The sequence below is a fragment of the Anser anser genome (genome assembly GCF_964211835.1).
Source record: "Anser anser genome assembly, chromosome: 11".
In the NCBI taxonomy this organism is placed as follows: domain Eukaryota; kingdom Metazoa; phylum Chordata; class Aves; order Anseriformes; family Anatidae; genus Anser; species Anser anser.
The window spans coordinates 3,478,297-3,620,000 of record NC_139732.1 but is presented as its reverse complement, the minus strand read 5'-3'; the positions used below and the strand labels follow the sequence as shown (position 1 = coordinate 3,620,000).

Genomic DNA, 141,704 nt, shown 5'->3' with positions numbered 1-141,704 from the left:
AACTGTGGTGTACGGTAATACAGAAAATGTAATCCAGCAGAGTGGCATAGGATTGAGAAGAGTTCAGCAGCTGCTCACCTGTTGGCATAGCTGAGTGTGTGTGTGGGTTTTTTGTTTTTTTGGTTTTTTTTTAGCCAAAAGGTCTCAGTGAACAAGGAAATTGCAGGAAAAGAGGAAGAAGAAAATTTAAATGATCCCAGAGTGAACTGTTTTGCTGTTAATACAGAAATACAGAGCAAGACACATTTAATGGGCTCTATTTTTTATTATACTATGCTGAATAATTAAGTTTGAGGCTAAGTGTCACATAGATTTATCTTTTAATTAAAAAAGCATGGTTCACGCATATTTGAGTGGTAGTCCAAATAAATGCAATATAGAAATTTATGTTTGTTTATCTAGGTGTTAATTACCTAGAGATTGTTCTGGATTACTTCTTTTTATAAAGTGTCATAGGCTCATGTCACAAGTAATAAAGCTTAACAGTGGAACCTTATCAATTTGCTAACTATAACGCTAGTGTGACCTGGAGGGAAAAAAAAAAAAAAAAAAAACTTTGGAAAACGCTGTCTATGTGTACCCTGTTCAACACATAAAAACTGCATGCCAAACAAAGCAATCATTTTTAAAATGTTCTCATAAGTAAAAGTACAAATATATCTTCAGTATTTTACAGCCTTTCATACATGTAATTATTTATATAACACTGTTATTTATGCCCATGTACTACATGTTGTGCAAAGACAGACATGGTAAGCAACAAAATGTAGTTTACCTGGTGGGCAAGCTATTCATTTAATGTACGAAGTAACACTTACGAAGACTGAACGCTATATTTAAAGCAAGAAGTAGCAGATGCAATTTTCTTAATATTTTAAAGGTTTTACAGTGTTGCTAGCAACCGAGAGGAGGGGAAATACAAACTGAGGTCTAAAGATAAAAAAATCACTAACTTCAGAGGTGCAAACAGAGGAAAAAAATGTGTACGGACGCAAATTGTTCATCAAATTCTCTGTCAGTCCATTTTTTTTTCTTTGTTTATGACCAGAATTTATATCACTGCTCTGCAGAGCCATGTGGAAGGATGCTGAGCACAGGCAGAGAAAGCAAACTTCACAGTACAGTCAAACTGAGGGGCTCTCCACCTCTGGTATAAATCAAATGATTCGCACTGCATCCACCCAGGGGAGTGTCTGCCCCCAGGATTTGAGAGACTGAGAAATCTTTTCATTTTTATCAGAAATGCAAACAGATCTCTTTTGGGGGTTACTTATTTATGCTTTTCTGATGACTGACTATGCGTTCTGATGACTTACACCAGATTTCTGTGTGTTGTGTAGCAGGCATTTCTGAGAAAATACACTTACTGATATTGCAAAGAAATCAATGAAAATTATTCTCCATGCTCACAGTCATTAATTTTTACTTGATATACAGGTCCTCAAAACATGAAAAAGCTGGAAATAAGGCTTTCTTCTCTTTATTACACATCAGTTATTTGTGTAGACATAGCCACTGCAAGCTTTGTCTCATGCACAGGCAGTAGCAGGACATAAGTTAAATCTCCATAGCTGAGGTCAAAGGTAAATCTGATCTTAAAAAAAAAAAAAAAAAAAAGGTGCCGAGTGTTAGCTAGATCCTTAGAGATAACTAAAATACCTTTAATTTTCGACTGAAATTCATGTATATGTTTATATATATAATATTTGTGTATGTATATACACAACCATATACACTTTGCAAACAATTTTAGTTTTTCTGTGTCTGATTTGCAACACTGTAAAGAAGTCAATAATGGGTATTCAGCATTTCTGAAGACCAGCCAGTTGCCGAGGAGCATAAATTTGGATGGAGGGGTTGAATATCTGAGCCACTGTATGTGATGAATCATTGTGGCTCCTGAAATTCCAGCAATGTAAAGTTGAAATTACATGATGGTGAGTCAGGACTAATATTAATGAAGCCAGAGAAAAAGAAAATGTCTCTTTGAAAAGGGAAGTTGTGGAGACGACATCCTTGGTGATGTGTGAGATATTGCAACACAGAATATGTGATTTCTCTTTAGGTTGTGCCACTGCTCTTCCTTTTTATTTTTTTATATTTTATTCTTGGGGGATTGTTTTATGTTTGAAAGAAGTTGATGCATGAATGAGTGAAACACAAGCAGTAATAAAGAAAAATGGAGCTATTAATCCCAACAGAGAAAATATCTCTTTTGTTAAAAATCTCTCACACAGTATCTCTGACTATGGGACATCTGTCTTCACAAGATAATTACTGCTCCTGATTTGTGCTAGTCCTTAGTGTATTGCCTGTGGAAGCCACCACCTCAGCAAAATGGGAACAGCATTGGGTAAGGGACTGCTTACTCCCAATGAAGACAACTGACCATTTTCTGTGCAAAAGTTTGCAGCAAAAAATGCAGCCTGTATTTGCTTTTTTCCAGAGCAGTCCATATTTCCCCTTTGGAACTACGTATCCATGCACCAATTGCCACTTTTTTTTTCTTCTCTCAAACCTAACTGGTGGTATTGGCGTAACCGAACCCAGCTCAAAATGCAGTAAGGAAAAGTTTCATTTTCATTTAGCTTTGACAGACTGGAAGGCTTTTTCATTTCTTCCAAAGCCATTGATCCACCCCATGCTTCCACTGAGCTAAAGCCTTCAAATACTACTGCTTTATGGGAGAACCACCTTGTCTTTAGTACTATAAATGTTGACTCTTCAATGTCTACTCCTTCCATGGATGGTGGTAATGGCAAAACACTTCTGATATTCAGGAGCAGAGTCATGATATGGGCATGCTATCAGTGCTCCATGGTATTTGCTGTAGTGGAAATGCTGCTCACCTTCCTGCAACCTCATGGCTGTGTTCATTTTCAGTTCACAGCAGGGATTTCACTGATCTCCATGTGAGCAAGTGTCAGTTGAGTAGTCTCATGCATTTGCTATTAAGCCATAAAGCACAATGCATAAAGTAATGCAAGGAAATGCCTGATCCTGACAATGTTTGCGTGACAGCATGGGAGGGGAATCCAGCTCTTGTGGAGAGGCTGCCCTGTACTGTGGACTCCCACTGGACGTGATGGCACACGAAGGTGTGCCTTGCCTAGGTGGAACTCCAGAACCCCCATGGCTTGGTCAGGGGCTGGGAGACGCTGATTTACTGTCCCTTGCTGGCCAGTCCCACCTCCAGCACAGTAACACAGAGCTTTGATTCAAGATGTGAGAGCAATTGCCAAAAATACCATCACTGCAAGGAAATGTGATGTTCAGCTAACCCAAGGCTGGAGAGCAGTGTCTCCACAGGAAAGCAGGCCTTCATTTCTTTCGGTTAAAACCACTGCTAAGCTCCAACTAACATCAAAAGCACTGAGGCTGGGGTGCAATAATAGGACTCCAGTGGGAATGGATAAGTGAGCTAATATGGGGCAGTATTTGACTCTGAGATGAAATTTAGACCTCTTAAATTCATCATTTTCAGCTCACACTGAAAATAGTGCTTTTCTCCAATGCTTCAGAAATTTGTATTTCAAAGAATAACTGCACTAAACCAAGGATATCAGCATAAATGCTATGCAGAGAGATAAGCTTTAACCCTATACATTGATCATCTCCTCACCCCCAGCACTGTCTCACTCAGGGAGGCATCAGCCAGCTTTTGTTTGCAGCTGAAGGAGGACACAGTTTCATTTCATCAGACAAAAATGATGCAGAATATAGCACATATTGTTCCATTTACTGTTTTTTATTTTCCTATTTGGTTAAAGAATTTGTTCTGGACCACACAGGTGGAAATAGAAGAACCGCTGTATCACACAAGTACCAAATGACTGGCTGCCGCCTTCGGGCAGAGCTTTAGGTCAAAGAAGAAGTGTGTTTTCCTAAGCAGATGGCAAACCTCCAGGCTGTGGGTGGGATTCAGGATGGGGCCTACACAGGCGAAGTGCGGTTTGAAGCTGGTCGCTGTGGCACTGCTCGTGGTCCCCACTGGTCCCCACCTCAAGCAGGAGTGCTTCTGGACCACAGCATGATGACCCACGCACGGCACGGCCCCCACCTCCCTCCTGTCCCAGAGATTGCCTGAGCCTGTGCAGGGATCCTGGACTCACACTTATGGGGCAGGTTCCCCATTGAGTTGGGTCCTGGTGGGGAGAGAAAGGTGAGAGGAGAAAGGGGGAGAAGAGAGAAAAGGAGCCATCAAAATCATCTTTCCCTTCCTTCCTGCGGTGATGTGAGCCCTAATTTTCTCAAATGAGGAAAAATAGTCGCAGTGCCTGTCTAAGAATTTGAATTTACCACCAAGTTTCCTCTGTGCATTAAAAATAATGCAAAAAATCCAACAAATCCGACCCATAGTAAATTCAAATACTGAATTGTAATGTTTGCTTGGTTGCTATTTCTTAGTAGCAACCAACGTGTTAATCACTCCTATATAATTAGATGTCATTTTGGAGCAATTCAAAATCAAACAAAATCTCAACATGCTCTGACCATGTTGTGAAAGTTTATATTACAATTAATTTATGATTATCCAAATGTACATCCAATGATCTTAAGTCTTCCTTCATACATTACAAAGAAAAAAGACAACTTCTCTTCACACATACCCCTCAATAGCAGAAGGCCCCCAGAGAAAAAGAACTCCTTTAAATAAATGTATTATTTAAATTCTAGTTAAATAGCTATGCATGAGATGAAAACATGAGATGAATTTGATAAACTAGCCCCTGTGCATCCTTGGACCTGTCTTTCTTCTTTTCCTTCATTTTTGGTTTCAGTAATCATGTGATTTTTCTTTGTGGTCTCTACAGCAGACAGAAAATTAAGTGAAAACAGTATTATTTCGCTTCACACCAATCCACTAGAGCAATGAATTAATTTCAGCACATTTTCTTGAAGGTGAAAAGAAGTGCACATCCTTTTGTCCCAACAGCGAGCCAGTGCCACGAACTGCTGAGCATTCCCAGTCCTGTCAAAATCAAAGGAACAAGGATGCTTAGCGAGTCATGGGAAATGCTGGATGCATTAGCAGATACAGCCAATATGCTGAATTATGGTCATATAATAAACACACAAGCTGTTGTGTTAGGACACAGCCACAGTAATCACAGTAAGTAAAGTTTTAAAAGCAGTCATGTTCCTGTCCTTTGTTGAAAATATGGATAATGTACATAAAAAGGTTAACGAGTGGTTACACTTGAATCCGCCACATCCAGAGCAGAGGGAACCTTTGCTACTTCTGCTAGAACAAGCTGCCAGCTGATTTCTAGTCTTTCTCTCTATGTATGTGTATCCTATACATGCAAATGCAGAACAGGGAGGAAGATTATTTTGGGTGTGAAGCTAGAAAGTTGTTTTATGCTTTAATTGCCCATAATGAGCATGGCAAATGCTGAAAGATGCAAGGAAAAGTCTTGTCCAATAATATAGTTCTTTATTACCTTAGGATCCCATCTTCCTATTTCAAGGATGTTGTTAGCAGAGGAAGGCATATTTTTATTTAACATCTTTATTAATGAGCTAAAGAAAGAAACAAGTAAACACACTAATTACATTTGCAAATGACAGTACATTAGTAGCTATTGCAAACATCACTGAGGACAGAAATAACAGAGGAATAAAATTGATAAGAATAAAAGGTATAACCTGAAGAAACACAAATTCAGGTCTGTGTATTCAGGAAGAAATACTCCATGCTTAGACAAGGAAAGGCAAAGAGAAAGGTGGAAGTGGTGAAGGCAAGGAGCCAGGGCAGTTGTGAGGACACAGCAGGGAGCCCTCGGGCCAGGGGGTGTGGGTGTGTTTTGGGGCCTTAGTGGACACCCCTGGGGGGAGAGCACAGGAAATGCCATTTTTCTTTTTTTTTTTTTTTTTTTTTTTTTGAAGGGCAAAACCTGAGGTCCATGCCTGGAATTCTGGAATTCAGATGTGAGCAACAGGGTGGTGCATGGGGATGCAGGCATGGTGTGCTGCAGCTGTGCCCAGCCCTGCTGCATCCAGGTGCTGGGATGAGCCCAGCCCGTGTGTTTGCGATGCCCAGCCCCAGCTGTAAAAGGGTGAGGGGTGGGAGAGGCTGTAGGGCTGTGTTCTGTGGTGACAAGCACCAGGACTGCTTCCAGGTGTGTTTCTTTGTGGTGAGAGCATTGATGCAGCAAATATTTGTTGGCAACACTGGTAAGTGCCTAAATACCAAAAATGAAGAGAGGAAGGATGGTCTGAAAAAGTCCAGAAGCAATAAGATAATACAGACTGAAAGCAAATTTCCCTAGTTGCACTTCTTCTGAACTCTTTAATAAGCTCCCAGGAGAACCAATGGACGTATAGTCACTCCAGTGACTTAAAATTAGACTGGATGCGATAGGGAGTGTCTCTGGCGTCAGAGGGGCAGAAACCCCCAGGCACCAGCGGGGTCTGAGCCCCACGCTGCCTGGTGCAGGATTGAGCTGCAGGGCCAGGTACTCCCCCCCTGCCTTCTGCTTGGGTTGTGGCAAGCACGGTTTCCCTGCTTGAGCACTGCAGCTGCTGGTTACTGCTGCTTAATTTCACAAAAGTTACAACCTGTAATTAGTTAAAGGCTACCTAATGAGTTATAATGCAGGAAGCAACAACAGATGCTTATATACCAAAGAACCACAGTGTTATGTGTTGTGCTTACCCCAGTAATGGCTTAAAAAGAAGACAAGGCAACCTCCCCTGGAGCAGGAGTAACCTGGGAGAGCTCCTTCCCTGGAGCGCTCCTGGAGATGTTCATACCCCAGCCTTCCTACTTTAAGTTGTGGTGCGTGGATGCTGCTGGAAGTTTTAGCAGCAGTGAAAGGGAGCAGACCCACTGTCCTGAAGTGGTCTCCCACACCTCACAGCAGGGACGGTATGTGCCGACCTGAAGTGTGTGGTTGTGACAGATCGCGGTGGAGCTGCGCGCCTCAGCTCTGTTGTCGCTAGGCTGCGACGGCAGCGGGGAGCATGCACCTCGATGTCCCTGTGTGAGTTATGACAATAACAGTTCGTGCTAGTGCCAATCATGGTGGTGACTTTCGCTGTAGTGTTACTTGTGCAGTGGCAATTGGATTGAAACTGCCACATCAGTTTGCATTAGGCCATTTAGCAGCTGATGCAGCCTCTCACCAGCACAGTGGCGGGAGGAGCATGGCCCTGGGGAAGCCTCTCAGAAGCCAGGCTGCCAGTGGGATGGGGGCACCACTGTGCTCAGCTACAGAAGCTTTAAACTGGCATTACAAGCTTAAACATTTTATTTTTTCAAAACAAACAAACAAAGCTGTGAGAGTGGTGGCTGTGTACGTTCTTGCACCAGGCTACAGGGGTGTTGTCCCAGCAGGTGGGAGTACGGAGCTCTCCCTGCCTGCAGTGTGGTGGGGCTGAGCTGCTGTGGGACAAGGCTGTCCCCTGTGCCCCTGTGCCACCTGTGATGGGTGGCAGGGAGATCTCTGCCTTGCAGCTCTGGGGTGCCCAGTTTGGGGACAGGGCTTGGGCTGTACCCCGTGCTGGCTGCAGGGAGGTCAATGCCTATGGCCTGGCTTCACCAGTGCCTCCCATTTTGTGGGGCTTAATGTAATGTCCCCACTCCTTTATATTTCAGTATCTGAGATACTGATATGAGGAACATAAATCCACTTTTTCATGAAGTGAATTAACTAAGCGGATTTTTTCTTCCAGTTGCAGAATTGTTCTAGTGCTTCTTTTGCCCTGCCTGGGCTTAAAAAAGACTTCATCTTTAAAAATCCAATTTTACAAACTGTTAGTCTTTAATGTGGACTGTTGCCTTTTAGTAATTTTGGAGAAAAAATTAATGGCTGATATATTTAATTTTCAGACACAGCTACTGCATGTTTAAAGCATCTTTTTTTTTATAATTTTATTATGAACAATATAGGTTGTACACTGTAGAGATATTGCTTTTGCAGGCTTGTAAGATTAAAATCGTGATATTTCTGAAGGGGCTGTTAAAGTGTCGGTGGAGCTATCTGTTACTGCGTAGCTCTGAACTAATTCAATGCATATATATTTAAATATCAGTACAACAGCTTGTTTTCCAGCTAGACAGAAATCTCCAAATCTAATGTTAGCATTCTTACAGACCTCAAAAGAGAAGCTGAGCATGCTTAGCTTTCATTTTACTGCCTTTGCTCTTTAGCCATACTTAAAGACTTTGAATCCACATAGAGTAACTTGAAACTAATGGGTAATTAATGTGCAGCCAGATCTGCAGTGGCTCCGGGGTATGGGTACCTTGATTTTGCTGCTCTTCATAGGACCTACCTTCTTTGAATCCTTTTATATCTGCATCTCTCACTTATATGGGTTAGTATGTGTTTAAGCTGTGAATAATGGTTGAATTCATTCCTGTGTGTGCAATGCTGTATTCCTCTAAAGTAGATCATTATTCTATATGGAATAAATAGTGTTGTCCAGCTGGTATGCTTTAAGGCTAATGAACCAATGTCTGCCATCTAAGAAGCCAGATAACAAGATGTTTCTCCACTGGGTCCTTTTGATATATTAATTAATGAAAACCAAGATTCCTTTCTGAGAGAGAATCTAGCTATAATTCCTATCTAGTCTGGGGAATTTTCTTCACTGTTGCTCCTTAACATACCTTAATGTGCACAGGGCACACTATGCCCACCTGCCTGGCTAGCGGAGTGCTGCTGTATGCCCTGACGGACCGGAGGGGCAGCCCATCAAAGTTGGGGTGGGCACAGCCCAGGGCAGAGCGCCGTGCCACCCAGCTCCCTCCTGACCCTGCAGTGATGCCCTCCTGCTGTGTGCTTGCTGTGGCAGTGCCCAAGGTGTGGGTAAGACAGTGTTCCTCTGCAGAGACGATACAGCTTTCCCTTACTGGGTTGGATGGAGGTGTAGGTGGGAGAAGGGAGCTGAGGATGGGCAGTGGAAGGCAAAGTGAGGTGCTACTCAGTGTGAGTGTGTTGGGGCATTGACCCTATGACTAGGAGGGGACTTGCCGGTTCTACCTGGTCCCTTCTGCAGCTGTGCAGAGGAGGGCTTCATGCTTCTGAACCTGGGAAGCTGGTTCTCCCATCTGTGCTTCTGGCATGACTCCTTCCGATTCCAAATATGAAACATATGTAAAACTTCTCTAGGAAGCGTGAGATTAACTGAAAAGATATAAAGCAACTTTCTTCCAGCTTTTTGATCCTTTAGGGTATATTGGCAGCAAGCTAAAGGTTCCTTACAACAGTCAGCTGGACAGCTACCTCTTCTGAACGAGAGCAGGTCTCAGACTTGGGCTTTAAGTAGATCAAAGCTGTAGGGAATCCTGAACCCTAAGATCTGGTGGCATTTATTTGAAGAGAGAGCAAAAGGACATCTGTAGCTTACAAGTACAGGGTGTATTCTGGTAGCCACTTATTCTGGAGAAAGCATGCAAAGTATGTTACAACAGGAAAATTAGAGTGTCTGTAGCATCTTTCTGGATGTTTTCCTAGCCTGAAGAGTTTCCTGACCCACCTTTCTCTGAAAGGCTGCCATTCCCTTAAAGACCACCTCAATTCCAGGGAGTCTTCTGACCTGGGGCACACTCCAGCAGAAATACCCGCAAATGTTCTTTGGTGTTGGCATTGCCCTGTAGCGTTCTGCTTTGTGTTGTGAGCTATTCCCTTTGGAGTCCAAGTACTGAGAGTTATTACATCTTTAAAGGCCTGCAGAGTTTGAGGAAAAGTAATTGGTTTGTTGCTCCAAACCTCTTGGTGGAATTATGTGAGAGAGGAAAAGCTATTCAACTTAATTTTCTATCTATATTTGGAGCTGTTGGCATGAATTCAGCCTATACCATAAACCTACAAGCTCCTCAAGTGTGTGCAAATGAGTGTTACTGCAGCACATCTAGTTGGGATAGCCATTAGACTCTTGCTGGGTCCGAGGCTTCTGTCTGCGGAAGGGCTGTTATAAAGTACATGGCAAGTCTGTTTGCTCATCTTTACTAGTAAGTTGTTGAATTGCAGTTTTATGTTAATGTAAATGCTAATTAGTACTGTGTTAACTATGCATAGTGCTTTCCAAGAACAAAAGGAACCAAATTCCAAATCATATCTTTCTTGTTTGTTCTGACTTTGTGTTTCCTTGTTTATTAAACTAAAGTGTTTTCTGTTTCATGCCGCAAACCTTACAGGTTCTTTAACCTTAGATTTGGGAGCCACTGAGACATACTTGGTATACTTTAAATTCTTTGATATTCTTTCTCTCTCTAATGAGCATGTGCTAGGTTCGTCACCTCTCAGCCCCCAGCTTCATTCCACTGCTGCTGTCCATTCCTGTTCACGTCTGTTCTTCTAGTTGCTGTTTTTTTCCTGCATTTGGCAGATTTCCCTCATGAGGGATAACCTGTCGTAACGCCATCATAACTGTCTTATGCTCTTGGCACTGACCATGAAGAAAGACCTCTAAGGTCAAATGTGGTTTTTCAGTAGATGAAAGCCTGTGGCCTTGGTAAAGAACAAGGATTTCCTCCTGATGGTTTTATGTGAGCTGTGTGCCATAATCAAATGCTGCCATCTTGCAAAGTCTTCTGGCTCATTCACCGAGCAAAGCAGCTGCTCTGTGGTGGCAGGACAGATGGGCTGAGCAGCACTGCAGTGTGGCTTTTCTGATGAGTCATTGCAGAGGGCTTCTGGGAGGCAAATTTTTAGGGCAATAAAATGCATAATAATAGGTAAATGGGGTGTAGTGTGTTGTCCTTCTTCCTAGAGTTTCATCACTCCAGGATGAGGCCTTGAGGTATGATGCTGAAACCAGAAGCCTTAATGTTTGTGGTTTGATTAGCTCTAGCCTCTCATGGAGTCAGATAAACTCTGACCTCTTCCATTGTCTTAAATGAATCAGAAGCACCTGATTTATTCTGTATGCAGCTCTTAATGGGCATCCTTTGCCTCCCTCGTTTGGCAGGAGGAGTGCTGAAATACTCGGGTGCCTGAGTCGAGTCCTTCATTGTCCGTGAGCACCATCTGGGTGTGGAGTGGAGGATAGCTGGACCACCAAATGCTTGTAAAACCTGCTGCTCAACTGGAGCAGGGGAAAGCTAAAATCTACTTTAGACATTCCTTACAGTTCTGAAATATCACTCCCCTTGTCTAAGTGTTTTGCCAACTGCTTCAGTCCTTTTTATGTTTCCCTTCTCACCAACATGAATTTTACTGGATGGCTTTATCTGATCTGTGACACCAGTTCATTTTTCCAGGTTTTTGTGCTAAATGACTTAGCAGCTATGGTCTTTGGATAATTTGCTTGTAAGAGTGGAATTGTGTGGATCTCCCAAGCCCATCACTTTCTGGAATTTAACATTGAGAAATAACTCAATTCATTGTTAAACACAGTGAATAATGTCTGCTAAGATCTCTGCTTATAATTCTAGGGAGGAAAGATCAAGCAAATCCAGGTTAAATATGCTCCTTGTTCTTAGAACGCCTTTCTGGACCTTCACTAAACTACCATCAAAGGGAAACATGCTGGTTTGGACCCCAGAGGGGTATGTTTTTCCAGTGAGTTGTATTGATCGAAGCTGGAGCGGGACTGAGCCCTGCGGCTGTGGAGCTGATCTTTGCATCTGATGATATTGACAGAAATTTTGAATAAATCAAAGACAATGTAGGTACTCTGGTAAAAACATGGGTGGCCTATTTCCAGACACTTTTGTGGGTTTTATTAGACATGAGCAGGTGACTGCTTAAGAAATAGTGATTTCAAGTTATTCTTTAATGTTCTTTAGCTGTTAAATCTAATGACTTTTTTTTTTTCTTTTTTAAGTGACAAATATGTAAGGGCTGGATCTCCTACATGAAAAATCACTCACCCGTTAATTCAGATATTGGAACTGGAAGTAACATGCAACTTTCTGCTTCTGACTTCCATTAAACATGGCCAAATTGTATTAGATCATCATCTATAATTAGGCCATTTTTTCCTAATCTATGTTGAAATGGGTTCAATCTGGTTTACAAATGAGAAGTGTTCTTTTTTCCATAGGCTGCAAGTTTTCCACTGTCCAGCAATACGTGAATCAATTCAATAGTACATTAATGTGTTGCACATGCTTCATGTTTAGTTAGTTTTGGCTTTAAATGATCATCTCCAGGCTTTCTGTTCTTCCCTGTATGTAGCATGTGTGGTGTTTGTGTGGCAATGCAGACATTAGAACTTTCTGATGCCCTTGCAAACCTCTGCAGTAAGGTCCTGAGGACTGCTTAATGCACCCATGTTTAAGCTAATTTTTAGTGCTCAATAGAAGCTACTCAGTAACTATGGCTTTCATTACACCCTAGCAGCTGAGTAAGCCCATGACATGTACATTATTAGATTACAAAAATCTACTTAACGCTAGCATTTCTCCTACAGTAGATATTCTTTCCCATACCTAAATATGCTCATACAAAGCACTTGTCAGGTTGCTCTAAATACTGAATCATTTCAGCAGTGACACAGATCTCTTCTGATACTACTCTTCAATCAGTCTTAATTACTACTCAGAGTCCAATTTCAAGGTCTTCTTAGCTGTTGGTATTAGCTAATATTTCAGTAAGTAAGGCAAAAGATAACACCGTCAGTCTCATTTGCCTTTCAAGTCAGTACCTCTCTTTTCCCTGCAGAATGCAGAAGGGCTAAAAATCTTCTTGTTTAGCTTGGGGCAAAACACACCCTGCAAAAGCTGAGAAATAATCTAATTTTTTCAATGAAAGTCAGTGCCAGTCAAAGAAGCTCTTACATACTTAAACTTAGGATACATCAAAAATGTACAGACATTGGTAACCCTAGTTTATCATGTACAAGATTATAAAAGAAAACCAAATTAAGGGAGGATATTGAGAAAGTCTTTGAAATAATAAAGGAACTGTGAATGCTGCTTCGTTTTAATGTTCTTGAGTCACTGAAAATGAGGAAATTATTGTCGTTTTCATTGGATGGGTTTCTTAGGTTTTGACACATTAATATTGATGCTGCTCAATTGTCTATGTTATAAATAGCCTCTCAGAGATCTGTGTGGGTCCCTTTTTAGCTTGGATATTAAAAACAAAAGTAGCCTGGGAGAAGTGAAATACCAGTGCTACATGCAACTTCATCAAAAGACAGAAAGAAGGTGCTCAAGCACTGGATCTCCTCTTCCTCCCAGGAAAGAGTTAACACAAAGAAATAAAATCAGATATGTGTAGCCTCCAGACGTCCATTAAAGTGCAGAATGCTGTTTTCTATCACAGATTATATGCCAGATGTTCAAACTATCTCTAATCATTGCAGATGTAATGGAGTAGAATGTTGCAGTTTGTGAGTTTACTGGCATTAATTCTGTATACTGCACAAGGGAAAAGATTTTAAATATATAATTATATCCCATTAATACTCAGGTTTTATTTCCTTTCAATGGAACAGGACTTATTAAAGCAACCATTTACCGCATGTTTTCTTTTAGTATTTGGTCCCAGCATAATCCTGTGTGCATTGTACGTGTAAATATGCACTAACTTGAGTATATAGAAACACTACTGTATATAATTCCACTAGTACAGACCCCCACTTCTTATATGCATGAGATGTTTTTGTAATGTAAATTGACAAGGAAAAAGATCTTACTCATACAGTACTGTCTTAACCACATGCTATCCTTTTATTGAAAAGGACTGTAAAAAATGTGTAATTAAATGATATTTATTCAGTTATGCTAGAGGAAAATTGTGCAGATATCTGAAATGTTTTAGACTGTTTGCTGGCCCCCTCTGACTACTGCAGTCTTGCCCCAGCACCAAAAGGCAGATGGTGAGAGTGGCTTGCTAAGGATTTTTTCTCTGGGATTATTCAATATGCCAAATGCAGGAGGGCTGGTCCTGCCCTGCCTCCTCCTTTTGCCCCCAAATGCACACTGCGTGAATGGGCAACTCCTGCTCTTCAACACTTCCTTTCTTCTCTGTCCTTTGTCTCTATGAGGCTAGTTTGATGTGCCCCACTCAGCTTCAATCAAAGTGTCTGCACAACAGTTTGCTTTGTCATTCTTCCTCTGCTGGGGTTTCCTACCCGGTGCAGAGTTCAGCCACATCTGAGTCTCTTTAAATCCTGGATATATTGAAATTACCATAGAAGTGTTCATAGCTGTCAATGAGCTGTGGACTTTACTGTACTCTGAAAGACAACAGAGCTGTGAGGATGAACTTTGTGGGGAAGTTCCTACATCTGCTTTCAGATACAGAATCTCAATTATGATTTTCCCAGGAGCCATCCTTCATTCAGATAATAATTTTTATCTTCCAGCTTTAACATGTAGCCTCAGTCTATGGTAAAGCACACTTGTTGTACCAAATGCAGAGTCCGTTCTGGGAGCCTTTTCTGCTCTATTGTCATACTATCCAGCAGCTCCACAAATGCTGACTTTATTTACCTAGTCCCGTGGAGGGAGCAGCAGTAATCATAAGCAGGTTTTGTTGCTGGAGACCAGGCAGCCAGTGAGCCCAGACTTGAGTTTCTCAAGTATCTGCTGGCACCTGGTGTGGGACACCAAGCACGGCCATGCCCAGGCTGCAGCTCCCTGCATATTCACCTTTGCAGTAGAATTTCAGCTAAAACCTGTATGAATGTTGTACTTCTACTATGATAAGATAGGCTACATTAGCAGCGTGTGGCTTACTGAACTGCCACAGATATACTTTAGTTCACCATAGCTTTATATAAAATTTCTCATGGTTCTAAGATCTACTTTGAACTGTTCATGCACATTCCAGTGCTTGACTCGAAGCCTGTGCTATTCTTGTTCTGTTACACCTGGACATACAAATCTCAACTAACTAGTAGCGTTTTCAGATTTGAGGATGGTGTTTTTCAGTAAGCTTGGAACATAGGTGTCCACTGCCAAATGGGTATTTTTAAAAGGGATCAGAGTTCCTGTGTCTTTACCAAATGCATTACTCTGAAGTACACTGATCTATAAAGAGAGGTGGTGAGGGAAGCGCCTTGTGTCTGTCTCTGGAGTTCTGACCATTTTTAAGAGAATGAAATGCTGACCATGTCAATGCTGCATCTGTAAATTTTTCTGAATGAAGCCAGCCCAAGGTTGAGAAACCAATTGTATGCATCAAAATCTGCTAGTCTTCACACTGAAATAACACAGAACTTTGGTCAGATGCTCTGTGTATACTCTCTTCTATCTGTCAGCCCCTGTTTTGTTGTCACTATGATTACTTAGTAGGAAGAAAAGGCACAGTTTGGGCATCCTCTCTCTTCTGGGTTATCTAATTCCAAGTCAAATTGATATTTTCCTCAGCATCAAGAATAAATGAAAAACATTAAATGAGGAAGTGTGGGTTAACTTCCTAAATTAACACCAACTCTTGCATCAAATCTATTAAACCCCCTGAAAACTTTGGGAAAACTAGATAACTCTTCCAAAAATGGCTCTCTGTACTCCACATATGCACTCACTATGGCTGCAAAAAAATGATCTTGAGTGATGATCTTGGCAGCAAGATGTGCCATGGATAACAGACTACTGGATGTCTGTCATTGATCTCTCTTATCTGTTTATTACTGTCTTTTGGAAAAAAAACATTACTAGTGTGACTGCATCTGGCTGAAAGGAAACAGCAATGTGCTGAAATGAGCTGCTCAAATATGCTGTGATACTGGGTTATTCAACTATTTAGAAACAACCTGAGAAAGCCCAAAGAAGGAAACCTGTAACTAACTTCCATTCTCCCACAGCTCATTCATCTAATTATTTTGTCTTTTCAAATATCAATAAATAATGACAGTAACAACTATTTCCTTGAGAAGTAAGCAACTGTCATAGAGCACAATTTAGGCTCAAGTTCGGCTGATTTTGTGCATCTTGCTGCTGGATGATGGCTTCCATGCAAGAATGCCATGACGTACTGAATACTCTGACTTTGAAAAGAATGTCTTCAACTCTAACAATGTTTTGGGCAAGGGATACTGGATAAAAGGAATGAAAGTTCAGGTTTATTTAGGCAAAACAGATGTGTACTCAAGCAGTATGATTTTGCTGCTGTTATTTTAACATAATTAGTGTATTATGTGCTTGATTAAGAAGAGAAATGTTTCTACGCAGTCACATATCGGTATTCCTTTTTAACATAGGCAAGTGTTGAGCTGCACACAAATTAAACAAGGCTTGGAAAGTCACCTTATTCTTTGAAGAATAGAAAAGCTCAATTTACCTTTCACTCATTCAGTAAACTGGCAATAACTAGATCTGTCACTTCTGGCTATGGTCTCATAGCACTAGAAGTTTTCCTGGCTTTGGTTTACAAAGGTGGGTCTACCCAAGGCATGCTTCATCTTGAAAAAGGACCTCCTCAAGCATTTGATATTTTAGGTTATAAATATATACATATCATATAGATACTATATATAAGAAATAGCAGTACATGTCACAGTATAAAATGAAGATTCTCAAGTTTATTTATATCCACATTTCATGCTCCATATTTTATTGAGATGCTTTAATATTAAGTGTATGTGTTTCTTGACTACTGTAAGGCATTTTTATATTATGTATAACATAAAAGGAATATAATAAATATACAATATATAAGAAATAACAGTACATGAGCCACAGTATAAAATATTCTCTTCAAAATTATTTATATCCATATCACATTCTATATATTTTAATATGAAATGCCTTAATCTTAATGATGTGTGCTCCCTGACTATAGTAGGGCAGTTACACTAAGGCTTGTTATTGTGATGTTTCATGCTATGTGTATTATATCATATGCTGTATCTAATAAAGTAATCTGCAGATGAAATGCCATCAAATCCTATTTACTGAATTCAGTAAGAAGTTGAATAGTTAAAAGGTAGAAAATATGACAACTTGATCTCTGTTCCATATGGTCCAAAGATGCAGAACATCAACTGAAATCTCTCTTTAGTGGTGTACGGCAAGGATTAAGTCAACCAGGTAATTTGCTCCAAGAGTCAACAACACTACTCATCAAAAAATAAGCAAGCAAACACACACACACACAAAACACACAAAGCCGACCTGGCCAGAAATCTCAAGAGCAAGGAGGCCAGGTATGTTCTCTTGGTGAAGACCCGCAATGTCTGATAAGAAGAGAGAGCAATTTTAAAATCAATGAAATATTTACTGGAATACTGAAAATCATTCCTGATTTATTTAAAGAGATGTTTCATGGGTATCTATAAATAAAGGATTCCTTCCTTATGTGCCAGCCTTTCAGAAACAAGGCAAAGATGCAAGACAGCAAAAAAAAGGTCTGGCCATATCAGCACACAGTATGATAGACTGTCCCTCCAAAATGACACTTTCATTATCAGTAAATTTATGTTCCTATTTCAGTCTGTAATAATGACCATTCATAGCAAAAGCATGGTGCCTGTTAATGGACAGGAGTGGGGATAAAAATTCATTAATTAATGTGGAATTGAAGCATTTCCTCCACACACTTTGAGCAGCCAAGTATTTCAGAGCAGATCTTGGCACCCGAGTGCAGGTATAATAATTATACACAATTTTCAGTGATTAAAAGGTTGTAAAGTAATTTTAGATACATCTCAAAATTATTTATCTTATAAATGAGGATAGAGTGAATACGAGCTGAATCATAAGTACTGCTGTTCAGAGCTGAGCCGAAAAGCTTGTAAGGGGAGATTCCTCCTCTCCAGCAGCAACATCTCAGCTGCACCTCCAGGGTGGTTATCTACTCATCATTTTCTGCCTTTCATCTTCTGAAAAGGCAGGTGACTCTGAGTAGTGCAATTTGCAAATATCTGTAACATCTTTTCTGTAGCAGTAATTTAGGCAATAATCTTCATGTTCAGTGTTGCCCACTCTGATAACCAGCATGTTCACATCCATGTTTGCGTTGAGGATAGCAATCCTATACATCACTTTGTCATTCTTACTATCAGATTGCATTTTACTATGCTATGGATTAATTTTGTGCTTCTGTCTCTTACCTTTTAATCTTAAAATAAATTAGCACATTGAATCAGATGGGCAGCCCAGCTGTCTGTCATTCATTGAAACCATGGCCTCAAATGTAACTGCAGGTCAACCTGGCTGGAATGCAAGTGAGGTGCTGGAGGAGATGCCAAGGTGTGATATAAGAGAGTTGGAAATAGTTCCAGGTGTTTTGTTATGCAACTGTTATCTTCATTCTGAAGGATGTGGACTCCAAAACTGTTCCCTAATCTTTACAGACAGACAATGAAAATAGGTCTTTCACCATTCCTGGGCTCTGATCTAAATTATTTCAGCATGGCACCAGGGGTTATGTTAGACATCAAAGGCATAATCGTTTCATTTCAGTGTTAAAGTCTAGGAATCTATGGAAAGACTGAATGGGCCCCAGTCATAACCTGAAAGGAGGGGATAGTTGAAACTTATTTGGGAGCGGGAAATGTACTGTCTGCGGCTGGTAGCCCTGAAGAACTGACAAGGGGTCCAAGGGGCTTTCTAATGTATTTTCACTTAGCTTTCAGGTGGGTGTGGGAAACCTAACAATTTGCTGATGAATTCAAGAAGTAAACAGACACAGTTAAGGAAAGCCTTTCATTTGGAATCAACTATAAAAATCGGCAGTTTTAAAACACATTTTAATGAATAGAAATATGCAAAAACCTTGTCTTTTAGTTGCAAAAAGACCTATCAAATGTTCTGCATATGCCTGATGAACACCAGCCTTTCTTAGATTAAGTATGGTCATATAAAAGAAATCCAGCAAAATATATGATATGATTCAAAATATAACAAGGTATTTGTCATCTATCATGTCTTCCACTGGGTAGAAATATAATGTTTTTGGAAACTGCTCCTAGTGTGACTGTGTTAATAGTAGTATGAAAGTAGTGAGGGCCATAAAGTTATCACTCACTCAGTGAACTAGAGCACTTATTTCTGTCACTGTAGTAGGGTCAGCTCACTTATGAGCCAAGCCAGCTAGCAGTTGGATGTGTTAAAAATATAAAATGAGGCTTAAGAGAAGGAAGCAAATAATTATAAAATGCATTGTATTCAGCTGAAAATTAGAGTCTCTTCCCTAAGACCTGAAGATTACTCTGAATAGGAGGGAAAGTTGAATTCTGGGGGCATTGTATTAATCTCTCCAACAACCCACGTATCTTAATATAAAGCTACAGAAAGAAACCTTAGCTAGACTCTGCAGAAAGCTTCTTGTTGTGAAGGGGCGCAGAGCTCCAGCCCGGAACTCAAGGGAATGTTGTAAGGTAGAGATCTAATAGTAATTTCTATCAAAAATAAATTTTAGTATGTTATTTTTAGAAATTACAGACTTAGTGATGATACTCTATGATTGATACCTAGTTGTAACATTAACTGTCTTTTTTTAAATAGCATTAAGCTACCCCAAATTCTTAGGAAGTCTTTCAGACTGAGTTGCACAGGTAATGACCAAAAAAAAAACAAAACAAAAAAAACCACCAACAAAAACATCCACAACAAAAATAAGTAATATATAGGTTTTACTCATTGGAAAATAGAAGATATCTGTTCCACATTGCAAAGATACAAATTAAAAGGGCAACAGAGCTCCCCAAAATCATCAGTTCATGTCAAAAAAGTGAATATTAATAAAAACATATATATTTAAATAAATATTAAATATTAAATATTTAAATAAATATTTAATAAAAAACAAAACTGAGCTCTTCCTGTGATTGATTTTCGTCACGGTGCCCAGGTATTAAAAATGGCCATAGAAATTGAGTCATCATTGATTAGCCATCAGTCATTAAAATAACTTTGGCTTCTGCTCCGTAGTGGGCAAGTATCACTGCTGCTCGTGAAGGCTCAAGGCTGTTCTGTGAAGTCTATTCACATACGTTATATTCTGCAATGTAAAGGGAGGCAAATGCATCCAACCCAGTCTCTCCCCATGTGCTAGCAAGGAATGTGTTCCAGAAACCTGTAAGCAAGGCCCTGAGCACAGATCAGTCAGCCCTACTACGCTGTCTGTCTCTGCATCACATGTCACTGCACGGTGGGGGGGTGCCCTAGAAGCATATAGGATCACTGCCTTCGTTCTGAGACCTAAGACTGATACCCACACAAGGACTTAGGTGTTTGAAAGAGGATGTAGACACATGTCAAATGTGGAGCTTTACAGAGTCCCTGTTTTACTAGAAACATTTATGGATATCTTTTGCCTTTAGGAAAAGGACAGTCACCATGTTGGTCAAGAAATTAGGCAGTGGAACAAAGCCATCCGTAGCTGAAAGCATGAGCTTCTCCTGGAGCCACAGCCCTCTAGCCGAGAGCAGCAGTAATTCATATCCTCTGCAGACTGGCACAGAGGGAAATGTGTAACAAATGCCTGCCATTGGTTTGAAGAACATCACTCAGTCTTAGCATTGACTCTGCACCCTCAGATCCCTCATTTTTATTGTTGAAATGGTATTTACATCATAGCAACTCTTTGGCACTAAACAGAGACTTTTAATTAAAAGGAATACTTTTAATGTTCCATGTATACTCCTTCATAATTTTGGGGTACCTCATTTTGTCTTTATCACTTATTTGCAGGTTGAGAACTATCTGAACATTAAGTTAACTTGTAACTTACATGAAAAAAAAATAAATCTTTATTCTGCTTTATTTTATGCATTGATATTACCAAACAGGGAAGCAATGGAATCAATTCAAAAAAGGCCAGCAACTCTCAAGGTAAAATAGGGATGCAGTTTGGGCAGATGCCTTGTTCATGCTGACACTAATTGAATTCCAGATCACCATATCTTCAGGTGCTCACAGAAGAAAAGCTCAGTTTGGGTTGCTTGTTCAGAATTAAAGGTAGTTATTTTGGCAGAGGCTGAGGTACTAGTTGGGACCCTTTGTTCACCCAGGAAGGTCTGCCTGACTTCATGTTTAGCCCAAATTCTGTAAAACACTGAAATTCTTCAACATGAAGAACTTAAAGGGACACTTGGACTCTTAAAATATCATTTTATCCCAGCTGCATTTGTAGATGGCATCTGCAGTTGCCGTAACTGAGACACCTTTGAGCTAAAACCAATGTTTTCCTGTTTTAGCTTATTTATGTGTAATGGCATTTTGCTTATAGGCACTGCTTTTCCCATAGTCGTGTCTTGATCCTATGACTGCTTAATTAAGTATGTGCTTAATTTTTTATAACTCATTCACGAAAGTTTCTCATTTGATTAAAATTAAGCATATGAATGTTGCATATCTGGGGTTCTAATTAGTTTTCTCGGCTGCATTTTTTTTTTCTTTTTCTATAAGAAGTGAAGGGAGTGAATGAAGACAAAGGAAAACTACATCTGTAAAGGAAGTTTGGAGCTTAGCAATGACATCTGACATGGTTCCTACTTCACTAAGAATAAAAAATCAAGTTAACGCTTTTTTTTAAACTGCTTAAGGATTTAAAAGCTTCAGGGCAGATCAGGGTAACTGCTTCAGACTTTGCTGTAAGGATTTAGAACCTGATTCAAATCCTACTGAAGTCAATGAAAATCATTTAGCTGATTTCACTGGGTTTTGGATTGGGCCAGTACAGCAAATGAGAGCCTTAGCAGCTTTAAGGAGTTAATGTCCTTAAAGCTGTTCCAGACTTGAAGTAGTTTAAGGTCTTATAACACGTTTTCAGGTATCTCGGTGTAATTCAGAGCAGCTAAGCTCTTGCATTAAATGTGCTTTTTTTCTAGTGGTTTTGCTTGTGGCACCAAAGCCTTTGCACATTCATCAGGGCAATTCTGACTCAGTCATTTCTGTGGAGCGAGGTCTGCGCAGCCAGTTTCTCCCCCTAAGCCCACAGGGAGCTGCGATTGCACACATTTGGGCAGCTGAGACAGCAACACATGGATTTTAAGACACTTTTATGGCCTCTGCTCAGGTAGGTAGCGTGGGAGGATGTGTCTTGGTATGTGTGAGGCTGCGTGAAGATTCATGTACACAGGCTGTGGAAAAAAAAGCACCAAAAACCTTATTAATAAAAGCCTGCTCAGTTGGTTGGTCACCTTGGCTGTCTGTGAAGAGGTTCTCCTCCAGCAGGGAGACAGGGCTGAGGCTCTGTGGGCTGGAGGTTGTACCTGTTCTCTGTCGTTGTGACTTTCCCCTTGGGATGCGCCTGGGTGTGAACCCTGTTTTTTGGCAGCAGGTGCTCAGTGGTAAGACTCAAGCTTCCTTCCCTTCAGTACAGACTGATGCAGGGACAAATACCCACTCCGTTTCATCACCAACTCTGCCATCCCACTGCTGAAGTTTCACCATGTCCCTTTTCTTATTTAATCTGACATCCCTGAAGCCTACTTGTAGTCACGAGTTTAAGAATTCTTTATCTTCTTAGTGACCAGCACAAAATATAAGAGGACCCTTTTACAGCCTTTTATTACATGCTGTTTTTCCCTGTCTGGGTAATTGTTGAGGAGTGAGTCAGAAAGAAATTCTGATTGATTAGATATGGTATTTTAGGATGTTTCAGCCTGGTAAGTATGGACTAGAATCCAGATTTCCCATTTATCGGCCTTAAACAGCTCTGACCTTACCCTGAACTTCACACTTGCTGTATGAGTGTTTGTTTATGCTGGAGTTGGTATAAGAGACCTTATTAGGTGATGGTCAAGATTTTGTTTTTAAATGGATAGTTAACGTGTTACATACTCAAGGAGATGTTGATGCATCTTCACATCCAATTCCTTTCTTTCCATTCCTCCATGAGCCCTGCGTAATGTGAACCTGCTTAGAGACCTTACAGATTTCCTTGCATTCAGAAGGGGGAAAAAAAAAAAAAAGAAAAAAAAAAAGAAAAAAAAAAGGCAGGGGAAAGAAAACAGGGAAGTAGCAGCAGTAGAAGTGGAAACACATTCTTTAATCATGGTAACGGAGCAGATGCTTCAACAGCAACAGCAGCAGGTCCAGTAAGTGCTGCATCTTCTTCTTTCATCCCCCTCTAACCAGAGCTGCTAGCAGCATGCCATCTTTCCTTCTCAGGATTTTGCTTCCAGTAGCATCTGCTGTGTCTCTTTCTCCTACATGCTGCAACATATGTAGCTGCATCACAAGAAGCAGCCAAGTCATACACTAAGGTAATTTCTATTAATGATTTGTACTTGCTTAGTGGATAAAATCCCTGTCTGTAGCCCTGATTCATCACAGCTGCTTTTTGCTACTAGTGTGTGCAGAGAACAAACGGGTGATTACTGAATAGCCCAGGATTAAAAAACTAGCAGGAGTGCTTGAATTAGGGGAAATAACTTCAGTAAGAATAATAATAAGATCATGACTTTGTTGTAAAAGATGGTGGCTGTCAGTATTCTATGCAAAATACTTCTTTTCTTACTGGCTTCATTGACAGAATCAATTCTCAGAAATTTCCACTATGATTTCCAGAAGCACGTGATTTTTTATTTTACTCAGAATAGGGGGAAAAAAAAAAAAAAAGGGATGGGGGAAACCTACATCTGTGGGAGTATATCCAAGCTAAACTGAATCTCAGAACTTCACTGTTGTGTCCATCACAAGTTTGCCTCTAGAGTAACCCAAATGTTGGCTGTGGTGGAGACTGCATTTTCTCTTCTTTTGAACTGGTATGTTTTGCTCTACCCAGCTTTTGCTCAAAGGATGACAAATGCAGGGTTGAAACAGCAGCACTCGATACCTCCTTGGAGCCCCACGTCACCATCCGTGGGTTTCAGGGACAGCCAGAGCTCTGGGGAGCTTGCAGGATCAGGTCCACCAAGAATACGTCATTCGAGCTATTATGCAAATTCTAGGTAGTGCAAACACCAACACAGTCAATTACACACAGCAAAAACATACACAACAGCCAGGAAGCCATATGATAGATATTATGTTGTGACTATGTTGTGGGACTTTCATCTTTATTGGCAAACATTTCAGGCAGCAGTTCAGATTTACATAGAATCACATATGTGCTTAAGAAAGCATTTTATCTCCCCCTTTCTTTACCAAGCTGAAGTTACTAATACCCTGCTCCTTGTAAGTAATTAAGATATTTCAGTGCTCTTCAGATAATCGTTCAGAATGTCAGTGACTTTTCCAGACCCCATCTAAATTCCTTGAAGTTGTAAAACTGGGGTGGAAATTTCAGGTAAAGTGGCCATTCTGCTTATTTCTAAGCTGAAACTCTCTTTTTCAGTGTTTTGTTGTTCTTGGTTCTTGCAGAAGCCCAACAGAAAGTGTGCAAAAGGAAAGTTTATTGCATTGAAGGAAATCAAACTTTTATTTGGAAAGGCTTCAAAAGCAGGAGATATTGTCAGTGTGTTGTATTAAGAAGGTGTTTGTTGTTTTTTTTTTTTCTTGTCATGTAACAGTTTTGTAACTTAGATCACATTTCTCTTGTCTTTTTTAATTGCTTACTAATAATTACTTCTGTAATTAAAGAACTCTCCTAAATTAGGATTTTTCAAAGGGACCAAAGGGAGGTTGTTTTTTATGGAAAATCAGGCTTTGAAATAATAATCCTAACCCCTGTATATATTATATAGTCTTGTAATTATTTAAATTCACTAGCAAATAGAGTACTATATTTTAAAATATTGCTTACATTCTCTGTTCATTACATATCATAAATTCCTAGCATCAGCTTCTTTTTCATCTTTTCCTCTATGGTTTAGTTTGATCCATTTAAACGAAAATGCTTCTGAACACTCTACCCATTAAGATACTCAGCACCTAATGAACTTGGGGAAGGCCAGCAGTCCCACTCTAGTATGGAGATCGTATCAGAAAAGTTTCCCCAAATGTTACATATATCATTTAGAAAAGCCTCCCTAAGATTCCTTCCAAATGAACAGTATTTAAGTATTTTTACAAAGAGCAATCAAAGCATGTAGCACTTGAATTTATATTACATTAAAACTCTGTGATTGTGCAATAATAAAAGATGAATGTGGATTTATATTGTATGCAAATTGATTAATCTTTTCGTAGCATTGCTCAATAAAAAAACGTGGGGTAGAGTCACAATGGTTATCTACTTGCACTGAAAGGCAAACAACAGAACAGTTCATACACCATCCATGTGCAGGCATAATTTACATGGCAATTTTTCATCTCAGATGTAATATGTGAAGTATCCATAGCAGTAGCAAAAATACTCAAGACCTGCAGTTGCAAGCCACTGGTTAGGGCTTTCACTGAAGAGCTTCTGAAGTACATGTTCTGAGGTGCCATTTTGCAGATCCATTGCAGCAACAGCTGTTGGGGAATGCAAGGTGTCAGCTTCTGTTTTGTGATGCTACGTGTTGAAGGATAAGACTATTCCCAGGATGACCTTTGGGGCAAATAGATAAGACGTCTTGTCCTAAAGGTTCAAGAAAATATGGTTTCTACAGTTGCAATGTCTGTAATCATGGAGAGAACATGCTGCAAATAAAGAACTCAGCCTGGTGGAAATGTAAGCCTCTTAGGCACAGAAAGAGTTACCATGCCAAAATGTGCATATTTTAATAGCAAGGATCATTAGCAGCAAATGTTTTTAGCAAAATGGTTTGTTGCAAATAGAGGGCGCTGGGGCTCCTCAGGTGTCCTCAAATGTGGATTAGATTGTGTTTGCAAACTTCTTTTCTGCTTCGTTGCACAGATCAGAGAGTGTGGATCTGGAGAGGACGGTAGCATTTCTTTGTAAGAATAAGATACATTAGCTGGGAGAGTTAGAGTAGGATTAAAAGAGCGGTATTCACATTTACTCAATTAAGTGATCTTGGTGAGCCATCTTCCAGTTCAGTAAATCACTTAACAGTGTATTTGAACGCTTGTCCAAGTAGGATGCAAGTGTTTATACCCATCGGCCATTGTGTAAATTCAGCCTATGTCTCTCAAACCCAGTTTCAGTTATGTTACAATTTCCTCAGATAGGAACTATCAGTTCCTAATGTGTTCCCACCTTGCACAGAGGTGGATTGCTCTGTGTCCAGACCTCCTGGGTGCTGCTGAAATAAAAAGCTATATGTGTGTATAATAATCCTGTAGCAGTTATTGCGAAGCATGCAGAACATGTAGTGATAAATCAGGCAAAGGAAACTAGCTGAACAAACTGAGCCTGTGAGATGAACAACACAGGACTGTCCGAAGAAGGCATCCTGTTCAGGCGCTTTCCTCCTACTCCTCTTTTTCAATGTTCTTTTTTCAAAGGTCTTCCCACTGTCCTCCTCCACATTAAGAAAAAAAAAATAAAAAGTGCCCAAATTCAGTTTATTGGCTAAAAGGCAAAGTGCAAACAGCCCTGGTGTTCATCCAAGTCTCAGAAACATCCTCCGTTCCTCTGTTTCTCTGGCTAGGAGTAAGAAACATTGAATTTTGGGCATCTCCAAAGCCTTAGTGGTGCTTTATTCTTCAGTGTTTTTATTCCTTTTCACATTTCCTACGTGGAAAGGGATGTTGAGATTAACTTCTATTTATGCAAGAGTTTGGAGCTGATGACTGTGTGCTTTGGACCACCGGGCACATCTGTGCTCTGGCACTGGCATTGGGCTGGCCCGATGGGAGCTGTCTGCACCCACTGCCCACCTGATCGCGTTGGGTTAGAGGGGCTGGGTGGTTTTATGCTGGCACTGTCTCATGTAAATAGCATATATATGGCTGTGCTTAGCCAGGTAAACACTAGCTGCAGAGTTAAAATGGTATCCTAGCAGGCCACAGAAAATAATAGAATAAGCCTGATTTCCCCAGTTAATTACTAATTGTGATCATTTATGCAAAGTATTACAGGAATTTTTTTATAACGATGTACTACTGTTTCCTTATTTGCTTTTTTAAGAGTAGTAAATTCATATTCATTCACATAGCACAATACTTTTTTGTCATAAAATAAATAACTCAGCAAAATATCAGCATTACAAAGTGATATTATTTTTCCTTTGAAGGCTCACTTTACACAGCATGTCATACTGGAGACAGTGCTGCTTTCAGATATTACATTTTTTTCTTCCACACTTTTCTTTCCATTTTTGGCTAAAGTTAATGGAGCTGCATGTTAATACCTCTGTCGCTGGCCTTTTTGTATCTCATCTGCCAATCTGTTTACTCTTCCAGTGAGTGACAACACTGGACATGATAGATATATTTACAAGCATGGGTGGTCTGGAGGAGGCTCCTTGCATGCCACTTTTCACCCTTCACCAAAATACAAGGGGGGAGGGGAGGGAAGAAGAGGGGAAAAGAGGAGGAATGTGCTGTTTATTCTGGCATTGTGCAAACTGCAAGACCCATTGGAGGCTGTTTGCTTCCCTTCCTTCCTGACCTGTTGCTTTATGGACTGATTCATGCTGAGTTCATGCTGAAATACCCTTAACTCACATGCATCAGCCTGAGTCAGGATTAAATATGCAGGTCAGGGACAAGCCTCCTTTGCACAGCCCATGGGCAGTGTTTGGCCATTGGGCCTTGCTAGGAAAAGGTCTAAATGGGGCATTCGTCCTGCTGGTAATATGGTGCAAAGCACAGCTTGGAAAGGCACTGGCATGGTTCGCTGTGGTTTATCTTCAAGCCGAGGAGCGCAGGAGCCCGCAGGATGTCAGGGCAGCCCCAGCCCATTTACATTAATCACTTCACAGGAAAATACAGCTTTCTGCTACAAGACAAATCCACTCGCTGTAGACCCTTCGTGTTTGACAGTAAAAGTGTGCTTCTCTTTAGGACTCTAAACAATGAGTTGAGAAGCCTTTATAATTAACACTTTATTAAAAGATCCTAGATAAGAAGGAAAGCCATTGTCAGAGTGCATGCTGCATCCTCAGTAGGTGCTCAGCCTACATGTACATCATTTCCTCATACAAATCCTAAGGCAGAAAAAAGATCCGTTTAACTCATTGATTCCCTGTATGAGGTCCTATGTGCTCTAGTACACCTGTGCTGCTTTAACACTGTTACAGGCAGATCATTTTGTAGTTTTAGTTCTTACTCTACAAATGATTCACCTGTGTGCGAAGTGCGAGCCTGGGCTGTGTTCTGAGTGGAAAGTGATACTAGATATATTTGAGTAGAATTTATTTTGGTAACAGCAATCATTTTAAAGTAATTTTGGTTTTGTGAATGAAGTCTTAGGCACTATTTATACAAAATCTTTTTTTTTTTTTTAATGAAGTGGTTTTTATTCTTTGCATCATTTTAAAAACTTCTTCCAAGTCATTTTTGAAAAAAAAACAATAATAATAAAAGCTTATCGAATTTTCTGAACTTGGGAAAACAATACCTGTAAAGAAGCAGATAAAAAACATCTTCGACATGTGAAGTTCAGGAGTGCTTTGGATGATGTCCTCTGTCTAAGATATACAAAATATGAGTGGTCACATAGAGTTCTGCTTCTGGAAGGTCCCCCCCATGCTTGCATGCCTATGTGAGAGCAATTATAGTCAGTCATCTTAAAGAACGGGCTTCTGTAGCAAATAAACATATTTACATACTGAGAGCTGAAGCCACCACATCAAAGACGCAGTTGAGGTCAGATGCCTGTTCATTTCAGAAAGGTATACTGGATGCTGTCACTGAGGCTGTGAACACTTTACATCTATAAAACATCACTTAAAAAAGCAGAGAGTATAACGCTTCCAATTTAAAGGCTAGTAGCAGATTCCTCGCTTTCTGGTAGCCTCCCTCCCCCACAGGCATGCTCACACTCATCCTTCTGCAAGTCAATCAACGCTTCACCAAACAAGCAGGACTTCTGCTATCATCTCCAGCTTGGAAGACCAAAGCCCTCAGCTGACCAAAGTTGGATAGCTTAGGGTCAAGACTGTAGAGCATCCCTCACTGAAAAAATTAACCAAACCGCCCCCATTTAAGTGCCTCCACCCGTCATGAATGCAGGAACCACCTGAAATGATGTTAAATCAAAAATACAGATATATTGTGAATTTCAGAAAGAGATCAAGAAGAAAATTGTGGCTGATAGCTCTAAAGTGACATTAAATTTAGAAATATCAAAAGGCTGATGACCTCACAGGAATGAGGTAAAGTATAAAGGATATGACATTCCTATGCATTATTGAATGCTATGTGTGTATGCTCATCTCTTTAAAAGAGGAATAGCCGTGCAACACAGAACATCTGCCAGTAGTTGTAAAATTCCTAGAAATGCAAAGAAAAAAGAGAAAAAGTTTCTCTCTAAATGAAACAAAACATAGGAAGTTGCTTCTTTTTGCTAAGTCACTGCTTTCTGTAGCTTTTTGATCCATCTCTGAAAGGATTGGCAGCTCAGTTGGTAATTAGTTTCTGGAAGAACACAGGCCTTTTGGAGTGCTTCGAACAGTCTCTCTGTTTTCACCTCTTCTCAGGATTTCTTTGAAGACCCAAAGTCAAAGATGTGTTTTCAAAACATCTCAACTTTGTGAGTTTCAAACAGAAAGATCTGGATGACTTTCATTGTGCAGTGGGTCCTTCATGTTATATTGTACTTAGACGACAAATGTTCATAAATTTCCTTTAGGTTTTGAATGATTTTATTGACTCCTTCATTCAGGAATTCAAGTCATCTCGAATGCCACTGAGACAATACTTTTTAGGTCAGCACTTTTTTCAATTGTTAATGAAAAAGGGAGGAAAAAGCTTAGTGTATTCTAGCTGTTACTGTATATGAGCATGTGAAATCTGTACTGTAACTTTAGGACATTGAATTGTAGATTGCAATGTATTCCAGAAAAAAAGTCATAGTTTGCAAAATGATTTTCAATTTAGCAGGAGTACTGTATAACCTTGTTGGTTTAAACAAAATCAATTCCTTTTTTACTTGAAGACACTAGTCATTTAGGATTGAATTCTCAAAAGGTCTAGGGTTATCCTGCTTCTGCTCCCTGTGAGCTATGGGATGAACTCATTGACTTCATTGGTGGCAGGGTTACAGTGCTGCAGCTTTTTGGCGTCTTTCTGTCACTCATGTGTTCATAGATTTGAAATAGGAGTGGACTAGTGGACATCTGAGGTCTATGGAGGGTAATCCCTTGACCAGATCTGAAATCTCTTCAGTTACTGCCCAGACTCTTTTTCTGTTCTGCTGGGCCACATAAAACCTCCACAAAGTCTCCTCCATAAGTTCTTTAAGGAAGAGCATGGGAAAGCAAAGGTGGGGAAGGTCTTGTACTGGTCCTGAGCTGAAGGGGAATTTCATCATTAACTAACTGAAGGTAGTTGTTCCGAAGTTTTCTGAATGCAGCCCTAGCTGTTTACAGTCAGCTATTCAGAAAGTGGATGTAAAAGACTAAAAAAGTGCATATTTTGCAATGAATTTTGAGTGTTCTGAAGACTCATTAGGAGCGTTCCCATTTATAAACCCCATCTATTGCAATATTATTTAATAATACTTGCAGATTTAATTGTACTTGCAAATAATTAAACAAATCTACAAAATGTTTGCATTACATTCATTTACTTCACTTGGCCCTGCAATACTAGAACCATAATTACTTACATGTTTCCCTTTACTATTTTCTAACCTCTCTTTGTAAATTGTCAATAAGCATTCTGGAGACAGTTGGATTGAAAAAATATACCAAGCGTGTGTCTGATTAATATTTTAAGGCCATGAGGATCAAATCTAAAAATGTGGGATTTTTATCTAGCAAGTTTAAATTAACTGATAAAGCTGTATGGTGTATGCTTAGAAGCCTTTTTGTAATCATTGACTGATATGAGAGTTTTTATGTGGCAAAATGCAGCCACCTATGCAGTAAATACAGAATGGGAAGGCAGGTTTTGACTTGTTATGGAGGGGTGGCTGTGCAGCAAGCAGAGGGTGAGCTCAGTGCCTCAGCTGTAAAACAAGTGGCCACCTTGGGCAGCTATCCTTCGTGTGCTGCCCCCCCAGCCCGCAGGCATCAGCACCCACCTATTGCCCTGCTGCCTGCTTGCTGTTGGCACAGCTGATCAATGGGGGTGGTGTGGTGTCAAGCTCATCCCTTCCTTCTGCTGCAGCAACAGAAATACGCTCTTATTTCTGATTTACATAATTTCCTCAGTTATTAGGAGGGAAGGAAATACATAAAATTGTGTGCTGTTTCTGCTCTGGCTTCTGCACTCCTGGGTTTATGGCCAGTCTGCTGTAGCACTGGCAATTAATTCCCTGTGGGAAGAGACCCTTTTTCTCAGGAGGGCTAGACGTGAATGGTGACAAGGGGAAATACCTTAAATCCTCCTTTGATTTTTGGTCAGGGTGTCAGGGTAGGTAACTGCACAGGTTGTGGTTTGACTCTGCACAGGGACAAGGTGCCTTCAGTGTTTGAAGTCATTGAGCTTCTTTGCTTTATTTCCAAAATGAGATCTAAACCCAACTTTTCAGAGAGGTGCCTATGCTCATACCCCTGCTGATGTTAGTCTGTGGTATTATCATCTGTTACCTCAGGAGTATCACCAAAACTTCCTCCAGTTTCCTCCGTTCGAGTTGTGCAATGTCTTCTTACAGCCATAGCATCTCAAGTAGGCTTGAGAAGAACATACCCCTTCAGTGTCCAGCTCTGGAGAACAACTTCTTTGCTGTAGGACCAATATTTCACTTGAAGTAACTGTTGGGTTCTTGATTCCCCAACGCCCGATTCCTCCATGTTATACACTGTTAAGTAGCTGTTTTGTTCCACCCCAGAAGAGAGTGCATTTCAGTGACGGGTGAACTAATTCTTATTCTTTCTGCTTCATTGATATAATGGGGTGTCATTAATCTTTGTAAAGTCTTTGGAGGTTGTCATATGGTAGATGGTGTCCAAGTAACAAATATTAAAGCAATTAGGACAAGCAGCTTTCTGTTTAAGAAAAAAAAAAAAAAGGTAAAAAACACACCCTGAATTGCACCTGTAGTGGCTATTTATTGGTTTTGTTAGTGGCACTGAAAGATCTGTACAGAGTAGGATCATGTGAGAGAACACTGACGATCTGAAAGGTAAAACTGTCCTCTGCTGATAAACTTTTACTGCCATCAGTTGAGGAACAGTTCCTTCTCTGCACTAAATTCAAAATCATAATCCCTTAGGGAAGAGGCTAGTGCATTAAGGACAGTGCATCCATCAAATATACCACCCAGTCCCCTCGAGCTTCTTCTTTTGGAATGGCAAGATTTATGGGATTTCTGCCACTTAGTACCTTACAAAAAAAAAAAAAAATAAAAAAAAAAGATTAAAAAAAGACACAAAGCTGCTGAGTTTGGCGTCATCCCTACCAGCTCTCATGGCTTTCAGTCCAGCCATGAACATCCAGACAGAGCACTCTTAACTTTCTCCTGGTTAGGCCAGTTCTGGATTCCTTCCCCTGGTAAAATCTTCTTGGAGTTCAGAGAGGGTTTACCCAAGTTAGGATACCAACATTTGCTCAGGTACTTGTAGAAGTATTTCAGAGTATCCGAGTAGCACCCCTAATGGAGGGACAGCTAGCAGGGACAACTCTACCATCAGATCTCTGCTCACCATTTGGCTGGGTCAGAAGCAGGTCACTGGCTATGGGGTCAAAGTATTGATGGTGTCTGGTGACCTCCAGAAATGGTCCTGGGCATTTTCTTTGGAAATGCTACTGAATGACATGAACAACATTAGCTCAGGAGTGTCCAAAACAGCTTTAGGTGCCACCCACAGCAACCCTTTTCCTTGCAGTGTTACAGGGCTTAAAGGAAAGCTCCCATTATTGAAAGCACAGAGATGGATTTTTTTTTTCTTTCCACAAAAATATCTTTGGACATTTCTCTTGACATTTTTTGTGCAGCTCTGAAATTTCATTTCACATATCTTAAGGGAAATCTTTGGCTGTCCAATCAGAATAGAAAAATAAAAGCATGCCTTGCATTTAACTTTATTGGCAAGCATAGTATCAGGCAGTAACGCTTTCATTATAGCAATCCAAGTACTTCCTGAATAATTCAGAAGTGCCAAACAGAAGACTTGTTGCTTGGATGTGCTAATGAAAATATCAAGGGAATTAATTAACAGTCAATTATATCAATTTTCGTTTTGGACATTGATTATGACACTAAAAGCAAAATCTACAGTCTTTACTATATATAATTCCTTACTTCTGAGAGTTACAGTTCAGCTTAATAATTCCAGTCCAAAGTGTAAAGGAAATATAAATTCAGATTATTTTTCACTTTTTTCCCCTTCTTTTTCATATGGCCAAGATTTTTAGGATAATAGACATGGTAGAAACATGTATGTACATTTTCTGTAACAAAGATGATAAGTTTTTGCTAGTGTGCTTTGTAGTAATAGGCTTTGGGAAAATGAGCTTGACATCAGAAGATAACAAAAATAAACATACAATGTGGACATATATATATTTATATTTTCAAGTTCATTTTAAAACTGGAAAAAATAATTATTTTGTATTTTAATACATTGGCTTTTCCAAAGGGAATTTTTGATTGAGGAGGAGCCAAGTTTACCTGGAACTGTTTTGTTAAACTCCACGTGCATTTTTAAAAAAGGTAACCTTTTCTGATCTTTGGTATTAGAGGAAGGCATGTCATTGAAATCGGTTTTTGCATGATTTGGCATGAGTTGTCTAGACTGGTTTATGAAAAATGACAGCTAGTAGAAAAGTAATTAAAAATGTATTTTGCTGAAAGCAAAAGTATTTTTGGAATCTATAACAACCATCTTTAATTTGCCAACCATTTCCACAATTATTTTATATTAACTGTAGGATTTTGTATCCTAGAAAATATGTATATTGGTAGCTGAGCATTGATAGCTTTCGAGCTTGATCATCTCACAAACTCTGCTCTCGTAACAAAATCACAAGAGCTGAAAAAGTGATGAAATAATACATTCAAATCCTGTGTCACCCTTTATGAATTATTACAATTGACAGTAGATGGTGTTAGGACTCTCTTCCACGGATGAAATGTTCCTGTATTTTGGCTGGAGCTGAAGTGTTACTTTACTTGGACCTAATACAGATTTTCAGGTTTGAATGTAGTAAAACAGTGTCCCCAGCTGAAAAACAAAAACAAAAAGCATAAGTCTGATAAATGAGAAATTCATAATCTGGATTTAGAGCCATGTATTGTGATATAGGCTCTTCTCTCATACTGAGGGAGCTGAACTCTTATTGCTAGTGCTGGATAGCCCTAGGTATTACTCAGGAAATTATTGCCAATATCAGAATAATTCGGTACCCCTCTGCACTTCATTGAATCGCTCTTCTTGTGCATCCTAGGGCAGCCAAAGTCTTACTGTAAGATAATTCTGAAGTAATTATGCAAGTGCAGGGTATGCCCCTGCACTGGGAGGTTGATGAGTTAGAAACTATTAGAGAAATGTCTGAGCATCACCTAAAACCAGACCTGATTCTCATTTTTTTTCTCCAAATAAATAATCACTAAAATGCATGGTAAGCTTTCCTCTCAAGAGGACACTATTTACTTTTGGAGCATAAAGCATAATTCAGGCACGTGGCCTTGTGGCTGCTAAACGGATAGTGTAGGGAAACCTGAAGGCTCCTTCTCTCTGCATCCTCAGCCTGCACAGCGAGCAGCAGGGATATTGTATCACTGCTGGGCAGCCTGCTGGCATCCTGGGGTGTAGGAAGTGGGATTCACCCCAGACCTGCTGCTCCCAGAAACGCAGGTGAGAGGGATGACTTTCTTCCTCTGGTAGGAGCAGCGGCTTCATGCCCCCATACCTCTGCAGGTTGTGGTGGCCAACTGTGGGGGTTCAGGACACACAGATGAAGCCAGAGTTTCCCACCTGCTCATCCAAGCTGAGTCTCTTCCCGAGAATGGCATAAATAGTTTGCTCCAACGAGTTTATTATGAAGGTGTAAATTTATCATTCTCAGGTTACATTTCTGATTCAGTGCTTTAGATGAGAAATCAAATCTGAAGAACAGCAGTGAATACATTATCATTTACTTTAAGCTGGAGATTAAGTTAAAGTATTAATAACAATAACTGAAAACATACTTGATAGTCCATTGATCCATACCTGCCATGCATTGTTCCCTGGCTTTCTTGGTGAGCGTTTTATTTATCATACTGTCATCCTTGCATCAAGTACCCATTCCATACTGGATCTGTGTTTTTTGTGTTAATAAATCTGGAGCCAGTTCTCTTATAAAGAAATTCAACTATTTCACTATGATTGGTACACCAAAAAGCCATAGGATAAGTAACTCTGCATGCTGTATTTCCTAAGATGTATTCCTGTTTCGAACCATAATGAATCCCCAATTTTTTTGGATTTTCACTGCTGCCTTATTTCAGAGCAAAATGTTCTCCTTAATTGATGTTCAAATTATTTAATCCATGCTTATCTGTTTCATATGTGTAAGTATCCCAAAGATTTAATGAACACCAATGGTCAATTTTATGAGGAATAGCAGACAACTCCCAAACTTGCAGGCTCTTTTTTTTGTTTTCTTTTTTTTTTTTTTTTTTTCTTGGCAAGAGCTCGGGGCTCAGGTAAACAAGTAAATACAGCTCACAACATGTCAGTGATGGGAGCCCAAACTCTGCTGGCCTTGTGTCTGCACGAGCTTGGAGGGAAGCTCCAAGATCAGTGAAATGATTACAGGTTTGCATGCGTCTAGCTGACAGATTTTGTCCCCAATATTCATGGTCTTTCCCATGGCATTAACTAAACGTGTATAATAATTTATGTTGTCATTTAAATTTTAAAGAGACTTTCCGGGTCACACTATTTTTCCTGTTAAATCTTGCGAAGCACACCTTGAACTACATTTTAATATGAATAGCTAACTAATGCAGATCACAGAAAAACAGACAGTGTACAATGTGAGGAGAACCAACCAGAAAACCATCCTGGGTTTTACACTAGCTGAATGATTTTCCAGTGCAAAGCATATTGTGCTAATCCAGTTTTGTGTGAAATGTTCTTAGGATAAGCTCCTATCAACTGACCCACTACTTGTGTGCGATATATACAGAGAGGATATTAGTTATGGATTACAGACATTTCTCCACAAAGCACTTTGTTAACTCCTGCCAATTGCAAGACAAGGGCTATTATTCTATATTGCCCTCTTTGACTAAACCTGGATTAGTAAATGCCCCTCTTCGATATTTGGTTGCAAAGCCGAGCTCTGAAGTGCAGGTTGTTGGGCAGACGTCCTCAACTGTGTGAGGATGGTAACTCTCACAAAGGCGAGCAGAATTCCCTGTGTGAGCCCAGCCCTCTGGCTTAGTGCAGGGACTGAAGGTGTCTGTCCCAGCTGAGATTTCTACCTAATGCTGGTGGCAATTGGAGGCCAGTAGCTCAGATGCAGTCTGGTTGTTGCGAACTGTCCCAGCTTGAAAACCCACTGGTGAGCCCTGCAATGAAATTTTACATTCATCCAAACACCCCTCCTCCCTGAAATCCTCCTCATCTTGTTTTGGCTGAGCCTGACATTGGATGGCAGATGGAAGCTTTGTGTAAACATAACTAGCCTGGCTGGGGAGCGGGGCTGGTGACTGTGGGGCAGCCAGTGTAGGGGGAGAAGGGGCATCAGAGTGTGGCACCTTCCCCTCTGACCCCCAACAGCCAGGAAGGAGGCTTCATGCCGGTGGTGCTGGGGCTTCTCCTGGAGCTGCAGGTGCTCCTGGCCACTGCCTCACTGCCTTCCCACCGAGTCCTGGGCAAGGAACAGCTGTTGACAAGTGGAGTTCCTCCTCCATCCCAATCCTTGCATGTGCATTGCTTATTTTTCTGTTTCAGCTCCTCCCTGTTTCCCTCTCCTGCCTTATTGGAGTCACTAATGAGGGTGTAAGCCATCCCCTTACCAGACAGCTGTACATTTTGGGCTTGATGACCCTGATCCTCCTCATGCTCAGCATATTTCCTTTCAATTGTTTCATCAGCTGCGTGACTGCCAGCTCACACCTGACAAGTGACAAGTCTCAGGCTCCTGCTGACTAGATAATCAAAGTCTTGTCAGAGCTGTCAATACCCTGCAGATAGGAGAGGACAAAGAGAGGAAAGGTTTCTACAGAAACCACTGCCTTCAAAAAATACTGTCGATTCTTCTTACAGAAATCACCTGTTTGTTTCAAAACATTATTTATTACTGAACGCACGGTCTCTGCAGAACAAGCATGTATGTGGAATAACTACAGCGGCTTTTAATGACATAGCCCTCCAAATCCGCTGTCCCCAACATTTTGTTGGAAATTGTTTTGAAGCCCTGACTAAAGGGAAAATATTAATATTCAGCAGTCATTTAACCTTCCCAAATAATTTAAGGAGGATCATTTCAAGCACAACCATAATTATTATTTGATAAAAACCACATTTTTTTAAAGCAAAGAATGCACAAGTATGTTCTAGTCTAATATTGCACATCAAGTTTATTTACGATCTTTTCCAATTTTGGAACCTTTTCAAATGCAGATTTGATTTAAAATGTTAATTAAAGCAGAGGGCCAAATTTTTCCCTTATTTACAGACCTCTAAATCTGCAATCTACTGAAGCTGATGAATCTCATCTGGGTTTCACCAGCACAAGAAAGTGTTGTATTTGACACACTGTTATTTGGATATTCTAACGTATTTACAAAGTACTTGTTAATGTTTTGAGACTTTGGGTTGGACAGATGTTCCAAATGCGATGGATTCAAGAGATTTTTTAATACTTTGTGCATTTAAAAAAAAAAAAAAAAACAACTTTGATTTGTAAGATAAATATGTCTGCAGAATAAAATGCCATCGTTTTTCACAGCTGAAAGTCCTTTAAAATAATAACAGAGGTGAAGTTTCTGAAGACCTGGTGACTATTTAATGTATACCATTTTGCTGTAGCACCAGAAATAAAGTCTGCTAGTCTGCTGCTGAGAGAAAGACATATGGCATTTCTTGCCTCAGAAAAGTGGTCTTTAAGCGGAGTTTTCATTGGCGCTTCTCATGTGCTTGCCTTCAGTGCCACTTCAAGATAACTCATGTTTTGAAAGAACTCCCCAAGTCCTTCGTGCCCCATAGTCCTTTTCTCCACATTTATGTCTGTTTCTTTTTATTAGGTGTGGCTTTCTTAGACATAAACGGTTGTCTGCCTGAGCAGCATTACAGCTGCCAAGCGGTAGTTGCCTTTTTTTTCTTATATCGGCAGCCAGCGTTGGTCAGTAGAAGGTGGCAGGAGGACCTGGAAGCAGGAGGACCAGGAGCCTGTGAGATCCCTGGTGGGCTTGCTGCAGGGGTCAGGTGTGTGCCATACAGCCCGGGGTAGGCAGGTGGCCAGGGCACCTCCCTGGGGGCTCCTGGGCCACCACCGCTGAATTGGTGCACAGCAGGTTCCCAGTACTCCATGAACATCCACCCACAGAGGACCAGCCCCAAAACCTCAGCAGTTTGGGCACTGCGTTGTGACAGAGGATGACCTGAAGCTGGGAGCCCTGGGATGCTGTCCCAGAGGGTGACTCCTCTTGGCATTGGCTACCAGCAAAGCTCAGGGGAAGTTTTCAGATAGAAAGTTGTTTTGTTTTTGCTTTTGTTTTTTTTTTTCCCCCATCAGAAAATGCCGATTCATCAAAAGCAAAACATTTCATGGAAACATCTGGCTTTCAATGAATCTTCCCGGAGAACCTAGCCTGCTAAGCAGATTTTCTTTGTAAATCTGTCTGGTTTCCTGCCAGGTCACCTGTGTGGCTCCTTGGCTGCCTGCCAGTGCTTGCAGCTCCAAGGTAGCCACAGCAGAAAGCCTGCCCTGCATCGGAGACCTCAGCTTTCTGGATTTACATCTGTGTAGGAAGATCCCGGCCCTGAACACAGGGAGACTTCCCTGCAGACCCCCAGCTTTCCAGTGTGCGTGGCTGTGGAGCAGCTCAGGTGGATTTCCATCCTGTGAAAAGTTTAGGGAAAGGGCAAAAGAAAAAAAAAAAAAAAGAAAGAGGGGTGGTTGTTCTGGATCTGAATGGAAACTGTCTCTGAAATGCTGACATTTCCTGCAGACCACAAATTCTGTGTTTGGGCAGTTCCCACATGCCAGTAGATAGAAGCAAACTAGTGAGGTTCGTAGGTGAGCTGCGGGAGATGGAAAGCCAGCTTTGATGCTGCCGGGTTAAAGGCATTGAGGCGTAGCACACACAAACAATCCTGTTTGTGTGACAAGTTTAGAGCTATTCACAAAGCAAGTATAAGTGGTATTACTGGACCTAAGTACTTATTTCATTAATATTATTTCAAGTAAATTAAAGTTATCATATACCAGCTAGTAGAAAATACTTATTTTCTATATAATTGTTAAACCTGAATAAGTACCTTTTAAGTAACTTAATTTTTGTGTTAGTTAGCATACAATGGATGTCCTGTTAAATCCTGATTAAATACATAATTAGGTGTATTTAAAGTATTTATTTTAAAGTATTAGTGCTTATTTAGACAATAGTTTTCTTATTAAGAGTTAGTTTATTAGTTAATCAAATTGCCACTTAAAATGTAGAGTGGGTGAAAAAGAGTAATTGTATGATTTACTTGAAAGAAAGCTGTAGACAAAGTAGATGGCAGAAAGTAAACAAGAAACGGTTTGAGTGAAGACCACTATTATGTGGGTGTTCCTAACTTTATCTGTCTGCCTCAGGCAGAGGGATGGAAGGGGAGGGAGAGGACCGAAGACTGGAGCTGATGCTGGGCTCAGCCACGCTGCTGGTGCCTGCTGGCTGGCTCCCTGGTCTGCAGGGTCTGTGCTCAGCTCTACAGGAGGACGTAGAGCTTCCCCCTTGGTCGCTTGCTTCCCCTGTGCTCGGGGTGCTGTGTGTAGCAGTGATGTACATTTCCTTTCTCCAGGACCTCTCTCTTTAATACCATTTTGCCCAGCTTGCACTTAGTTACTGGAAATCGGGATACGGCGTTTTGTAGAGCTGCAAGATTATGGTTTTTGCTGATGGTAGAAACTAAGCATAATGAAATATCATCCATACATAACTTCTCTGTGTGTCATATGAACATCTTCATTCTGCTTCCTGAGGCTGAAATTGGTTTTGTTAATGTACATGTTAAGCATGCAGCCATCCGGAGGCTGCATCACTAAAGTGGAAAGCTTGTTAACAAAGTTCCTGCTCAAGCTAAGGCTGACAAGCAGCAGCACAGTGGTCAGGCCATTGATAAAATATTTAGCTTTTAGATGGAAAGGCTGCAGACATAATTTTGCAATTACTTGTATAGCACCAAAGATAATTTGGCTGCTAGTGTAGTATGTTTTTTTGAAGCACAGCACGATTTTGGTCTGTAGACCTATGGTCTACATAAAAAGTAGGATTTACACTGTCTGTCCCCGTTAGAAAATTCTGTCTTTATTCTGCTATTTTCTGCTTAATAAAAGTTGGGTTTCCTTTCCCCTGTGAAGATTCAATATCAGAAGTGCAGCATATCACGCCTTTAATTTTTAATTACCCTTGTTTTGCTAAAACAAAGTTTTCACTTTGAAACTGGTGAATGGGGGTCCAGAGAGCTGGCTTTTAGTGTCACATGAGTTTGAGTTCCTTGGCTCTGTGACAGTTTAGTCACACTGTCTGTTCGTGGACAGACAGTGCTGGGGATGCTTACTACATAGAAAAGTTTGTGGTTTGTTTTTTTGTTTAAATAGAAAAAAAGGCCTTTTCTAGAACGTTTCAGGTTTTGAAGCTATACTTTGTTTTAAACTTTGAAAATACTTCTGTGTTTTGATGATTGTTTTTGGTTTTTACCATAAGGCAACAACAGCTGCATTAAAAATTCTATCAGACTGGTTACTGAAATTTTGATTGTTTCCCATTTTCCTCAATAAGGGAAAACTGTCTTGTAACGTGGCCCATCTTTGAAGCCTTTTTTTTTCACGGTGCTACAAGCATCCTTTCCCTCCCTGTGGCATGGCCGCTCTCCTTCCTTTCTGTGTTTCAGGTGGTGGTGGAAGCCTCGGAGCTGATCTGACAGCAGTGAGCGCTGACGGGTCTCGGCTCCTCTGAGAGGTGGGAACTGCTTGGCGCGCCTTCTGCTTCCTGGTGGGACACTGAAGGGAAGAGATATGTAGGTCACACGTTGCTTGTTGATTAATCCATTCTCTGCATCACCCAAGAGCTTAACAGCCCCATCTCCAAATCCAGAGTTTTCAGATTGCGTTGGCAGCATGCTGAGACATATATGGCAGCACGCAAAGTCTGGGCTTTCAGGTTTCATAGGGCTTCTTAAGCTTTCCCCTATTGTTAATCTCTCCTGCGTGGAAAAGGCAGGGGATAATGATGGATGTGAGGATGATACAGCAATGAAGTAGAGAATTATTCAGGAAAATAATATGGTGGTTTTTTTTGTTTTGTTTTGTTAGTTTGTTTTTTGTGGTTTTTTTTTTTTTTTTTTTTTTTAGGTACTCTCTCTATGGACTGCCTGGTGATGGTGGAGCTCACACAAAATCAGAAATATTTGGCCAAGTTGTTTCTCTTTCTGAAAAGTATATAATGCTATCAGTTGATCTATAGATCCACTTGCTGCTTGCAAATCTGATAGTTAACATGTCAAAGTCCTTTTTATCAGTTGTGGCAAGGTTATGCTTAAAAATTGAGTGTATCTCCAATAACGTTCTGGGGAAGTTTGTATTGAATTCTCTTTCTAGGAAGCATTTGGGCTATCTGCAGATTGCATGAAGAAGGGCAGGCACTGCACAGTGCCAAAACAAGATAATGGACACACACCCAAGGAGATCATTGAGGCCAAGACTTACTGTTTCTTCCTTTGTGAAAGATGAGGAAACTTAAAGCTCAATCTTTCCACATGTAGAAGATACATATTTTTTGTGGATATGTCATGACAGTTGCATACATCAGATGTGACACACATGATGTGTCCTGTCATGACCACACTGTTGTCTCCTCTGGGCTGAGAAAGGTCCATATCATCTAAATGATACTGCGTACGTTGTCTTCTGTGACTGCTTTAGTTCATGTGCATTGGCATAGTCCCTACATGAATAATTCACTATGAACTGAGCGTCCAGTCAATTTAACCTCCTTTTTCTGTTAAGTGTGTTGGAAGCTGGCTTTATTGAAGAGGTAAACACCTTGTTAGTAAGCATTTATTTCCACTTCCTTTGCCAAAACTGCTGCCCCACTGCAGAATTAACATTGGTATTTTTTGCCTGGTATTTTTCTGAAGCTACTCAAAAGTTTCTTAATTGTTCAGGCTCTGTGCCCCTCTGGGGCTGCCTGACCTAATACTCTTTTAGCAGAGACAAGTTTTCTTTTACTCTCTTTCATTTGACAGTTTCCATAAGTCAGTAGGGCTATGTCCATGAAAAGCAAAGATGAGGCATATTGTAGTATCAGGCCTTGTGTGGCTTTTTAGTATTCAAAGAAAAAAAAGAAAAAAAACATAGACAAAGACAGGAAACTCCAAAATAAGCATTTCTGGCATGAAGGAGAACTAGCTTCAGGTTCTCATCCTGCTGGATGTAGGACCTCCCTCCCATTTCTTGCAATTACTGGCACACTGGGCTGCCATTCCTCCTTCTCCAACCCATCTCTGAGACACCATCCCTGAGCACACTGACACATTTACATGAAACAGACATTGTATTACATTGCACTTTGAAATGGAAAATATTCACTGAAGAACTCACAATCAGCTCTTGATTAAGAGTTCTTTTTCCATCATTCCTTTCCCTACCCCAAAATATCATTTAGACAGGAGTTTGGGTCATGACTCCTTGCAGAATTCATATTTAATATTTTCTTAATATAGAATCTAAATTATTTTTTGTAATCTATGTAAAGATTATGTATAATACAATTAATTGATATAAGTGGTTTCAATTCTCCTTAATATGACAAATCTCTAGTGTGAAATATTCTTAGTTAATGATCAACATAAAATAGATAGAGTTCATTTTTAATGCAAGTACAAGATTTGAATTAATTTGTAGTTAGAGCAGAGTTATTAAACTGTATAATATTTATACACATACATTCCCTTCTTTTGTTTTTAAAGCTTTTAAAATTCAGCAGATATGATGGTATGGTGGGGATCTTTCTATCTAAATCCTCCTTCCATACTGAACCACTAAGAGACATTTATTTAGGATTTTTCCACAATGTATCGATACTTCTCTGTGCCAATACACCCATAAGAGATTAGCATTTTGGTTTGCAGTGACTCGTGGTTTTGGTTCATCTGAATTGTTGGGTTCATAGGCATGGACCATTGTCCCAGTTTCCACCTGCCACAGACAAACCTTTTGTCTCTGAGAACCAGACCTGCTCATGTAGGTAGGGTCTCTAGCAGAGTACAGCAGGCAGGGCAGGTTTGCATAGGCTAATCTACCTTGAGCAGACTTTTAATGCAAGCAACAGAGAGTGCACAAGGTAAGAGTATTATAAAGGGATTAGCATAAAACTATGTACCGTTATCCTGGTCTCACTTTCTTAGATTTAATGTGAGAGACGTTCCTTAATATTACTATTACATTTATAACAGTGAGATAAGCATCAGATTTTCCTACAATTGCATTAAAGATGAAGGAAAAAATATCGGGAGAAGTGCCAAATGGAATTGAATGTTGCTTAAAAGACGCGTGGGATGGAAGAAGCAACTTGCAGGGAACATCTGTTTCTGCTGGACCTTGTCACTTTTCTGTCAGTTGGAATTCTGAGTTAATCAGATTCCTTTAACTTTAAAATTTGTGTTTAACATGTAGCACAGTTCAAAAATAACCATCCGGTATGCTGGCGTCTGTGTGTGTTATGGAATCACTTTATAAATGAGGACGGAGCTTGGTGTAACTGCTTGTATTTTCTTCCAGTGTGGAGTGTGAGTGAGAGCTGGAGGGATTTAAAGTGGTTTAATCCTCGCTGTTCTTCATATTCCCACTGTTTCACAGGTCAGTGAGCTGCAGCATTTGTGTTGTGTTTGAACATACATATTTTCAATCTGTTGGACAGATACCAAAACTTGTCAGAAAAAATACAATTGAAAGGCTTCTTTAGTCTTAGCTGCTTTGTTTGGTTTACATAGCCCAAAAAAACGTATGTCAAAATAAGAGCATAATGCCAGTCTGCACTCCTGTGGGAGCTCTTTGATGAGCTCTGTCAGACCTAGAGCCAAACCAGCCCAAGGAGCTGGGCTAGTGTTTCCTGCCCTGGGTGTGGGCTCTGCTTGCTTTCTGATGGGACAAGTTACCGTAGGAGATACTGGAGAAGGAAGGAGAGCTGCTGTCATCTCCTGAAAGGACCAACACATATGCTTTACTATGTTTTTCCCAACAGTTTTCCCAAAAACTGTATCTTCCCCTGTCATGGCACATTTTGACTATTTAATTTCCTGATATTTTTTAAAAGCAAGCAAATATTTCCTTGAAACATTTTTAACGGAACAGATGTGAATTTATCTAAAAACATTTTGATGGCAAATGTTAGACCTATTTTACCATGAAATGTTTTTAATGTGAAGGAGATCACAGCAGTTTATTTTTTTTAGGGCATAAATTTAACTGTAATGTAGTAAAGAATTAAATAGTACCCTACATCATTCTTAGTATTTTCTCTACAAATGATCTGTGTTTATTATTGTCATCTTAAAAACTACAATAAAAATATATGGCATTGTTGATTAAAAGCTTTAGATAAAATAATCACAGTCTCTTAAAAAAAATTAGAAGGTAGAGTCTTCATGCTGTAGTTGCAGCTATGCCAATTAATGCTGTGATGTTTTTAGATCTCACAAGCTGTGAGGCATCATTGCTTGAGAAAAGGACCTCTAAAGAGACCCATTGCACTTCATGTGGTGGTGCTGGTAAATAAGTAAGCATTATTCTCCTCTTTGAGTCAACACAGACCAAATGTCCTGGTATGGTGCTGGGCGAAGACAGTATTGCTGGGAATGCCATGCTAAGATGCCTGTAAGTCATAAATTTGAGGTCATGATTATCTGTGGTTCACACACCTCATTGCATTATTCTTGCAAGACAGGGGTGTGAATTCTGGTGTGCTGGCTAAACTCCAGTTTGAGCAATTATATTTTATGCCTGAAATTCCCCTGTAGTTTCAGCTCGATATGTTTCACATCTTGGTTTGTACTGTTGCTGTGTAGTGTTAAGCAGCTGACATTTTTTACTCTCTGAATTGCTGTGACTTAGATGTGAGTCTTGTATGTGATCATAGTCCAGGCACTCATGGAAAGATTTAGAGTACAACTGGTTGTGCAAGCAAAGTTTGCTGTAGAAGTTCTGGGAGTAAACGTTGGAGGCTGCTCCCTGCAGGCTCCAGAAGTTTTGTGTAAGTGTGCAACACATAAGGCACATAACTCCTCATCTTCTCATTGTGGATAAGATCATCCCTGCTGTGGAGCAATGGTGGCATACATGGTGCTGTAAATATAATTGTCTAGGACCGATCTGCTTTCTTTCTTTTTATTTCAAAAGAAGAGGCTGAGATCAAAAGCCTTAGTCCAATCAGTCAGGCTTTAATCAAATGAAGCACTTGAGCACATGCCTTACGTTAAGAACATAAGGGTTATTGCTGATTTCAAGGAGATAACCACATGCTAAAACAGGGACTCATATCTGGTTCATGGAAACCTTGTATCTCTAGGTCTGCTTCACCCTTTCATCTGATTTAGGGTGAGACGAACATGCTGTCTAATAAAAAAATAAGTAAATGAGGATATTAAAACAAGCAAGACTTGTCTAGTTTAGTTTTAGGCTAAAACTAGTCTTTAGATTAGTTGCTTAGATTAGATTTAAAAAAAAAAAAAAAAAAGAAAGAAAGAAAGAAAGAAAGAAAGAAAGAAAGAAAGAAAGAAAAGGTAGAATTCAAGCCAATAGAAAGGCTCTGTGAGATGCCAGTGAGCTTTGCAATAGGCATCATATCAAGATGTCTACATAGGAACTTCTCTGGTGAATCAGGAGGATTTGGTTTTCCACCCCAACATTGCACATATGAGGAGTGTACCTACACCCACAGAAGTAGTTAGTTTAAAAATTAAAATTTTGTGTGCTCCTTCATGTAGCTGGCATTTAGGACATATTACAGTATACAGTGTATGCATAATTTTTTATAGTATTTTGTGATCCAAATTGTTTCTGCTTCTAATTTTATGCAATATCTTCATGATTGTTTCTCCTTTAATGGTGCAACCAGACACTTTGACTCCTGGATCCTAAAAGCAGAAATAGCAGATATGGGAGAAGTCACGGGGTTAACATCCTAGCGTAGAGGTTTGGTCTACCTTTAATTGAAGTGGGTGTCCTCAGCAAGTGGCTTCTCCCATTAGAAATGATTTTATGCCAGAAATCTATATTCTGTCATACCCAATTATGCACCCTACTAATCAACAGAGAATTTGCTAGCACCCCGACATGGAGAAGTCTGCATCTGTTCTAAATCCTGCCCTTCTAAGCAGGATTATTGCCAAGCGCTGTGAAGATTGCTTAGCTGGGTACAAAAGATGCTGTACCCAAGCCAAAAGAGGGAAGTAGTTCTGATTTTGTTTGAATGAGCTTATTTTATTGGATGGAAGGAAGTAATTGAATTATGTACAATAAAGTAAGGTCCTGGATTTTTTGAGAAATACATCATCAAATAGTATCGTGTAAAATCTCTTGAAACAACAGAAGAGTACAAGGATCTTCAGCAGATCAAATATCTCTTAGATGCTTCCCTGCTCCTCTGAAAGTAAGTACTACTACGTACATTTTAGACAAGGGTAGTAATCTTCTATCAGCTCATTTGTCAATTGTCATGCCTTAAAATGCTTAAGCATATGCTTACTGGTAAGCACATGAGCTTTACAACTGTTTTCAATGAGACTACTTAAAGTGTTTTGAGGAAAGAGGGGCTCATTCTTAGCTGTTATCTGGTCCCCATGCCAGCAGCACAGCCACATACATTGCAATTGTTTTTTGTTTTACTGGTGGTGTCCTAAATGTTTCCATGTTTATAGGCCCCTGAAGTCCCTGGGAGGGACTAGCTCTGTCATTGAACTAGAGAAAGTGCTGAGAAAGCCCACAAGACACAGAATAGCTCCCTGGGTGATGAGAGATTAAATAGACCAGCATTTTTTGACTCAGAATAGAGATGGCTATGAGATGATATGACACAGGAGATGTGCAACATAGCGAGGAGGTGTGGGAAATGTTCAAGAGCTAGGAGACATCACTATCAGGCAGGAGGTTTAAAGTTTAACATGGAAGTGTTTTTCTACATGTTACAAACACAAACTAAGTGCATAGAACATTGTGGAGGCCAGAAGTGTAGTTTGAGCAGGAATTCAAGAATTTCAAGTGTGAATAGTCAGTCCACTGAGTGTGATCAGATGTACAGGTGCAGATATTACCATTAGCTTGAGAAGCTACAAAGCCACAGCTTGTGGTAGGCTGAAAAGACACAGTGGGGAGAGAAAAGGAGGAAAACATCAGCGTGGACCTGCCCTTTTTACTGCTCTTTTCCTATTGGCTGAGACTGGGGAAGAGGATGGGACTAGGTGGCCTCCTGGTCTCCCTCTGTAGAGCTCTTTGAAAAGCAGCATCTTAGGCTTGAAGATGCTTCCCACTCAGAAGACAGCTACTGTGTCATAGGTGCTTTTTTTCCCCCTTATGATTAAGTGTACAATTTAACTCCAGTAAGCAAATCTAATTCCATGCAGAAATCTTTGTCCCAGTAAAGTATATCTGGCTGGCTGGGTGTAGGTGCCACGTGCTGAGGTAGGGGGACACTTCTGGAGGAGGGCTGTGTAAATCATCCCCCCAGACTTGAGGACCCCACTGGTCTGCAGGTGTTGCTCACATGTTGCCTCCTGCACCTGTGTCCTTCTCCTGCTTTGCAAATTATATTCTGCCATTTTGGAATAACTGCATTGTAGCTTGTTGTTTCTATTTGTTGTTAAGATGTTTATTATTTCAAATTATAGGATTTTTTTTTTTTTAATTTGTGAGAGTTGTTACTACGGCTGGCCAGCCCATCGCACTTTTGATGAAGGTGCTGACTGCCTTTCTGCTTTGTAGAGGTGTTTACAGGTCTGCTTTGCTGACAGTAGGATGGGAAACTCCTGAGTATTTCTGAAATAAGTTGTGCATTCCCAAACAGGTATTATATAAATGTTGCATCTGCCTAATACACTGTTCCTGCTCCCTCTGTTCACGCACATTGCGTGTGGAAGTTGAATGATGTGTCTTGTTATGGTTTTGGTTAAGTGTTGAGACTACTAGTTGAGCTTGCGATTCCATTGTGGTTTTACACTGTTATTGGAATGTAACTAGCTCTCTGGGCTGGCCATGCAGCTGGAAAGGGCTCCTCAGGCATGGGAGGAGGCAGCCTCAGCAGAATTCAGTGGAGCAATGCTACATTTGAGGCTGAGCAGCAAACTTTACACAGGCTAAGTATATTCTGAGGCACTGCTGTCTTTACCATCTTGAATAGGATTAAATGCAGTGGAGAGATTTCAAGTTTGAGATGCATTTTGTGATTGGAAAAAATAGTAAAAACAAAACAAAACAACAACAAAAACCTCATTCTTAAAAAAAAAAAAAAAAAGAATGGATGGATGAAAGGAAGTTTAAAAAAAAAAAAAAGGAAAGGACAAAAGGATCCGAATTAGAAAAAGTATGAATCTGCTAGCAATGAAGTCCATTCAATCTGCACTTAAATAAAGGTATTGGTTATGTAAAACATAAGGCTGCCCAAGTCAGAACATAAATAATGTCTGCCAGGTATAGAGGTATAGTGTTTGACATGGGCTTCCACATAAAGTATTGAAGGCACACACTGGCAAATCCTGATCCTGCTAACTATTTCCTGTGCAGTGTCACTCCAGTCTAGTTAGAGTGTATTTAAAAAGTAGCTAAATACACTTTTGTGGAAATCATTAAATAACACAGTAATTCATACATTTGTAACAGACAGCTTCTAATACACATTATTAACTGAAAATAAAACCTCAGCATTTATCTTATACGTTATTTTAGCTTTTTTAAAAAAACAACAACAAAAACATGCTCAGTATGACTGAGAGTACCCTAAAGTTTAAGAGTGGTTTGTAAACAGAGTCCCTAGTGTCTACTATTGATCTTTTGCTATTTTAATGCATTTTTACTGACCGACATGTCCTGTGGTAAAGAATATTGCCTAAATTAGTTATCTGATTGGTTGTTTTGATTAATGATGGGACTGTGCTTCATTACACATGACAACATGATCAGAATAATCACTGCAGCCATAGAAGCTAGGGCTGGCATTTTTTATTCCTTCATTTTTTAAGTTCATTTATAAAATTATTTAATGTATACGTCGTAAGTTGTAATTTATTTACATGACACTTTTTTCGATGGGAACTGTTGTACTATGTCACAAATGGCTAAGAAAACAAGGTAAACTAGATGTACAAATCAATGTCTTCTGGCTCAAGGGGAAAAAAACAATCAAGATTCAAGAGCTGACCTTGTCCAAAGTCCAACTTGTCACACAACAAACAGTGAGGTGCCCAACAAATCACTGGGATCAGCAGGATGGATTCAAAGGAATTTTAAAATGACACTATTCCTTCCTGAAGTTCTTACCAGAACTTCAAGAATCCTGTGTGTTGGGGATGGCATCAGACCAACACCCAAGTGCTGTTGAGTTTCTGTGGTCAAACATGGGGCAGACCCTTCAGAGGGGCCAGCTGGGACTTTTGCCTTGTGCAAGCAGTGTCTCCACCAGCTTCTTCACAGCATTTCTGGTGGCTCTTCTCAGAGATGGGGCCATGATGATTTTGCAAACAGGCCTCCAGAACTAAGAGTTTTCTTGATGAAACCCCCTAGCCAACACGAGAAAATAGTCTCCTTGTAACCACTCACACTGAACTTCAGCAAAACTAAACCACCTTTGACTGTCTTTGCATGGAGGATCAAGACCAGATGTGTTGCTTAGCATCATCCTATCCCTGTGCTATCTGCCATAGTTTATAGCACCTTTACATGCTTCGAGGTTCTTGATTGCTTTTTAGTAGGTCATTCTGGGATTGATCTGTTTGAATTTATAAGGACATGCATGCCACCTTATGTCATGTTGATGAATGATTCAAAATTTTAAATGGCAATTCAACATTTAATGTTTTGAAAAATATTGAAATGGTGTCATGCACAGAATAAATGGCAGCTTTCATTTTCTTTCTTCAAAATTCCCTGCCAGCCTGTTTACATGATGTTGACAGACATTTTAACGTTTGCCAGAGAAATAATGTGAATGGTTGGATACCTGCCATAAAATGGTTTCCTCTCTATGGCAAGTGTGGAAACAAATGTGTACATGCACAGTATATACACACACACATATTTTAAACATATTTCCAAACAAAAAAAATGTTTGTTTGCTGTTAAAAATACAGAAATGTAGGAATAACTCCAAAAGAGGTAGAAACAGTGCTCAGAGGAACCAGAGCCTCACTGGCTTCTGAGCGAGTCCAGCTCATGATGTACAATGTCACACATTCATTGCACAACTCAGGAACCGTCTTGCTGATCAGCTGCTATACAACCTTATTTTCAGCCCCAAATTGTATTACGTTCTGATGCAACAGCTACAGAGTGCATTTGCACACTGAGTACTTTGTGTGACAATATACTTCCCTTCTTATTGTACCATTTTTATTATCCTCTGTCTCACATTAAGACTTCATTGTACTGGCTCCATATAACACATTATCTGCATATAAAAATAAATGTCTATACAGATTTAGGGCCCAATCCTTTACGTACATATGCACTTTAAATGGACCTCAGTATTGGTGCAATGGATTTTCCTCCTGGGATTGCCGGAGAAGGCTGATATTTGTTGTGTGTAGTGAATGTGAAAGTTTAATATGCCAATAATTCCATTTCCATGGAATAACTATGGATTTAGGATGTTGCACTGAGTTAATTTTAGCTTGTGTTTAGACATTCATTTTGCGACTAACAACATTTGTCTAATTATGGTGGCATACCAAGCTTTTGTTTCCTGGGAAGAGATTGCTATTGTATGAAATATGTTTAATCGTGGTTAAACACCCTTTGACTTCTCTGGCTTGTTGTAGATATAAAAAAGGCTGTTTGGTGTTACCTGTGTGTGTAGGTGCCTGAAGCATTAATAATTCCTTTTTGAAAGCAATTCTAAATGAAGGAATGATAAGATTAGTTTATGATTCTTATATTCTAGAATTGTTTTACTAGCACATTAGAAATTGTGACTAGTCAATGAAATGTCAGCAGTTAAGGGCTTCATGAATCAGGACCTATCTTAAAAGCAGTTGTAAACTACTGTACGGGTCACTGAGTTTTACTATTTGAGGTATATGAAATATTTAAGGACATTGAAGGTTCCATGCTGTACTTAAAAAGTAAATTTTTAATTAGCAGGTGTATGAATAGAAGAGAAAATCCTTTTTTTTTTTTTTTTTTTTTCTGGAATTGCTGCATATGTTATATGTAGAATATGTATCTTTACTTCCAAATGAGGAATTGATGTATTTTTCTATTCAAAAGTTGTTTTCTATTGATACAAGCAGATAATTGGTTGCACTAGTTGAATTTGTGTGTGTATGCATGTGTTACTTAAAAGCTTACCAATATATACTGTATTTTGTGGAGCTTGTTGTATTGCACTTCAGCCTTTTATACGGTATAGGATTACAGCGTGTAAAACTGGCATTGAATATGCAAGTTATATGTTAATCTGATTAAATGAAAAGAGAATTACCCAATGTAATCAATTGAAATTTTCACCCACTTTGTGTTAAACTTGAAGGAAATTATCACCTTGAGGCTGCCAAACCCATGATACAACTTTGCATTTGCAATATTTGCCTATTTAGCATTCAAAAACGTGTATGTATAGTTTTTTTTTTTAATGAAGTGGGATTAGTCCATCAAGGAGAGGCTTGCTAGAACTGGAAATGCAACAATCTCCTCTATACAAGAGTGTTAAACATTGGCTGAAGGATTTTAGAGTGTTCTTACTCATCATGCATATTTTTTTAAAAAAGAAGTGTGAAGACATCTATATTATTTTATCATTTTATTATTTGTTTATTTTGCCTAAAAATAAAATGACTTGATTTAAATGTGCAATGTTATTTACTTGTATTTTAAAACTGTGCATAATATTATACAGTAGATTGAAATGCATACTTATGTCTTTTTCTTTCATTGGACAGCTATGCTAAAGCAAATAAAATCAAACGCATATATTCCCTTTCAGTGGCTTACAAACTGCAAGTGATGGGAGGAAAAAGCCGCAGCCATTCCACTGAATTCTATTATTGACAACAGCAGAAGTAAAAAAATTAGAAAACAAATCCCTTTTTAAATAAAATGAAGTAAAAGGCCTACATTGCTTGGAGGAAATGCTAATTGAAAATACCTTGCTAATGCTAGCTAGTCACAGGAAGGAAACATTAAGTTATTATTTTTAATAATGTTTACAAGTATATCCAGCCATTTCCAGCCAGTGAAAAATGTTAGCCTTGGTAAAATGTGGCAGTGCTACTTTTCACTGGTGATGCTGCTCATCTTCTCTCTGATAGCAATCATTAATTTTATTTTTTAACCCAGTCTTCAAATGAAGACAGATGAGCAGGAGAGTTTTAAATGCAAGCTGCTTATGTTCAGAAAAATGGCTGCTGGATTACAGATCACCGTGCCTGAGCTGAGTCCGGTGGCTGTTCAGAAGGGGGAGAAAAAAACAAACAAGTGTTAGGTGAGTGACACACAGGCAAGCCCTCGAGGATCCACCGACGGCAGCGCCCATGCATACAGAGGTGTGCAGCCCTGCATGCGTTTTGGGATGTGCAGGGCGGGGAAGGATGGGGAAGGAAAAAAAGTCCTGCACAATGGTACAGTAATCTGATTCATTCTCTAATTGCTATGGAGCCCCGCAGATACTATTATTGTTAATTGCTCTTGATAATTTTACCGTTATTTTTTAACATTTATTTCTCACTAGCACCAAGAGGATTGTTAGATACTGAAAAGTGTAGTATGTATCGCATCACTAGTAGCATCACGCTGCATCTTTTTTTGTTCTTGTAATGTCATCAGTGTTGTCTTTTTAGTCTTGTCAATGAGCGCAACATAATTTCTGTTTCTTCCAAGGTGCAACTTTCAGTGTCTCACAGCTTTGCCTTGGCTGTTTCTTGCAGATACTCTAGGTTTATCCTCATGGCCCCAACACTTGCAACACTGAAGTGTTCAGACTTAGTCCTGACCACGGTGAACCTGTGACTGATTATTTGGATCCTGACCTTCATGGGAGCCATTTCTGTATTATTTGGAGAGGAGAGGCAGGTTGTGCAGTGTGTCAGTAACAACAAGAGGTAGTAAAAAGGCTCCTGGTTGAGTGGAGTAGAGAAATGGGCTCCAGGTGATCTGTGGAGCTGGTCCCACACTGCCAATGCATTGTCTTGGACAGACCTCCCAGATTTCCCCCTTCCTTCCCACATCCACCAAAGTGATTGCTGATGTGTTTTAGGGAGGTCGAAGACAGAAAGTGTTTTCCTTTCACTAACTGCTGGGAGATAAATGGATGTTGAAAGAGAGCTTTTTAGGGTGATCACAACACATGGGAAAGACCACTTAGAAAGGATTGTACAAATCTACATCAGCAGGAGGCTGCTGGTGGGAGAGGAGATGGCCAAACCCCAGCAGGTAGGAGATGGGGAGCTCCAGCATTGCCGATGACAAAAGGCAGCAACTGGCACATGGCAGAGGTCTTCCATCCTCCTCAAAGGAGGTTTTAAAAATAAAAGTAGGAGTCGATGAGATCCTGAACCTGAGCTTCATTGTGGGAGGGTAGAAGGACAGACCTTGGATGTTTAACTCCATTCAGGTTCAGGAGTCTGGCACTTGCCATCAGTGAGGGCAGTCCCTGCAGCTTCTCGAAGATGCAATTTCTGATCAGTTCTTGCATGGAGGTTTGCTGGCTCAGAGTTTGAGCACAGACAGCATCGAGCATGTCTCCTCTATACTTCAGGGGTTTCTGCCAGCCCAACTGCTCCTGGAGAGTGACCTTGTCTCTAGGAATTAGGCCTTTCATTGCAGTCCCTTGTAAGGAGTTGAGAGAGGATTAATTGGTTTGCTTACTGCAGGTTCTGGAAGAACCTCACATTTTTCAGTGGAAGATGACTCTGAAAGTACTTACCCATGGTGAAACAAAACCCTGCCAAAATAAAATGATGAATCCTGAATATTACTGGCAGCATTTATTGCCAATTTTTGAACAGTTCATTTCTATCTGCTCCTCCATTGCATGTGTGCAGTGAGTTTAATGCTTGTCTGTCACTGCTTTCCTCCCAAGCTGACCTTTGGTGCAGGAAGCACGGGTGCCAGTGCCCTACATTCCCCCAGGTCTCTCATGGGCGAAGTGCATGGGAAACAGCAGAAACCCACCACACCGTCAAGATGAGTGCACGCCTGGCATTTGCAACCCTGAGACTAAGGATAGGTCCTATTAAAAAATTCATATAGGAAATGTTCAGCAAAGGTGGAATGCTACTTGAGCTTTTTCCCTCTGTAACCACAGCACCTCTAACTGGATTATCACTAAAAATTAATTGAATGAAATGAGTTTTTAAGGTTCACCAGGATAGCCTCAATCTTGTGGTGGGATTACATCCCCATCCCTCTACCTGGCAGAGGGTGAGCAGGCAGCCTGCTGGTCTGGGTGAGGTTTTGTACCCAAGGCAGAGGATACTCTGCCCTTGGCAGCAAGGAGGGCAGTGCTCAGCTGGCCAGGGAGGCTGCTGACCTTCCTTGGATCAACAGCAGCCTCAGGAAGTTTCTTTGCCTTGTCTTGAAAGGCTGCAACACCTAAAAAAGATGCATGACAGCTATGAGCATTTTTGTGCTTTAGCTGTACAACTGAATTAAATAACCAATGGATATTTAAGTCCTGTTCTAACTCTTCCAACGCTTAGCTGAAAGAGGGTTGCTTGGTGCAAAACCAGCTCTTGAAAGCTGAAACCATCTTCCAGATGATGGCAGGTCCTTGCAGTGGCAGCTCACTTGCTTTCCTCAGATGGTAAGTGCAGAGGTAGAAAGCTGGAGAGCAGTGGGAGGAGTGCTGGGAGCTAATGAAGGCCTTCAAACTAAGAGTGATGTTAGAGGGTGTCAGGAGGCAGAAGGTGCCAGCTGCCTGACAAAAGAAATATAATTACTCACTATTAAAGAACACTCCAGATGCTTGATATAGTTTTTTTTGTTTTGTTTTGTTTTGTTTTTTAGAAAAGCATCCTGCCTGCCTACAATGTAGTTCTATGGAGTCAGGGTCAAAACCCAGGAGCCTTTGTTCAAGCAAATAGACCATGAATCTCACGAGTAAGATCCAATCTTACCAGTTAATGCTGCAGAGGGGTGGTTGCCTCTTCAAAATACTAAAATCTTCTTCACATTCCCTTATTCCTCTGGGACTTCATTACTAGCAGGGCCAGATTGTGCAGATATTCTCTCGGCAGTATGGGGTGGAATGCGCAGTTGCTCTGGGCACTCTCCAGTGTTTCTGCAACATAGATCTCTTTTGCATCTCTACTCTCTTCCATTTCTTTATAATGAGCTAATGGGTGACTGTTACTCGTATCTGGATAAGCATTTGTATCTAAATAAATAAATAAATAAATAAATAAATAAATAAATAGAAGAACGATAAAATGTAAAAGTTTATCTGTTAACCTTCATTGGCAAAAATGTTCCATCAAATTGCACTCAGACCATAGGACACTTCATAGATTTTACAAGTATGGGGTGATTGAAACAGTATAGCTAAAAACTGTTGTGAAAAGAGGACTGCTGAAATTAAACAGGTTGAAAGTTGTCTGGCAGCTCCAAATACAGCAGAGAAGTATAGCCCAAGAGCACAGCAAATTTAATCTTTGAAGAGGTTTATTTTTTATCAGGTTTTTGTTTAAGAAGGGTTTCATTATATATAACATTGAGATAAATTTTTACTTAGCAGATTTATTCAACAGGTTTATTCTTTTAACTACCCTCATTGTATTTCAGCAGTTGGTATGTGGGGCGTTATGCATCAAGCAAGTTTATTACTTTATCAGGTATGAATTTTAAGAAGTTTTCCTAATAATACAAGATGTGTGGAGATTTATAGGTGGTACATTGTTCTATTTGTCGTTTGAGTCTTTATAGATAATGTAAGCTAAATTGTAACTACATGACAATGCTGCTAGCAATGGTAGTAATTGTGTTGTAGCTCATTCTATCTTGCCACACCTGTAATAGATCTCACTTTGCTGTCCCAGTGTTTTTAAAATACTTAAAAGTCCAAGTACAACTACCCTGACTAAATTGACTCTGTAAATTAGAAGAACAAAGTGAGGTAAAAAGTAGTATTGACATTAGTAAGTAAATGGACTGTGCTAAGTTGTTTTGATAAAAATTCACTCCTTCTGGACTTGGAGGAATCATAAAATCACCTAGATGGGATGGAGAACTTGCTTTGGCATCAGAACTAGCAGTGTTTGGTGCCATTGCACGTTTTTCATCCAAGAGGTTTTTTCCAAGATTATCTATTACCGATTATTTAAACCAGAAATCAGTTTGAAAGTCACATGTTCCAGAGGGAATGGCTTGAAAATTGAAAATTCAGGCAGCTGTCTCTGGTTTCTGGCTTTTTCTAAGGAAAGTAATTAAAGAATACTTTGGTTTTATTGCATTTTTGGATTGTTTTAATCTTTATTCTTCTGCTTGGAAGAAGAAAGGTGATGCTAAAAAAAAAAAAAAGAACTTTGAGATATAAAGTCAGTCCTTATAAATATTATTATTTGTAGTTTTACTGCATGCATTTTAAATCAAGTTGAATTTCAGTGATTTGTTTTAATGACAAAAGAAAGATCTATCACAAATTTCTTCATGTTGTGAAGTAGCAATTAAATTGTAGAGCTGGTTTGGTCTTTGCTGATGAAATGTTTTTCATCAGAAAATGCTGATTAATCAAAACAAGCCTGTTTATAGATACAAGTTCATTTCAATTTATTTCTCTCTTAAATATCAGGGGAAAACTTCTGAAATTTGTTTGAATAACAATCTGCAAGCCTGTAGTTCAGGTTAAAAGGGTTTTCTTTAGAAACCTAAAGGAATTGAAGCAGAATTAAAGTGTTTCATAATTAATAGTTCATTTGTTTTGTACTGGGTTATTTTTCCCATTTTGGTTCATGAATGCATTTGAGTTCTTCATGGCTTTGGACAAGACATTGCTTGTTTCTCAAATTTTTAGAGATTAGAAGAATTTTCCTCCTTGCACTAGTAAGGATTTGTTTTTTGTATTTAAAAAAAAAAAAAGTATTCCACAGCAAAATATATAACAGTAATTTTGTATTATGAGACACATAATCTGTAACTTTAATCTTTACCTATAACAGTTTCCCTTTTACTGACACCTTTACTCACATGAGTTGTCCTTTCCCAAGGAAAGGTAAAAATAATTCACAGTTAAGGGATACATGCAGTAAGTGTAAAGTTTAAGACTTTGTTAGCATAGTCACTGTAAAATATATTGCCTTGTTGCTCTCTCCTGTTAAAACTTCTCCAAGCAGTGGGATGTTGCCATCTTGAATGTGCAAATTATTGTATTTGTCTATTTGGAAAGGGGACATCAGGCAGGCCCTTGCCTACAGCTCATATTTAGAATTCTGAAATCATTATTTAGAATATGATTTAATAAAATATGAGATGCAATAAAATAAGTATATGTTTGTGTTCTAATTACATATGTCTTTTCAGTGGTTCTACTATAGAAGTTCTTTTTAAAGACTCATTTGATTGGCATCTACTTGATATTTTGTGATGACTGAAATATAACCTATCTGGTTGACAGGTATGTTGAGTTTACAGATATGGACTTTTAAAAAATATATATTTTTTCTAAAGGTTATTGCATGGTTTAGATAAAATTTGCAGTTCCTTCCAGCATAGTTGTTATACCCAGTAGCTCTCCAATGATGAAATATTCTAGCTTAAGAAAACTTAAAAAAAAAAAAAAAAAGACACTTTATATGAAACACTGGGCCTGATGAATTCAGATAGAATTTTGTCATTGCCTTTAGTGTGGCCAGGAGCTATGGCAAAACTCCCACTTTGAAGCAACTTTGGTAGACAGGGAACTGACACTTCACTTTGCTCCTGCTTCCTGAATGCTGCCAGGTTGTGCTCTGTGCTCTTCTCTGTCCCCTCCCAGCTGGGTGTCTTTAAACCAAATGTTTTTCATTTGATAGTTTGGGTCCCATTGGGCCAAAACCACCTTTTATTTATATTGACTTAATTTCATTAACTTCAATGCAGTTATTTCAGGTTTCAAACAGATGAGTTGACATAATAATTAGGTCAAATTCTTGTAGAAATTTTAGTCTGAAGGCAGGGCAGATTTAGGTATTTCTCAGTGCTTTTAAGAGGTAAGACTCTCAGAGAGATGTACTCACCAATAGTTTGCTATTTGTCGTGAATATTTTTTCCACACTTCAAGAAGACTTTGGTAAGTTCATGCTAAATGATGGTTTTGACTGCAGGCTTTTTTCCTGAATCTCATGCTTTTCATTTAACAGACAGGTTTGAGAATGACAAGCTCTGTCCTCAAGTTAATAAGACTACTGCCAACCCAATACTGTTGAGTTCCAGTATGGCGGTGGTGTGTTTCTGCTGGCACTGCTCTTTTATATTAATTCTGTGCTCTCCCTCGTCCTGGATCATAGTAACTATTGTGTCTTCCTTGAAAGCATTGATACATCTAACATACGCATGGATCTAGCACGATGGCTCTGGTACATAAAGTGTAATTGTGGCAGCATGCAATGTTACAGCAACACCACCACCATCCTTCTCCGTCTCTTCTCCAGTGTTGTATAACCTTCCTTCTCCCACACTTCTAAATTGCTCCATGGAGATGGTCCATTAAAAATCACAATAAAGCTTGAACGTTTGAATAAGCTTTGAAATTATTGACAAATCAGCCCCAATGGGCTACCTAAGAGCCTAATGTAGAACAAGAGATTGATGACAATGCTGCAGAGACAGGATCCAGACTGCAAAAGTGAGGGGATGTCATATGATTTTTCTGTGCTGCCACTGGAACACAAATATAGCTGAAATGATGTGCTGTTTGAATGGATCCTGGTTCTCTTCTCATGCTCCTCTCTGCAGAATAACTTCACATGGTGCCATCTCCCAGTGAGGCCTGGGCTTGTCCTCAAGTCAGGAAGAAGTGACAACCTGGAGTCACCAAAGATTGTAACCAGTGAAGAGTATGCGTTGCATGAACCTGAAAACTCCAAGCAAACCTTGACATCTCAGCAAATTCACCTGTTGGATAAGGAATTTACTCAATATCCTTGTGCCATTCCTGTTGCCACCACATAGGAGCATCCACAGTCACTAACATCCATTCAGTCACAAACCAGCCTCAAATTATTTCCATTTGATGGCTGGGGGAGAAATGTAATTTGTTCACAAAAGAAATCTGTGATAAACTCCAAGTCTCCATCAGTTGAATCAAGATCATATGTTATTTTTTTCCCTTCCATTCTTGTGAGAACTGAGGTCCCTTCACTTAAATTTACCCATTTCCAGAGGAGCAGGAAGGTCTAGCCATCAGCAGGCATAAGCACATGGGCTGCATTTACTTTTTTTGCTCCCCTCATTACTGTGGACCACGCGTGAGGTCTGAAGCCAATGTCCACACAGTTAACAGCTGAGAAATAAAGCTAATTTACTAATGTCCATTACTCCCCATTCTCCAGGAGAAGGGCAATTTTGCCAAGCTTATTCATAAAATCAAGAAGTCTGGTAGAGCAATACTCCTTCCTTGAAGCATCACTATTTTCTTTCACCAGATAAATGTATCCCACCTAGGTCTGTTTGGCACAACAGAGACCTCTAAAGATTGGCTAGATTAACTGTATCTCCAGAGACGTATCTAGCATTAATTCTTCTTTAAAGGTAAAAGCGTGGCTCTGCATCATGTATTGCCCCCTTCATGCTGAGCACATCTTTAGAAAGGTCAGATCTTGGAAAGATCTGAAAGTCTGCTCCTTTTCCCTTGTGCTGTTTAGAGGCACCTGACCTTTCAGTGATCCTAATTTCTCTTTCTTTTTTCCTCCCTCCCCTCGGCCTATTATTTACTGAAGTGGAATAGACCTTTTTTCCTCTATTTTTTCAAAATAGTTTCTAAAACAAGTGACCAAAGACAGCAAAGATGCAAGTTAAAATTCAGGTTATCTTGATATTTCACCAAGAACCTTTTCTTTTCAGAGCAATCCCATTGCATAAAGTTTTGAGCTGTGCATCTTGTCACTCTTTGACTTGCACAGGGAGAAGTTAGCTAATGCAATTATATAATATGCTAATGGATGATTGGAGGTTGAAATACAGAAGAGGAAGTGGAGTATAAATATGAGCAAAGGGGCAAAGTGAGAAACGGAACAGTGGAGACCTGGAGGAAAAAGCAAAGGTTCAAGTAATTGCAGGATTTTAAAGATAGCTGCAATGGGCAGGAGGCAAAAGTAAAAAAAAATCCTGTAACCCTACCTATACACCTTAATTATCACTGTGGGTTTCCAGCTGTGCATTGTACATCTCCTTTTCAGTTGAATTGCTGTCCCTTTCCCCAAACCACTTTACCTCTGTTTCTAAAGGGGAAGTTTTCTAGTTTATCTGATGTATTTCTTTTAATTGAAAAGTGACATGGTTTTGGCAAACTTGTTTTCTGTCAGCGAGAAGCTTGTTAGCTCTTTGGTTGGTTCCACTTATCTGGGAATTAGCACTAATTGATTTCTTGTTCAAAATCATTGCATGCTAGGGTCTTGTCTTTCTTGCTAAAAATAAAACTAAACCCAACTGCAGCTGGAGGTGGTATCTATCCCTGCTTGGGCTGTTCAGATCCTACGCTTTCATCCTAAATGTCTTTGCCCTTTTTCTTTATGATCTTTGCGACCCTCTTTGTTTGACAGTCTCTTCCCAAAGGGTCATTCTCTCCCACTCATTTTAGCAGGGGATTTGCTGTATGCTTCTATGGAGCTGGGTTCAGCTGTGATTAATAAAAAGATATTATTGTTATTATTATTATTTTCCGTTTGGCCAAATCAACCATAGAAAGACTGCGAGGAGTACATTATAGATAAAATTATATTTCCAGGATTTTGGTTTGGACCTCACAAGAGCACCATTTTGCCCAGGTCTGGGAGAACGACATGACTCAGAACAATGAGATTCTGCTGGAGATTTATCATGTGCTTGGTGACAAGAAGCTGGAGAATTATCTCAAATATTACTCAGAAAAGAGCACATGATGCAGGCAAAGCTGTTCAGAAACAATATCAGCCAGACTCATTATTAAAAACCTTCTAGAATTCAAAGTGTGACTGCAGACAAAATCCTAGCTTGAGAGGATGGGAAGGAAATGAAACACCCTTTGCTCTAAAGTACCTACACAAAAATGTTGCTCCAGTTTGCAGAAATAAAAGCAATGGCTGGGAGATGAAAACGACGCTGTTCAAATCGCTTAGTGGAGCGTGTCCAAGTGGCCTTTTGTGGGGTCAGTAGGGCGAATGGACTGGGGAGAGGATCTACCTGTGTTTCCTGGGCGCTGTAAGGGGGGCTCTCAGTGTCAGGGCCCCCCAGCTGCAGGGGCTGGCCTGAGCGGGGAGGTGGGAAGCACTGGGTTGCCTCTGCGTGATTAGCACTCCTTGCATCCAGGGGCGCTTTGGATGTATCTTGCTCTGTGTTTTTGGTTCTTATAATGAAAATGAGATCCCTTGTGTAGCCCTCTGCCATTTTGCACATCAAAGTGAAAGTATATATGCTCGTTGTGGGTATTAGTGTCTCAGCTTAATGACAGAAGCCTCGGACAAATAAATCCATGTGCCATGGAGGATTTTCCTAATGAAACTGAAGTACAATACTGTTTACATAATGTCCTTTAGACTCTATTCAAAACAGCAAATGCTGGACGTCGCTGTTATCCGCCGACACCAGCTAATACAGGCGGGAATGAGGATGTAATGCAAAGTGGCAGCTCCTTTCAACTTTTCTCCAAGATTCTGTGCAGTGAGTGGCTTTGAGCACCCCCTCTGAACTTTTCCCCTCATGGGTGTTTCTTTCCTTTTTTTTTTTTTTAATTTTTATTTTTAATATATTGACATTCCAGCCCTTGGAACAAGGTCTTCACTCCTTTTCTCATTTCGAGATCTTGTTCTGGGAGAGCTCTAACACCTGTCCACTGATCGCCTGCCAGTCTGCATCTGTGCCCAGCTGACAGGGCTGTCTGCTTTGACTAATAATGTGATTGATGGACAAAATAAGGAAGAACACACAAAAAAACATTTCTGTCTGGTCTGGTGTGTCAGCAAGCCTTCATCAAGTGGCTGCTGAAGGTATATTTTGCTGCATGCCTCATTACACAGTAATGGCATTCCCAGGCAAAGCTGTTTCTTTTCATGACACAAGACAGCAGGCAGCTTTATGGACTCTGGGCCTATCAAGCCTGGAGGAGAGAAGCACTAAAGAGTGGTCATTTCCAAAAGTGCCTCAAGTTGCTTTTTTGTTGTCATGAATTTAATATGAATCAACACAATATGAAATGAGCATGAGGAATTTTAGTGACTAGTCATTTTTTAAGACTGCTGTCTAAACAGCCATCAAGAAAAAAAAAGAACATTTTCTTCCACCAAACCTGTTGCAAAAAGAAGTCATCTGTCAGTTTTATTACATTAAAAAAAGTACACAGAGGCGTATAGTCCAAACAAATGTCTGCTTCAGTGCTAAACATGTGGAAAATGCCACATATCTGAAGCAAAAAAAGGCAAGTAACTGGCAGGCTGAATGCAGTATTCAACAGCTAAGATTTAAATGGCTCTTTATGTAGATCTGCATGAAGAGCGCTCTTGTGCAGTTTATATATTCTGCTAGGGGACTACCGGCTTCAGGAAACACAAGACTCACACGGTGGCCATTAGGCAACGTGACATGAGGGCGGCTATGAGACTGCCGTGTGCCTTCCACTGGTGGTAAGGGATCACCAGGAATCATGTCGGGAGAGAGGGAAGAGGGCAGGCAGCAACTCCCTGCCATCAGCATCCCACCTCTGCTGTGCTCGCCTGCTCGAAGCTGTGCCGCTCGTATCCACCTTTCCCACAGCTCCTTTTAGCTTGGTTTCTGCCCTCTTCTCAAGGCTTGGTGCTTACCATAGAGTTTTTGTTTTTTTTGGAATACTTAATTTCACAGCAAAAAGCAAGTTATGCTTCTTAGCCAAAAATCTTTATTTTCCTGTCCCTGATACAAGAGGTCTTCTTCTGTGTGTTATCGTGAATAATCTGTGATTTTAATGAGTTGTGATTAGTTAAGAAATTGGTCTTCATGCAATAGATACTACACAAAAAATTAGAAAATGTATACGAGTTCTTTATACCCACTTAAAGAGAGAAAAGCATCAATGCAAATTCTTGTTATGACAAATGTAAAAGATAATCTTTTAAAGTGCATTTAATTTACTGTAATAGTAAGAACCACTTTATTGATGCCTAAGAGTACAGAAAAAATTAATACGGGATAATTCAAAGCAAATAAATACCATGATTAAATTCAATGTGGCACTTACTTACAGACACAATCATGTTATCCTTACATATGAGTTAAAAGAATAATAATAGAAATACTTTTTTGATTCAAGAATAAAAGACTTCTGCGTTGATGCAAATAACTAAAGGCTGTTAACCTGCTTTCTTTAGTCTCGACACTAAATAAGGCAATTCCAGGCTCAAGGGAAGAAGAAATTCTGTTGATTGAAAAGTTTAAACAAAGTAATTATTCTATCAACCATAGTAGGGGAGCTAAGTACCACAAAATATCAAACACCTGCAGGTTTCCAAGAAGTTCTCTGCTGAAAACCAGAAGCAGCTGGGTGGAGGAGAGGCCATTTTATCAGTAACCAATAGGTTTCTGTGCTCCACTGACCTTGAAGTCAATACTAGTGCTAAGAGCTCACTGTCTGCTGCTTCTTCTTGCATTATTGGTTTCAGAACCATAAAAACATTAGAGATTTACTATAAATCACAGTTCAGTTGGGTTTTGTTGTCTTGGTTCTTTTTTTTTTTTTTTTTTTTTTTTTTTTTTTTTTTTTACTTTAACTTAGCCTGGCCATGTTCGTTTGTGATTTGTGAGTAAGTAGTTAGCAGAATGTGTCTCATTACCTTTTCCATGGAGCTCTGCAATCTTTTTAATAGTGATCTTTGCATTTCTGTGTTAATTTTGTCAATGCTGGGAGACGGGCATCAGGGTGGGGGTGGCTGCTAGGAGCATGCTGCGCTAGGATATAGTGGGAGCATGGGGCGGGGGGGGGAGTTAGGGCTCTTGTACCTCCCTCACTGCCTTTTTTTTTTTTTTTAATCACTCAGATTCAGGTTTTGCTTTGGTAAGGGAAATGTACCATTTATTTATTTATTTATTTATTTATTTTTGGCCTCTTTTCCCTGAAGTTGTTGTGTGTGTCAAATGGTGTGTCATGGTTTAATGTCTTACTGTATTTCCCTGCATGGGAACCACTAAACACATTTTCAGTTAAGTTAGGATCTTTAAAGAATGATCATCTTATCCATCTGTTCAAAAAGCACAAAGATGCAAATCTGGGTCAGAAAAGAGACTTGGAAAAATCCCCTGTACTCAGTCAGTTTCTGGCAAGTGAATTTGTCTCATGACTTCAAGAGCTGGTGGAAAAAGAGAGAATTTAACTGCAAAAATATTCTCTTATCAGCTTTTTGCTTGGAGCCACAGCAAAAAGGTTTCCAGTTTTGTAGATGGTAGTAGAGGAACTCAAAGGAGATTTAACCTTAGGTTATTTTCTTTAATCTTAGGAGAACCAGTAACCCGTTAACATGCCTATATATATATATATAAGCATCAATATAGCCGTATATATATAGGAGCATACAATCTTTTTTTCCTAATCAGGTTTGTTTATCTTTCTTGATGGATTTTTCTGTTTCCTAAATCTTTAAAAATCCTTCTTCGTGTCTTCTGCATCTTGTTCAGGTTTTTCTTTCTGTTGCCTGTACATGCTCCAGTAGTTAAAGCCTAGGACTCTAGAAGAAATCTGCTCATTTCTTCATTGCTTCATACAGACACACACACACACAAAAAAAAAAAAAAGGCATCTGAAGATCAGATGTCTTAATTATATATGTATTTTGGATGTGTGGGGAATGCATTTGAGGTATTGCAAATATTTTACAATCATTTATTTTTACAAGGATCATCTGTATAGAAAGAAAACATGTTTTTTCCTTGCCTGTCTTTTTGAATCCAGGTCCTCGGACTGGAATCTATAGTCCACTGAGGTCAATAGACTTTCAGGAACCTTTCAACTACAAAAGTCAAGTTTTTCTAGAATGAGTACTTTTAATTCCACTTTTATAAAAGTTTTTTTGACTGAATTGGGGATTTGACACATACAAGGCTATGGAATCATGTGGTGCTGAACTGTATCCCTAAAGATGAGCTGTGCTCCTTTTTCCTACAGAAATCACCAGAAACCAATGAATGAGCCCCAAAAGAGCTGCCGCGGTGACTTTGGCAAAGACGGAGGCTTTTGGATCTGTGAAGTCAGCATTTATATTTGCAATGTAAGTATCTGTCAAAAGCAGCATGAGGTGCTCTTAATAGTTATTTATTGATATTAATAATGATTAACATTTTTTATTAATATTAATTAGTTGGCAGGAGTGGGATTGAAATGGCAAAGGCAGATGCCCAGTGGGGAAGGGAATGAGATGCTCCAGCAACACCAGGATGGAGTTGTGAATTAGCAGCAGCAAATTCCCATTTCCCTTGAAAAGCTGACAAAATCCCATGGAAGTGTTTGGTGCAAGTCAGGCTTCCATTACACCTTTCTCTCTGCTAACTTTGTGATCACATAATTAATCTCTCATAAACACAGACCAAAGTCTTCTGTTGCAAAAACAAGCCCTGCCTTTGCCTGATAAATGAACACCAAGTGTCAGCAAGCCGGGACAGCCAGCGGTGGTGAAAACCCTGCCCTAGGAAACAGCTACAAAAAATTTTCAATAAGCTGAGTGTCTCGTCATTAGGATACTGTAGACATATTGAACCTTGACAGGTTTAATTGAAAGCATTATGTACTTGTTGAGTATCAGGATGAGAACTTCTTTCTGCTTAAAAAGAAGAAAAACTAATTATTAATTCTTAGTAATCTGTGACCACTGATCTTTACAGAGTGCTATGATGACTAGAGCTGTGTGAATAACTGATATTTCCATTCCTTGGCAATACTAAATGTAGATAAATAGCTTAGGCAATTTTTTTTTTCTCGTTTACTTGACTGTTAATTTATATTTCTTTTCTTTTTTTCTATTTTTTTAGCTTTCAAAATTGGAAGGAAGGAAATGGAAAGAAAAACTACAGTGTTTGAATTTTTTAAAAAATGTTTCAATATTCTTAGGTTCTTATTTTAATATTGCTGTGCTTTTCCGATCGCAAATGGTGCAGTAAAGTAGAACTGAATTTGCTAGTTGTTTCCCTGTTTGCTTATTTGCGTTTTTGTTGTTGTTTGTTTTTTTTTCTTTTTTTGCCTTTTTTTGTCTTTTTTTTTTTTTAAACTGGAGAGAAAGAGAAGGCTTTTGGTGGAATAATTTTGCTTAGATCTAGTCACAGTACCTTGCATATGGGAATCATTAAGGGTGTGAGATTAAGAGCCTATCAGCCGAAGGCAATAAAATCAGTTTTAAACTTCTGGTGTCCACAAGAGGGGAAAAATCCTGCCTTTTGATAATGTGTCCCACAGGTTGTAACAGTGGGATGCTTAAGGCTGATGGGGAGTTTAAGGCCCACCTCTCAAACCAAGCTACTGAAGGACGCTGCGACCATCTCTGGGTGGGAAGAGATCCTCAGACACCAGAAAAGTTACCTCTGCTTCTCTGTTTATCTGGCATTTTCTTTTGTCCCTGCAGTGTTTTGGGTATGGGCCTGTACCAGCCTCAAGAGCAGGGAACTCTAGCACATTTATGAGCACACCTTTTCTCCTTAAATAGACCCAGCAGTGAGCTCAGCTGAGGATCTATCTTCTATATTAGTTCACAATCTTTTAGTGTAAAATGCATGGTGTATATACACACTATTGTATTAAATTCTATATGCATATGCAATACATTAGGAGAATGTTGTGTATAATGTAGCAACCATATGTCATATAAAATAAAAATGAAGAGAGTATATGAGAAAATACCGTACAGCATATGGCAATATGAATATTAACCTCAATCTATAAATAGCTTCTGAAATATCTGTTTTAAAATAAGGAAAGAAACATAACATGATAGCAATTGAGTAGAAGTTCTGCATCTTTTAAAGTTCTTGATGTCAAGGAGGCAAAACACTATTCCAATACTTAGATTTAATATGTACTTCACACAAAAATAAATTATGTAATATTTTCATGGCAGGCATAGAATTTTATGATTTTTATGATGATCATGGAATTGGGATTCATATTTTATGGACAGAACTAATAAAGAAAATGCAGCAGCAGGAGAAAAAAAAAGAAGCTGTAAGGAATGGTAGTGAAGTTGAAAGAAGGAAAGGAAAACTTACTGTAGTCAAGCCTTTTTGGTACGTTTTGTATTCAGAACACCTGTTAGTATGTTCACAAAGCAAACACATTTTAAATGTGTAAAATAGAGAAAAATGAAGTGTCCTCTTTCCAATTTCAATCAGGGGGATATTGCAGTAGGAAGAGAGGGAAATTTTTTATTTATTTACATATTTGTGAGTGTGGGTGTGTATAGGAAAAGACACAAGATTTGTGGACCTTGGACAGGGAAGGTCCAAGCTATGGGACTTTTCAGCTCCTGTCTTGAAGCAGACAAGTGGAAGTACCTGCCAGGAAAATGAAAACTAATATTCTCTCTTACTGGGAATTAGACCAGTCTGTGTTCTTCATCACTAAGGTGGCACAGGATAATGCTGCTATCGGCTTCCTTACTTCATCTCCAGTTCATTCAGCAGCTGCATCTTTGAAAAGTGTCCCTAACAAATGATGGTAAGCAATTTTTAATTAATTTCTGAAACAAACCCAAAATATTTTAAGATGAGGAATAGAGTACAAGACAGTCTGACCTGGGTCCTATTTTATTAATATTTCTTGTAGTAGACACCTCAAAGAAAAGACCCTTCATCCTGGTCTGCAGAAACCCTATGTATTTTCTACAACCCATGATGTACAGAGGGCTGTCTGCTACCCAGCCCTGGGGCACAGCATCAAGAAACACAGCAGTACTATCAATGTGTCACTTTCATCTAGCAGGATTCATAAGAATTTCTCCTAGAAGACTTCACGGGCACGTCTGTGCTCTGCGGCAAGACATGGAGCCTTGTGGACAGCAACATCTTCCTCTCGTCTTGACGGCAGGCCATCAAAGGCCTGTACTGGAAACACAAGCAAAGGGGAGGCCTTTTCACTGTAGGTGATTCAATTCCTACTGAATTATCTAAGATATCTGGACAGATGCCTCTTGCTGTGCTAGAGGGTAGCATCTCTCCTGTGCTAAACTGAGCCACCCACTTCCAGGGAGCAGCCTTTAGAAGAGAATCCTTTCTTCCATGGTCCTTGGCATGGTGATGCTGCAGCCAGCCACTCACCTGGCAGGAGTTACACCTAAATACTTTGCGATACTCCAACATTAATTCCATATTTAGCATATGTTATTAGAACTTGATCATCCCGAGAGGTCATTACAATCAATATTGCTTGTATGTGTAGGTGTGTTCATTCCTGAGGTGCCTGTTTTCCCAACAGAGCTGGTAGCACGCTCTGGCAGGGTGTCTGTCACACTTCTGCTCAACTATTTAATTCACCGGGACTGTGTGGTGGGTGATTTCACTTTGTTCTGTAGTACCTGCCTGTCACCAGAAGGAAGGAAGAGCTGCAGAGGTTATCTGAACTTTAGCTTTACCTTCTAAATTGTCATGCATTTTTTTTGATTCTAAATGGGATGCTCTAGTCCAGGTATGTTTTGCTTTCCACCAGATTAATAATGGTTAGTAGAAAAATACTGCAGAGTGTGCTTCCCACAACAGTTGTCATTACTAGCAAGCATAGTAAAGAAAAATAATTGACTAGTGAAAGGTTTGATAACTCAGAGTTTTATGTTTCTCAGAAATGACTCATTCCCATATGTACCCTACGAACGGTATTCTGAATGCTGAACTCACTATAACCTGCTCTTAGAGAGACTCTTGCCTCACATTGCCGTTTTGGCATTAGAAACAGTAAAAGTAACAGCAGCTTCAAATAGTATGTAAATGTGTAATGGCTTTCCAAAGCAGATTGATAATTACTTATTGCATTAAATAATCCTAGAATTATGTTAGAGGAGGAATGTGAGAAGAACAAATGAACTTACATAAGTAGAGAAATCTATGCATCCCTTCTGCTGTCTGATTCATTTAAACAGTCTTATTACTGTATCTGTGTGGTGGAGAGGTAATGAAGGTTGCTTTATGCTGCTATATCTTTTTTTCCAGTTTGTTTTATTTTAAGAAATGCAATGGTAGCTACGGATCGAGTTAGCAGCCACCAGTGCCACTAAAATGTTGCATTTGCCTCTCTTCACATAGCGTGGGGAATAAGAAAAACATGACACTAAACTTAAATTCTTGTGCAGTAAATATTTCCGCTGCTCAAAATTAGAGTTTTGTTGTTTTGAAAAACATTTCCTTTTGTAATTTTTTTTTAATTAAGCTTTCAGCTGGCACCAGCTAAATGTGTTTGACCTTTTGAAAGCTAATTTCCAAGAATAACCTCCTCTTATACACTAAATTATCTTATAAATAAAAAGGTGTAACACAGGAGCATAGGAAGCAATTGGGCTTTATTCGTCAATGCCTGTCTCTTGAAATCAATCAGCAAACTGGAGCTCGATACTCCATGAGAGGACAGGTGTTAGGATATTGCTAATGATTTTTTTATTTTTTTATTTTTGGAGAGTGATTTTTCAGGTAGTTTTATTTTAGTGGGTAAGATATACTTGTACTTTATCCTTTCACAGTAAATGTGGAACTCATTTTTGTTGCTGTGGTACGAAGGACCTGTTTTGGTACCTGCTGCAGGGGCACTGGGAAGGTGCGATTTTTACAGGTGAAGGCTCACATGTGCAAAAAGGCAGCTCAGTTTGTAGCCCAGTCAAAACACAAGCCTTCACAGGATGCAGCTGCAAACCTTCATTTAAACTTTTAACTGAGTTGTGTGTAATTTAAAACTAATTGTTACTTGAGATATACGTAGAGTTAAAACAAAAATGTGAGCATCATCGCCTCTCTATCTGCCAGCTAGATTTGAGCTGGATTTGTGTGAGCCTTTCCCGGAGCAGTGGAAGGTGCAGTGCCACCGGGCACCTCTGGCCACAGCCAGCTGTGGAGGCTGAAGGGCTGGAACCAGCTATTTTTGAAGCAGCACAGTGGTAGGGAACATGGCCTGGGTATTTCAGAGTGGGCAAGTGCATGTCTCTTTTCAGTGTAATTTATTTGTATTTTTATCTGTGATCACAATTTTTGCCCTCAGTGAAGTCTCAGGGAACCTTATCCCCTGTGTAGGGGAAAGATGATGCAATGCCAACTCTGTTTCTGCTGCCTCCCATTTCTGCAGGGCTCCTTCAACTCTGACTGAGGGGTTACTACAGCAGGCGCAAGCAGGGCATGGTCACTCTGGTTAACCAGTTAAGGGAGCAGTGATTTTTTTTTAGCTTATCTTTAGAAATTTTGTGTGTCCAGTGTTTCTCATGGAGAAATGTTAAAATGAATCATTGACAAGAATTTCTGGTATTTAATTTATTTTAACTATAAAAATTAACTGGAAACATTTTACATGAATTGTCCAGTGCCTGTTTTTTTTTTTGAATGCCTGCCCCACCCTTCTGGAAAACAATGTTGGCTTGCTTGTTTTCCCCTGTTTTTTTTAAAAAAAAAAAAAAAAAAGAAAAAAAGGAAAATAATTATGTAGATCTTATTTTAGGGCTAAAACCCTTGGAAGAAATCAGCTAGAATTACCCCTTCTCTGTGAAATAGCAGCAATTAGGACAGGCACCCTCCTCTAACTCTGAGCCAGGCAGCTTGGGTGACAAATATGTCAAATTAATACATCACCAGGTATGAAAGCACAGTTAGAATTTGACTGAGGTACTTCCAGCCTGAGAAAGAGAACGATTTATCAATGCAAACTTAATAACATCTATTTGAATCTAACTAAAAATCAATATTTCATTACCAAATTGTTAGTGAGAATGAAGAAAAATTGCGGAAGTCGGGCAGTTTGGTGGAAGAGAAGCATCAGGAGTTCAATGTGAAGACGGGATGATTCATGAGGCCAAGTCAGTGGAAGGGTGAAGGAGGACGAATGCAGAAAACTTGGAGGGCCCTCTCTCTTGTGACCTTGGCAGTGGAAGGAAAAAAAAATACTAGAAAATGAAAGTCACTGTCAACTCCCAACAGGGATGGATCACACCATAAATCAAGCACAGCCCTGAGAGGGAAGAGGGGCTCGGGCTGAGGGGCGAGCATGGCTAGGGAAGCCGTTGGGTAATTTAACTCTTTGAACCTTGGATGCCTTTTATTCATACTTCAGCCGAGTTTGTAAAACACATGTGAATCCCTTCCCTTTGCAGCAGTTTACATAAAAATGTGTTGGGGCAGATAAATGGTGCAACATTGCTTTCCATTGGCTGGGATTTAAAGTACAGTACCAATAAGCATTTCCTTCAGCCCAGGAAAAGAGAAAAACGAGAGACTGAGGCTCCTGTGACACATAACTAAATCATTTGGTTGGGAGGCCTAATCCAGGAGAGACTTTTTGGTGATTTGCAGAAAAAATATAGATTTAAGGACATTAGTATTTCTATTACTGAAATAATGTATTGATCTGAGCAGCAAGAAAAAACAAACAAACAAAAAACACTCCTTTAAAACCTAAAATACAAATGACAATGAAAGGTGGTTGGATTTTTTTTTTTAATCTTTTCTGTTTAATTCTTAAAATCTGTTCTCTGACAGCATGAAGGAGCTGGTAACCACAGAGGGATTCCTTACTATTCTCTGATAGGGGCTGAAGGAGACTCACAGGAAGGGCGAACGTTACCTCTGAATTAAAACGTACTTTGAGCACTCTATTTGCTGAAGAGGCGCACAAAGCACCCCTGGTTTTTTGTTTATTTCTCCATTTTTATTTTTTATTTTTTTTCCGAAGATGTTTTTTTAACCTTTTCCCTGACAGTATTATATTTTCTTATCTGTCACAAGAGACCTGGCTTTCCCTCCATGGGCCAAATTGATATGCATCCATACCATCCATGAAAGGTGAGGTCTCTTCATTTTCAGTAGGAAAAAGCTTAAGTAGGGCATCTATAATTCTGAACCAACATTGTAATGGCTGCCATGGTGGGATGCCAGTCCCATGCCTGTTAGTGGCTTTGCAGAAGGGTGCAATGAAACATGTTCTGATCTGTATTGCTGGAAAAGGCAATGACGGTTGTTATGTTTGACTTCCACCTTTCCCTCTGAGTATCCAGGGCTCCTGATGCAAGACAGCTGCATTGAGCCTTTTGGAAGCTGTGGCAAGTGGGCATTGTATTTTTGCACCCTTTTTAATGGCCTTCACTGTGTGTGGCTTTCCATCCCTTGGGAAGAAGGCCAAGGAGGGAGGTCTCTCCCATGCTCTCAAGGACCACGTAAATGGTTTTGGCTGGAAGGCGATGGGAAGTTGCTATGAGGTGTGAACTAATGGGCTAAGAACTGAAGAGGTACCTGTGGGTTGTGTGTAAAACCTCCCATCTCTTAAGAGGAGGAAAGCCCAGGAACTGTGGTGCTGTCCTATTAAGACAGTGGAGGTTAGGATTGCTTATAGGGCATCCTTTGTGCTACCGTTGTGTGGCTGCAGGGTGAGCCTTGAAAATTAAAGTGTTCACTCTTTCTTGACTTGGTTTTCAGCTGAACCAACCTGCTGGTCTGACCCAAGAGGTATTTGCCTGCGTGGTGCTGCCCACAAGAGAGGACAATGTTGGCTGTGCCTGGCATCATGCCATGACGGGGGACCATGCAAGCGGGAAAATGGTGGGCTGTCACCTCCAGCAGTGCTGCCACAGTGAGCCTGTACAGGTTCTGATTTTGGGGAATAGCTTTATGCTTTGGCTTCGAAGTCGGTAAGATACAACTTGCTAAGATCCCTCACCACAGCCGCTGTACTGACCAGGTACTGCTGTAAACAGGGATGCTGCCAGGGGCACGAGCAGTTCATGGACAGCAGAGACCTCCTGAAGTGGTTCAGAGGGTCCAGGGCTGGTGTTTTGCAGGTTGTCTCTGAAAGGTAATACGGTGAATCAGCTTCTAGCAAGAGGGCAAATAAGCAGCAATAGTGGGATTCAGAAAATGTGGCAAAATATGTATGGATCCCTGCATGCTCTGCACTTTGGTTGTGGTACTGCTTTTTTTTTTTTTTTTTATCTAAATATAGGACTTATCTCAAAGCCTCACATGAGAAGTTGCAGATCTAATCAAGGTCAGAAGAACATTAAAAAAGATTGGAACAGGAAAAGGCCATCAGGACCAATGTTTCTGTTCCTTTTTTCCTCCTGTCTTAGCTCTGGATCTTGGCTCTAATTGCCATTTATTTTTTATTGCTCTCACTATACTTCTCATATAATGTTTATATTAATGGGCGGGGGAAGGGGGGGAAGTGAAGAAACACCAGGAAATGGAGTGCAATTGGAGTATGTGAGATGTGGCTTTTGTCTTCTTTATCACTGTTTTCTTGTAGTACTTCCAGCTCAGATATTAATTTATCATTGAGAGTGCCGCAGAAGTGTGGTCCCTTGTATTTTATTGAAGGCTTGATCTAAATTCCAGATGGTCACCATGTGATCAAACCAGCCATGGGCAAATAGGATATTTCTGTGTGTCTATATTTGATTTCTTTGCCAAATTCATACCTATCTAATCTTCTGCCCATAAGCCTACATTCATTCATTCTTTAAAGAAATGTGCAATAACTTCACCTTCTCGTGGACTAGAGACAATGAGGGTGATTACAAACATTCACTATCTAAATGTTGTTAAAATAAAATGCTGTTGCATACAAATGATAGCTCTCCATGTCACAAAAAAAAAAAAAAGGCGGGGGGGAGTTTACAGCAGCAAAATAATTGTTCTCCATAAGGACTGAAGAGTTCTCAGAGAATACGTGATGGGGGACAGGAGTGTATTGACACACTGATTCAGGTAAATGTGTAGATTTTGGGGTGCAAATAACTATGAAATATTACTCATGAAAATCCATGGAGCCATTCTCCTTGTGGAGTCCCTGCTTTAATGCAGGATCTTAAAGGATATGAATGGGGTACCGTGTATGCCAAGGATGCTCATCTTTCTTGGAGGAGGGAAAAAAAAAAAAAGGGAAGAAAAAGGCAAATATCAGATTATAACAAAATTCTATATACTTCAGAACATAGAAGTAACAATATAAAAACCTTCTTAATCATGATATGATTAAAGAATTTTTAAAAGCTGCCTTGTAGTCACATTTCCATTTCCTGATAAATTCCATACTTTCTTTCAAATCACTTCTCATCATAATAATATGAACTGTAAAAAATCCTTCCATTTCTGCAACGTGCTATGAAAAAAATGGGGGTGGAAAGGAGAGAATTAAGAAGGCTCTAAATTTTATCATTCTGTTCATAAAGCAGTACGGCAACCATAACTGCAGCAGAGAAAAGAAACAGATACTGTACTGTCTGAGGTATTCTGTGCCATAAACTCCCATAATAGAAACAGATGGTAAAATTGCCTTGGAAGTAAAGAAAGAACTGTACATGCAGCTCTACCATAACATATGACGAGATTCAGGCCTGACACATAAAGGGATGCACCTGGAGCTCTGCCAGAGCTACTGTGCAGTGTGTCATTTGGTGCTGGAGAGGAGCAAACCTGCGATTTTGGGTCAGGGGCTCTGTGGAGCAGCTCGGCACTGGGACCTCCTCAGGCGCTTCGAGGTTGTTATTTTGGCTGGGACCGGCAGAGATGGATGGGAGCCCTGGTGGGGTGGTGTTGGGAGCTTCCCCTGAGCCTGTCTCCGTCTCCTGTCCCGGCCCCACTAAGCAGCGAGCCGAGCAGCTAGCACAGCTAAGCAAAGTCGTGCCACAAGTATCGCGCACACGGTGGAAATGGCAAAACTGTTTTATTCTTCTCTAGTATCTAGCTAAGGAAATGTCACTTATTTCATTTGGTGCTGTTTCACTGGTCCTGCTCTGAGTGAAGGGAAATATAATGTGTGCATTGCACTAGAGGGGGAGCTGAAGGTCAGGAGTGAAATATAGCTTTCTGCTGCACTTGGTCTCAGTCTGAATGTTACCTACATTATCATCAGAGCTCACTGTCATAATGGGGAGACCTTGTCACGGGAGGGAGGTCACCTAGAAACGGGAAGAAAAATTGGGGGAAAAATACTAAATAAGATAAACTAAAAAGATGACCAGTAGGGTCCCCAAACTTCCTTTGTGTGTGTGTTTGAGAGCAGTAAATTATTTGCAAAAGACATGCTTGTCTTCCAGCACCTGAAACCCCACTGTTGTCTTAGGCTCGAGGTGCCGCTCTTCTGAATTCCCGTAGCATTGTCAGCATCTTTCTACCAGCATCTATGCCTCTGTGCTTTTGTGATGGCTTGGTTTTATGAATTCCATTTACATTTTGTGGCAGTTGCCTTTTAGCTATTCTTGGGAGAAGGGGATATGTCAGTTTGTTTTCATTAGAAAACAGACTGTGGCAAAGCAGCTTTGCTCCCTGCCCTGAGACTCTGCGTGGGGCCTTGGCCAGCGCTGGTGGTGCAGCCACCCTATGTCATCGGTGCTGGGAGGCTGGACATGTCTTCCTACCACGTGGCTCAAACTTCTGCCTAGCTTCAAGGCAGAGCAGATTTTAAGCATTAGTGTGAAGAGCTGTAAGTATTACGCTGGGTCTGCACTGTTTGCACACCTTCCAGCCACCCAATTAACAGCCTAATATTTGTGCAGAGCATCTTTCATCTGAAGATATCAAAGAGCTTTGCAAACATTAGTTCGTATTAATATGTTGCCAAAAACAAACAAACGTTTCCTTGGTGCTTCCAGGGCTCTCTTCCCCCTGCCACAGATCCAAACCAGAGATGTCTGAGGTGGAGCGAGGCACCCGTTCTGGCGATTGGGCCACCACCTTGGTCTATTGCTGGTGAAAGCCTGCAGCCTTCCAAGGCCATCAGCCAACATCCTGGCTCCAGCTGAGCAAGGTGCAGAGGTAAAGACTTGTGTGGTTTGATCCTGACAAAATAATCTAGATTAGCAGATGCTGTTGCAATCCAGACTGTTTAGGTGGTGCAAAGGTAGGAGGGATTGTGTCTGTGGGACTGCAGCAGCTGCCAAGGGTATGAGAGGTGCCGAGCCCCCAGGTAGCATCATTTGAGGCTCAGGGGATGCTGGGCGCTGGGTATAGCTGCTTTGAGACCCCTTGGGATGGGCAGGCTGCCATCTGTCTGCCTGCAAACACCATTAGTTAGGGCTGCAAGATATCACGGTAAATGTCCAGGAATTCAAATGACTGGTCATATGACTGCAACTTCTCTCCCATTTGAATTAGGTCCTTTAGAGATTCACCCACATTCAGGTTTTAACAGTTAATGCTTGGATGTAAAGATTTTACTTTTCAGTCTGCTAGAAGAACACATCCAGCTCAAAAAAGCCTTCTCACAAGAAATAAACCTAATTTTATGCTTGTCTTAAAAAAAAAAAAAAGTTTCAGGGTTTATAGTGAAATTTATAGTGAAAGTTTGTGTAACTCTAAACCATTCTGATGTTTTTTATTCTTGTGTCAGGCATTGTGAGGTCACTAGCAGGTATTGTGAGATGGGAGAGTAGCCAGCTCAGCACAGTAACCAGGAGGTGGCTTGAAGGGGGGGGGGGTCCTAATAGTGTGAAGACAAGTAGGGAAAATTAGTTTAACATTTCACAATGTTGTCTTGGAAGTTCATTTCTTTTTTGTATGCATCTAGTTCTACTTGCAAACAGTTTGTTTTTTTTTTTCTCCCTTTCTGGTTTCTTTAAAAAATTATGTTAATTTGCTACATGCACTTTGTTGTAGAAAGGAGAGGGCTGGGGATTTCCCTGATACTGGGATTTTCTACGGGACTGTTGCAGAGGCTTTGTGGCCCCTTTGTAAGACTTCAAAGAAACAGCAGCCGCGAACTGCCTGCTGATGTGCGTGGCAGGTCAGGGACCCCACATGGACCTAGCAAGAGCCAGTACAAGCCACACCTCTCCCCAGGACCAGCAACAGTTCCTAGGCAGACAGTTGGGTTCAGGCACGCACGAACCTGCTTTGCTTTGCAGGACGCGGTGTGAACAGTGAAACACAGAACTGGGTACCAACCTAAGTCTTAGCTCACATAAAGCATACTCTTTCATCTCAGTTTAGTTGTTACTCTGACAGTTTACACTTCCCAAATACCATATCTCTTTTTAATGAAGAAATTGCACACTCACAAAAATTGTGTATTTACTGCATAGGAACACCTATTGATATATTTTGGTCATTTTAACTGAATTTGGAAGTCTTCATAAAGTGAGAAATACAACATTTCATTACACAATTACAGCTAATTATTTTAGAAATACAGTTTAAATGCAACTTATCTTAAATTTATTGCTTATCTGACTGGAAAGATCTAAGCAAAACCTGAAAATCATAAACCCTTCCAGAACATTATATTTTATGCAGTCCAAAATGTGACACATGGGGTCTTTAATAATTCACTGCTTGTTAACATTAAACAACTGTTAACATGCTCAAATAATTAGTTATGCTTGCTTGACATGTTTGCATCTTTAATAATTGATGCATTTATCTTAATTACTAACAGTATTATGGTCGTAATATGCATCTTTTTTCTATCTTAAAATTTTAACAAAACCTGACTTTTTGCCAAAAATGATTATCCTCTAAGTTTTAATTACTCATTGTAATTAAATTGCAAGCTGCAGTATTTTATTAAAAATATCTTTCACAAAAATATTTAATGGAAAAGAGGTGATTTGTTGTTTATGCATCACACTTGGTAAATATTTCATAAGTTTCATATTACCCTTTCAGAGAGGATATAAAAAACATAACATTCTTAATATAAGAGTCAATTTAAAAGCTGCTATAATAGTCTTCATTTCTCCTCCCAAAGGTTTGCAGAAGTCAGCAAATAAAGGAAGACAAAAAAAAAAAAGTTGCGGTGATTGTAAATCGGATGCCCACGGTGATAGGAGCCCTAGGCTGGAGATGTTGTGCTGGTGAGTATGTAACACGTTCTTGAGGGGCATCAGTCTACCTGGAAATAGCAATGAGCAGCAGAAGTTTTTCATTCTTCAGTATTCCTCTGATTCAACTTCGGCTTGCAGGCTGCTAATAACAATAGTGGCAGTACTTTGGCTGTAATCATTTATTTATTGCAATGCTGATAGAGATAGGGGTGAGCTTTATGTCAGACAATTAAAAAAGACGGGGTTTTCAAGGCTTTTCCTTTGGTAAGAAGGGCTCTTTTCAATGTGGATGGCTGTTTCTGGGCCTGAAATGTTGTGGAGACAATTACTACTTTTGAGGCATGGCAAAACTTGTTAATGGTACCAAAGGATTCAGCTGCATCCATGTTCTGGTATGTGGTTGTGCTCCTTCCCAAGTGACCCACAAAGATGCTTGTAAAGGCATCAGCACATTGTTGGCAGGAAAAAGTGCATCTAAGAGAAAAAAATATGCAAAGTGTTCAAAATACAACCCAAAAGCTGTGAGACAGTGTCTCACAGTGCTATGGGCTGAATGTCAAATCTCTTTTAAGCAAGTAGATAGTGAGAGCCCAGCTTGTCTCTGAGGCAGGCAGCTTCCAAGGAACTGACACTTGGACCCCTAGCCGTGGTCAGCCAATATACTGCATTTTTAATGACAAAATATACTGGGGAATAGATGGAGTATAACACTTGTCTAAGGTGAGTCAATAGACATAAAGTGCAGAAGAGTCCCAGGTGCCACGCAGAGTCAGCAGGGAGATTGTGACCGGCTCCAGGAGTGACTCCTCCATCACCTCAATTTATCAGTCTGCTTTCAGAAGGATTTACCCCAGACATGAGCCTGTGCCAGAAAACCAGCTTGGGATTAGGTAGCAAAGGATGCTGAACTCTGATAGACAGCTCTGTGCAGAGTATGTTGCCTGCTTACTCATATATTTGTGAGGTTTCCTGCCCATGTTAAATGTAACTTGCATATTTAATCCTGTGGTGCCAGCACAGCCTTTGGGGTTCCTGCAGATGCCGTGTTTCACCCTGCAGTGACACCATCAGTCTCAGCAGAGAGGCAGGACACCACTCTGGCTGGCAGGGAGAGCTGAGCATCCTCAGGGGCTTCAGGTGCTGCCCTCGCATCTGGCTGGGGTGTCTTGGGGCTGCGTTGTGCCACATAAGCATTGTGAAGGCCAAATATCTAGTGAGAAAGGCTGAATCTGTCACCTTCTTGCCAACTTGCTGCACCGTGGGTATGGGCCACCACCTTCCCAGCGTCAGTGGTGTACTTGTAGGTGTACCTACGGAGAGAAGTAGATGAAGAGCAAAAGTTACATCACTTATAATGGCAGGGAATCGCTTAAACCAAGACATGGTGGAGGCTTGCAGGTGGGGGCTGTGTGCCTCAGTGTTCAGAGCTGAGTGGCACACCACCTGAAAGCCACAGGGAGGAGTGACATAAATGTGCTAACTGCCACCAGTCCAGCTGGTGCCTTCACGCTCATTGTACGCTTTTAATCTAACCTGCCTCTTCTGACAGATTTAGAAGGCTCTCACTATTGCAAAGTACTGCTGTTAAAGGTAACAGAAAATGTTTTAATAAATACATCAACACGAAAAGGAGGTCTAAGGAGAATCTCCATCCTTTACTGGATGCGGGGGGAAACTTAGTGACGAGAGATGAGGAAAAGGCTGAGGTGCTTAATGCCTTCTTTGCCTCAGTCTTTAGCGGCAAGATCAATTGTTCTCTAGATGCCCAGTACCCTGAGCTGGTGGAATGGGATGAGGAGCAAGATGTGGCCCTCACAATCCACGAGGAAATGGTTGGTGACCTGCTACCGCACTTAGATGTATGCAAGTTGATGGGGCCGGATGGGATCCACCCGAGGGTACTACGAGAACTGGCGGAGGAGCTGGCCAAGCCACTTTCCATCATTTATCAGCAGTCCTGGCTATCAGGGGAGGTCCCAGTCGACTGGTGGCTAGCAAATGTGACACCCATCTACAAGAAGGGCCGGAAGGTTGACCTGGGGCACTATAGGCCTGTTAGTTTGACCTCAGTGCCAGGGAAGCTCATGGAGCAGATTATCTTGAGTGTCATCACGCAGCACTTGTAGGGCAAGCAGGCGATGAGGCCCAGTCAGCATGGGTTTATGAAAGGCAGGTCCTGCTTGACGAACCTGATCTCCTTCTGTGACAAAGTGACGTGCTTGGTGGATGAGGGAAAGGCTGTGGATGTGGTCTACCTTGACTTCAGTAAGGCTTTTGACACCGTTTCCCACAGCATTCTCCTCGAGAAACCGGTTGCTCTTGGCTTGGACTGGTGTACAGTTCGTTGGGTTAGAAACTGGCTGGGTAGCCAGGCCCAAAGAGATGTGGTGAATGGAGTTAAATCCAGTTGGAGGCCGGTCACTAGTGGAGTCCCCCAGGGCTCAGTACTGGGGCCAGCCCTCTTTAATATCTTTATCGATGACCTGGATGAGGGGATCAAGTGCACCCTCAATAAGTTTGCAGACGACACCAAGTTAGGTGCGTGTGTCGACCTGCTCGAGGGTAGGAAGGCTCTGCAGGAGGATCTGGGTAGGCTGGACCGATGGGCTGAGGCCAACTGTATGAGGTTCAACAAGGCCAAGTGCCAGGTCCTGCACCTGGGGCACAACAACCCCAAGCAGTGCTACAGGCTGGGAGAGGAGTGGTTGGAAAGCTGCCTGGCAGAGAAGGACCTGGGAGTATTGGTCGATAGTCGGCTGAATATGAGCCAGCAGTGTGCTCAGGTGGCCAAGAAGGCCAACAGCATCCTGGCTTGCATAAGAAACAGTGGGCTAAGGAAGTGATTGTCCCCCTGTACTCAGCTCTGGTGAGGCCGCACCTCGAGTATTGTGTTCAGTTTTGGGCCCCTTGCTACAAGAAGGACATGGAGGTGCTTGAGAGAGTCCAGAGAAGGGCAACGAAGCAGGTGAGGGGTCTGGAGAACAAGTCTTACGAGGAGCAGCTGAGGGAGCTGGGATTGTTCAGCCTGGAGAAGAGGAGGCTCAGGGGAGACCTTATCACACTCTACAGGTACCTTAAAGGAGTCTGTAGCAAGGTGGGGGTTGGTCTATTCTCCCACGTGCCTGGTGACAGGACGAGGGGGAATGGGCTAAAGTTGCGCCAGGGGAGGTTTAGGTTGGATATTAGGAAGAACTTCTTTACGGAAAGGGTTGTTAGGCATTGGAATGGACTGCCCAGGGAGGTGGTTGAGTCACCATCCCTGGAGGTCTTTAAGAGACATTTAGATGTAGAGCTTAGTGATATGGTTTAGTGGAGGACTTGTTAGTGTTCGGTCAGAGGTTGGACTCGGTTATCTTGGAGGTCTCTTCCAACCTAGATGATTCTGTGATTCTATGTCCTTGACACTGCATTCTCAAAAAAAAAAAGCCATTTTTAGTGTGATTTTAGAGTTAAATAATTTACACATCACAGATCTATTAATCGTTTCTTCCCTTCTGTGGATGTATCTTCAGATTTCAGTGATTGATTTATGTGGCCAGATGGGTGCATTTGTTTCCTGCTGTCTTTCAGTCCAGCAGATCCATGCATGCTGTGCCATACCGTGGGCTTGAACTTGCACTTAAAATGCACTGCTGTACACAAATGCTGAATATTATTCCTTCTTTGGAATGGATGAAATTCAGAAGTGAATCCTTTGGATGTGGCACAAGGTAAGTTCATACCTCTCATTTAGTAAAGAAGCAATTCCTTTCTGTTTTAACAGGAAAACGTTGGTATGGCAGAAGGAGGCCCTCTTCATGTCCTCCAGGTTTTCACTTCAAATGCCTTTGCATTTCTTGTCACCACATGATGTGAAGAAGCTCATTAGCTGATGCCAGAAATAAAGGGGTGCCATAGCAGTTTGCTATGGGGAAAGCAATCTGTAGTCTGCAACTGTGTGTACATTGACATACGCTAAGATTATTAAAAATATTTGTGCATGGCACTGTAGAGTCAGTATTCCTGGATCCTGGCACTGTGGGAACACAGACCAGGAAGACCTGAGAGAGAACCTGTGGGAAGGGTTAGGACTGGAGCAGAGTGGATGTAGCACTGTGGTTCTCAGGTATATTGGATGCAAAGGCAGAAGTCAGAGATCAGCATGTGCTGCTGTCAGCTAGCCCTGCATGGGGATTCCTCACCCTGTAGAGCGCACAGGATTTGCACTTTGTTCCTGATGGGACAAAAAAAAATAATGTTTTGACCAAAATTCCTGCCAATGCCTGTTTTCACTGTTGCTGGTGAGGAAGGGAGTGAGCTGCTTGTGAGATTCATGTTGAAAATCCACAAGCATGAGCGTGGAGAAGAGATGGAGGGTGCCCAGTGGTGATGGCAAGTAATGTTCAGAAGGGGCCTTAGCTTCCAAAAAATATTACTTGCAGAAACGTGGATTCTTGCCTGTGACCTCCAGGATTGGCAAAATATACATATGAGTTTTACAGTATTTTCAATATGAACATGTTCATGTTTATGACCCAGAATATTTCAATTGTGAGCTAAATTCTTTCTAGCTCACTCAGGGTTTTGACATTTGTAAGTCTTTGCTTGCTCTAGGAGTGTCTTTAATGGCTTATACTAATTCAAGGTGTCCCTTTATGCACTTAAAATAAAAAAATAAAAAACCTTCCTTTTAATGACATTTCCATTTATTCAGAATTATTATTTAAAATCCTAAATTAGCATTCTGCACTTTGGTTCTGACAGAGCCATTACATTTTATACTAAAAGAGTTTAGTTAATTTTAAATTATTATACGCCATTGGCTGTGTGACATGAGCATCTTTAAGCAAGTTTCTGCAGTTCAGATGCATTCCAATTGACTGCCGTTACAAACTTAACTCAAATAGCTTTGCATTTGTTGCTTTTATCCATATATGTGGCAATTGTTATTCGGGGTTTCACTTGCTGGCCTGAGAAGTTAAATAGCAGCTGAACATACTAACAGCAGTATGGAGAGCAACCTGTCCTGGGCAATGTGGCTCTTCCAGCAGAAGACAGTGAGACTCACTAGGAATTGTGGTGTTGTTTTTTTTTTTTTTTTTTAAAGGAAAAATTTAAAAGTCCATGATATAAGCTTGCTTATATAGGAAACTGATTTCTTCCATCATCAATATGTATTTGCATTTCTTAAAGTTTTTTTTTCTGCAATATAAATGTTTTTGTTTTTATTTACTTATTTATTTTGATGTTCAAAGATGTTTGCTTTCCTGTCAGTGGTTCAGTGGCATGACTTAGGTAGGAGTCTAACTTTTGAATTCAGTGAGACAGTGATTGTCAATTCTTCAGGCATTTGACTGGAGAAACCAGTTGCAAAGCTACTTGTTCCAGAGAGCAGCATCTAGTAGGTAAGAGGTCTCAGCCTAGGTGAGATATAGCAATTAAGGAAACAAATTTGAGAATACTTAACTCTTGTCTTAAAATTGTGAAATTATACTTTGAGGGCAGTATGGATATCCAGCGATAGGCAGCATCTTAAAGCACTTCAGTTGCTGTGACTTCAGGTGAAACTTGCTGCAAGCTAGAGATCTGCTTTAATTATTTTTTGAATCTGTGAACAGCTCTGATCATTTACATGTGTTGTTAATTCACTTATCTCCTGAAACTTGAGCTTCGTAGTTTGAGTTCTACAGATTTATCAAGTGAAACAATTGGGCTAATATCACATTAATTTAATTAACTTTAATTTTAAATGGCTTGCTAGAGCACCTAACAAATGCAAAACCTCCAAGACGTTTTAACAGATAGCTGCAGCTTTGTTGTACACTCTTGTCTTCACAGTGAGAAAACATCTTGTTAGCACAAACGGCCCCTCACGATTTTAAAAGAGAGTATCTTGTTTATACGCTAACATTTGCATTGATTGCCTGACTGTTATTTTGGAGGTGAAAGAAAGCAACAGAAGTGCTGATTGGGGTGCTGATATAATTTTAGCATATATACAGTTCTGCAAAGATCTTATCCCCAACACAGGTGACATCGATAGCTGATGGTGTGCTCACGACACCCCTGGGACCCCTGCTCCCGGACCCCTGCTCCCAGCCCCCTGTGGGGGTGCTGCCAGCCTCTGGCCAGCAGCAGCCTCAGAAGCACTGCACACAGCGAGGACTTGCGGGGTGGGTGGGTGAGTGGGTGGAACAAGCACCGGGCTGGAGATTTTGGCATCAGGCTTTGTGTGGCAAGGGGGCACAACGTGGCACCCGTCCTTCCATCGCAATTAACAGTAATATTGAAGTTCTCTATGGAAAATTAAAAATTCTGGTTATCCAGGATCTGTCATCAGGCATTCAGCTGTGCCATCAATGGCTGATATTTTAATGGTAACCACTAAATACACAGAAATATATCTAGATGAACCTAAGTGGTCTGAAGTGGCAGCGTCCCCTGTCTGACAGGAAGGTGCACTAAATATTTTAAGAGAGTATAACCTGACCCAGACATCCTTCTGCTAACAGAGGAATGCTGGAAAAAATAACAGAAGTGAACGCATGGTGCACATGTGGGCACAGCCAGGAAAATGAAAGCAGGAAGGCTGTATAAGAAGGGTGGTTTATTCACATTCTCTTTGCATCATACATATATATTAAATATTAATAGCATTATATGAATATTCGTATATCTTTAATATTCATTTGTACACTGAAGTTTACAGACGATCCCCTTAACTTTTGGTGCCAAACCCAGTGTTCAAAGGGTTATGCTGCCATTGTTGCTGCAAAACGTTTACATTTGTCTGCTGTAAAATAGGCTGAGTGGCACCAAAGTGTCGTGTTTAGTTTTAAAATGCCACAAATAACAGATTTATAGATTTTTCTAAATACATTATTTTAGCTTGACAGCATTAATCATTCATGCTTCCTTCTTTCATTTTTCTACCTGCAATGGATTATTGAAACGGAAAATAACAACGGGAAAGGCTACAAGCAGTATCAAAATGTCAAGTTTGTACTTACAGTTGTATGTGCGTAGACAGGGTCAAGAGCCTCAATTATTTGTATATGTACTCAGTGGTACTACATGAAAGGTTATGTCACCTGCAGCTATTTTCTTGCAGATTTAAATAGGACTGATATTCAACTCCACAGTCAGCCACTGACATGGAACATAGAATTGTAAAATACTATGAACTCTTATGTCAGGACCTAAAATATGAACTGGGTGATTGCAAGGTGTAGCTGTGGGCAATCCTATGTATTGCAGTGTAAGTCCTTTAAATTACTTTGTGTTATCCCTGACCCATTCCTTTCATTTAAGCATAAGCCAGGAACAACATGGAAGTATTTTCCAGGGAGAAGAAAACCTTTTACTATTGCCCAGTTTGGCAGTAAGGTTTTCTTTTTTTCTTTTTTTTTTTTTCTTTTGAATGCTTCATATTTCTATGCATCTACCCAGGTATCATAATTAAAAATAAAAAATAAAAAAATCCAAGACAAGAGCATGCCTTGCATGTCAATGATGTGGAAGTCTTATATCAAAGCTGACAGCAGCGTTATTTGGAGTAGGATGCGTGGTGAAGCTAATCAGTATATTTTCATGGTGTAGAGAGGAAGAGAGAAGCTAATCAGTAGATTTTTGCTGGTGGTTTACTTAAGTTACAGTTTAAAAAAAAAAAAAAAGCATTAGTAAGAGTTTTCTTGATCAAGCTCTTTATGGGTAATAGTCACTCTTTTGAAAGGTCAGCACAAGACCTACAGCACAGAAAGTCTCATTTTTGAAGAAGTGATTGATATAAAGGTCCTCTATATCTTTAAAGCAACCCACTGAACTAGAAGTAATAATCATATATATTGATAGACTTGTACATCAGTGATATATGACAGCATGAGGGACACAGCTATGGTTGTAAATTCAACTTTGGCATTTACATTTACAAATTCTTGAGAGTAACTTACTGCTTCTGTATCTATAGACTTTAATGACAAGGAAAAAAATGTGATATTGAAGGCCTAGTAGTACGACTTTTTATGTACTGTTAGTTTTGTATTGATTTAAATTATTTATAGACCATGATAATAATTAGCACGGGGAAATAACCATCTTACCCAACAAGAGCGTTTCAAAGACTAAATAAAAGGTCAGGCATTAACATCAACCTTTGTGTCTGTAGTCAGGTAGCAAAAATCATATGTGTATATATATATATACTGAATTGATAGAATTGCGAGTTTATTTTGAGAAGTGCCATTCACTTAGTGGTCACGCTAATGCATCTTGCCAATTTTAACAGAAATTCTGCTCATTTTAGCTTTTTATCAAATCTTAAAATACAGATTTCACTGTCTTAAAGTACATTGAAAGTAAATTAAGGCATTAGCTATTGCTGAATGAATATGTTTTTCAGAACTTACTACTAAATCCTGCCATGCATCCAAAAGTTTGACCCCTGCTTTCTAGGAGGAAAAATGTGTCTGTGTTGCTATTATGCATCTCTCTCTCTAGTTTTCAGATTTTGTCATTTAGAGTCTTTTCCTGTTTTTAATCTCTGGAGTTATATTTTTCAATCTTAAGAGATAATTGATTTTAATGAGTGCTAAACGTTCTGCAGAAATTCTTCATACGCACATGCATCCATATATCCACACACAGGCATTCATGCCACAGAATTTAATACAAACTCCTGTGAAGTAACTTTGAGCTGCTTAACTGAAATAGCAATGATACGGAAATCTTGAGAGTTCTCGCTTACAAATACAGCAGTGGAAATAATGTGTGTAAGTCAGGGCCACTAATGGAGTGGAGTTCTAAAGCGTTAGGACCACAGTTGTCCATCTGTGGTGGGTAAGACATGAGGGAAGAACAAGCAGTCAGTGACAAGGCTAAGAATCGGAGCTGTGGGTGTCTGTAGTCTCTCTGCAATGAGGGTGCCTCCAACATGTGAAGTTGCCCCTTGGTGCACCGGAGCAAACTCTGGGACATGGCAGAGTGTGGGGACCACTTCTGCATGGTGCTGGCCCCATTTGGGTGGGTCCTATGATCAGTGTGGCTGATGGTTTGGCTGTCTCCACTCCTGCTCTGTGGAGAAAGAGATTATTGTGTTTTTTTTTTTTTTTTTCTCCCCTCTGTGCTTTCTTTCCTTTTCTCCCACCTTTTCTGCAAGAGCAGGTTCCATGATTCACATTACAAAATATTTTAATACAAGTGTGATATTGATTGACCATGAAGAAACTTACTCATGATAGTTGATATACTCCAAGTAATAATATAAGTGAGTAATGTTTTACAGTCACTTTGAATCAGTCTCTTCTTCCACTTCCAATCCATCCATATCCAGTTAGAGCAGACTCCTCCAAGGCAAGTTACTCGTGGGTTCATCCCAATTCCCATCTTTAGATCCTGTAAACAAATCCAATCACCGGCTGTTTAACATTTTTATTACATAAATTCCAGCATGTAATACAGCATTACTGGGTACTGCTAATGATGTGCATTTCAGATGTATTTGCGTTTTGTCACAAACCCCCTTAAACCATATTCTAATAACTGTGTATAAGATATAATTGGTAAGAAGCTTCAGATTCAATGACCAGGAGGAATCTCTCTGTAGTGCTTTTTGCTGCTCCTGTCTTCATCTAAAGTAACCACCAGACATTTCAGTTACTTCAAGGAAAAACAACCCATGTCTCCTGTGATAACCCAGACATGCAGACACATTGATAAATAAGACACATTTACAATTCTTTTATTACTATATTCTATGGCAAGATAAAATAAACAGTATTTTGTGGAACATTACAGCTTATAACAAAACTAAGCTACTGTCCAAAGATGCTGAAAAATTTCAGTATAAATACACTTTATTTTCAGCTGGCTCATGGATGATTAGGGCATCCCAACACTTTGACAATTTTCATATAATACTATGAAGAATTTCACGATTTTCTTTCATCTTACTGCTGCTGCCAGCTCAATACATCTTTTTTTTTTTTTCCTAGTAAAAATTATACAAATCTATGGTTTTTACTCTTCCCATACCCAATAAATCCTCAAGATAGTTTCATACACGTTAACTACAATTTTTCTTTCCCCCCTGCCCTGGAGTTCAACCAGTAAAACCTCAGATATATTGCACGGAAGAGGAGCAGAACATAAGGAAACATCACACTGGTGAGATTTGAGTAATTTCTATTTATAAATATCTACGTGTATTTCTTGTACATAAACAAGAGTGAAAGACCAGGAAAAGGTTGGGTCATCAACTGGCATCTGTTTCTCTGCATGAGATGTCCCAAGAGAATAATATTTACTGAGCAAACATGAGTTACATGATGGACCATAATGTAGAGTTTTGAAATTATCTTGGCAGCTATTCACCTGTTGAATAGCTTTGTTGACTTTCTGAGGAATTATTTGCTTGATTCTATCAAGGCAGAAGAAAGAATTTTGATATATACAAAAAGCCATCTATGCTTTTCTCGTTAATAATCTCCTTTCATAATATACTCATTTATGAAGCCTGACTTTACTGATGAGAAAGGACAGGCAGATCTTTGGCCTTAAGAGTTTCTCTGTATTTCTTTCAGAGGACTTTCTTTGGGTTAGATTGCTGATTTAGATTTTTTCCTCTGCTCTGCTTATTCTCAAGAAAATTCAAATTCTCCCTCAGTCTCCCAGCAGCCTACCTGCCATGAGTCTGTCAATCCTTCTGTTTGAAGACAAGCAATACCCAAAACCCACGTGCTATATCCACCCCTTCCCCCACTGACCAGTTCCCCCCTGCTGGGAGCTTGCCCCAGTCCCTGTTCATAGTGGCTGTTGTAGAAGGGTGAGCTGGGGTCCCTGCCAGCCCCTTCGTGACACGGGATAAAAATCCTTCCAAATTCAGCCTAAATGTTCCTGAAAAGACAGAAATATTACCAAAGCTAATTTTCTTGGTTTCTTCTTTGCTCTCCTCCTTTCTAATTTTACCACATGTAGTGTAAATTTTTATGAGGAAAGGCTAGAAAAACTAAATGCATTTTTTAGTGTGCTACTGCCTGGCATTCCCTCTGTTTTGCTATTACACTTAGGAGTTTATTCTCATTTTAAGATTCTATTTACAGTCCTCTCTTTGAAACAGTATGCACCCTTTATCTCTGAATTACTTTTTATATATTCTGATTATTTGGGCAATAAAGCTTTCCTTGTATGGGTCAGGATTTATTTATTTTTTTTTTTGGCATAATAAGAAGAAATGTAGTTCCTTGTAGCCTATCCCAGTAAGTTTTTGCATTAAATTAGTACTATATTTTGAAAAAGGAGGAGGAAAACAAATGAACAAAACAGTTAAAAAGCAATCCCAAAATGGAAGCATCTGCTTCAGGGCTAAGGGCCAGCTACGTTATGCATTAAACTCGCCATAACTCCAAAAGGCATTCAGAAAGCAAAATATATCTTACTGGTTTGTGCTTTAAAGATTAAGTTCAGATTAAATCCAGAAGATCGAAGCAAAGCTCCCTGCAGAGAGATTTTCACTTTCAATCTGTAGCCTTGAAGCTGAGCTTTGTAAAGTCCTCAGAGGTGATAATGAGTCCAAAAACCTCATGGGTGTTGTTTTTGCAGGACGAGGGCCCTGAGATTGCACTTGAGGTGCTAGGAAGAACTTTTGGAAATGCATCAAAAAGCCTTTCTTCTCTGCCTAAACTGTGCTGTGGATCCAACCTGGTTTATACGCTAGTTTGGCACATTTGATTACTTAAACATGAAATCTTTAAATATTAAAGTGTTAAATATTCTAAAATATTATATTTATAATTTTGACAAATTGTTATGTTTTGTTCTATCTGCCATGACTTAGGGTACACTATCATTCTTTGTTTCAAGCAAGTAACTGAAGTATTAGCAAGAATTTCTTTCCATTTTCTTAGAACTCCCCAAGGTCTATAGTTTTCTCTGCAGAAACAGTTGCCATTAAATATGCTGTATGTCAATGCAGCAGTGAGGTGGTTAATTTTGACTGAATATTATGCTATATAACCACTTGGCATTTAACTTGAAAAATGACTTTCTGCTTCACCTGTCAGCAGCCCAGTTCTCATCAAATAAGTGAGTGAGAAAAATTTTTAAATTTCAATTTCCTGATGCTATTAGACACTACTTCTTCCATACTTAAACAGTTTAGCAGTGCATGTACATGTTTTGGTATTCATGCCATGCATCACACTACATGCTATTACAATAGCTTTTTTTGTTTAAAGGGTAAAGAGATGCATGGATCTTTATCTTGGGGTTAGGAAAATGTATTGCAGGAACATGGCCAATCAGGTTTCTGAATAACTTTGTAACATAGTACCATAACCCTGATGCAGTGCAAGGAATGTAAAATACTAGGTGGCTATGACTCCATGGAAAGAAAGCATTCTAGATGAAGAAAGCGTGAACAGTCATCTGGCACTGCACTTCCACAGAAAAGAAGTGCCTTGTGGAGTATTCATCTATTTTATACCTTCTTCTGCTACATATGTATTTCTTATATTAGATATGTATTTCTTATAAATCATGCAAAATATTTGTTTGTATTTTCAGTATATTTTGGAGATTAAAACTGTTGTCATTTTGTGTTAATGGTTGTTTTTCCTTCCTTTCTATTTCAAACAAAAGATCAGTTTTCCCTCATGGTTAATATATCGCCAAACAGCAGGAAAACTTCATTGATAGAGGGAAGACACAAATGAAAGAGATTTTCCCATTTCATTTTCATTTATTGTATTACTTTGCACAGTTTTCACTTTACCAATAGCAAGTCTGGAGACATTTTACTCGGGTGGAAAAATGTATCATCTCTACTGTGTGTCCCTTTATTCTTTGACATTAGTTTTTATTGCATGTTATAATGTGTATAAATCCATAGTGGTATAGTAGCAAACATCATTTGAAATAATAGTTCAGTGTAAATATGAGCTAGTATCACTAAAATCATTATTGTTTGTTCATTTATTTGGTTAGTCTTGGCAATTGACTCAGTGCTGTGGGTTGCAAACAGTATGGACAATTTCAGTCTGCAGCATTTACTGTCTTAAAAATAGATATGCAGAAGACAGGTGGTACTTAGGGATCCAGCAGTGAAAAGTACACTTTTTTTTTTTTTAAGGTGGATATATAGTGAAAAAATAAAAATGAAAAATAAGGCAGTGAATAGGTAAATTCTACTACTTTTGAGAAAGTACTGAGTTATGGTTTGGATTAACCTGCCTAGTATTTCCATTTTACTGCAGTGTAACTTTTGTTGTTACTGAAATGAAGAAAGTTGCATCATTTCCGCTTTGCTCCCCTAGGCCAAGAAGTGTGGAAAGTCATTAGTTTCTGAAGCCTTTGCTGCATAAAAAAGGGCATGTTTTACTACACTGCAAGAAATGAGAATTTCTTCTGTTCTGTCTGTAACTTTACATACATATGGGACTATGTTTTATAGGGTCTACTCATGAGCATAACGTGGGGCTTGCAGGATGTCACCATGTCCTCCTGACAGTTACCTCTGCTACTGACTGTGATCAGATATCATACCAATCTGGTGGTTCATGCTCTTCAGTCCTCAAGGGAAGAGTATGAGGTCCAGAACCAGCCTCCACAGAAGATGAGCTACCATTAAATGGTGAGTGGGCTGACAGTTGCATCTTCCTGTGTCAGCTGGGTGCTAAAAGGCTGATAGGTTTGTGAAGCTGTTGGATGGTGGATTGTGGACTCCCCTTTCGGCCTGCAAAGAGGTAAGGGTCTGTCAGCACTGGACACTGTTTGGTTCCTAAGGAGTCCGTTTGGCAGTGACCACTGCAGAGAGCACAAGCAACAAGGAGAAATGGATCCACTTCAGATCCTGGGCTAAATAGGACTGTTCAAGGCTGAGCAGTGAGAGCAAAAATCTAAAGAAACAAGGTGCAAAAATCACTGAGATATCCCTGTCCATGGAGAAGTGTCAGCACAGCATTGTGCCCAAGCCAAGCAGCTCTGCTGGGAGGCTGCTTCCTGAGCACTGGCTTCACGCAGCCCAAGGCCTGGCCAGGCCCTGCCTGGACGCAGCCCTTCTTTCCCAGGGGCTGCGGAGCTCTCCAAAATAGCGTTGCATGTACAAACATGTCCTGAGGAAGCCTGTGGAGGGATGTTAATGGCTATAAGACTTGTCAAAGTCTAATTAGTTACTCACAGAAGAGAGATTTCAATTTTTTGGCTGAATCTTTTCGTTTGGAAGGATCCCAAACCCCTGCTTCCTGGGAGTCTGCCTTAGCTGTTAAATCCGCAAAGGGCTGCTCCATGGGATGACAGATTTTATTTTTAAGGCTTTTTTTTTTATTATTCTGCTTTACAGTGGGATTTTTTTCCAAGGTTAAATAAATGATAATTAGAGTTGTGGTTGTTCTAACGCAATCAGTTGTATGGGATATTTCCTCGCTGACCTCCCTTATGGCAGTAGCAAGGGGAGTGCATTCATATATCACTGCAGAAAGCTTGCTGAGTCCCCTTGAAGTGTTATGAAAATTGCTGTGCAAAGCTATTTTCTTTCTGAAAGACACAGTCCATACAAAAGATGAGAGACAACAGGTGAGGAGTTCCCTGTACAGATGCATGGCAGTTGGGGCAACACAGGGGCTGTACATTGGTTTCTGTATGTCTGGTGAGAACATCTGACACTTTAGCCACCCCTGTCTTCTCCTGCCCTCAGGCCATGGATAAGCAAATTTTGATAAAGAAGTTCACAAAAAAAACTTTTGCAAAATCCCAGGCACAAAGGGCTGGTATTGAATTTCACTTTTTTAATGTGTCGTAACTCTTTGAAACCACCAGACTACCACTTCTGGTATTCTCACCCAGTGCATGCTGCTGTCTGGAATCCCAGAGCCTCACTGTGTAGATAAGGCATACCATGGAGTCAAGCTCCACAGAGATTGTGTCATGCATGGAGTCTGCTCACACAGGAACCTGTGACGAGCGAGTGGACTGTTGTACGGGGTTTGTTTGTCACAAGCTGGCCTGTCCAACCCCTGACTACCAGCTGGAAGGAAAATGGTTACAACTGCTCTGATTCCCCCGCAAGGTGATAAAATAAGGAGAGAGACCATATCTCCTAATTCTGCTGTTTGGTAACATCTCATCCTTCACACACTTCTTTAATCATTGGAAGGTATTTGCAAATATTTAGAAATGCTCTCCCTTCCTTCAGGAATTTTTATATTGGGTTTTATAGAAGGTTTATAATAGAACAAATAACAGTTTGGATGAAATTCTGGGAATTCTTCTGTAGTGCACTTCTGCATGATAATCATTATGAGATTGCTTCCCCACTGCTTGCTTAATGCAGCTGTCCAATTTTTGTATTTACTGGGAATCCAATTTGTTTTAAGAAATTAACAAAACAAATACTTAAGTACTGTGCTGAACATATCGTAAAGTTTTTAATCATTTTGGTGAGAAGGAAAAAAAAAACATTATAGTGCTTATGGAACAGCCTTTGAAGCCACATTTATGAAATTGAATCCCTACCAAAATAACTTGCTCATGTTAATACAGATGCCGTATGGCATTGCAACAATTATTCTTTTTTTTTTTTTTTTTCTTTTTTTTTTCCAAACTGTGTCAAACTTTGCTGTGGCAGTGGTCTAATATCTATGCAGAGCTGGCTGCTTGATCATGGCACTGGTGTTTCTGACCTACCAGGATGCTGCTGGGAACGGTGTGGCCCTCAGATATGGCTACAATATTTGTATGCTCCTCAAAGGAAGGAGCGATGTAATGCTCACAGGTCCTCCCATCCTCTTCAGTAGCCCAGTGCAGGAGAAATTCTGTGCTTTTCAGAGGCACTGTTAATGCTTGTGATTTGTCACTGTGGAATTGCTCCTCTGAATGTCCTTTACTTAAATGCACAGGGAAACAAATAGATCTCTTTTGTGTCTGGTCATAGGAGCATTGTGCATCCCATACTGCGCTTTGCAGCTCATTTCACCTTCCCAGTGCAGCCTCTGTGAAATTTCCTCCGACTTGTGACCTCTCTAACTGGGAGCCACTCCCATCCCCTGTGGCAGTGCCAGGACCTGCTGCACTGGATATGGACTTTGTTCTCCACCTCCCTCCTCTCAAAACAGTGGAGATTTTTGTCCTTTGCCCAAATGGTGTCCTGCAGACCCTCTACTACCAAGTTGTGAGCTCTGCAACATAATTGGTATGTTCAGCTGCTGCTATTTTTCCCAGGTATCTGCTATTATTTTGTAAGACTGTGCCTCTAATTTCATTCCTGGTAGTATGGGTAACATACATGGAGCATGAAATACACAATACACTTGTATCTATGAGTTTGGTTGTTGTTCCTGCTTTTTTTTCTTTCTTTCTTTCTTTTAAAGGAGAACAGAAATTTGCTAACTGTGAAACTCAGAGTGGAAGGGTAATATCTGATGGCTACAATTTTCCAAAACTGGGGCTTCAAAATCTTTCTTCATCTGGTTGACGAGTATTTGACTTCAGAATACATGAATTTCAGATAATATCCGTGCCTGTCCATTAACCATTCAGACTGAAAGAGCTAAAACATCTGTGCTTTAAAAGTAAAGTTTATATGTTTGTTTATACCAAATTGCTTATACGTGTCAGTTATGTAAGCATTTGCAAGGTTTGATCCATCTCCTTTGAGAAACTTGTACTACAAAAGTTTCCTCCTGTAACAGTGACAGTGATGTTATCATCCCCTCTATAGGGCTGCTGAATAATCGTCATGCTACATTGTGTGTTGGATGCTAACAGCAGGAAGCATTATTTTAAAAGATTTAAATTAGCAGATTTTATTTACCACACTAATATTCTCACAAGGCATCTCACTTCTAGCTAAAAGAGTTTTAAATTATCGGCTTTTATTTATCACAATGGTATGTTCCTGACTTATCACACTTGCTTGTATGTTATTTACTCAGACCAAAATGGCATAAAAATAGCTGTGTAATATAGTGAGCTCAGAAATACTCACGTGAATTTTCCAGAAGCAGAGGAAAAATTGAAACCAGTTGAAAATATAGATTGGTTGACTTTTTTTGATATTTTTTTAAGACTACTTTTGACTGTATACACTATTTTAAGTAATTGGGACAAGAGGACCTAATTTAAGTGCTTTGCCAGTGCTTAGGAATGCAGGTTTTGTATGAAATCCCAAAATTTAAGGCTACCATAGCTGTCTTTAAGTCTCTAGGTTAAAGCTATTCCAGTTGCAAGACAAGCTGGTAGGAGTTTTTGAGCTTTGTGTTGTTCAGTAGATTGTTCTCTAGTTTCAGATGTCACTTCAGTTAAATCCCTATAAAAAAAATAAAAATAAAAAAAAATAAAAGCAAGCATCTTGTTTTAGTTTTTCTAGCTAAACTGTAACTGCTTCACTTTTTTCTTGCAGAAACATCAAAAGGAATTCAAGCTCACTTGGTCATAGTCTGGACATCACATTTTTATAGGAACAAAGGAAGATGTGGTATGCCCTTCACATGTGCTCATATTAAAAATTTACTAGGTAAGTTTCAACATCCGTCAATTAATAGGCAGATTTTAGGACTCTCGTATGTAGTACAGTAGTAGTAAAGGCCAGCTGATATTTTACAGAAATATTCCAAATAAAAATATCATTTGATTGCAAGGGGGAGCAGAACCTCCAGGAACATATCTTCATTTTTGGTAGTTTAGTCCACAGTAACAAAAACCACATTGTACCAATCAGATATTTAATGAGCCTCTAACTCCATTTCTACCTTATCCCAAAGGTATAGCAAATAGTGCTGCGTTTTTTAAAATATCAAGAAAACATCATTTGCTCTAAAATGTCCCTAAAAGCAGGTCTAAATTGCCAATAAAGGCTAGGTAATTGTATCAGCATGGATCAGAAAGCATTTCTCAGAACTGATGAAATAGTTTGCAGTATTGCAGAGCCTGAATGATGCTCTCCGTACATTACACTGGAAATATCAGAGACTGGTCTCAGTTTAATTTGTTCACTACTGTGTATTTTGGATTCTCAGGAAATATTTCTCACTAATGTCATTCTATTTTTCTTTAAATGTAATTTGTTTTGGGAAAGTCAGATGATTTCTTTAATCTAGGGCTCACTTAGCAGAACTTTTAGTTTGCTCGTCAATTATAGAATACTGTTTTTCCAATAAAACTGCACGTTTGAAAATTCTCTAAAGCTTGTATTTACGTATCGTGTTCAAGATTTAAAACATTTGAAATTTACAAAATAATAATTCACAAGGTTGTTGCCCAGCTTATCAGTTCTGCCTCAGTAGCTATACAATCATTTGACAACCAAACACACATACAGTATAAATATTTAAGAAAAAGTAAATTCCATTAAGTTGCAGTGTGATAGATGCAGTAGTAGGTACTTATCTTTGAAATATTAAACTCTAGACATTTATATCCATACAAAAAAAAAAAAAAAAAGAGTTTCCTGCCATTTGATGAGAATTATGTGCCTGGCACTAATAAAATATTAAACTCCAATTTAAAAGATAAGTATCTTACCCACTTTTTTCATAATAAAACATTTTACAGTGCATATGAGAGCTAATGTGCATCAGAATTTCCATACGATACTGTATTTACAAACTTTTATGAAAGTTTTGTGTCTTTATTTATTAGTTGCTGCCTCTATTTAAGCACTTATTATTTCATATAATGACATTGTGTGTTTCAATAATGCATGATAGAAGGTGTACAAACAGGCTTTATTTTTTGTAGCAGTTTTCTTTTTGTTACAGGCGACTGCTGCTAGTTAATTAAATGTAGATAGCCCCTGAAAATTGCATTATCCTTTTCTGTCCCTATTATATAAATTAATGTCAAATTGATGCAATGTTTCATGTTTAAAATAATAGATACATGTGTTAAAAATCACAGCCTGCAGTTTTCTTATTTGACAGTGCATTATTTTCAACTGGAAATGTCAGTTTCTAACCTTCTGCCAAGAATATTTTGTAAAGAGCAGTAAGTATTAAGTGTTAGTTATCAAATGTAGTGTCTTTTTAAATTTGAACAATACTATATGTGGAGAAAAAGTCATAATGTATAGTGTTTCTATTTCAAAAATAATCTCATAAAATGAAATGATCAACAGATGGTTACGACTAAAAGGAAAAGAAGTTCCTTTGAATGAAGGAAAGTCACCTTTTCCTGCAGATAAATTTTAGACCATCACTCACTGAGTTTTCAGCAAGTGGATCATATTGCCTTTTCTTTTTCAACTCCTTATATAAAATGGTGAGTGGTTTTTATACTCAAAATTTTTAATATATTTTTTAATCTCATGTACTCTCACATGAAATAATATGAAAGCTGCAAAAGCATTAATACATTTGTCAATGTTCTAGCAAAGTCTCTGATCTCCCAGCTTTGCTTAACTACCTTTTTTTTTTTTTTCAATTTACAAAAATATTTCATTAGACTCTTTTCACTATGGCTTTTTGCATTGTGATCAATGTCAGTAGACAATCCTGTCTTTTTTTAATTACTGAACTGGGTGATTAGAGTTAATAAGCTATGTGATGTAAATAGTGCCATTTCAAATAAACAAGAAAACACTTAGAAACCAAAACAAAGCCTTTCACTGAACTTCGTCTCAGCATACTCTAAGAGAGATGTGGTACAAGTGATTTAGCATATTACTTGCTGTAAAGAAGGATGTACCTTGTTACTTTAAACAGCAAGACACAGCAGCAGGTTTTCATCTTTTGAAATATTCTTTTAAAAGGTGCAGCTTAAAAACTACCATATTTTCAGATCACAAAGGTCTCATATTTATATTTTCCACTTTCCAACCAAAGAGACGTTTGTGCTCTCATAAAAATACTTTATAAACAGACAGCTTTGGTTTTCACTTTTCTTCTGTTAAGGATAGCCTCCATCCTTTCAAAGCCTGTAGATTTACACAAAGCCATCAGCTGATCCTAAAAACAGTGTTACAGAACAGAAAGCCTTTCTTTTTATATGTAGTCTATAACATCTAAGATATATAATGTAAACTTGGATTTTCAATCACAGAATCACAGGATATCCGACGTTGGAAGGGACCCACAAGGATCATCAAGTCTGACTCCTGAAATTTTGGGCTAAATACTTTACTTTTTAAAAAAAGAACAGCAGGTAAGTAATTGTATAAAAAGGAAATTTGTTCCCATGTTATGGATCCTTATACCTGCAAATTTTGTTCATACAGACGACAAGTTGCATACACATATGTACTTGTCCATCAGTAATAACTTTGCTGGCTTGCTTTCACATTGGCATTTCACATTTTATTTTGAGTAAGCATTAGTTATTTGTGAGAGAGATGCTTATTTATTTATTTAAAATGAACTTTTCATTAATGTCCTTATATGCCTGTTTTTCGTCTTTTCAAAAGGTGCCTGTTAATGTTACGGTGTTTTTGTAAACTCTTTAAAAAATGATTAAAAAAAAAAGTTACGATCACAAAGCTGGGAAAGTGGTGCCTAATTACGGCCAGGATAAACTGCACTTAATATCTATCTGTTGTCAACAAAGCAATTTGCTAGATGATATCTTTAAATCCTTTCCTCAAATTGTTTTTCATACAAATTATTGTAAATGCTTATATTTAAGAGTCCATTCAAAAGAGCTGATGGGTTTTACCTTCGGAGTGAAAAAAAAAAAATCAATTAAAGAGCTAAATCCACATTCCCGTGATCAGGATCTGTTCATGCTTTTTTCACAGTGAGGTCTCCATGACCACACTTTGCCAGTCCCTAACAGCACAATGCTTGGCAAGTGGTGTCCAGTGGCCGTCTGCGCCGTTTTATTAGCGAGGCTGCCCAGTGCTCTGACAAGGTTACAGGGCCATTGCCCCAGGGCACTGCTCTCCCCCTGCTCGCAGTCGCGGCTTCGCTGCTCCATCACCTGCCCTTCCAGACAGGGCCATCGGCACTGGCGTGCTGGGCAAGGGCCCTTGCCTTGCCAGCTCCGGGCTCTGCAATGGATGCAAGGGAGTGGTGGGAGAGCCAGGGGCACTGCATTGTCTGGGCCAAAAGGGTACCCCGACCATCGGGGTTTCTTCGCAGGGACTGGGTTTCTTCAGATCTCAAGGGCTCCCACTTCAGTCTCAAGATGGGGGAAATTTTCATCTCTACCCTTCTTAAATCTTTCTGCTGTGAGAGATTTCAAGTCAAATGTATTTCCGCACACTTTTCCTGAGAAGGCAAATTTACATATGCATTAGGTTCATTTTATCACAATACACACACAGCAAAGACACATCTCACTGACAATGTGCTGTCTGATGGATAACTCCATACAAAACACACATTTGAAAGGAAAATAGGAGGAGGAATAGGATTAAGAGCCTGTACATAAGTGACATCATGTTTTGTGAAGATGAACTGCAGGAATGTCTTGCCCTACTTTGTATTTTTGGATTATTCAGAGATCCAACAAGTCTTTTGCAAGTGTAGGAAATAATAAGGTACAGCATTGCCATACAGAAACTACAAGGACAAAGTTTGTCTTCACTTGAAATTTTTATATGCTGTATTTAATAATGACATAATAAAGGAAAAAAAAAAAAGAAAAAGGGGGGAAAAAAGTTACTTGGATCTTACCTATTGAAAACTTAGATTTTTTGGTACTGCATCTCCACTGGATTTATTCCTGCTGAGATCCAGACAGTGCAGTGCCATGTTTTTGTTTTTCAAAGGCTGACAGAAATGTTTAAATACTGCGTTTTATTTTTTTCTCTCTGGGGACGTGGGGGAGGACCTGCACTGTATCTGAGAGGACCACAATGGTCCTGGCTGACACCCTGCCCTTGGCTGGCCTGAAGAAAGCCTGTGCAGCTTTGGCTGTGATGGACACTTGTCAATATTTAGGACATCAGTGACTAAGAGACGTGGAAGATTTTAGATGCTGTAGAGTTACGTACTAATGTTCCTGTGAATATGTGAGTATGTATGAATACTGATCACTGTCCTTCCCATTGCATTGCGCAGGTCTGTTTCCTGATTGCAAGGATTGTTAGTATTTTAAAATCTATACAGCTCTGACCCAAGTGGCATAGTTCCATCTGTAGATCCATGGGAAAAAGAACAATTAAAAAGGAAAAGTATAAATATAATGCAGTGGTATTTCTCGGAGATGACAGATTGCTTCTGGGACTTAGCATTATCCAAGGCTGGAGAGGGGCAGCACCACCTTCAAAGCAAAGAGCTACAACCCTAAAAAGTTTGCAGTATTGTGCTCAGTTACTTTTTCAGGTTTCTTTCCATCTGGCCAGGGTGGCATTTAAAATAGTCTGTTTTTGTGACGATGGTGGGGTTTCTTAATTTTTTGTTTGTTTGTTTGTTTTTGGTGGTGGTGGTTTTTTTGTTTGGTTGGTTGGTTGGATTTTTTTTGTTTGTTTGGTTGGTTGGTTTTGTTTTTCTGAAGGGATATTGCACCCACCTGCTGCCAAAGTCTACAAAATGAAAATTTCTGACTAATTTCACATAGACTACATGGGGTACACCTTTGTTGTTCCTTCCTGCCAGCTGTGAGTGAAAATTCTTGTAGAAATGCACTCCAGTACAGTTTTACCATGGGAGTGAAAAATCATTTGGAGTCTCTCTCTGCTAGTTTGTGCAATGCCTCAGTGCAGTAGCACGTATCTTTAAATACCCACCTCAGGTTTCGTCTTTAAAATGGGACAGTAATACTACTGTCTTTGTACTTTTCAAGGAGATTCTTCTAAGAATCTGTTAATAAACGTCAGTGATGTACTGTAGAGGTCCTATAAGGAGTACCCTGTTGAAGGCCATGATGAATTATTGACTCTCTTCCCATCCCACTCTGTAGCACATGTGCACACCCCTGAAAATCCCATAGAAACAAGGTGTTGGCACTGTAGTTTTGAAGTGCAATGGCATTGTTTATGAACATACAAGCACTTGGGCAGTCAGGTATCTCTATATATCTCAGTGTATATATATATATAGGTCATCCCTTCTATATATACCTTCTATATATACCTTATATATATATAGGCATATATAGAAGGGATGTGACCTGGTTTTCATGAGAAATTGGGCTTGGCTTGGACTTAGCAGGCAGATTTTGGCAATTACAAACCCAACTTTACAGACTGGCAGAAGTGGGGACCTGCCCCCTAAAAGAGCTAAAACAAGGCTGGAGTATCAGCTATGGATGCTGTACAAAGCTCCTTTAGGAGTTTGAGAGGTTTCCAAAACTAGGCGAGGGCCATGGTAGCAAAATACTCCACACACCTCACCACCCAGGGAGCTGGGGGAGAGCCAGCAGAGATGACTGGTGTTGCTCATGTCAACAAGTGCATGCTGGAAAGGGCATTTTTTGACACTATTGCTATGTGCACCCAAGAAACTACATGGATTTGATTAGGACTTACTGTTTTCTAGTGGGGGGAAGCAATAGCATAGCAGACACCCCTGCAGCTTGCTTCAGGATGGGACTTAGCATTGTCATCAGCATGTCTCCAAAGATGTGATCTAATTTCATATTTGTCATCAACAGCTGATGCGAGTGTTTAACACCTCTCTAGATCAGCTGTGTAAGTGCCTACGTGCTGGTTTACAAGAAGAGCAGAGCAAAACTTTTAATTTTTATCTTTTGTTATCTTTGTGTGTGTGAGAAACAAAGAATCAGTAGTGCTAAAATATTTTTAAATTCTTCTTGGCTGAACAAAGTTGCTCACAGAGAGGAAGAAAGGTAATAAAAACATCCAGAAAATCTTGAGTGTTTCACCCCAGTGTTTTCCAAGTTTGACATTTCACTGTTTTTATTCATAGTGTTTCATCCTGATGTTTTTGAAACAGAAACATAGTTTTATTTCACTTGTCTTTGTTCTGAATTTTCATTCAATTTCATGTTTAGTCTTGATTTTATCATTTACTTTTAATCTAAATGAAAATATGGCTTGAAACAAGAAAATGTCTTCATCCTCAAAGGATATCTTTTCTAGTCTTCCAGTTTACCAATAGTTTGGGGAGAAAAGATTGTCTTCACTTGGTTGCAGTTCATTTTATTGTTCTAGATCTGTCATGGACCAAAAAACCTCTCATTTACATGCAAAGACCTGACCTGTGACAACTCAAGGCTCCTCAGCCACATACGCAAAGTTAAATTTTGCTGGGTAAGAATGTCAGTCCAGGGTTAACTTTGGTCATACCACTCCTGTAGGAGGGAGGGGATGGGGAGGAGCTGAAGATGGGATGGAGATGAGTGAAGAATGAGGACAGCATCATGGGCTGTCCTCACAGTGGCTGGAGATGGAAAAGAGAAGGCGATGGCGACAACATGTACTCTTCCCTGTGTATACTGTTGCCATAAGACCTAGGGTGCTACCACCCAGGCTGCTGGCACCTGTACTTCTGTGTTGAGTTTTGGAGAAGGGGTATGTTCACCATGCATCTCCTCAGATACAGCCTTGTTTTGTAGGTGGTGTTGTTACCTACCTTCCTTTATAATATATTTTTAAAGCCTGTATGTGGCTTCACCTTGGTCTCTCTGCAGCCAGTAGGCAGTACTCAGGGGAGAGCTTCCTCCTCACTGTCTGAATTGTTTCTTGAAAACAGAAATAGTTCGTAGAAGGAATCACAATCGCATTGGCTAAAGTGTGTGGAGGGTAAGGATTGATATTTAGTTTCTGATTGTTTGAGATACTTGCACGTGACAGGCTGTCCTTGCTGGCGTGGCCTGTACAGGAAATCAGTTAGGCATTTATGGTTCCTCTTGCCTTGGAGAAGATGTCAAAATGATTGTAGCCCGTTAGAGACAGCCTAATATACCTTAAGGTTAACTTACACATTGCTGATAAGTATAAGGATTTCCATAATTGTTTGGCAAGTATCTTCTCTATTTATATAGCCAACTATTAATATTCATAGCATACACCTGATTATTCAGCTAAAACCCGCAACCAATCAATCAGTGATACAGTCTATCAAATGTCCCAGTCATCCTGTAGTCATTACAATATCTTTTTTCCTTTGGAGACGTTTGGGATGACTCAATTTCTCTAATCTTGTAGCATTCCCTCTGTCTTTAGAGGGGAATTTGTAATTGTTAAATTATTCTTGGCCATCCTTCATTCAGAATTTATGTTGTAATTTCAGCAGAAGCCAGACCTTGTACGGCAGTTTTCATCTTTTTTCAAAGCTGCTTCTATTTCTTGAAATGCTGGAGGGTTTCCAGTTATTCCTTCTGGTTGCTTTGGATGTGAATTGTAGCAGATCATCCCAGAGTCGTGGTTCAACATTGTTAAGCTTATCAATATAAATATAATGTTAAACCCTTTTTAAATAATTGGGGCTAGGTGTGAAAATGTGACCAATTTATGCATAAGTTGGTCCTACACTTCTCTTTTTCCCTTTATCAGAAAGAATCTCATCATGAACGGGTATCAGACTGTTCCTTATCAGGGCTTCTATACTTGTTAACAGTTGATTAGGTCGTTATACACTTTTCAATACCTGCTTAACCTGATGCCAGTCAACTATGCAAACAAAATTCATTAAGGTAAACAGAAGTCTCCAAGCTGGAATTGCAAGGCAAAAAAATAATAGGTTTGATACATCGGCTATCACTGTATGGAACAATGAAGTCTTATATATCCAAACATTGGAGGAGCACTCACTCAATCGTAAGTAAAACTGAAAATGAGGAATGTGGTAACAAGAAGAGGGGTCTTCTGCCCACTCTTTTATGCATGTCTCTGTAAGAGTTTCTTTGCCAGCTACACGTGCATGGAGGAGGGCAACCCTGGGGGGCAGCTGACAATGTGGCCTTACTGGTTTACGTCCCATTTCCAGCTTGTATTTGCCATAGCATTTCCTAAAGTACTTTATCTTCTTCACCTTGCTTATTATGTTTATAGAAGGATCATTTGTAGCCTATCATGATGATGAAGTGAAGTTTAAAATCATATTGGGAGCATGTTTAAGGACTGTCATTTAGGTCCAGGGAGAGGGCTTATCCAGGCTGTTCAGACCTGACTCAGCCCCGGCGCCCCATTACTCATGTTGACCAAAGCAGCTCATGGAGAAAGCTTGCATGGCCATGGGGCAATGCTGTGGTCCCCAGGTGGGTGTGCTGTGCTGGAGAACAGGCTGCAGGCTTGGCAGCAGCGGGTGGATGGGGTTCCAGGGCTTTGGTGGAGGCATACAAACTGAGCCAGAGGGCACAGTTGAGGGAGGAGCAGGAGAGGAATTTACCTGGTAGCTGATATTTTGAGAAATACTACAAGTAACAGCCAACTGATTCTGGGGGGGTTGGAGCAGGAGAAAATTTGTATTCAAACACATTGTTTCTGGATTTCTTTAGCAAGTGTACTTAAAGAGCGAGACAAGTGCATTGAAAACTTCTTTTCATACTCATCCAGTGCCTGCTTTGGAATTGTCATTTAAGGCAGTTAACTGTTTTCAAAAGAAAGTGTTTTATTTCTGTACTCTGCTCTTTTGATTTAGTATGTAAAAAGAATGCCATTTTAACATTAACAGATAAAATCTTGATTGTGAAAGAGACAGGGTCCCCACTTACTAAATTAGCAAACCTGCATGAAAGGACAGTGTAGAATACTGTAATACAAATGCTACCTCTTACACCAGAATCACAACAGTAATTTGTCCCTCACTGGAATATACCCCTTATGGCACCTCCCTTGATACCCTTGAAGAAGATAGAATGGGGATTAAATATGGGATTAAATAAAAAACTATAGAAATATATTAAATAATGCATATTCGCATAGTTCTTGTTCTTTTAGACTCTTGCTGCTAACAGCTTAGAATGTTTTAATGAATTGTGCTTAAAGGCATCATTACCTGCTCCCTAATACTAGTCTTTTTGGTCAAGAAAGAGGATTCTTTGGAAATCTGAGTACTATCAGTTACATTTTGGTGTTTATGGTAAAATCCAAGACCATAGTTCTATAAGAGCATAATGTTTCTTTGCATAGCTTTATTTATATAAATGATCCCATGCCTAAGCTCTTTCGTCATCACCATTGTGCATGTTTCATATATGCCTAAGCCCAGGGGCACAGTTTCAAATTCAGGTTTTCATACCGGGCTGGATATTTGGCCCATGTAGTTTAAGAAAACAGAGAATCTGCCGATATGCATTTAATAGCAATATAAAAATAAAACCCAATAAAAATAATGAGAATTATATTTCTATTGGGAGAACATAAAAGTCATAATGGTGCAAATGGGCTTTGGATAATTGATAATACTGATGCGGAAAATTATTTTCAGTTCCCTCTCCTTTGCAGTAAAATACAGCTGCATTTAAAGAGGGGGAAAGATTTTTTTTTTCTTCCAATGGTGAAGAATAAGAGAGCTTTGACCAGCATCACTGAGGAAACCTCAAAGTCATGTTGAAAATGAACATGTAAATTTGCTGCATTGGCATCCAGAGTGGCAGTCTGTCTGGTTCCACCCTGGGAACCACAGGATGGTGAAAGTATGTTGCCTCTTGGCTCCAACCTTGCTGATCACTGCAAACCCAAGTAGAAAATAATCATTCTTAATCTGTGGTTTTACTGAAGCAGTGTCTCACTGCTGCAGTTCTGCTGCAGCTGTGGAGCAGGCAGCGGCTTCCTCAGCTGATTTGCATTGAGTCTTTCTGATGTTATCTTCCTTTGGTGACACATGGCCCAGAGCCCTGGGGAAGAGGTGAATGAGGCTGTCCCATTTCTCTCCTGCCACCACCATAGGTAATGTGCACACTTTTGGCCCAGTTAGCATTATATGACACCCATCCCACTACATAGATTCCCTGGGGTCCATCTGTCCTCATTATAAAGAACCATATAATACAAAACGGTATGTTTTACTAATGAAAGAACAATTTGAAGTTGATTTTATGAGAAAAGAATATCTTTGATCTCTCAGTGTAAGTGGAGACTGAAGAATACAAGTGCCTACACTGCCACAGAGTAATGGAAAACAAGAGCAGGTAGCAGAAAGTTCCAAAACAAAATATCTCCTATAAACAAAATGATCAAGAAAGAAATTTCATCCTGGCCAGCTAGTTGGTCTGCAAGGGACGATGCTCTGTTCAAGAGCTCACCAGACTGACTACTTTTAATGTGGTGCCTTTTTTAGATGAAGGTCTCTGTGTATTCTGCTTTCTTGCTAACAAAACAAAGGGAAGCAATAACTCAGTACAGATGAAATTTAAAGCATAGACTTGGACTCCAAGAAATCTATGTTTGTTTCTGGTGTTAGAACAGAAATCTTGCAATTTCTTGTAATGCTTCTTTAGTCTTTCTGTGCTTTGGCTTTCTCAACTTGTAAAAAGGGATATCTCTATTTAGTTGCCTGGATTGTTGCGCTGAAATTAAGGTAATGTAATATTTATAAAATATTTTCAGATCATTGACTAGAAGACAATTTTGAAACTTCTCTTGTACTGAATCTTAACTAAATTTCTAGTTTCTGTCAAAGGATGTCTCTTCATCTTTTAAACAAGGAAGCACTTTGTGTTTTGTGCTCATGAATTGGTCTGTATTAGATTGGTTTATAATTGCACAAGTTAAAGAAAAGACTGAAAATGTTGTTACTGAGGCACAGCCACCAACCATAAAATAGGGTAACCAGTGGTGTCCCTGGAAGTATCACTGCAATGGAGACTCATCGCTCACTTTGCTGTGTTTTTGTTCTCAGTTATAACAACATAGATAGCTGTAGACTAAATGTTCTATCTATTTTTTTATTATTTATTTTTAAGCTATAAAACATTTGTTGTGCTGATCATTTCAACCACGCTTTAACAGAGGATGAACTTGATTCTTAAAAAGCAGAAAGAAGATCAGCTGTCCATTATTGCATGCCAGCTCACCTGTTCTATGGCCCATGCACGGGATTGAGTTGATGTTACTGAAGGGATACCAGTAGATAAGGTAAGGTACATTTGTGGCTAAAACTGAAAGCATGCAATATGTAAATACCTGCGTATACCTGGGAGCTTTTCATCCTAGAGTGTGCATAAGGTAATGGTTTGGGCCAAACAAGAAAAGGTAAAAAGCAAAGAACAGATAGCACATACCCACAAAATGTGATATTGGCTATGTAGAGCAATGACATGGGAAAGACAGCTATCATGATATCTCATCGGGTCTCTACTGTGTCCAGTACTACTACCACAGAATCTGGTGCCACATTATGGACTCAAAAGTGATGACGAGGTTGGGCTGACAGATGAAGCATGGAATTTAGCACAGAGGAGAAATGTATGCTTGAATCTTATTGCCGCATGTTATCTGACTCCATTGACTGCAGCATGTGACTGAATTAAAGTGAATGATGAAATTACGTACAGCCGTTTTCATAAGCAGAAGTCAGTTACAAAGTGTTTCCAGATGTATGTTTAATGTATTTCTATTTTATTATGGTGTCTATTTGATGTACGCGGTACTGACTAAATGGTTAAAAACACTGTAATGTGTACAGAAGGATATTGTGCTCAATTTTTTTCCAAAAGCGTCAGTGTTGATAACTAAAAACTGAAATACTACAATCTAATCAACAGTGCTTTTATGGACTTACGAGCATGGGCTTTTAACATTCGGGTAACTCTACTGTTTGTAGACATAAAAATAAATGGCTCTAAAATTATTTTAGGATTGTAGGTTTAATATAGGGAACTAGATAAAGCTAGAAAAATAAATCAGAGTAGAATTATTTCTGGCATCACATCTGCCAGGCCCATCAAGAAACAGATATTTTACATGCCTATTCCATGGGATTCAGGAAAAGAGCACTCTGCTCAGCTGGATTGGTCAGGTGGACTCAGAATTTATCTCCTTGGCTTTCTGTTTTCTGATATTTTACGGCCTACAGCCATACCATTTTAGTTTAAGATCCTATCAGATGTTGCAAACTAAACTGTATCCAGAATGGCCAATACTTAAAACCCTTAAGTCCAAGCCTGGGAAATATTGTTAGAGAATAGGTAGGTATCACTCTTCTTTCAGTGTTTATAATGGGCAAATGCTCCATCACGCTGTTATCAGACACTACATGTGGTAGGTACTTGGTTATGGTTAATACGTAAAACTGACATTTTGACTCTTAAAGATGCATGACCATTTTTCTAAAGGGAGAAAGTTAATCTGCAACCTTAGCTTCATCTGAATTTCAGTGGGGCTTTTTTGTTTGTTTGTTTGTTTTTGTTTTTACCTAACTAACATTTCTACATTAATTGCAATTGCATATGGTATTAGACGTAATTTTCTGTATTAAACACCACAATGTAGTGTTGTGCTGAAAGTTACTTGGCTCAACATCATGGTCCTCTGCGGTCCATGGTAGTGGACTCTTTGATTGTCAGGGGAGTCATTTATCATGTATAGAGAGCCAGATTCTGTGACTGTCTATGGTATGTTTTAGGACTATGCATTACACTCGATCCAGAGCAGTACTCCCACAGATGATAGTGAGAAGTTTTCAAAAAGATCAAAGCTAGAAGCATATGGTTTTAGGCAGTGAATAAGCTTCTGGTCATTAACATTATTTATTCCTGAAGTGTGTGATTGTTACATTTGGTATCACTCAGTGGGATAATACTGCATATTGTTTGCCTTTGTTTTCTTCCTTAACCATGTTTTCTCTGTTTCTGGTGCCTTTTTTCCTCTCCCTTTTTTTCATTCTAGATTTCCCTCAGGAAGCAAATTCAGATTCCTCTTGGGAGAACCAGGTCTTCACTTCTCCTTCTTATCTGCTAAGATTATTAGCAATTAAATAGGCAATGCTAACATGTAGAGAGTGATAATTGACCCTAATTAGATGAAAGAGGCTACAGCAAGGGTGAAAAATTCAGTTTCTCACAGGTGTTGTAAGAATTTGTTTTTCAAGGCACAGAAGCCCAACAACAACCATTTAGAGCAAGGTGATGTATAGAGATTGCTCCTCTCTGCTACACGGCTGAGAACTTTGACTTTTCAAAATAATAATTCAGTTTCTGAAGAGTCTGAATCATGTGAATATATTGGATGGCTGTAATTTGGCCCGATGCCATAATGCTTCAGATTGCTGCTATGTATAGATCAGGGTGCATCTATTTTAAATTACTGATGTAAATAATTATTTCTGAGCTCATTAATGGCCACCATTAAAAGTGCGATTGGACTGTTTACTCTGATGCAATAACCCTTTCAGTGGTGCCATAATGTTGCCTAATTCCTCAATTTGGGAATGACCCCAAAGTTTGTGATGCTGTAGTAGCATGCTTGAGGAACACACACAATGAGCCTGTTCCTCTGTTTCTCATACTGCATAAGCTGTGTGACTCTCATCGTTTTAATTTTATTTTTCTTTTTTTCTTAGAGGAGCCCACAGGTTCAGTGTCTGTTAATTTGCTTGGCATAATTAAGTAGTTTTCACTAGGACATTATTCTTACTACATTAGTCTTCCCTCTACTGTGCAATTCTCCAAATGTATTCAGTTGTATTATTTTTTCTGCTGACTTTTGAGGAGGGGAAGGAGGGGGATCTGGAGACAGTAATCCCCTCGGGTAACTCACAGCTGGAGATGGGATATCAGAGCAATGGACCGAGCCTCTGAGCTGGGAAGGAGAATTTGCTTTCCAGGATCCCTGTTTGGCCCTTCAAACCCCCAAAGGGGCAGCTCAGGAATGAGGTAGGAATTTTTGTCCCAGGGGAAGCCAGTTGGTTCAGCAGGCTTTTGTTTCTTGCCTCTTCATGGTGCAGAAAGGCTGATGTCACCAGAGAGTAGTTCTTGTCTAACAGTTGCGGGAGCCCTGTGCATCCCATTGCCCAGGTTTTGCCATTGGGAATTACCATGCTTTGTCTGACGAAGTCTGGGAGTGCCTATCAAGTAACACAGGAGTACCCAGGTGAACTGGCTTGGGATGTACAAGCAGGTCAGCCTGGGAGAGCTGTGGCCCTAAACTCTGTAAAACTGTGTGTTGTAAAACCATCTGTTGAACCTCTCAGTTTCCCTTCTCTGCCCTACTGGAGGCTGTTCTTCCTTACTTGGGAGGGCCAAATCTTACTCCCCTCGAATTCAGTGGACTACCTGGATGAGCAAAGTGAATCAATACACAATGCAGTATGAATTTAATATATGTAAGCTGCACTGCATTTTTAATCAGGTATATATTTATTGTAGTGAAGAGTAACAAATTACAGTACCACTAGCACACAAAAGCTTATGGCATTCCATTATTCTTAATTAATAGGTAAGTGCAAGCCTTTTTTATTTATACTAGAGAAGATCTTGTTACTAATTTGGTTGCAAATGTATCTGTAAAAAGGAAAAAAAAAGTATATCTATTTATTTTGCTAGTTTAATAATAGAGCACTCATTCTTTCCTTTTAGTTTTCTGATCGTTACTTGGTTTGCAATCAAATATTAGCATGCTGTTTTTGCATATATTTCAAAGACATCCATTCTTTAATAAGGAAAAGAAATGTGCTTGTTACAAGCAAAGAAACAAAAAACTAATAAAAAGCATCTGGAATCTAAGATGAACACTGGAAGCTACTGGGTGAGCACAAGTTCCCTGCATTCCTTTACCTGGAATCTGGTTCACAAATTTATCAAAGGAATGACCAATAGTATGTCATTATGAGGAAAACATAAATGTAAATAATACACATTGTTTACCATTCAGTGGCCTTCCTTTCCTTCCATGATTGTAAGCAAATAGGCATAGGTCTCAACAAAACCTACAAGTCTTCAGTTGGAGCTTCCTTGATAATTCTGGAGAGGTGAAACCAAGTGTGCCAAGTAATTTTTATTCTTTAACAGAATGTAGCTCTTCTGTAACTAGCAATCATGTTCTTCACATCCTTTCGATATTAAGATCTCAAAACTTTTAAGAAAATGTAAACTCAGTCCTAAAACAAGGAATTTATACTTAATATCTTGAATTTTTGTTTAGCTTCCTAAACAGCCATTCCTGTGTGATATCAGTTTGAACTGGGGAAGCTGACTTCTGAATATTAGCCTGCTTCACTGTACATTATATGATTTGGAAAACATCTTCAATATGTTACTGGGGAGGATGGGGGGAGTGGAAAATGATAGTAATTTCCAAATGCTTCCTTTCTCTCTTTTTCTTAAATAAAGTATACTAAAAAGTAAGGAACATGATCTTTTCAAACAGAATGATGTCCTTTTTGCCTTCATAGCATAGCACTGAAGAAATGAAATAGAAATCTTCCTTGATGGAATGGAAAGATGGTATAAACTGGTCAAAAGTTAGTCCTGAAGCATCTTATTTTAATGAAGAAGTTGGTGCTGGATCCTGATGAGTATTAAGTGACTATTTTGGCTTCCTGAATATGAATATTGATTTCTGCTTTCTCTGTATGTCTTAGTGCTTTTGGGAGTACATAGGTATGCACATTCTTCAGTGTGTGTTTGTGATAAAGCAGAACTATTTATGAAATCTAATTTAAATTCCTGAAGGTTTTCCATCATTTCCTACTCCCCCTGTGATGTCCCAGATGTTCTGATGCTTTTCATTGCTATGCTATGCTATTGCTTTTTCTAGTCCTCTTGTGTCTCTGCAGAGCAAGGTGGAAATGAGCACAATGTTCTCCGTATCTTTTTCTCTTGATAATTAACTGTAGCTTGATTTGTTATGGGTAGTTTAACTGGCTTTGATGAATACTATGAGAATGTGCTCCTAACGTAGCCATCGTGGAGACCTGACATTCTAACGGAGAACGGTAGGGGATGCGGGATATTCTAATACATGTTTCTGAAGGTAAGCAATGGAAACATTTTAATTCTTAAAGCAACCAGATAAGAAGTTTTCTTCAGAGGAAGCTGTGAATACTGAGTTGTTTCTGAATCCCTTTTTTGAATCTCTCTTTAAATGGGTACACAAGTATGGAGGTGGGTGACTAAATTAAGTTACTAATATATGAAAATCTGGGCTGGAATTTGTGCTTCTTAGATGCTTTGAAAATAGTATGTTAATACCAATTACCATCGCTTGGATCTAGATATTAAAATTCTGATGGTCTCCATCTCTGAAGTGTTTGCATATTTATGCACTGAACTATAATAATTGTCTGTAAGATGCTATCGCTGGGGCCCATGTTGTGGTAGCCACTTGAAATTGCTCATTTCTTTCTAAATTATTGTGAAAACCTGATGTGGGCTTTTGGGGCTGAAAAAGATTTGGTTTAATTTAAGGTTTTCCTCCTTAAATTAAGGAGGAAAATGTTTCTGTTACCTCCTTCCAAATGTGCGCCCATGGGGTGGAGATGCTGTGGAAGGTACTCTTTGCGATTACCCAATTTTACTACCCATCAGTGGCCGAAAATTTTTGCTTTGGTTAAGATTTCCTACTAGTTTGAGGAATGGGTACTGAAGTTTGTTGTACAGAAGAGCAAGATGGTGACAAAGTAGCTGTAAGCCAGGGCTCGGTTTTGCCTGTGGGGCAGAGAGGAGGAGAAGTTCCATCTTTGTGGCAGATAGAAAAAGGCAGGCAGTGGTGTGGTTCCCTCTTTGACCAGAGCTGCTGGGCCTGGGGTCTGCTGCTGCAGGGACAGTCACGCTTGTTACAGGTCTCTTACTGATAGACCACAACCACTCAGGTATTTTGAAGATGTAGATCCAGGGTTGGCAGCAAGGCTTAGATGTAACATCGCAGAGAGGGGTGCCGTGAATAGATACAGCACAGTGATGGAGGCAGAAGGATTAGAGGGAAGATAATCTCATCTGAAGAAGTAGAGTTAAATCTGCTTCAGCACATCCCAGGCTATGGACTCCATGAAAGTGTTGATAATGATCTGTGAGTGCAACATACAGAAGGGCAATGAGAAAAACCCATATTTAAGGCTGTCTTACAGTGTCACTTTATTCTGTACAGAAGCTTATTGCTTGAGGGAAGGGAGGTACTGCCAAAGATGCTCAGAGAAAGTAATTTGTTTATTTATGGATAAGAAAGACTGGGGGTATTTATTAATTTCACAAAGAACCCTTAGATATTGCAGTTTGGCCATCCTCCTCTGCTAGGAATTGATCACTGAAGGATTGTACTTCCAACAGGGTAGTTAACCACTGTTTAGGTAGAAAAGGCCTGTTAAGCCATGTTTGTCTACGTGGCGATGGCTGAACTTTGCTTACTGTAACATCACATACAGCAAATGAAATATATAGCACTCTCCCATGGAGCTTATGTGACTTACTGTTTGGAGTAAACTTTAAAAAGAAAAAAGATCAAGAACTGATAATTGAAAAGATGACATGACCTAAGTTGATAAGGATTATATCTTCACATGCCCCACACTTGTGTAGTTCAAAATAGTACACATCTTGTCCCTTTAACTTCAGGTGTATATGTCTTGTCTGGTTCTTGGAAGTGACTGTGTACAGGCAGAGCATAACTGGCAGCCTGTGACATCCCTGTCTGCAAGTGTCTCTCTAAATGGAGTGTATTTCAGCCTTTATCTAGTGATGGCTGTTACCTGAGAGAAGCCCAGGGCCATCTCAAAGGGCTTGTAGCGGCTAATTGTGCCTGTTAGGACTAGCAATTAGCTGGGGATCTCTCTACCAGGCAGCTCTGACACCCACTAGCTTTCAGCTCTTTTCACTTCCTTTCAGTTAACTAGCTGTGCTGAGCAGAAGAGACAAGGGACAGGTAGGTAAGTGTGCCGTCACACTCAGGAAGGAAGAGGAGGGATGCATGCAAGACCGCTGGGGGAAAAAATAGACACTGGGTTATAATAATACACAAAAACATGACCTGATTATTACAGAAACAAAGCAGCAAGTGACCTATCCCTCATTTGTAGGTATTGGAAGCTACAGCTGTACTGCTTGCACAGGCTACACTTCAGCTTTAAGAAAACAATAAAATCTAATTACGTATAGGTCATAAAAAAGATCACATACATATGGTGGTTGCTGGTTACCATGGTGCAAACAATGGTTTCAATGGAAACATGAAGCAGAACATCAGAGAATTGAGATAATAAATCAGTTTCATTGAATAATAAAGCTTTGTACTTAGCCATTAATTAAGGATAATCGTATGCCATAAGCTTTTGTGTGCTATAAGTAATGTGTTACTCTTTACCATAAATATATAGATTATTAAAAATTCAATACACCTTACAGGTAGCAAATTCATGCTATCCTCTGTATATATTACTAAAGAAAGATGTAATTGTTCTTTTTACACTTACTATTTTGTTGGATTGGGATAGAGTGTTTCAATTATCCAACAGAATTTAAGTTTCTGATAGCATTAGAAGACTTGATAAAATCTAGTTCTTGAAACCTTTGTGAAAATCCTTAAACATTGATCACATAATTCAAAGATATCTAAAAATGTTCAGAAAAAAAGGCTTGGCTGGTCTGCCACATCTGGTTTCCAAAAGTAAATTGAGACATACCACATAATGCAACCCACCGTAACACAATACACACTGATCTTGTATTGACCCTTCCACCTGATACATCTTTAGGTGCTTTATAATCCCTAACAAATGTACCTTAAAACCCTATTGAACTGTGTAGGCAATTGAGAACAAATGTCTTCAGACCAGAAATAGCATCTGATTCTCAGACCAAACCAGAGAGACCACACCAGAACCACGGAGTGTGCAGACTGAAGGTCGGGACATGAAGGCTTCTGCCTACTGCTGTGAACCAAGGGCAGAGGAAGCCTCGGGAGCAGAGCAGGCACCAGATCAGTAGGGTTTGTTCCCTTTCTGAAGTGAACAGAAATGAAATATACAAAATGTTTTGAAAATTCCCTCATTAAAGCCCTGCCCCTCTCAGGATGTTTTCCCCTTTAGAGATAAAGTAGTGTTTGCAGGATGGTTTTTCATATAGGGAAAATGGAGTTTCAGGAGGCACAGGATTCAGGGACCTCAAGGTGCCCACCCCAAATCCTGTTCTCTGGACCTATGCCCTGGGGAGCAGCCCAGTTCCTTTGCACAAAAAAAAAAAAAAAAAAAAAAGAGAGAGGAATGTTCAGCAACATGCACAGACAATTTTTCTTCATGTTAGCAAGGGAACAACAAAAGCCTTTGCCTTTTTATTTTTTAATCTTTGTAAAAAGTTATGTATTTGCCTTTAGTTCCTGTCTGTCTCTCTCAGATTACTCCTTGCATTCTCTTAGTGCACCCTTTCAGCTGACAAACATTCATTTTCAAATTGTATTTTGGGAAAAATACTGAGTGTTTGAAGGCCCACAATACATCAATGGTCAGATCATCTCAGGCTGCCTACTGGAAAATGCACAAAGCTGGCAAACAGATGGGCTGACCAGTTCGCTGGATGAAGCACTGGCATTTCGGCTCTGGGTTCACAGTTTGAGTCCAACCTGAAGCAGTAAGCAAAACGAATTTGGTGATCTGATTTCAGCTGCTCTTGCACAAAGCCATTATGCATATTTCAGTAGAGGTTTGACTATTTACTCTATTAGCTTCTGCTTTGAAGAGGGCAACTTTAGTTCACATGCAGCTTGGATGCTCCTAGGGACCTGATGAAGGAGATTCCTACATGCTGCAGGCTGATCATAGCAGTGCGAGAGGAGCTTGTGCTGCTAACGGCGTGCTGAACCTCGCCAGAAGGCATGGAAACAGCAATGTTTTAATGCTTATCAATACATGAATGGATATTTCCCAGAGTATTAACCAGCACTGCAGAGATGTATGCTGAAGTGTGTAATATGCGCACAATGCAAAGAGCGAGTGAAAGCCCTTTGTAACTGTTCAAAGGAGAGCAGGAGGAAAAAAAATGAAGAGAAACAAATCCAAATCCTTCCAAACTGAACTTAAGTGTTAAACATGACCTTTGGATTTAAGAACCACAAATTTTCACAGGAAGTTGAAAACACACCGAATGGGGGAACTAAAGAACAGCAGGAACAGATGCCATTATTTGGCACACAGTAGGGAGAGAAGCACAGAAAAGGCAGTCTCTGCAGAAGACGTTTTCCTTTAACTCTCTTTGTTTTCTCTTGGGGAGATAAGGTTAGGCACTGCATGTGATTTTCTCCGTACATCAAAAAGGCTTGGGGGGGATGAAGGGGAAGTTTAAAAATATTTTAAGAACCTGCTCATAAAAATGTTCAGTTATCTGTTTTACAGCACAGGGTGGCTTGGTTTGTGATGAGGGGGAAACACTGAACAGAGAGCCCAAGAGGAATTTCTTTAGATTAATTGTAACAGCCACTTGCTACCAGGGAAGGAAGAACCTGGGAAAGGGAACAACTAGTTTGTGGTTTTGGTCATTAGAGGTGTATACTCAGGGAGAAAGTGCAGCTTTTGAGGGGCAGGGGGGATGAGTGCAATGCCTGGTGGCTGAGTTCATCCCAGCTGCTGTGGCTCAGCACTGGGCTGCAAGAAACACTGTGGAATGGGGACAGGAAAATGTCATTTTCTTCCCCACCAGGGACTCAGCCTTGAACACAAATAGATGAGTCATCCATTGTAGGTTCATTCAGCAATTAAGGCAAAAATGAAAATCTCACCTTGAGCTTCCTTGGGACTGTTCCATCCTTTGAATGGTGCGAGTGTGTCCTGAAGTGCTGCTTTGGATGCTGAGAGCTGAGCAAGCACATTGCACCACTACCACATGTCCACTGCATCAAAAGAAGGTTTATTAACTGATTTTCATTTCTGTTTCTGAGCTAGCAGAAATTTGCAGACTTGACACGAATGTAGTCAGTAGTATCACCAAGATGGGTAGAGGAATCATTCAAAGATTCACTGTTCACAACCTTTCGTAAAACCTAGTCCACTTTGTGATCCTTGGTTTACATGTTAGAGGTTGAATACTTATGCTAGGGGGCTGATGACCTTCCTTGTAGTGTTCTCTGCTCAGGGATGGTGGGATCAAAGAATCACTAATTAGTGGTATCTCTTTGGGGGGAAAGAGGGAGAGATTATTACTATGCTTTCACTCCTGAAGATAACATTTATGTGTAGTGGTAGCCTATCTTTGCCAACACTTACTTTCAGTATACAAATTAAAGTTTAATGACCTTATAAGCATTCCTAGTTCAAAACAAAGCACTAGGAAGTGAAGATAAGTTGCAAGGAATAGGGGCAAGGAAAAAAAAAAGGATTATTGTGAAAGTTAAAAAGCATCAATCAAATTGTGTATCAGTTCATTAACAAGACTCCTCATTTTGTCAGTTCCTGAAGGCTCATATGTGATTCCAGTGGCCTTACCAGCAAGGACTCAGGTGTTTAATACTGGACTCCCTTTTTTTGTTGGGGTTACAACTGACATGGAATGTCACAGCAAGATCAAGCAATGGGACAAATTTATAAAATAGCAAAGGATCAGGCAAACCCTACGTCAGAAAGGAACAAACTAAGAGTCACAACATTTTTGAGTGCATTTCCTCTGGCCTTATCATATTTATTTGAGATAACACTCTTTACTAATATTATACTTTATATTTTACTAAGTTTTACTCTGAACAAAACTGTCTTCCATGGGTGCAGGTGCAATGATGCAAGTCTCAAATGAGCCTGCCGAAGGTACACAAGCAAAACAGCTTTGAGTATGCAGATTGGGTAAATACAGGTTTCCCTATCCCTTTACGGAGATAATTGGCAAATGGAAATATATGATTTGTACTTTGAAGCTGTGAAGAATGTAAGTGCTTATATTTAGGCATGCACAGCCCTATTCAAATTAATGATGTTACTTGCTTAAATTTTTAGACCATCACTAAAATGATCTGCAGAATACATGATGCAAAGTGAGTCAAAAACTGTACGGAGTCCTTGCACAGTCTGCCCTACAGCATTTATTTCCTTCCTCTAAAGGCGTTAAATCCTGTAAGTATTTCTATACATACAGCTAACTTTTACATGGCCTTTCAAATGCAGCTCAGTTTTTTACCACCTTTTTGTGAGCTTATGGCTTCTAACTTAGGAGTGGTTCAGGTGTGGTAAAAGCCCAAGTGGTATGTGTATACAGAGAGCAATACCCATACGAGATGCTTAATGCTAGGTAATACAGGCATAACCTGAATTGAAAGCTTTTAAGGTAATTTGCACACGTCCCCTTCTTTATGTATATGCATAGTCCATTGGGTGTGATTTGCACGACAGTCTTTTTACACCTTTGGCAATGTGAAGAAGCGCTAATATAGGCTTTAATGTCATAGACACGGTATTATAAAGTTGCTATAAATGTAAATAATTCTTTCTCTTTCCAAGCTCACTGGTTTAGTGGTATATAGCAGAGAGAGAAGCAAAAATATATAGTGAGTAAAAGTATTTGTACACCTAACAATTTGCAGAAGAGGACCTTGAACAAGCATGTTTCCCTTTTTTAGGCAAAACTCATTCCACAACTGAAAATGCAAGTGAAACAAGTTAAGCCCTTTTATTCTTTGTAAAAATATTTTTGGCAGCAGTTTGTCATTTCATAGATTTGCTCCAAGTCAAAACTGTTTGAGAATAAGAAATGTTGGAGGCTTCTTGTGTTTAATATGGACTGTTGCCTTTTGTCATTTAAGGAAAAAAAATGAAATGGCAATGGAAGCTATTTTGCTAATGTTTTTATCTATTCTGTGACTGACATCAATAATACATAACAGTTCCATTGACATTGCATCCTGTCCAATGGACCCACTGACCTGATTCAATGTCAGCTGAAATGCCTCGTACATCATAAACATACATGAATTCTCACAGATCCATTATCTTCCCGCCTGGTCCAGGAGTGCCAGGGATCGTATGCTAAGCCAACAGGAGTTTGCATTCTTTTTCTTCAGTTTGTGTTTCCTTTCACACTGTGAAGGAGCAACTTCATAGTCTGTAGAATGTAGCTATGTAACTGGAAGACCCCTACACATTTATGAATACATGAATGATAATGATGTCAATAGTCATCCAGATACTACGCTGATAAGAGTGTGGTATAAAAACCCAGATAAATACCTCATACCTTGTCAGGAGAGCCTGCAAACATGATATGTCATTCTGTCTTATTGTGCAAGAATATATGAATCGTAACATTCTATTAACATTGCATAAAGTCTGCAGTAGTTGCAGACTGAACCCAATGCCAATACCACTTTTATAAAACTATGGATATTTAGCATTTGCCCCTGCTGTGAATTCATTGCCACTAAAAGCAAAGAAAACACAAATGCAAAGTATTCCAAGATTTTCAGTTGGTCCCTCTTAACAGTACACTGTGACAGTGTATATTTGTTTTACTGCTGAGCCTGTTTAGCAGTCAAACTGTAGGAAATTGAATATACACTTACTGTATAAAAATGATATGCTTGGTTAGTGATACTTTAGAAGAAATAAGTGCATCAATCATAGAATAGCAGGTTGTCAAGGTTTTATATGTAGGAAAAACACAGAACAAAGAATGTAATGCATGTTGGGCACATTTTTACAAAAGTTTCATGCCAAAGTTGATTTACAATAAACTCTTCCCTCCCTTTCTCCTCCCAAATTCTTCTAAAAGAACGTTCAAGGAAAACTGAGCAAGCTATCATGCTTTCTGTTCTGACGTGTGTAATTACAAGATCATCCTCATTGTGGATTTTCTGTTTGGTTGATTTAAGAAAAAAATTAGGTGCATACTCTTAATGCTGTTCTGCCATTCAAACTCAGCAGGGTAATTTTCCTCATAAGTTAATGGGAAGAAGACAACTTAATAATTAGCATGGTTTAGACAGGGCCAGATCCTCCACAAGGAGCAGTGCCTGCCGTCAGAGCTTGCTTTGGAGGCTGAGCAGTTCTCTGCCCTGAACAGAGGGCTTGGAGGGATGTGTTGCAGCACTCCCAGGCACCGTTTTTGTTCAGGGGTTCTCCTGGGCGTGCTGGTCATGCTCAATTTCCCATCACAGCCCTCTGAGATGTGCAGACCTGACACACAATCTGCACAATGCACCAGCTCTCCTGACAGCATGTGAAAACCTACAGATTAAAACTGCCATGATAATAGGCTGTTGCTCTAGACTGTGGCATCGCCCTACCTGATCCAGACCCAAAAGCATGAAACCAAGCCTGCCTCTGCCCAAATGTGAAGTCAAGCTCTCCATTAGGATATGGCGCAATACTTCAGCTGGTAAAGAGGTTCCTGGATTTCCAGCTCAGCAGCTGTTCTGTCACCGTTTCTTCTTCAAGGCATCCGTTCACCCTCCCATGTGTGTGACTCCCTTCATTACGTGGATTTATGCTACAGACATATGGCTCTAGTTAATCTGGCAATAGCTCTCACTCCCTTCTAAGAGATCTGTTACAGAGAGATAACCATACTTTGTAATAAAATATAACACCAAGACAGAAAATACCCTTTTATTTCAGCAACGAAGACATCTTTTGAAGTTTACCTTAAATATCCGTGGTACCAATACAACCATCCTAAATATCAAAACAATTGCAGTTCATTCTTGTTACTGGACAACATAAACTCACAGTTCTTTGAACTTCTATCCCTAAATCCTTATTAAAATGTTACATTGGCCTGCCTGTGCAACCTGTGCTCTCTGCTGGGGAGGACCAAGGCAAATAAACATTGTTTAGTCTATCTCAAAACTATTGAAATGTGTAAGTACTTGCTAAGGCCTCATCATCCCGGTATTTACCATGCATTAAGCTGCCCGTTTGTGTCACCACTTGTCAGCAGTGGCATAACAGCTAGAAAATTTGGATGTTTCCTTTCCTCTCTGAGAATGAGGAGAGGAGTAGATAGACTCAACCAATTTCTTCTACTGGGGAAAAAAAAAAAAAAAAAAAAAAGTAAACCCCTGTGAATTTTATCCAGACTTCTGTTTGAACAGAGATGGCAATATGGATGTGATTGCAAACACCTCTGTGATCCCTGGGATCCATGAGCAAGGGCATGGCAAAGCAAGAGTCCATTTGTCATCCCAGCATCACTTCAACTTTTGGTACATCTTACTTATGACTTCCTTTAACCTGAGCTGTTCCTGGGGAAATGTCAAGACTGTTTCAAGGACAACTGTCCCCTCCAAACCCCTAATTTCTGGGGAGACCCATGCATGATTCACAGTGATGACATCCTCACAACATGTTTTTATTCCCTCAACTTTACCCATCTGGCTACATTTGTAGAATGGAGTGAAGGCACAGTAAAATTGCTTTATCAGTTTGGCTTTCAAGCGTTAAGCAGTTTAGTAACATAGAGGTTTACAAAATCTATTTTATTTAATATATTGTTGCCTAGAGAAAATAATATTCTTAACTGAAACATATGGACATCTTTGTGTGTGTTTTGGCATAGTAATTTCTGGCTAGTCTCCACATTAATCTCATTTTTGTCACTTTTGCTACTTTTAGAACCCTTTAATTTTCCTTTAAATTAAACAACCAACCAACCACCACCACCACCCCCAATTATTTTGGGGGTATCTGTATCTGTACAGGTATAGACAAGCTTGTGCTGCATAAAGATGTAAGAAAGATATTAGTAAAAGCCCAAATTATCAGTTCTGTGTGCCGGTGGGAACTGAACTCTGTATCTGGATGTATTCCTTTACCTCAAAGGGCAAGGTGCAAATGATTGAAATTGAGATGTCTTCCTCAGCATAATTTTTAAGTGTTTTCATGTGTTTCCAAAATACGTGCATCCAGTGATATACCTATTGGCTATTCCCCTACCCATCACCTCTTAGAAGGTACGTGCTCTTGAGGGTTTTAGTATTCTCTCATCATCTGTTCTTTGGCCCTCTTTATGGATTTCCTTCTGGATCATTACATAACAAATGACCCAGAACACCTATGCAAAGTGATGCAGAAATGTGTGTGTGTATATGTATATATTAGACCTTTAACACCACCGTGGACTCTACTCCACCTGAGGACTTCTGTGACCCAAACCCAACACTCCTACCCACTGTGAAAGGGAATCATGACTTTATAACTCTGTTGAAGACTGTGTCTAGATAAAGATTTTCACCTTTTTACAGTGAAGTTAATATTGCCAGTATATTCTCTAATACTGTGCAGCCTACTTCCAGCCTCTTGTGATCTCCCAGAGAGCGCTTTGTTATGTTGTAAACCGATTTTGCAAAGCTGCAAAACCTTGTGCACTCAAAAATTTCTGGACACTAGCCAGATTCCTTTCAATAATCCCAGCTGAGGCACCACCAGCTGAAGACCCTGGAGCTTGTTAGCCTTTTCTGAAAAAATCTTCATAGCTTGGGAAATAAGTCTATGTAAAGCTGACGAGTTCTTTCTGACATTATGAATGTTATGAATATACATCATGGATGTATCTACCATCAAACCTCATTGATAACCTACTCAAATGATGGCTGCACTGGAGACAGACCAGGAAAAGGGAAAAAAAAACTCTTAGTGCCAAGCTGCTATCCAGGCAATGCAGTGATCACTTGTTGACGCTCACCAAGAAAGTCAAACTAGAAGATAAGAGCTCTCTGCATTTCCATTTTAGAGGACCATCTTCTATCTAAACACAGGAAGACCATATGATGAATATCCTAAGGAAGGTGAGTTTGCATAGCTGCATGGAAATCAGTCTTTTCAAGTGTCCTACAAAGCATGTGTTGGATTTAAATGACTGCCTGGAAGATTTGGTTCTATATTTTAACTATCTCTTTTCAACAATGAGATACTATGCCAAGTGCAACTTCTGGGAGAAGAGGTTCTGCAATCCCTTAGAGCCTCAAAAGCCAGTTTTGGGGTTTCAGGAAACGTCACTGGGAAGTACCAGCTGCAGGAAGGGGCTCAGAGGAGGAGTCTATACCAAGGAAGTGTTCCAGTGGGACTGTACTGCAACCTAATTATACCAGAGGAATCTTAGAGGTATATACATCCAGGGATGGGATCCCGACACTGCATCCTGATGGATTTTGAGCAGAGGGACAAAGATCAAGCTGTGAGACTCTCCCCTGCTCCTCAGTGAGCAGTCCCCTGGATGAACAGTGCTGGCGTCGACGAGTATGAGACCAGAGGAAAGCAGAGGTGCTGGAGGGGAAGTTAAACCAATGAATGCTGAAAAAGTTGCTTAAAATATGAAGTATTAAGAGCGAGTCGTATAATATATGGCACTTTTCATCCTGGGACAAGAGGGGATGATTCACAAGTGATATTGAAATCAGTCTGCAGTACAGGCGCTTGTCAGGTGGCAAGCAGCATTTTTCTTGTTAATGGAAGAAACATATTGTGTTCAAACACTTCACATTTAACCCCTGTTCTTACAAAAAGTGCCCTGGGATTTGTAGTGAGCATGAGGAGAAAATAAGGCTCCAGTCACTGGGAACTTGAACAAAGATATCCAAATAAGAGAGCTCAGCTTATCGGTCTAAAAAGCTGGAAAGGTTCAGGTAACTTTGTCTAGATTCAGACATCCTTTTTTCAGGTCTTCTAGCTATTTCTGATGTGATCTATTACAATTTGCTTGTTTTTTGTCTTTCTGTAGAGATAGGTCACTATTCGGACACTTTTTTATCAGAGCAGATGTGATAAAAACAGGAGTGGAGCAAGGAAACACCTACACAGAAAATGTTTTGACACTGCAAAAGGTTGGTATAGAATAAAAGACAGGGCAAGCACTGGGTCTCTGCTAAGAACTGGTATAAGGTATTGGCCATCAAGTACTTCACACCATCTGAGCCAATCTCCCATCATCAGTTCACTGGCTGCTGTACAACTTCTGAGTCAGCCCTGGTACTGAACAGTGCCATAGAGGTAGTCAAAGGCAATACAATAATAGTGTAAAAGTTGCAGGAGGTGAATGCAATGCTGCAAATGCTATTGATGGCATTGTTTATTTATTTAGTAGACAATTTAGAGTAAGGATTTGTCTGTCACCATCACGTCAGCCATCAGTTCAGCGCTGCCCTAGGCAATGAGTTTGCTGTTACTAATTTTAGTTTGTTTTGTCATCGTTCAGTTTGGATAATTTTTGAGGTTCATTTAGTTGCTGTTAATAAAAAAGAAAGAAATACTGAGTTCTGGTGAGGGAGGGTGCTCAGAAATTCACCCCTCAAATCAGAGTCCCTGCATTTCTAGCTAGTGACATGAGAGTGAGTGAGCTATTTCTGTCAGAGGCAGGAAAAGCAACGTGGCTTCGCTTCGTGATGCTTTCTCCTAGGGGACCAACATCACAGCCACGTTCTGCATCCTGCATGGCCTTCACGGTGCCTTCAGACTGAGCACTTCCAATGCAGAGCGCTGAAGGGTTCGTACTTCAGAGGAAGAGAATGAGAAAATACACTGGAGGTACTCAAAATAATGATTTAAGTGGGTTGCTGGTTCTGCATGTGGTCTCTAAATGTCATTATTCATGCTAATTGGGTATCAAACTGGAAAAAAAGTTGTTGCCTTCCCTCATGTTGTGATTGAGCTGTGGAGCTCACTTCCATGGGAAAGAGAATTTTCTGAAATTCAAAAGGACTCTAGCTGTCACGTCTTTATTTATTCACGCGTTAGTTAGAGCCAAATGGACACAGATAGCTAAGCTGACACAAGAGGTCAGTTCCAGCTTTCAGTGGCTTCAGGGCACAAATTATTCACCTGCCAAAGAGATATTTTCCTCTTTCCAAGCACCTTGCCTCTATTGTCACCACTTTGCAGTTATTAAGTGACTCTAAATCCCTGTGCTGCCCCTCATGTTGCCTTCAATGGAGGTGTAAACAGATATATCCACTATACAAATGATAAATGAGTGAGGCACTGAAGTTAAGCCGCTGACCAATGGATACACTTTAAGTCAAAAACGGTTGAAAAAGGACTGCAGGAATTTGAATGCTGGTCTCTTTTTTTTTTTCTTTTTTTTTACATCACTGGCATTATCAAAGTTTTCTCTCTACAAAATGTCCATAGATGAGAGTTTGCAAAATAAGGTAATTTTGTTTTTGCAAAATACACCTGGTAGAAGTCCCTGATAACATCATGCAAGGATCCCAGGATAGCTCTGAACAAGCAGGTTCTTCTAGTAAGTTAGAGCAGCATCTGCAACATCAGTGCAGCATCCAGGAAGCTAGCCAAAGTGGATTGCCATGCTGAGATGGCTGTGCTGCTTCCAGGGCTTCGGGGACACCAGTGCCAGGACTTTGCAGCAGTGCATTGTGCTCTGCGGATGCACCCAAATCTCCAGTGATCTGCAGCCAGGAGCTCCCAGCAGCACCAGCACGATGTGTGCATGGGAAGGGCAGCACATCTTCTGTGCTTGCAGGGCTACAGTTTTAATTACATTGAGGAGTCTTGCCTTTGTTTCATGCCAATGATTCATTGCACACAAGCTTTTAGACAAGAGAAAGCCAGCTGACAGTGCAGTCTGCAGAGTTTTTCTTTGCTCCTCTGAATGATCCGGTTCTACATTTATGCAGCTCTCCTCACCAGCTCCCCGTTCAGGACAATCAGAAAAAACATTGGGACAGCAGGAAAATCGAAAGCAAACCAGGCTGGAACTGTTGAGAGTTGGCAGTGCTCTACAGTCAAGCTGGAAGCCTCTCCTGTGCAGCAATTTTACACCTCTGAGTTGCCTTACAATCGTTTAAAAGCCACTGAGAGATGGCCTTTGAACTGCCAGGTCCCAGAAGCCAGAAAGGTTCATTTCCTCCTCCTCATTGAGCAGAGATGGGGACCACAGGAGGTGCTGCATTGTACAGCAATCAGACATTTGTCACAGTCTGAGATGGAAATCCTATCCGGTATAATTATTGTATATTAAAATAGATGAAATTTTGATATGGAAGTATAGAAAGTTGTACATTACATTAGCCAGAGAACAGGATATTCATCTTTACTTTAATTTGTAGACTTCATAACTTTGTTTGCATTCACTACAAGATAACTACTGTACATTCCTGAAAAATGACATCTTGCTTGAAAAGACTTAAAAGCCACAGTGCTGATAATTTTCCTGTGGATCAGGGAGGACAGATCTCTCTGTGGTTTCACTGACATGGACCAAGGCTTGCCTTTATCATTTTCAACTAAACTGTAATGCTGTCATGGCTGCACATTAAAGGAAGTTTCTCATGATAAACTATTTTACTCAGTCATATGAAACTCGATTTATTCTCCTGGACCAAACATAAAAAGGGCAAAAACTTCATTTGGGGAGCTTCTTTGGTAGTAAATGCAGACATAGCAAATGTTTTAGAAATACGTATATTATATACGTATAAGTTTATTAAGTTTTTATCTGTTATTGCTCACCTCATCTCAAAGTCTTTGGAAGCTGCTTGTGGGATTATACTTTGAGAGCTGAGAAACTGAACGCAGGGCTCTGTGTAATATGTGCCGAGGAACGCAATGATGTACAGTCATTGATTACTGTGAACAGTGAAGGGCAGAGAACTTCTCCAAGGGCTTTGACAGTAAAGTGAATGATGTGTGTGCAGCTGACTGCTTTCTGGATGGTGCTACAGCATTCATTTTAAATAATAAAATCTTAATGAAATTACATATGGAAAAAGTTGGAAAAGTCTCTCTGATACTGTGCTAGCTGAAGTTACCTAAGTTACCTAAGATGACCACCTTTGTAAGTGCCAATGCAGGGAATATAAACTTGTATTAAAGGTCCCTGTAGGTCCAGCTGACAAAAGCGTTACAAATCCCTGTGGCTAAAAGCTGAAATTTCACAAATTCAGAGAAGTAATAAAACTTTTAAGATCAAGAGTCTTTCCAAACTCATGACCTACTCTTGCAGTCTGCTCTGTGGTTAAGGCAGATTTTCAGACCTGCTACACCCAAAAATAAATGTAATTTCCTGTTTGGTTTACGTTTGCACTTACAAACTTTTGCAATTAGGAGTTCAAGAGAAGTGGGCTTTTCACTTAAAAAAAAAAAAAAATTATTTGTAACCAATGAAATTCCTTAGTGTGCAAGTTGCACCTTCGCTATGCCATCAGCACTGATTTAGGAGTCTGCATTGCACAAACTTTAAACATTTTAACTGATTAAAAAAAAAGAAAAAAAGCTCAGCAACCTTTAACTCATGCTATAATAGTTTAAAAAAGCATTATCTGAAGTACCAGGGAAAATGAAAACCAATAACCAGATAGAATCATTACTCTACATTTATTCTACAAGATTTAAATTCCAGTATTAAAAAAAAAAAAAAGGCAGATATTTATATTTTTGTTGTTGTTTTTCTTTCTTACCCTGGACATATGGCACCTAAAACTGTGCACAGACCTCTTGTAAAAACAGTGTGAGTTAAGCACAGAGCATTGCATAGACGTAGTTTTTTAACTGTGAATTTCTTTGCTCCGGTACCAGAGGGTCAAAGTCAAGTTTTAGGTGTTAACCAAACATAGGATACATTTGGTTGTTTTGCCATCAATTTTTAACACATAAAAAAACCTTGATGACTCTTAAATAATTAATTACTTTTAAGCAGTGTCAAAACCGTCTTCAGATTTCTGCTGGTCCTTGTGCCTCAGCCCAAGCCCTGCTCCAGGCTCTCGCTTGCCACTGGCTGATTTGTGCAGGGTGCCAGGATGGGCGCTCCCCCCGCCAAAAGTTTTCAGTGACGACAAATCATAACAGGTTTGGAAATGGATCGATTTGCAAGGCCTGTTGCCAGAGGTCAAATTTGCAATTGCATGGAAATGTTAAGGTGCAATTGCTTCAGGCTTTAATGAACTCCAAAAAGAAATATGCGGGCCTGTAAAGCTCATCCATTAGATCCTGACCTACAAATGGCAAGGAATAACAGCAATGCAACCAAGAGATGTGCTGACTAAGGGAATTGTGGTGATACAATTAGTTTTACATGTTTTGGCATTTAATCCTGATGTCTAGGCAAAGGAGGCCTCAGCACATGGAAATCACAGATAACAGCAGGCAAGGGGGTTCTGACGATGTGCAGATTGTCTCCTGCTCTTCCCTGCCCCTTGCAGCACCAGCACCTTCACTCCTCCAGCTGTGGGTGAGAAGCACGGGGCTGCCTACCCCAAAAGGTGACTTGCCCCAGCCCTGGGGACAAGCAGCAGATGAGAGCTCCCCTGGCCAAGGGAATGGGGACAGAACAGTGTCTTGTCTTGACACTCCCACCTTCCGATATCAGGGAGCACCAAAAATAGGAGCAACTTGGGGAGCTGTGAAAAGATCCTGTAAAACAGGCCAAGCACAAAGAGAAGGTAACGACACCCCAAATTAACTTGCAGGTGTTTATAAAGGGATGGTGGGATGAAAGCTTATTTTGTTTATGGGGTAGGTGTTTATTGTATAATTAATATGCACCCTTCTTTTCACAATAAAATTTCTCTCTTTGCCTAGAGCCCTGATATTTGAACGTTAAGGGGTGTTACCAGAGACGGGACAGAAACACACAGCCTAGCGTGAACACGTGTGGGTTGCTGGAGGCTGGAGGCGAGTGCCTGCTCTCAGCATCTCGGCTCAGCTCCCCCCCTCTAACATGACCAACTTCCCAGCACCCTGAGAGCCCAGAAGCCCAGGTCCCAGCACACCAATGCAACCGACCTCACCTCATTGCGCTGGAAAATAGTCGCCTTCCCTCCACGCTGCTTTGTGAGGCCCACGCCCCCATGTGCTGAAGAGAAGTTGGGGAGGGGTCTGGAGTACTTCAGTGCCAGGTACAAAACAAACAAACAGGCAAATAAATAAATAAATTCTGTTCTCATTTGGCACAAACCTCCTAGCAACATAAATAATCAAAACCTGATTAACAAACCAGTCAGTTTAAAATGAAAATAATGATCTTCCTTTGCCTTCCTGCTCCCATCAGGATGATCGCAAAAGGTTATCCGTTTTCATAAATCAATTAGATCCAACAAGCTGGCTTATTTGCCAAGCAAGTAGAAGCCAACCACACCGCTCTCTAACCCTCTGGGCTGATTTTTGCCTTTCACACACAGCTCCTAGGCCAGGCTGCCCACAATCTGTGTGCGGCCCCAGGCCTGCACCTCTCCCCCAGCCCAGCTGCCCCCAGCCTTTCAGGGAGCCCTAACGCTGGAGCAGGGGGACCTGCCGTCGAGGGCACACGTTTTTGTCAACTGGCAGCAGCTTCCTGGGTTGGTCTCGCCCCCAAGGGCACTATCCACCAGGGCACAGTGAGGGCAAGGAGCTGGGCCTTGCCTCACCCAGCGACCCTGCCCCTTAGGTGGCTGAATTCATCGTGTCTGTTGGCCCAGGGCAGGGAGAGTAGCTGGGGAGCCAAGAGAAAGAAAGGAAGGACTTTATCTTTTAGAGGACTTTTCCTCTTTAGAGAGCTCTGCTTTGAGTCTTGGTACAAATGAACACAGCTCTGTTTATTTGTAACATGGTATGTTGCAGTGGATTTTTTCCTCTTTTCTGCCTTGCGTTTTTTTATGCAAGGGCCAGGTCATTGCTTCTGAACCTCTCTCTCAAGAAATGACACTTAAAGTGCAAATGAAGCTAATGACAAGAGACAATATTTTAATGTTAATTATATATTTCATGTGTCTTAGTTCATCAGAGCAATATTGCTCTTTTATGTATTACATGAAAGCAGAGTTTTAGCTTGGAGGAAAACAGGGAACACAGTCGGTCATGGAAGCAGTATTCTTGGTTTTGTAATTATTAAAATTATTGTTACATTTAGGAAATCCAGGAAACTTTGAAAGGAAGATGCTTAATGATAATAATGGAGCTACTGCTCTATAGGAAGCTCTGGCAAAGGCTTTACATCTTTTTCCTCCTACATGAGCTGGCATAGTAAATGCTGCAGTCTCCCAAGCTCTTGCTAAGAGAGCAGACTTGGCTTATCTGCAGGATGGTATTGATATATCATGCAGATATTGGGTCTTTCTGTACCTGGACTCTCCCCTCCTTCCCTTCGTATGACATATTATTATTTTTTGAATAGTTATGTTAAACCAATGACGTGAGCTGCTAATGCCGTACATCCTGGTGAGGTGGCCTAATGATGATGTTCCCCAGAACTAGGTACATAATGTGCAGTGTTTTCTGTGAATGTTTGCATTCCTTGTGGCATGGTTTCTGTTCCCTTCGCTTTCTTTCACTGGCTATTTGAGAAGTTGCATTTCACTGCCAGAAAGTATTTACACAAAGCAAATTTCCAAGTAGTGCACATATTCAAAGAAAATGAAATCTAAGGCCCTGCCATGGCAATGAGCTCCTGCCAGAAAGACCTCATGCGCAGAGGGGCAGAAGGTCCCTGCCTCAGCCAGATCCATGCTTACAGCCCACTGTGATGTCCTGGCTGCAGACTTGTGCCAATACAGTTATTTTAAGTTTTTGGTTGGTTGGTTGATTGGTTTTTTAAAGAGGAGAAAAAAAAAAAAAAAAACCTGTTGGGATTCCCCCACCAGTTGTGCTTCAGCAGAGCTTGCTTTTGTGACCACCCTGGGTTAAAAAAAAAAAAAAAAAGGCAAAAAAAACATTAGAAACAATACTTATAACCAACAACAGGGCATTTCAAAGTAATCTCATAGATATTCTGGAACAAGAATCATTTTTTTATTTAGCAGTTGGTGTGGGTGCCCACACCTAACAAGAACAGCAGTGTAAAAATGTAGTTAAGCCTTCTATTTTTGTACACAGCTAGTATTAAAATAAAAGTGTTAGATCTGTGCTTTCTTTATATTGTGTAGAGAGCAAAGACACAACAGAGGGTGAATTCATTGAATAAAGTAGTACTACAGATGATCTGCTTGGCTTGGAACATCCTTGCTACTTTCATTTTCACAGTGTTTAATTACACTTTTTTCTCTTTTTTTAAACATCATGTATCCTGGAGGAAAATCAAATTTATATATAAGACTTTCACATAAAACACTGAAGTTTAAGTGTGGAGGCTTCTTAACAATGCCGACTCAAAAGTAATACCAATATCAGAGCTGAACATTTCACCTCCATGGGCAGGGATTGCGTGGGGAGGTGGGGGGTCCCAGGGGCTGATGGTGGAATATGCTCAATGCAAAGCCATCCACGTTCCTGCCACCACTCCAACTCGGCTCTGTGGCTGGGGGCTCCTGCTGGCTGAGGACTGGGATTGCTGTGATGCCTGATCATGAGTGAAATGGATCTCGCATTACATGACCAGCCCAGCCTCACCGGGGATGGGTGGCATCGTCTCCAGGATACCCTGGGCCTGGTTCTTTCCCACCTCTCAGTGTGCGTTAGCATTGGGGGTGACATGCCAAACAGATGGCAGAAGGAGGATTTATTTCTTTTAATAAGGGGGAAAATAATCTTGTAACCCAATATTAAATGCATGCACATATAAGATAGACACATGTGCTCGCACACCCCAGCAACAGCAGCCCTGATCCTGTAGCTGTTTGCTTACATAAAGGAATAAAATTTGTGTGCTGGGGGTTCGTTAAAATACATTAACAATTGCAAATGTTCTGCCCGAATAAAAGCTGTTTGCCTTATTGCTTCAGGGTTTCTGCACTTTGGGGACATATGATGGGCAAATCAAATACGCTGATAGAGGGCTATCAGTGTGGTACGTTATATTTAACTAAAATAAACGGGCAGATACAGACACTTCTGCTCTGCTATAAAAAGACTGCATATGCTCAATGCAGGTTTTCTTAAGGTAAGGGACAGAGCTTAGGAAGCTCTAAGGCAGCTAGATTTGCCCATATGGGAAGGCGGTCTTTCACTGATGATTTTGCAGACAGAAATTGCCCATCTGCACTGTTTGCAGGTGTTTTGAATGATTATATTATTAGCTCTGTCTGTTCAACTTTGCTTTTTTTATGGTGGCTTTAGTATTGCAGTAAATAAAAAAAAAAAGAAAAAGAAATATATAAGCAGCCATCTGGTTCCCAATTTTTGACTAACGCTCTTTGTCAAGAAAGAAAAAAGAATTCTCAGATATTATTTCCTATTTCTGAAGCACTGGCAAACAAGGAGAACAAACCCCAATTTCTTACCTGAATATAAAATGGGAACAGAATTTTCTTATTTTTTATCTTGCTCTGATTAATCCATTTAAAGGTAATTGTCTTTGTTTTGTTCTCATTTACACCTCTGTGAAGTCAGCAGAGCAGTTCTGGACTTGCACCACCCTTTTAAGGGTAGAATCTTCTCCTCTGAAATTAAGAAAGGAAAAAAGTGAAAGTAATCATTGCAAAACCATTTTTTTCCCCCTAAATGGACAACAAGGACAGCTGGAAAGTGGCCCTTTCCTGCTGAATTTTGCAGGCAGGATTCACATTTCTCACAGATATTTTTGCAAAGCTATGACAAAACTTTGCAAGAAATAAAGAACAAGCTATTTGCCATCTCAGCAGTAAGTTCTCAATTTTTAGACTGCATTTAGGTTTCTCTGAGCATAATATTTGATTATTGGCAATATGTTTCCATTTAAATATTTCATATAGTGCATAAAGGCCTTCTCTACTCTCAAGCATTCTGCAAGTATTAATGAAAGCAGTGAATTCGTAGATGTATCTGGTGCCTGAATACCTTTTGTTGCTAACTGTTTTAGAGCTGGATTGCAGCTTCATACAATCATTTAATGGTGCCTCTATATTAATGAAACCGGAATTATGGATCTAAATGTAGGTAGATTGTCAGCAAATCTTCCTTGCAGAGATGGTGGCAGGCCTCACAGAGCTGACCCAAATCCAAATGTTCTGAGTTCAAGGAAGCACAAGGACCTGCTTTTCTGCTTTCACTGTGAGGCTTCAGTGATTTCAGTGAAGCTATGTACTGACCCCAGCGGTCTTCCAATGAAACCAAACGATGCTGCCGAGGATTAGATGTGTGAGAAGGCCAGGCCATGCTTTGCCATTCTTTGTTTTGGTGCTGATCTTTCATAAGCAGGGTGTACTAGGTGCAACTCATGTAGGAGTGGGAAAGGAATGCGTTGGTCACGATCTCCTGAAACAGTTTGAGGATAAAAGCAGGGTAAAAGAATATACACAGCCATAATCTGACACTTGCAAGATTTGGAGATATCGGAGTCAAATACTTAACCTAATTCTTCCCAACAGAAGAGCACACATGGTCCAATCCACCCCAGCATGGTTTAATGACCTCACAAAGGTAGAAACAGACCATCGGAACAGGAACTCAGCAGAATGATGCTGGTTTTAAGGTTGATTAACATCATAAAATTCTCTTATACGTGCAGAGCACCACCACTTATCTTGCCATGGTAGTGCAGGAAGGGCCTCATTTTGTCAGATCTCTTTTTGCCCTGTCCAGATCATTGGCTCAAACCTACTAGTCTTTTCCCAGTCTGGGCAAAATATATGCATCACGTTGGTGGGGCCTGGATGTAGCATGAGGCAGGTGATCACCAACGTTTGGCTACAGGAGGTTTTATATGCATCCTTCACATTCCTGTTTTTTTCCATCCGGCTACGAAACTAAAACAACATGCTCATATAGCTCATTACTCTTCCATGCTCATGCCATTAATAATCCAGTAATCTGATCACTGTATCCGTAAATTAATAGAAGTCAGCATTCCTAAAAAGATTATACACTTTTGCATCAGCCACGTGAATAATGGTAACAGATACTAGCTCTTTTTCACACTAGGTACACAGGGTAGTGTAAGTATGGTTAGGATCTCACTTTAATTCTTAAGAGTTCTCTTAAGGTACCATTGCTAAGGCTGAGAAATCAGCATTTTTAGCAAACATTGTAATCCATACACCATTGGGAGACTATGTCAGCTGAATGGTGATACAGAAATGGGTAAGGTAAATGTCCATGAGTGAACTGTGGTCTGTTGTAGGTAATTCTCAGTGAGCTAAAAGGAAAGAAAACATTTAGAAACAACTCCTTCCATTTGGTTTTAGCATTCAGCAGCCTATTATACCTGTGTCTAGGCATGCCATCAGGACACCTTTGTTAAAGCAAACTTTTATTTTGTGTAGTAAGGACAACTCTCACGGCAGTGGAGCTCACTGAACAAAGCCAACAGAGCTTCAGCAACTTTGATTTGTGCTCCCGGTTTAATAACACGAGACACGGCAACCAGGCTGGTGTCCAGCACACATTCCTGCACTGTGCTTTGTACGGAAGTGAAGCTGGTCCCAAACCCAGAAAAACTGTAAGGCAGATGATCCCACTGGTACGGCGCCACCATTTCTAACCTGGTAGTGCTCTCCGATAGTTTCTGCTCTGCTGTCTGTGACTCTGGCATAAAAACCACAGCAGAACACAAGGCACAGGCACTTCAACAGCGAGGAACAGATCTGGACATCGTCACTTCTTTCATATTTCTCTCTGCCAGCTATGACTTGGGTATGGTGTTGTTCATCTTCCCTGCTATACAATAAGTGTAACTACACTTCCCGGACTCTCTGAAAGTTCTTCTAAGACCGCTGAGGAAGTCCAGAGAAGCGCTATTTTTTATTAGTAGTTGACACATCTGGGGAATGTTTTGGACTGTACTGGGATTATCCAGGGCAAAATGTAGTTCGTGGCTGCAGAGCCACGCAGGGTAGTCTTGACGTATGGATTTGTGTCCTTTGGATCCTGGGATCTGATGTGCTTTTGTTGCAGATTTTGTCTCACTGTTTTCATGTCCTAGTTGATCAGTATAAAATGACTAAAACCTGAGAGATGGATTTATTTTTTAAGTAACGCAAATAATCATGTTGCTTATAATTGTTATTAGGGCTCCTTTGGGAATCTGTTGTTACAAGCACTCGACCCTTTTTCTCTTTCCTTTGGGGCTCCAGGCTATGTTGCAATTTATAAAGATACCAGACCTTAGGCTAAATCAATGTCCTTAGGGTTATGAGATGTTGCTAAATATCAAAACAAAATCCCAGTGTTCCAGTTCTTTAACTTCACTATGTTTAATTAGCCATTCCAATTAACCTTCCCTTTGTGTTTCCTCATGTTTAAAGGGTTATATTAAAAGTACTGTAGAATTAAAGCCATTTAAAATATGCTGAGTATATTTCAAGGCATTCAGAAAGCCTCTTACATGAAGCTGTCCTCATTTCAGTTTCGCTAATGACTGGTCACCAGGGGCATATTTTCAACTCTCTGCACCTAGGTTGCAAAAATTGTAACAATATACCTACATGTGCATCCAGGTCACAGCGTGTTCAGATGGGAAATCACTTTTGCAGATATTTTACCACTTTGCAAATGTCTGTGGACACAAAGGACGTATAAGTGAAGACATGAATTTGTGCTCTGAGAATTTAGACAATGCCAAGCATTTAGATGTTGGTTTTTTTTGCTCAGAGGCCTGACAGAAAGACAAACACCAAATCCATGTTGCTGAATTCGGGTTTCTTAGGTACTCCAGATAACTCCCAGACTTAGAGAATGCTGCAGTGTGAGGAACATGGAAAAAAACATGAGGAAGCACTATGGTTTTCTTGCCAACCAGATCCCAAGATATGATTCTTGCACTCTTATAGATGGACTAATAGTGCCGAGTTTAAAAGAGAAAAAAAAAAAGTGTTTAAACAGTAAGTTGGGAGAGCAGTAAATTATAAGCACTTTTCCTGGCACATCCCAAGCTCACACACACCTCATGCCAGGGACAGGCAATGTCAGGATTTGTTCAGTGACAATGACATAACACAAGGGTCTCCAAAACTGTTTCTGTAGTCTTTATGAACCTATGCATTTGTAAATATATGCTGATAGAACTTTGTGAGGTAGGAGAATAGTATTATGCCCGTTTTATTATGCCCAAGGGTGACTACGTTTTTTAGATTTATGTTATATTAGGCAGCTTTTCACTTATTATTCTCTGTGCCTGACTCTCTGGATGCATTTTATAAGCCATCAGGATTTAGCTCATGGCTATGGATTTTGTTAGGGGGGAGCAGGTACCTAAAAAATCCCCGACTTGCCTGGAGTCATTCTGGATGTCTGTGGCAGCACTGGGAATGGAAACCAGCCTCTGTATTTAATACCTGACCCTTCCCTACGTAACTTTATCTAGTACTTACTTTGAAAGATCTGATCATTTTAATTCATAGTTGTTTTTTTTTTGTAGGAGGACGTGAATTTCTCAGGGTTGAATTATGATGACAAAACAGCATTTATTTTGCTATTTTCTACATTTGGAAGGAGTTGAGATATTTCTAAAACCAGGCTATGGTTATTTTAGTTAAATTTGTTCCATCAGGGAGCCTGTCTTTAGATTTTCCTTTGGTCTTTATAAAGGATAAAGAGGAAAAAAAAAAAGAGATGTTTATTTTATTGAAGCTGCGATATGAGAGACTTTCACTTAAGGAATCTGTTGGAGTCTGTCTTTGTTTTCTAAGACAAGGCCAGTTAAAAATATATCATGTCTTGTGTTAAATAGTTTGATGGCATAAATTCAATGAGGACATTGTCTGGTGTCCTCACTGTACGAGTTGTATGAGTTACAAAGGACACCAAGAAAAGCAAAGATCCATTTCCCTTTCCTTCTCCCCCTCCTCTGCTTTTCATTGGCAACAATAAAGTTCAACTGCAAGCCATGTGATTGTAATATAATCAAATAACCTGCTGGCGTCTCATAAAGAAGTACTGGTTGTTTAAACGACTATTCATAACAGACTTAGATGTTTCATAGCTGGTGATAGTTTAGGAATCAGATAACATCAAATCAGTTAAAGTATGGGCTTAAGCACTGTTGAAAATGTACAAAGAACAAAGCTAACAGCGTTGCTGGCAACTGACTAGTTTTTGTAGAGACAAAAACAACCAATGCATTTAGGATTTTTATCAAGCCTGCCTAGGAATCTCAATGGGAGCAGATATATAGGCATGTGTTAAGCACCACAGAAACTAGGGATACCAAAAGCCGAACAATATGCGACATTGAATATGTCTGGCTCTATTTTACATCATCCAGTCTCTAGTAAAATAGACTATACAGCAAAGGGGGACGGCTAAATATAAATCATTCTCTAACGGCTCTTCAGGGTGCATTGTTGGGGAAATACGTATTAACAATACGGTCAGTTTATTTTGTATATTGATTTTGAAGCCAGTGCAGGGAAAGAACATGGGCTGTGGTGCTGCCTGTGTGATGGTACTCCACCAGGCTACCTGGGAAGAGCCTGCCTTGGGCACAACCTCTCTGTAAGGTTTTCACCACAGCTGCTGCTGCTGCTTGAGCTTACTCCAAGACATATGTGCTATTTCTTGGAGAGACATTCCTACAGTAACACGGCATTCAGGAAAGCTCACATTCGAGAACAAGCCTCTCTGAGTATTTTGAGAAGTATTTTTAAGATTTGTTTATTTGCTACTGTACTGCTGATTTCCCGTTGAGCTCGTCTTAAGTGCGATGAGGACAGTGGTTACGAACTCGGTACTTAAAAGAGCGAATCTGGGGCAAAAAAAAGTATACATGTAACTGATCTTTGAAGATGAGTCGTTTTGTGTAATCAGCAAAGGTGCATTCGGAAAATTAGACAGTTGCCACTGAGAGTGAGAAATAAAACAACAACAACAATAAAAAATCCCTCCCTTTGCTTCAGGCTTTTAGATGCAGTGGATTAAGTTCACTGCTAATTAGACACAATTGTGAAGCACAATTATTTATGAACCTTCAATGGGCCGAATTCATGAAAGGAATAACGAATATATATTTTCCTTTTGTAGAATTTTAATGAAGAAATGGCATTACTATTCATTATTTATCCACTTTCAAATTGTAATGAATAGTCCTGCTGGCAAACACCAAATTTCTGTATTTACAGAAAGGCAGAACATGTGTAGATAATAACACAGTTCAGTATGTATGAAATGCTGTATTTCTATAAATATAGAAATAAAGGAATTATCACCAGGACTATTCATTAAATTTTGAAAGTAGTAAATAATAAATAGGAATAGCATTTATTCATTAAAATCCTCCAAACATAAAATATCAAGCCTGCCTTTCTTTCTTTCTTTCATAAATCCAATGCAATATTTCTCCAAGAAAGTTGGCTTTTATGATTATTTTGATTTTTGTTTTCCTTTTGACGTTGTTTCATATGCAGCCTTTATACTAAATAAATTTTAAATAACGTTAACCAGTGTATTTTCATTAATAGTTGAAATAACACATGATGCTGTAAACCAAAGATGATTTAGAGAGCCTGTCTCCCCTGGCTAAGGAAACCCTTTAGCACCGTTCTGACTATATATATCTGGGTTCTAAGGAAAAGAATTATGTTTATGTCCACCTTACTGAGTGGTATCGTGGAGACATTCACACACAAAGTCTTTTCCACAGTGTAGTTGAATATAAATGGAAATTGAGCCAGATGCGTCCCCTCCGTGGCAGGTCTGTGCAGTCTTCCTGCTGCCCTCCAGCCACACGCCGTGGGACCAGTGGCTCTCCCCGTTTGTCCTGCTGAAGCCTGCTGCTGTCCTCAGGTCCCTGCGGCCACAAGGTTACCGCTGGAGGTCTGATTCATAACACCCAACAAATGTCACTTAAAAGTACTCCTAGGATTTAATTATGCATTGTATAATTAATGTTCGGAAAGCTAAAATTTCAATACTATTTTAAGGTCATAAATAGTAATTAAACTCTTTGAACCTTAATAAGAGCATAGACATTGACCTTTTAAACTCCAGTGGAATACAGGATATTAGAAAAGGCCTTGCAGCTGAATTAATTGTGAACTGTCAGGTAAAGAAAGATGCCAAATATGATAGACAACAATATTTTGGCCTGGTATAAGCAAAGTTTACGGTCAGGTGATTCAAGTTTCTTGCACTTTGGGGCTTTTCTTATGCTGTTGAACAACAATAGATCTGTTATCAAAATTTGATCTGCTAGTAATGGAATACTTTTTCTCTTTAAAGCTAAAAATCTGAGGCTCTTATAAATCTCAAGAAGTTTAAGGCTAATACAGAAGAAATTTAATCTGTTAGTCATGACTTCTTTTATTAGCATCCTGCAGTTTGATTTAGACTGTAAAGTGGATAGAACATACAATTTTCCAGTTAAAAGGAAAAAAAAATAATAATACCTGGCTTTGGAAGCTTATGGCTGCCATCCTACCAGCAGTTTCTGGGTACGTACATCAAAATGTTGCAGGACAGGAGGCTGGAGGGATGGGTGGGTGCATGAATCCATGGACAGTAAACAGGCCACAAGCCATAGCAGGACTCCGTGCTGTTCTCAGCAACTCATCAGACCAGGCACATCCTTTGTATGTTTGCACTGCAGCATCAGTTTTATAAGGCACATGACCCACTGCAGTCTTCCCTTGATGAGCTCATAAGCATCCTGTTGTAATATGATGTGAACAGTGCTGGCTACCTGCAAAGGAACAAGCAAGGTCAGTTTGGAATAATATTCTTCTGAAGAATCACTGACTTCTCGTGGCTACCTTCATGCCACCACACATTTGGAACAGTTAATCCCTCGTTCATGTAACAGTGCAGTTTACTGGTCTAGGTTGTCACCATTTAGATATAGTAATTGTATGTTCAGTTTGGCACATAAGAGTTCTGAAGTAAAAAATCTTAGCAAAATTAAAGAACACTAAAGATTTATTCATGCTTTGCCAATACGCCATGTAACCCCAACCGTTTTGACACCGCTTACATGCCATTAATACCTCTGCTTTCTGGTTAGTTAATGTTGTCTTTGGTGGCCTACTTGCCAAAAAGTTATGGGTGCTATAGTGTTCTTTTGTGATAGCTGTGTGAATGACATTGTAAGTATGAGTCTGTAAAAGCAACAGGTCAGCTACCAAGGCCTACAGAAAAGGTAAAGAAAGAGAAAGGGATTTAGCTGGTCTGCAAGGGGCCAGTCACCTCTACAGTGATGTTGCTGCAAGGAATCGAGACCTGATTACCTGATGAACTGTTCTTTTGGTTTAATGACACCATAAGCAGCATTTGGAGGTCAGTGTCCACGAACATGTTACACGAACATAGCTCATCTCAGTCATTTCCAAGAAGGATAGCGTAAAAAATCAGCCCAGGAAGATACAGAATTTGTCGTGGGATATTGCTCTTTTACTATTGTATCTCTAGCACTTGGTTTATTTTGAAGGATTAAATTTAGCAAGCAAATGTACTACTTTTACACAACTTTAACTAGGATAAGCTTGGTGCTAGACTCCTTTGAGACATGAAGAGGCATGACCAGCATTTTAAACAAAACCCTTTCCCTTTTCAGGAAATTTTATTCTATTACATATGGGGTGCAAGCCTTTGCTAGGATCTGCATGGCAGGAGAAGGTAGTGGACTTTCCACTGCAATATACTCTGCTGTATTTCTTTGAGCTCCTTGGGCAGGAGTTGATGCTGGGGAGCGAAGCAGAGCTGTGTCCCCGTAGCCATTCTTCAGCAGGTTAAACCAGGACTTCTTGCGAGGTGGGAGTTGCACCAGGCAGAAGGCCCCTTTGCATTTTACCCAGGGAATTTCAAAGATCAACACAGTTCTTCACAGCAGAAGCAGGGCTTGTAGCCCCAGTGATCTTGGCCTCCCTCCTTGAGGGCTCGGAAATAGGCAATGGCATATGGTCCTTGTTGCGTTCAGATCAGCTTAAAAACATGTTTGGTTTTGGTGTTCTGAATATTTCTGAAGCAAGCTGCTTATCCTTGCTTTTTAAGTTTGCTTTTCTGTACGTAATGTTTACATCATGATCTAAAAAAAATTTTACACATAATAAAGTTTAACTATTTGATATTTTTCATTTTAAAACTAAATAACAGACATTTAGGAGAATATTTCTTTTTTAATGACACACATGATAGTATTTTAAAGCACCGAATAACATCCACAGTTAATTTTTCAGTCTTTCTCTAGCAAATATTCTATCAGTAAACTTTGCCCGTATTTATGATTTTTTCCTTAATATGTTTTACTGTATTTGGTAGAACTAACATCTGCTTCTCCAGGGACTCTCCTATTTATGACAATTGAGGATGTTTTTGAAAACTATTTGAATTAAACTTGGTCTGCTCAGAAGTGTTTCCAAAGGAGCTGACTGTACGTACACAGATCTCACTGATGACATTTGACAGAGCTGTTAATCCCTCTTGACTCTGATGTATGAGATCACATTAGAGCAGCTAGAGCACTCCAGTGATATACGCACATGCAAAGTAACGTTTGCCAATCAGTTCTGTTTGTTCTCTTCCAAAACAAAATCCCTGAAACGAGCTGTTTCATTGACAAGGAAGGAGGCGGCAGTCCCTACTGATGTTGCTCCTGGCCCCTTGAGGTGATGTGTTAGTCCCAGGTGCTGGGAACCACCCCCCCACCCCCTCCCCACCCCACCCCCCTGCTGTGGCCGGTGTCTGCCAGGCATTTGGCCGTGGCAGAGGATGTGCAGGTGCCTGATCTCTCCCACCTGCAATAGTGAGCACTGCTGGCCTCTTCAGCAGTCCACCACCTGCTGCAGCACAGACTTGTCTTTCAGGCTCATTTTTGCTTACATTTCTGCTTTTCATTTTTTTTGGAGGCTATGCAGATGGATGTTCAAATCATTCGGACCTGAAAGGCTTGGCTGAGTGCTCAGGAACCACGCAAGCTTTGGGGAAAGCAGCTCAAGGAGGAGAAGATGCTTGAGATGCTTGTGAGAGTGGAGGCAGCCTTTGTGTTCCTCCTCTGCCCCATGGCAAGGTGCTGCAGGCAGGTAAAAGCAGTGAGCATGGCTGCTTTTCAGAAGTGACGTACTCTTCATTGCCAGGGAAGCCTCTTCTGGCACAGGCAAGGTG

At 39.9% G+C, this 141,704-nt stretch overlaps 1 protein-coding gene and 3 long non-coding RNA genes across 27 annotated transcripts in view; 3 read left to right on the top strand and 1 right to left on the bottom strand.

Annotated features, from left to right (window-relative positions):
• ZNF536 (zinc finger protein 536) overlaps positions 1-812 on the top strand; it is a 346,292-nt gene extending 345,480 nt beyond the window's left edge. For 21 of the 24 annotated variants that reach the window (XM_083852147.1, XM_083852164.1, XM_083852167.1 and 18 more), the window contains one exon: positions 1-812. This exon is cut by the window's left edge and continues 4,970 nt beyond it. The gene's annotated coding sequence lies outside the window, so the exon portion shown is untranslated. The other 3 variants (XM_083852157.1, XM_083852155.1, XM_083852160.1) reach the window with 1 other exon arrangement.
• Positions 813-63,801: 62,989 nt separating this feature from the next.
• Positions 63,802-66,381, top strand: LOC310905490. Its single transcript, XR_014589063.1, has 3 exons — positions 63,802-64,020; positions 65,376-65,478; positions 66,236-66,381. It is a non-coding gene; the product is annotated as an uncharacterized lncRNA (long non-coding RNA).
• Positions 66,382-74,902: 8,521 nt separating this feature from the next.
• On the top strand, positions 74,903-128,503 carry LOC310879961. Its single transcript, XR_014571283.1, has 12 exons — positions 74,903-76,183; positions 78,114-78,219; positions 81,760-81,899; positions 91,613-91,792; positions 95,558-95,671; positions 97,271-97,413; positions 98,194-100,102; positions 106,903-107,074; positions 117,843-117,959; positions 123,556-123,658; positions 124,231-124,358; positions 128,370-128,503. It is a non-coding gene; the product is annotated as an uncharacterized lncRNA (long non-coding RNA).
• A 1,881-nt stretch (positions 128,504-130,384) lies between these two features.
• LOC310879962 lies at positions 130,385-133,572 on the bottom strand. Its single transcript, XR_014571284.1, has 3 exons — positions 132,767-133,572; positions 131,981-132,139; positions 130,385-130,439 (listed from the first exon to the last, which is right to left on the bottom strand). It is a non-coding gene; the product is annotated as an uncharacterized lncRNA (long non-coding RNA).
• Between the last annotated feature and the right edge of the window lie 8,132 nt (positions 133,573-141,704).